At 32.5% G+C, this 135600-nt stretch overlaps 10 protein-coding genes, 4 long non-coding RNA genes, 1 other non-coding gene and 2 pseudogenes across 17 annotated transcripts; 9 read left to right on the top strand and 8 right to left on the bottom strand.

Annotated features, from left to right (window-relative positions):
- The first annotated feature begins 20139 nt into the window (after window positions 1-20139).
- On the top strand, window positions 20140-22752 carry LOC146934229 (uncharacterized). Its single transcript, XM_085706105.1, has 4 exons — window positions 20140-20410; window positions 20610-20739; window positions 21726-22366; window positions 22513-22752. Exons 1-4 carry the CDS (start codon window positions 20278-20280, stop codon window positions 22584-22586), a joined length of 978 nt encoding a protein of 325 aa, XP_085562231.1. The 5' UTR covers window positions 20140-20277; the 3' UTR covers window positions 22587-22752.
- A 6856-nt stretch (window positions 22753-29608) lies between these two features.
- On the top strand, window positions 29609-31623 carry LOC146934228 (small ribosomal subunit protein eS10z-like). Its single transcript, XM_085706106.1, has 5 exons — window positions 29609-29694; window positions 29775-29823; window positions 29919-30198; window positions 30284-30410; window positions 31395-31623. The coding sequence occupies exons 1-5, from the start codon at window positions 29692-29694 to the stop codon at window positions 31467-31469; spliced, it is 534 nt and encodes a 177-aa protein (XP_085562232.1). The 5' UTR covers window positions 29609-29691; the 3' UTR covers window positions 31470-31623.
- A 1890-nt stretch (window positions 31624-33513) lies between these two features.
- On the top strand, window positions 33514-37277 carry LOC146934227 (mitogen-activated protein kinase homolog MMK2-like). 2 transcript variants are annotated; one of them, XM_085706102.1, is made up of 7 exons: window positions 33514-33570; window positions 33916-34143; window positions 34290-34419; window positions 35255-35392; window positions 35870-36202; window positions 36428-36611; window positions 36704-37277. In XM_085706102.1, the coding sequence occupies exons 2-7, from the start codon at window positions 33950-33952 to the stop codon at window positions 36877-36879; spliced, it is 1155 nt and encodes a 384-aa protein (XP_085562228.1). In that variant the 5' UTR covers window positions 33514-33570; window positions 33916-33949; the 3' UTR covers window positions 36880-37277. The 2 variants fall into 2 exon arrangements, with proteins under 2 accessions (XP_085562228.1, XP_085562230.1); XM_085706104.1 differs by lacking the exon at window positions 33514-33570 and adding an exon at window positions 33626-33705.
- A 331-nt stretch (window positions 37278-37608) lies between these two features.
- Window positions 37609-39791, bottom strand: LOC146934226 (putative polygalacturonase). The gene is made up of 5 exons (XM_085706101.1): window positions 39355-39791; window positions 39124-39242; window positions 38798-38972; window positions 38645-38715; window positions 37609-38500 (listed from the first exon to the last, which is right to left on the bottom strand). Exons 2-5 carry the CDS (start codon window positions 39200-39202, stop codon window positions 37794-37796), a joined length of 1032 nt encoding a protein of 343 aa, XP_085562227.1. The 5' UTR covers window positions 39203-39242; window positions 39355-39791; the 3' UTR covers window positions 37609-37793.
- Window positions 39792-52043: 12252 nt separating this feature from the next.
- LOC146934225 (uncharacterized) lies at window positions 52044-52598 on the bottom strand. Its single transcript, XM_085707889.1, has one exon. The coding sequence runs from the start codon at window positions 52596-52598 to the stop codon at window positions 52044-52046; it is 555 nt and encodes a 184-aa protein (XP_085564015.1).
- An 803-nt stretch (window positions 52599-53401) lies between these two features.
- Window positions 53402-54029, bottom strand: LOC146934224 (uncharacterized). The gene is made up of 2 exons (XR_015007700.1): window positions 53894-54029; window positions 53402-53840 (listed from the first exon to the last, which is right to left on the bottom strand). It is a non-coding gene; the product is annotated as an uncharacterized LOC146934224 (long non-coding RNA).
- On the top strand, window positions 53768-58736 carry LOC146934223 (uncharacterized). The gene is made up of 3 exons (XM_085706100.1): window positions 53768-54978; window positions 57635-58177; window positions 58315-58736. Exons 1-3 carry the CDS (start codon window positions 54079-54081, stop codon window positions 58414-58416), a joined length of 1545 nt encoding a protein of 514 aa, XP_085562226.1. The 5' UTR covers window positions 53768-54078; the 3' UTR covers window positions 58417-58736.
- A 2115-nt stretch (window positions 58737-60851) lies between these two features.
- On the top strand, window positions 60852-62975 carry LOC146934222 (F-box/kelch-repeat protein At3g06240-like; annotated as a pseudogene). The gene is made up of 2 exons (XR_015007698.1): window positions 60852-62098; window positions 62341-62975. The product of XR_015007698.1 is annotated as an F-box/kelch-repeat protein At3g06240-like (transcript).
- An 852-nt stretch (window positions 62976-63827) lies between these two features.
- Window positions 63828-64820, bottom strand: LOC146934221 (uncharacterized). Its single transcript, XR_015007699.1, has 2 exons — window positions 64716-64820; window positions 63828-64622 (listed from the first exon to the last, which is right to left on the bottom strand). It is a non-coding gene; the product is annotated as an uncharacterized LOC146934221 (long non-coding RNA).
- A 1258-nt stretch (window positions 64821-66078) lies between these two features.
- On the top strand, window positions 66079-69584 carry LOC146934220 (uncharacterized; annotated as a pseudogene).
- A 405-nt stretch (window positions 69585-69989) lies between these two features.
- Window positions 69990-73030, bottom strand: LOC146934219 (uncharacterized). Its single transcript, XR_015007697.1, has 2 exons — window positions 70833-73030; window positions 69990-70369 (listed from the first exon to the last, which is right to left on the bottom strand). It is a non-coding gene; the product is annotated as an uncharacterized LOC146934219 (long non-coding RNA).
- A 230-nt stretch (window positions 73031-73260) lies between these two features.
- On the top strand, window positions 73261-75161 carry LOC146934218 (uncharacterized). Its single transcript, XR_015007696.1, has 2 exons — window positions 73261-73537; window positions 73718-75161. It is a non-coding gene; the product is annotated as an uncharacterized LOC146934218 (long non-coding RNA).
- Window positions 74283-78110, bottom strand: BEL1 (POX (plant homeobox) family protein). Its single transcript, XM_085706098.1, has 4 exons — window positions 77029-78110; window positions 76273-76655; window positions 75459-75519; window positions 74283-75199 (listed from the first exon to the last, which is right to left on the bottom strand). The coding sequence occupies exons 1-4, from the start codon at window positions 77878-77880 to the stop codon at window positions 74576-74578; spliced, it is 1920 nt and encodes a 639-aa protein (XP_085562224.1). The 5' UTR covers window positions 77881-78110; the 3' UTR covers window positions 74283-74575.
- A 14897-nt stretch (window positions 78111-93007) lies between these two features.
- LOC146934216 (BTB/POZ domain-containing protein) lies at window positions 93008-96593 on the bottom strand. The gene is made up of 3 exons (XM_085706097.1): window positions 95651-96593; window positions 94187-95174; window positions 93008-93320 (listed from the first exon to the last, which is right to left on the bottom strand). Exons 1-2 carry the CDS (start codon window positions 96512-96514, stop codon window positions 94233-94235), a joined length of 1806 nt encoding a protein of 601 aa, XP_085562223.1. The 5' UTR covers window positions 96515-96593; the 3' UTR covers window positions 93008-93320; window positions 94187-94232.
- Window positions 96594-110142: 13549 nt separating this feature from the next.
- Window positions 110143-110214, bottom strand: TRNAK-UUU (transfer RNA lysine (anticodon UUU)). The gene has a single exon. It is a non-coding gene; the product is annotated as a tRNA-Lys (tRNA).
- A 7752-nt stretch (window positions 110215-117966) lies between these two features.
- On the top strand, window positions 117967-118845 carry LOC146934214 (brassinosteroid-responsive RING protein 1-like). Its single transcript, XM_085706096.1, has one exon. It carries the CDS (start codon window positions 118100-118102, stop codon window positions 118589-118591), a length of 492 nt encoding a protein of 163 aa, XP_085562222.1. The 5' UTR covers window positions 117967-118099; the 3' UTR covers window positions 118592-118845.
- A 1267-nt stretch (window positions 118846-120112) lies between these two features.
- On the top strand, window positions 120113-123626 carry LOC146934213 (uncharacterized). The gene is made up of 5 exons (XM_085706095.1): window positions 120113-120484; window positions 120595-122031; window positions 122119-122165; window positions 122252-123137; window positions 123220-123626. Exons 2-5 carry the CDS (start codon window positions 120607-120609, stop codon window positions 123316-123318), a joined length of 2457 nt encoding a protein of 818 aa, XP_085562221.1. The 5' UTR covers window positions 120113-120484; window positions 120595-120606; the 3' UTR covers window positions 123319-123626.
- The last annotated feature ends 11974 nt before the right edge of the window (window positions 123627-135600 follow it).

Below are 135600 nucleotides of genomic sequence, written 5' to 3'. Positions count from 1 at the left end.
GACCTGGTCGTGACTCAACCTAGTAACAACTTCGGTAGATGATAGAATTTTGGAAATTCAAATTTAACAGTTTGGAAATCCAAAAACCAACAATTTTAAGACGTTTCGTTTTGCTATGTCTACCGAAGAAGTTACTTTATTGAGGTTTAATTGTCCCTAAATACAACAAGGATAAATCATGTTATAGAATTACATCTTATGACTGAACACGACGAAGTGTTTGTTGTAAACAACAACACTATGAAATTCACATATGCGACTTTGAAATTTATTTTCAAAAATTAAAACTGCAGCGTGAATAAATAAACTCTTAACCGTTAAGTAAATATAACCTTCAAGTGTTGCTGCATCGTCTTTTATTTTCTACTTTGACCCTTGACAATTGACAAAGACAATTCAGCATAACAAAGAGCTGATCGAGTAGGATAATATTAAATTGTCAAGTATTGAAATTTTTTGTAGAATGCAATGACAAAAAGGATGCTAAGGTTATAATGGAAAGTTGAGTGTACCACGTAACAGTATGCCTGCGCTATCAAAAATTGATTCGGTTCAGCACACATGAATTAAATATTTTGGTAAATTAAAGCAAGAATACGTATTTGATATAACTATAAGCTGAAGCATCAATTTTGGGTAGACGTATATAAAATTGAGCACTCAATTATTTTAGGATCTTGATCCTATAAGAACAGGTCTAGTGACTTGTACTCTATGCATTCTTGTGGAAAAAGATTGCACCTTTAATGGTAGATTCAAAATTAAAATTCTCCTTCTATTTTACTAGTTGTGTGATTTTAATATGTGAACAACCGTTTAATTTTAAACTTGAGTAACTTGGAATTAATTCCAACGTTATATGATTAGACAATTTTATTTATTGCAGTCAAGATATATGAACCAAAAGTTCATATAAATCAGAATTTAGAGAATTGAATCTCTAAACATAATAAATTATGATATGTGTTAATTTGAAGACACATAAATTATAAATGATAAAATGATATTTTTATCATATTTATTGATGACTGTGAATTTTGGAAAATAAAATTGATGAGCTTGAATGTTCAATTTTTATAACGAAAATTGAAATTTATAGAGTACCCAAGTCTAAGAACAAAAATTCTAATTAAGAAATTTTTGAAGAAAAGACAATCCAACTTGTCTTATTTTTGAACTTGGGATTGTCTGGACTATATTTAGATCCTGGACCTCAAGAGAGTTGAACTCACTAGTAGAGCCTATGAATTTGTATTCATCGGGTATGCGATAAATAACGAAACATATAGGTTTTATGACCTAAATGTTAAAGTGATCATAGAATTTAAAAGATGTCGAATTCTATGTAAATATTTACCCCTTTAACTAAAGAATAGTGGGGGCACTAGTGGGGGCTCTAATGGGAGCACAACATTAGTGGGGGCAAATTAAATTTCCCTTTTTAAAAATTAAGAACTAGTGGGGGCACTAAATCTGATCACATTCATGTTATTAGAAATAGTTATGAAACAGTTATGAAAACATCGTACGAGATGTTATAGAACCTCAAGGAGGTAAGAAAGCTAAAATTGCTAAAGAGTATGAACTTGGTTTATACAATGGAAGAAGATCCATTAAGCCTTAAAAAGCTATATCCTTAATGGATGCTGAATTATGGCAAGAAACAATAAACGATGAAATGGATTTTCTAGAGTCTAACAAAACATGAAACTTAGTAGACTTGTCTCATAGTTGCAAAATCAATCGGTTGTATTTGGATTTTTGAAAAAAAAAGGAACTAAAACCTGATGGTACGGTTGATGAATACAAGGCTTTCCTTGTAGTCAAAGGTTTTAGACAGAGAGAAAAATATAGACTTCTTCGACATTCATTCACCAGTCACGAAAATCATATCCATAAGAGTACTAGTCCCTTTAGCCGCCATTTATAACTCGATAGTACTCCAAATGGATGTGAAAGTTGCCTTTTTATGGTGAACTAGAAGAACAAGTCTATATGGAACAACCTGAAAAATTTTGCAATTCATGGACAAGAAAACAAGGTCTGTAAGTTAGATAATTATTTGAATGGTCTAAAATAAACTCCTGAGGAATGGCATGAAAAATTTGACATTCTAATGTTATCGAATGAGTATAAAGTGAATGAAAGTGACAAATAATATTTGCACGATCATATGTCTCTATGAAGACGACTTGCTCATATTTGATTTAAAGATTCAGGTTATGAATTATGTGAAATCATTGTTTATCAACAACATTGATAAGAAAGACCTAAACAAAAAAAAATTGAAGTAATTCTTGGTTTCAAGATTACTAGATCAGAAAAGATAACTTTTTTGATAAATCTCACAAAGTTGAGAAGATCTTAAAGAAATGTAATTATTTCACCATAAACTTGCAATCACATATTATGATCCAAGTGTAAGAACACTTGAGATGGAATTAGAAAAACAGAATATACGAGCATCATTGGCAGCACTTAGGTATGCCACTGAATGTATTAGATCCGACATTGTCGATGTCGTGAAACTCTTGTGCAAGTTTACTAGTAGACGGATGGGAAGCATTGCCATGCTATAGAAAGAGTCATGAGGTGTCTTAAGAAGACTATGACTCTAAGATTACTTCACTAGGAGTAACATATTGTACTTAAATGGTACAAGATATAAATTGAACATCTTTCAGATGAATATTTAGCGACTAGTGTTTGCACATTGAGCATCACTAGAGGAGTTGTTTGTTAAAACAAATGATGTTGACTCAGTCCACTATGGAATGAATCTGAGATGAGAACACTAGATAAAACTAGTGAAGAAGCAAGTTGGCTAAGATCCTTGCTAGCTGAGATCCCTCTATGGGAAAAACCGTTACCTGCTGTGTTAATTCATTGTGATAGTACCGCGGCTATTGCAAAGATTAAGAATCGTTATTACAATGGTAAGAGACGACAGATAAGGCGAAAACATAGCACGATTAGAGAATGTATCTCTAAATGGAGCGGTTAGAGTTGATTTTGTACGTACGAATGAAAACTTAGCTGATCCTTTGACGAAAGGACTTAATAGAGAGAAAGTCCAAGAAACATCCAGTAGGATGGGACTAATGCCTATAGCCCACAAGTGATGGTAACCCGACCTACATGACTGGAGATCCCAAGAAATAGGTTCAATGGGTAAAAACAAGTCATGAAGTGGTAGAACATGCTATGAGAGAAAGAATATAGAAAGCATGATCCTGCAGCGAAAGAAGGATGAGGTAATAGTAACTCTTAATGAGATCTATACTCTATGTTGAGTGGGGTACACAACTACAGGAGTACCCTTGATAGACTCACCTATACGAATGTGGAACTTAGGCCAGTCCTATGGAATTTCGAGGCAGAATTCCTAGAGCATTCGTTAAAACCGGGATACATGTGCAGGGCCTTAAAACGCACGGGCTTTTAGAATACACCTATGAAAAGGTTTGTGTGTGGATTCTATGTGTGAGATAGAGTTCAATGCTGTAAGCAACTCTTGTTAAATCAGAATACCTTCCACTATGCTAAGGTTCAAGTTGTTGGCGACACCTTTGTATATTAGCAAATCTTATGGAAACGTTTTACGTTATTTCTCGAAACCATTTTGAAGTCAAGTGGGGGATTGTTGGAACACTAGTTAATTCTAGTGAAGAAAATTGGAAAGAAAAACACTATGAAAAAACTAGTGTGTGGGTGTGACTTAAAAATGTCCCACATTGAAGGGTCACCCCAACTAGTAAGTGTTTATATATGGGAAAAGTGACCTCCAAGGGTGTGCCCTTGGGGTACCCAATTTTGTGAACGGGTGAACGCTTAAAAAAAAAAATGATATATATTTTTTTGTTACTTGAAAATGTTAAATTAATTAATTAATTAATTTAATCATTATCCGTAAGCGCTACGCGTAACAAATAAATTTGTTACGATCCGACCCGATCCAAAACGCGTATCCAGAAACTTCCGGATATATCCAATTAAGAAACAAAACGCGTTTGCTTAAGGATTAAGCAGACTTAATCCCCAAGTCACTCGTTTTTTGTTACAAACTCTCCCTATAAAAGGAGAGCTCGCCCCATTTGATTCTACACACCGAAAATTCACAGTCGATGCTTCTGTGTTTTTTCCTCTCTTCTCCCTCCGACTTGTTTTTAACAAGTTTCTTCTGCTTCTACTCCTTTCTGTCCCTTCGGTATTAAGAGTGTTCTTAAGACCATAGTCCCTTGGTCTTAAGTTCATAGTCCCTTCGATAATATATGATTCTTCGGAATATAGAGTACTATTAAGATCATATTAAAGAATGATCTTAACAGTATATATATATTATTTTAAAGAGAAATGGTGGTATCACCATATTTGAGTGGTCGTAGTGCCATATTCATGTTTTGGAGAAGTTAGAATGGTGGTAACACCATATTTGAGTGGTCTCAGCACCATAATAGAATGGTAATAATACCATATTAATTTGAACGGTTTCGAATAGAACGGTTACGTACCGTATCGAGTGGCTTCGATCAAACGATTGAGCCATATTTTGAGGGTGTAATTCTCGAACGATTTTTCTACAGTGCAGTAGTTAATCGAACAGTTGTAGCTGGACTTGTTTTATCCTGGAGGCGGCGTGGTTGATAGTCTACCTTGCACAACTTTGGGTAGTGCCACGAAACGTCTTAAAGAGAGCGACCTGGTCGTGACTCAACCTAGTAACAACTTCGGTAGATGATAGAATTTTGGAAATTCAAATTTGACAGTTTGGAAATCCAAAAACCAACACCATCTTATAAGGTGAATAAATGGGGTGTCCGGGGTTCGAACCCCGGCCCCTGCATATAATAATGCATTGTCCTACCAACTGAGCTAACTACTAACGTTTGTCCTAACTACTAACGTTAGTAGTTTCTTCATTCGCGAAGAAACTACTAGAACCTGAACCTTTATGATGTATCACATGCAGTTGATGAGTCTGACCCGTCCATGAAGAAACTAGATGAATATGAATCTGACCTCTAAAAACTTCAAAAGAAAAAGGTAACTTGGTTTAACTATCCAATAGTGTGGCCAATACTAAAAAATGGCAAATATATATATTATATATAAAAGCTGAAAAATCTCTACAAACATAAATAAAAGTTTGAGTGCAAAAAGTACTCATGTCAAGCAATAACAAAAACAAAGAATCCCTACCACAGAAAAATAAGCGCGAAAACTAAAACAACACCGGAAAAACCAACTAAACTCCTATGAGAAACACCCAATCATAGACGAACAAGCGAAAACTAAGACCACCAACTAAAGCACATACGTCTCATTCCCAAAAAAATGTGAGCATTTTGGGATCTCCATAAGGACCACACAACATTTTGCCACTTCCAATACTCATTGATTTGGAAACCCAGTTTAATTTCATTTACATTTTTGGTGTTTGGCAGAGTTAGAGATTGCACACGGTTCTTGAATTTGTAGTATTGTGCACCATCTATGTTACAGAATTTCCTTTGTGATTATCTCTACTAGACTTTGGACCCGTGCGTCGCACGGGTCCTATCGACCTTAATAGTGACCAATAAGTTATAATATATTTACTGATGTTAAATATGTTATAGGAAAAAAAATTAATTTAATAGGATTTTATGGTGCACTCGTGAGACACACAGATGAGTTATATGATCTTTCATCGAAATTATTGGCCTTTGAAACAGTATACCGGTTCCACACAAACAACTTGAAGGTGCATTAATATTGGTGAGGAATTCATAAAGGGGCCTTAAACTTGTGATATACTTTTTTTATCAGCAAACTTGTGATATACTATTGCTTGGATGAAAAGAATATTATACATAGGTGTTCGTGAAAATTACACGCTGCTATGTAGCTTGAATCTTAAAAGAGATAAGCTCTAGTGTATTAAGATGATGATTGTATATGATTCTTCAAAAAAACAAACTGATGCCTGTATGAGTTCATCTATGTACTACCTACTTTTCCACTTGTAACATTCTGTATGCTATATGAGTAGTGGAATCTTGATATTCTTCAATTAAGAACTTCATTCAAGAACTGCCAAAAGTTTATGCCATGCAGTACATTGTCAAATAAAAAATAAACAAAAATTAAAGGCACCAAGTTAAAATATTGATCATGTTGTTTTTGGATTTCCAAACTGTTGTATTTGGATTTCCAAATTCTATTATCTACCGAAGTTGTTACTAGGTTGAGTCACGACCAGGTCGCTCTCTTTAAGACGTTTCGTGGCACTACCCAAAATTGTGCAAGGTAGACTATCAACCACACCGCCTCCAGGATAAAACAAGCCCAGCTACAACTGTTCGATTAACTACTGCACTGTAGAAAATCGTTCGAGATTTACACCTTCGAATATGGTACTAAGATCACTCTTTAATACTGAAACCACTTTAATATGGTATTATTACCATTCTATATGGTGTTAAGACCACTCAAATATGGTGTTTCCACCATTCTAACCTTTAAGTTCTCCAAACTTTCAATATGGTACTACGACCACTCAAATATGGTGATACCACCATTTCTCCTCAAATAGAAAAATATTTAAATAATTTATATACTGTTAAGATCATTCATAATTCCGACGGGACATTATTATTACGAAAGGGACTATGATCTTAATAGTACTCTTTATTCCGAAGGGACTTAGATTATTGAAGGGACTATGAACTTAATACCACTCTTAATTCCGAAGGGACATTAAACCGAAAAGGGACTATGGTCTTAAGAACACTCTTAATTCCGAAGGGACAGAAAGGAGTAGAACAGAAGAAACTCATTAGCACAAGTCGGAGGGAGAAGAGAGAAACCGCACAGGAAGCATCAACTGTGCGATTTGGTGTGATTTTTGAACTGAGTGGAGTCCTCTATTTATATAGAGATTCTGTAACTGTTTTAGCACAAATTGCGACAACAGTTACTCTTAATGGATAAAGTTAAAATGAAGTTTATCCATTAATCAGTTCAACAACACTTGTGGATAGGATCAAAAGAAACAAATCCACAAAAGTGAAGGAAACAAATTATTGGATTTGAATTAAGGAAATATAAGAGATTTAATTAAATTCTTATTCTTATCACAACCACCATAAGTTAAATTTATGGGAAGTGATATTCTCGAATAAAAATAATAATTACTATTATTTTTATCATTATCAAGTATTTAAAATTAAATACCACAATTTAAACACTACTAATGTGTGTGTTCTATTTTATGTGGGACCCCCACACTCTATTTTTTCAATTCACACAACATTAGATCAAAGTATGATTACTTGGTGTTTAATCTTCCAATTTATTTTCCAACATCACACTAATGTTCCAACAGATTTCTTGACATCCACCATAACATTTTACTGACACCAATTAACAGTAAACAAAAATGAAAGGCTAATGTTGTATGTAGTGGTGATTTTAATTTAGGCTTCAATCCAATAAATCTAAAACGTGTTAACCAAAAAGTCCAATAACTACTGCATGAATGCCACTAATTTTGGATGAACATGTCAAATATTATAACCTAACTGAAGTTTATAAACAAAATCAATTTTAAGACAGAACAAAAGAAGCAATCCCAGAAAGCCATCACACGTTTAACTTGGTTTTTTGGATCATCGTCTAGAACCAAGGTTATCAAAATCGAGACTTTACTTCAAATCGAAAGGGAGTAGCAAAATCGGGACTCGTAAAATCACAATCAAAATCGAAGGATTTTACTTAAGGACTTTTGTAGAATCGATATAGGATAGCAAAGTCGGGACTCATAAAATCGCAATCAAAATCGAGGACTCTACCAAAACAAAAATAATGATAAATATATGTTATATATTGCATGTAGTCATAAATGACTAAAGTTCAAAGTTCACAAAATACATATACATAAATGTTGGGGAAGTGAAAGAATGAAAAAAATTTGCCTTTTGGGTATTTATAGAATGAGTTATGGATTCAAATCGGGTCAATTTACGAATCGGGTCAAAAATTGACCCTTATAAAAAAAATGAACAAAATCCATCAAAATCCTGCCATTTTGAATGGATTTCACGATTTTGTGCGACTTTGATAGGATTTTGCTTGTTTTTGGGACTTTGCTATGGATTTGAGTCGTTGAAGCTACGCAAAGTCGCAAAAACCAGGATTTTGGGACTTAAGTCGCGTTTTTGATAACGATGTCTAGAACCACACAATCATCATCATCACCAATAAGTTTATTCACTTAATCTGATACAACATCACTTAATTCATCATCATTCTTCATACATATACCCAAAAATTGATTTACCCAATTAGAGCCAATCATGGAGGTATCGAAAACTTGGAATAAAATGAAAGAAGATAAAACATTTTTGAGATATACACACACTGTTGAATCGCTGATGATTACTTGAAGCCGTATTGGCAGAATCCACATAACCTTTAATTATCTCATGAACCATGTTCTATACGTGATAAATTAAAACAGATGTAAGGATAAATAATATAGCAGAAAGTATGTCGAAATATAGCAGAAGCAATACTGTCCGAATTGAAATTAAATCCACTATTGCAGTATGGAAATCTGTTAACCTGAGCTTTTGGTATAGTGCAACCTTCAATATTCTCATCACAGTCTACATAACGTCGAGCTATGGTGAGGTTTCTATGAAGCTTTGCACTTGTTATCACATGTTTTCCGGGTCCAAGAAGTTTAGCAGACCCAGAGTTATAACTGCGGCGTTTGGACACTGACAAAATAGATCCTTAGTAATAGTTCATTGAACCTTAAAAAGGAGAAGCATAAAAACAGTGTAAGCTATACTCACCATTGGTTATATCGCTCAATGCAAAACCTGAACCTGAACAACAAAATCAATTCCCTTAGCAATCAAATGTTCAAGAAAATAAGAAAAATAACAAAATCTTAGAGAAAGCTGCTACCTTAACAATGTTTTTTTCAAGCATCGAAATTTATTGAAAGCTAAACCTTGTCAACAGTAGGAGAAGGCATAGGAGATTAACATTTGTGAAGTATTTTATTCGATGACGTACACTCAATCTCAAAACAAAACTACTCAATGCTTCAACCTAAATACCAAATGAAAAAATTTAAACAGCAAAAAAACTATTAACAAATATGAGCTTTGCTATTTTTTTACCGTAAGCATAAGTTATAGACGGATTATACTCGTTTCTCACTATAGTATCTCCATCTGTATACCAGCAATCTCCTTGCCACAAATTTCCATCTGTCACACAAATAATACATCACACATCAATCAAATTAACATCAACAGCTATCACACAGCACAATAACAAAATTTACAATCACATACTTTAAAGACCAAAGCTGAATCGTCAAAGTTATATTCTCTTTAGTTTTTTTAGAATCCAAAGGCACATTTTCATGGTAAAATTGCGGCTTACTTCGCATTTGATGCCGACAGTGTTTAAATGACAAAGTTGTTGAAGAGGACGACCAATTCACACCTTTCGTTGCTCCAATCGATCCCAATTGTTTCTATTTAGATACAGATGTTTCGATGCCATTTACACTTCTCGCCGAACCAACAAAAATCAACAAAATAATTAGAAAAAATAATAATAATCAAAATAATATTTAGAAAGTGTTGGTCGGAATCAGAACGGCTGCGGCGGAGATGAAATGGCAATAAGTGATGGTAGGGAAACGGCGGATGAAATTGCATGAGATACGAACAGGGTCGAGAGAGAGAAATGAGGATGGGAATGGTTTCTCATAAGCCGAGATATGCAACTGTAAGCATTGGAAAGAGAATGGAGTGTTAAATGGTCAATTGCATTGGAACAATACTTTTGCATTGGAACATGCATTGGCAGTCTGGTGGATTGTGGGAGGGAAAATTGAAAGACACAGTGGAATGATGATTAGGATAAACACTTAGAAGAATTGAATGCTTGTAAAGTGGAGGGAAAAAATAGGGGGAAAAACTAGGGCAACAATAACTTGGGGGGTTAAGCTTTAGTAAGTAAGATTACATGCAGTATGCGTGAACTAGAGGAGGCAAATCGAATTTAAAATTTAATGTCCACACATGTTTTGAAAAAAAATTCGTGCAATCATCTAAGTTGTTGCAGTCTTACCCAACATAAAATCGAACAACATTGCATATGGCATGGGCTCCTTCAGTATTATAAGTATTCAGGTTCATCCAAAGCCTACATAATCTTACTGGTAATTGATTGATATTGACTCTACACTATAGTGTGCAAAAGATGTGGTAGCAAGCCTCTTTGATTGGAAATCAAAGAATAGCACAAACTAATAATTGATTGAAATTGAAAAGTGTAAAACATACGACCCCTCGCAGTGTTGTACTCTCCTATCTTATGACCAATCTTTCATTCCAATAGAACATGTTAAGGGATGGAGCCAAGTGAAGGGCAACAACGAGGGACATCAGTTCACGAGGAAGCGACACGCGTCAGATTTTAAAAGTGGACTGGGTCGTCAAATATTTGTGCCGACGCGACCATGTAATATACCAGTGTGTTAAAAGAGCCAGAGGGGCCAAAGTCCCAGAATCCAACAGTACCCCTGCATTATGCAGGTTCAATTCTGCTGAACACAACAAAAGCCAAATGATAACTTAAAATACAAGCCAAATTTTGCTGCTTACAAACATTCCCAAACTAATGTGAACTCCGATGCACAATTTCAAATTCACATGCAATAGAAACATAATAACAATAGAAGCCAAATACTGACTTAGGGCCTGTTTGAATCACTTTTGGTTTTTCCGTGTTTTTGGTTTTAAAAACAGCAAAAGTGAAAAGCAAAACAACATTTATCTGTTTTAGTTTTTTCCGTGTTTTTGGTTTTTAAAAACAGCAAAAGTGAAAATAGTTTTCAAAAACTATTTTGCAAAACAATCAATTCAAACAAGTTTTCAATTTTTTAGTTTTTGAAAACAGAAAACAGTTTTTAAAAACTGCAATCAAACGGGCCCTTAATATTTTCTTTTGCATTTTGTTTTTGTTTAATTGTTTGCTTACCCTGTTTTTTCTTTCTTGATACAATTTTTCTGCTTCTTTTATGGGCTAGGTTAGCACGATCGGTTTGTCCACTTTTGACAACTCTGCTGATTAGTAATGATTGCAAAGACTCTACTTTCTGAAATAAGAGAAAGGGCGTATAGTTGGGGACTTGGACCATCCAAAATAGAGTTCTTCATTTTGGATATTTAAGTGTGTATACATCATTTATTTTATAATTTTTTTTTAATGTTATTACTTAATATATAAGTACTCAATGTATCCAAACACAATAAGGTGTCTCTATTAGTATCCAAACACAATAATTCAACAAAAAGTGGAGAGAAATGATGCTTCCATAACCACAGTTCTCTATTAGTATTCAATTTCTCCCTCCACAATAAGGTGTGTATTTAGCATAATGCTATATAGATGAAACACCCATGATTTTAGATGCCCTGATAGCATGTGACGATTGCAATATAAAAAAGGGCTCAGATGAAATCGAGAGAAATTTCTTTTTAAGATGAAAATTTTAGTTCTTCGTTATTTTGCTAATTGAGGTTAAATCCGATTTTTTGTCCCGTAAACTTAGTTCAACTACTAGGAACACTGCATAATATATGAAGGGGTTGGAGTTGGAACTCCAGACACCCCACCTTGAACAAGGTGTTCTAGCTACTATATATATTCTTCTTCCAAACTATCAAGCCCCTTTATCATAAATGTGTGGTACACGATATAATTATAAGCTGTGCTAGGTCCGCAAGACACAATCGTATAGAGACATTTCATCTATGGCTTGTATCCATGATGGTTGTGGAGGCAGTACCCTTTTTATTTTCACCGCTAATCACTTGCTAGAAATGAAAGGGGTAGGGCCAAATAACTCCATTGCTCCTCCTTTAAGCCATGCAATCATTTATCCTTTTCTATTCCTTCCGAAGGTCTCTTTTAAAAATCATTGAAAAACATTACTACTTACAAAATTCTAGATTGCGATTCATTTAAGCAATATGTCACTTTCCCCCGTTTCCCATCAATTTGGTGGTTCATTCGATCATCCATCACCTCCTCTCTCTTTCACCACCCCCGGTAGCACTCAATAACAGCAATAGTGATATAATACAAAACGTTTCAAATGCAACACATTTCACACAGAGATATTATTACTAGGGTTTCTGATCGGCAAATTCAATATTGTCCTATCAAAATAGGGTAAAGATCCTCTCCATTTTGTATAATAAATGGAGTATTCAATTCGGAGAGGATCTTAACTCATCAAAATAGGACAATCTAGATTTTACTTTGAAATTTTATACTATTAAATAAAAATCATAAGTTATTTTAAGATTTGAACCGTCCAATTTTAATTAAATGGTTGCCAGATGCAGACTTGACATGCACCTAATCCAAATTTGTGTTAATTATCCAATCATGTTCATCTTCAAATTCATATATATATATATATATATATATATATATATATATATATATATATATATATATATATACACACACATTATCTCGATGTTGATGTCTCCGTGGCGAGAATCTATAAAATAAAAACACTAGATGGATGCGGAAGTTCATTTGTTTTAAAGAGCCAATGTCGTTATAATAGCAACATGATCATCTTAATTGAGTACTAATCACTAACTATGCTACTAAAACACGATATCATATTCATATGCCGCTTTAGGGCTTTAGGCAAAGCCCACGGTGTATAATATCATTTCTAAATTAATTTAGGCTAAACTGCACTTTTCACCCCCTAAGTTTCAAAATGTTGCGATTTTGGCCCCCTATTAAAAAAAATTAAAATTTGGCCCCTTGCGTTTCAAAATTGCTGAGAAGACGTCACGTGTCCCAAAAAAGGGGCCATAATCGCACCTATTTGTAAAGATAAGGGGTCAAAAAGCATATTTCCCTTATGTTAGGGGGTTAAAAGAGTATATTTCCCTAAACATGGAGGGTCACTTTTTAATTTTTTTTAATAGGGGGCCAAAATCGCAACATTGTCAAAGTTAGGGGGTCAAAACTGCAGTTTAGCCATTAATTTACTGCTTTGGTGACCCCACCAGCTGCCTTTTTCTCTTAAATATTTTTTGGTTACCTTTTTCTCTTAAATATATACAAGGCTTAATTGCACTTTTGGCCCCCTAACTTTCCAAAAGTTGCGGTTATGGTCCCCTAACTAATTTAAATACAAAACAGCCCTTAAGTATTGAATCTTTGTCAGTTTTGGCCCCCTGGTCCATTTTTGACTTGGTCGTTGATGACGTGGCACCCAAACCCCTTAAGTTAGGTGCCATGTGGATATTTTTTTTAATTCTTGCAGCCCATTTTAAATTGGAAGAAATTAAAAAAAATGGAAGAAATTAAAAAAAAAAAGGAAAAAGAAAAAGAAACCATTTTAGATCTTTGTCAGTTGGAAGAAAGCTTGAAGCAGCGCAGCCATGGCAATAGATCCAAAATAAGTAAAATCAGACCTAGTTCTCATCCTCGACTTCGGTTCCCAATACACTCACCTCATCAATCGCCATAGCCAAAGCCTCTCCGTTTTCTCTTTCTGTCTCAACGGCACTTCTTCTCTTCAATCCATCACTGAACTCAACCCCTCCCGCGTCATTCTCTCCGGTGGTCCCCACTCTGTTCCCACTCCCGATTCACCTTCCTTCCCCGAAGGCTTTCTTCAATGGGCTCAGTCCAATGTTGTACATGTTCTCGGTATCTGCTACGGTCTTCAGCTTCTTGTCAGTCGTCTTGGTGGTGAAGTCCGCGTCGGTAACACGCAGGAGTATGGCCGGATGGAAATTAAGGTCGGTCGAAAACGCCTCTGCTCTTTTTCCTGCTGACAAAGTTGGACATAATCAGATTGTTTGGATGAGTCATGGTGATGAAGCTGTTACTCTTCCTTCTGGTTTCAATGTAGTGGCACGGAGTCAACAAGGCTCCATCGCTGCCATCGAGCCCCTCCGCCAAATTCTATGGCCTTCAGTATCACCCTGAGGTATAATATGCATAGTTAAAACCAATGTTTAAAATTAATCTATTGATATTGCAATTGAATTTACTTGTTTGTGTTTAATTTTGATTTTGATACACTGTCATAGTAGAAAGATTTGCACGTCAATAATAGAACATGTGATTGACTTCAGAAGTAGTTAAAATTAAAGTTATCTGATCTTCTCCAAAATCGTTTTCTGGAAATGGAGAAGAAGCGAACAATGGAGAAGGAACAATGGAGAAGAAGAAGTCACGTGACCTGCCTTTCTATTTTCTTTTTCCATTTTTTTTAAATTTCTTCCAATTTAAAAATGGCTGCAAGAATTTTAAAAAAAAAAAATTATCCACGTGGCACCTAACTTAAGGGGTTTGGGTACCACGTCATCAACGACCAAGTCAAAAATGGACCAGGGGGCCAAAACTGACAAAGATTCAATACTTAAGGGGTCGATTTGTATTTAAATTAGTTAGGGGGCCATAACCACAACTTTTAGAAAGTTAGGGGGCCAAAAGTGCAATTAAGCCTATATACAACGTATTGTTTTTTTCTTTTATTTCATATGTAAGAAATTGTTTTTTTATAAACAAGTTACTAATTCTTTCAAAAAAATAAATAAGGTACTAATGAAATGGCTCCTCTACATATCCTAGAAAAGGGTTTGGTAAAAATTATTAGGGAGTGTTCTTCAAAAAATAAAAAAATATAGGGAGTGTAGATATATTATTTTCGCTCAAATAACATTAGGGTAAGTCATGCTAAGAGACAAGTTAGCGGTATTGCTTATATGCTAGTACGCTAGTTAGAACATTTTGTTTTTATGATAGCTACTCATTTTTTTATTACACTCCTCCATGTATTTTATTTAAAATTGGTTGTGAATGAAATGATACGAGTTGTTGTAAAAAAAAATGTCATTTTTTAAAATATATGTCCTTTTTTTAAAATTATTTTGAAATCTAGAACATTTTTCCAAATTTCTTCAAATAAGTCCGGTGAACCACTTTGGCTTGAAATAGATTCCCAACTTGTTACTTTAACATTCTAGTATCATGACATTGTTCCTTGACGGTTATAAGATCAAGTGGTTGAATTGTGCAGAGTTAACTAAAAGAATAAACTTTATCATTTCACATATTTACCGGTGGGGAGTGAAATCGATATGCAAATAAAATTGTTTCTCTTGGCCTGTAGAATCATGGTATTGTGTGGTGAGACAATATCCCCTCTAATGTTATGAACTTATTTATTGATAATTGTCTTCGATTGTCAGATTATTAAAAAAAGAAAAATGTTAACAAATGTTCTTAGTACACTCTTAATTAAGAAACTAAACAAAAAAAATCATATAAATAATGGTGTGTTAATTACTTGACAACTAGTTGAGATATGTTTTCACGAAATTTTGTTTTATGATTTCTTTAAATAATTTTCTTATAATACTCGTTAACACGACCTTTAAAAAAAGCAGGAAAACCACTTTTCACCTTTTTAGAAATAAACGTGATTGAAGTGTGGGTTTGTAGTTATAAGTGATACGTGATTAAAGTGGACCTGCAATTCTCCAAATAAATTTTTATATATGCATCTAATTATCAAAATCATAAATTATCAATACAGCCCCAATTCCACTTTAAGTCCCTAGTTGTCTGCTCTAGTGGTCCACTGGTTCGGGCAAATGAGTGATGGTTTTATTAGAGTTGAAATTGTTGCACAGTGCTAACATCAACAATGATTATTGCTTTTGTAGAGTTGAAATTGTTGCATGGAAGAGATCAAATTACACCCAAAGAACTGCATTAACAAATACATTCATTCAATAAAATTATATTCAATAATTTTCAAAATCAACTGTTAAACCAAAAATTTATTTTATAGATCATATCTATAAATTTTAACATTAATTGATATAATCATTTACCATGTCATCATGAAGTAACAAGATCTTTTTGTCATAATAGATGAAGTATCAAGATATCTCTAAAAAACAAAACAAAAAAAGTATCAAGATTAACGTATATAACACAATTCACATTAATCCTACTAAAAACTATGATGATCATCAATCTATATAAAACTTGTTTATAAATAAATGAAAAAATTGAAAAACGATAAGAGACTTTGGTATTTTTTTTTTTTAAATGGTGGGTCCACCTTGAACTGTTTTTTGAGATCCATATCTAATGGATTGATACATGATGGTATAACATTTCAATTACCGCACAATTTAATTTATTTTGTAAAATATTATAACTTCCTTGATATATATAAAAACAAAATAAGCTTTTTTTCTTCCATTCCTTTCAAAATCTTCAATGAAATTGTTGGTTTTGGAACTCAAAAAACTATTTTGAAAAAGTCACCGAAGATATTATTGGGTTTAGTCATGGACTAAGGCTCTATTTGGTAAAAATAGCGGATAGCTGATAAGTTAGCTGACAGCTTTTAGCTGATAAACTAACTGATAGCTTTTACTCCCTCCGGTCTCAAATATAAGAAAAGATTCATTTTTTAGGTTCATTGAATAATTAATGTATTTGTTTTACAATGTAGACTAGATACATTAACTACTCAATGAACCTAAAAAAGGAATCTTTTCTTATATTTGAGACCGGAGGGAGTAGCTGATAAGCTAGCTGATGACTGATGACTGATAAGCTAGTTGAAGTGTTTGGTAAAATTAGTGGTTTAACTAGCTGATAAATGTAAAATGACATAAAAGGGTATTATTAATTCGAAATATAAAGTTTATATAACTTGATATTTAAATATTCAGGAATTCTTAATTCAATTTTGTTTTTTAAAAAGTAATTGAAATTTATAAATTTAATATATCTTTTATATTGTAAATTAAATTTTCTTCACTAAAAAATTTATTTAAGTATAACGAGGTATATATACTTTTTTGTCAACAACATAAGGCAAGAGAGATAAATGGAGGTATTTTGTCAAAAAAAAACAAGAAGATAAATGGAGGTATATATTGTCAGCAACATAAAGCAATTGAGATAAATAATAACGAGAGATGTATTTGTCAAAAAAAAAATAATAATAACGAGGGATGTATATTTATTAGGAAAAAAAACGAGGGATGTATATTAGGGAATTGTATGTTTGAATTAAATTATAATAAAAGGGTATAAATGGATTTTAGATAAAACAATAGGGGTAAAAGTGGAAGAAAATATGAGAAGCTAAAGCTATAAGCTCAAACGCTACTTGGAATAGCTTCTGAAAAATAGCTTATAAGCTCGTGAAATAAGCTATAAGCTCATGGTCAAAAAGTGTTACCAAACAGAGCTTTTTTTTTTGTCAAATGAGCTTATAAGCTAGAAGCTAAGAGCTAAAAGCTCTTTTTTGGTGTTTACCAAACAGACCCTAAGTCGCTTTTTTTTTTTTTTACATTTTGTCATTGCTTAGAATTGTGCAAACACAATATCAACTACGACGCCCATAAGAAAAAACAACTCAACTAGAAGTGTATCGAAGTTCTATTGCACTGCATGATTCGTTCAAGAAATACTAATTTAATATGGTGAAAAGACGCTCGAATATAACACTGAAATCACTCGAATGAGGTGTTATGACCACTTTACTAGTGTATTGTGACCACTCAAGTATGATGCTATCACCACTCTAACTTTGAAATGAATAAAATGTGTCGAATGGATTGTGGTTCAAAGATCACTCTCGATTCAAAGGGACAATATGTGACTAAAAAAACTATGTTTTTAAGACAATTTTTAATTCTGAAAGGATGATATATCTCATAGGAGAATATGATTTTAAGAACACTCTTAATTTTAAAAGGACAAAAAAGAGAATAAAAGAATTTAGATTTTTTTTTTTGTTATATTGTATTATTGTCAGGGTCGTTGAAATAGATAATCATGGTTAGTTTGATATTTTTTATAACTTGAAAGCAACAAACATTTATATTTTTTTTTTAGTTTTAATCAAAATCAAAATTTCATAAAAAAAAAATCGTTCATAATTTTCAAACGTTAGCACAATAAAAATAGCGGAAAGACGGTCACTTAAGTGCCTGTTTTTTCGCTAGTATTAATAAAAGTAGTAACCAGGAAGGGTCAACACAAAAACAATACTACAAGACAAGAGGAGAGGGTGGTTACCCCTTAAGCAAACATGCAAAAACCATTCCCAAAACCTAACTTTTTTGCTCTACAATATCAAGACCATCCGAAGAATATTTATTCACGGAAATACATTCGTTTTTGAGATCCCAAACATATCAAATAACTGAGTGCCAAATAAAGACACATTTTTTTCCTTTTACACCCCTACCAAATTAAAGGCTTTGAAGCTATGAAATGAGAGCAACAATTCATCTGACGTGAGGAACACTAGGCTCAACCACGCCCTAAAAACTTCATACTGTACTGCAAACATAGATCCATAGGTTCAAATTTATTGAACCAAATGTGAAAGGATTCAAATTTATTGTTATCTTTTCAAAAATACTCCTAAACTAATTTCTTATGTTGTGAGGGGATTGTCTTTATAAATTTTTAAGCGCGTGCCCTTTTTACACGAAATTATGAAGATTGTTAAGCAGTAATTCTTATGTTGTGAGGAGATTATCATTATAAATTTGTAAGTGCGTACCTTTTTTTACACAAAATTATGAAGATTGTTAATCAATGGTGGAGACAGGAAAAATAGTTTGGGTGAACCACAAAAAAAACTATAACTAATACACAAAATTTATGTTTTAATAAACATTAAACACAGTTGATCATCAAAAAATTAAATTACATACCTTAAAAATTCAAAACTAGTTTAAGAGGGTGGTAGCAGTGCATATTGAGATAGAGAAAAGGGTGGACCACAATGTAATTTTATTTAAAATTCAAAGATATTTTAATAATTTTCCTTATAAAAAAATTATTTTTTTTGGCGGGGTGAGCCGCGGCCCACCCGAGACAAGAGCTGCTCCGCCGTGTTATTAATACATTTTACTAACATGTGTGAAGGGTAAGTTGCTCTACTTGCACCACTGCATACTATGCATTGAAGGCATTTTATAAACTTTATGTATTGTGATGAGTTGGATACCTAATCCTTGATTAGAATTTATTTACCTTGGGATGATTATATATTGTGATTGAGTTCGTGATATAGTGTCCACAATAATCCTCCCGGTCGTTCTCAGGAACAGAATCCATATACTCCTGATGTCATAATAAGGATGCTGAATAATTGCAGACAGATAGAAGGGGAGGTGCATGATATTCTCTCTCTCGATCTCTTCTTTTCTTTTCTGTCCCTCTTCTTTTTTTAATTTACTGTGAACTTTAGTGGTAAGTGAAGATTCTTTTCAAATGGTCATACATGTCAATCGTATATCTTTAAGATCTATGGATGTTGTATTAGGATTGATTTTGTCATTCAAAAAGCGGCACGACTAATTATCCGCCTGTCTTCCATTTCTATGTAATTTTTTTCACAAATTCAGTATAAAAATTATGACTCAATCTTATTAATAGGTAAATAAGACAATGATACATGTACACTTTTAATTTTCATATACTCATTCAACATTTTATTTCCTCACTATCTCTCTTCTTATCATATACTCCCTCCGTTTCAAAATGAGTGTCGCTTTAGCCAAAAAAATTTGTTTCAAAATGAGTGTCGCTTTCAGTTTCCAATGCAATAATAACTTTTTCTTTTCAATTGTACCCTCCAATTAATACTCTGCACACTACTTCCAAAGCATTACTTTTTAAACTAACCAATAGTTAATAAGGATAATTTGGTAAAATAATCATTCTCTTTCTTTTAATCATTGTATTTTTTAATATGTGTGTAAACACCTAAAACGACACTCATTTTGAAACGGAGGGAGTAATTAACATATAACATCTTTATATATCTCTATTTCTTTATACCACCCATGATATACGTAGAAAATGGTAGTGGATATACTAGGAATCAATACTAGCTATATTAGCTAGCTAGGTAGAGTTTTAGTTGATGAAGTGTCATTTTAGGGTTAGATGAAGGACTGGGTCCCTAACATATATGGACCCCATGATGATCAAGGTTCTGAAATATATGTCGCCAACTAGGGCATGTAAAGTACCTCACTTTTATTTAAATAAAGGAAGGGAGAGAATAGAGAGAGACTTAACAACTATTGCACTTGCACATTAATTTGATATCCTCCAGGCAACTTTGGAATATACAAGAAGGCGACATAGCTATAGAAAAGCATAAGCATGGGTCAGCATTCTTGCTGCAATCAACAGAAGGTTAAGAGAGGTCTTTGGTCCCCTGAAGAAGATGAAAAACTCATCACTTACATTACCACTCATGGCTATGGCTGTTGGAGTGAAGTTCCAGACAAAGCTGGTCAGTCTTCAAATCTTCTTTTTCATTCATAAACAAAATTAATTCTTATTTAAAATTAGCAGCTTCTCTTTGCACCTTGCTGATGATGATTAATAGTAGTAGGTTACATATATAATAGAACTAATTCACTTCCCCTTCTATTATATCAATTATGTGTTTAATTAACCAACAATTAAAATTTTGTTTCTTAAATAATCAGGGCTTCAAAGATGTGGTAAGAGTTGCCGATTGAGATGGATAAATTATTTAAGACCTGATATTAGAAGAGGAAGGTTTACACCTGATGAGGAGAAGTTAATTATTAGCCTTCACAGTGTTGTTGGCAACAGGTATGATTTGTCGTTAATTCATTCAATATTACACTACCTCCTATTATAGCTCTTGATTTTGAATTGTAATCACTAATCACTTGATCATCAATGATCTACCCTTATTGCTTGCTTCCATTTTCTTTATTGTATTCATTAATTGAACAAGAAATAATTAACAGCATAGAAAAATACATTGAACTTTAATGAGGTATAACAAACCAAGTCCCTAACTAGACCTACCATTGGTTAGCATGTGTTTGGATTTGGATTCGATTTGGCACTTCAAATCTCGCATCACAATGTATGTTGAAAGTGAAATTCCTGAAGCTACAATATGAAGCTTCTGTGTTGCTGAGATATTTCACAGCAATTTTGTATTAATCAACACGGAACCAAACATATGCTTAATGTGATTGTATATATATGTTAAATATAAATCAGATCATTTGGTATTTGGATATTCTTTACAGCAACGATCTCGTCAATGATAAACGATTGGTTATGTTATGATACTGAACTATTCTAGATATCGAATTTGTATTTTATATATATAAAAGATTGTCAAATATTCATCAAGAGTTAAGTGAGTTAAATTAAGGCTATATGAAGGAGCTATGAAAGTTTCAACTTCCAAACTTCTGTTTTAGACATGTAATTAAGCAATAGGCAATTGAACTTCTTTTAAATTTGTGTTCCTATAGCCTCACCTTCACACACACACACACACCTCATTACTAAGAGATTAGGTTTATCAGGGCTTATATAAATATGGAAAATGTTAAATTTCCCAAAAGAAATCGTCCCGAGATTGTCCGGAATTCACATGATATTGGTTAATTAACAATAAGCTGCTGTGTTTTCCACTAGTAAAAAATGAAAGTCTTTTGGCTTTAACACATAATAACTCACATCGGGATGTTTCACGCACAAGCACTTCGCTATATATATAGATTTTGTACTTTTAAACTTATATTTTATTTATTGAATTTGGGAATGAAATGCAGATGGGCTCACATTGCAAGTCACTTACCTGGTAGAACTGACAATGAAATAAAGAATTACTGGAATTCATGGATCAAAAAGAAAATAAGAAAGCATTCATCAAGCTCTAATTCAACCACTAATAATGTTACACAAAATGTTGTTCATCATTCCCACCTCAATTATAATTCTAATATAAAATTAGACCAGTTTTCCAACCATGAGAATATAACAACAGCAAAACCACCAGAAACAACCTTGTTTTCTCCCACATGCCCTTTGTTTATGTTTGAGCCCGGTGATTCATTTCATGGAACAACAACAGAAAACAGTAATAATCTGCAAACCGATCAATACTTCCAAGATTCTATAAACGGTATAAGCTCTGAAACATGGAATCAAGTCCAATCATCACTACCTCCTCCAATATCAACAACTTTTTCAATGGACACAATGAATTATCTACCACCTTTGATAGAGAATGTGGAAAACATGGACGAGGAAGCAGATCATAGAGGAGTACTAGAATGCTTGCAGAGTCAATGGGTAGAAACACATCAACAATGTCCTAATAACTTTCTTTTCTGGGACAATATTGTTCAAGGGCATGGACTTGGTGGGGAAGAACAACTACCACCAAATTCATCAAATATGGGAACAAACAGTACTACACTTTCTCCTTTTCCTTCTTCTTCTTTTAGAGATAACAATTATTGATTCTGTGAAAACACTGTCCCTACTCTTTTTCTCTTTTTCCCCTTCTTTTGACATTTCTAACTAGGAGAAATTTTTTATCATGGTCTATGCCAGGCTTTCTGAAATTTGCAGGGATTCTTCTTTTCCTTTTGAGGATGATCTTTTTCAATTTTCTCTGTCCCTTTTGATTGTTGTTTTGAATGTAAAGATTGTAAAAAAGTGAGTGAAGTAAGATACATGTCATGTATAGCCATGCATGCGTGAAGATTATTGGTTGTGTTTCTGACCCTATAGAGGGAAAAAAAATAATAAAGGTGATTGCTACTGGTAGGTACCAGAGTTTGATTTTGAAGATACTATATAAAGCATTTTCATCAATTGATTCACTATATATTTGAAAGTACGTGTGGTGGATTATGAATGATATTATTATTATGATAATAACGCATGGGTTTATTACATTTCCATGTCTTTTATAGCTTGTGATTTTGAAGATGTATAAAGCATCTTTACTTTGCTGCTAATTATGAAATTTGAATGATAATAATGTGTTTCGCCCTATAATTTCCATATCTTATAAGTACACTACCAACCTGTCTTTGAAAATTGAAAAAGGACCAAAAAAGAAATAAAGTGAGAAAAAGCATTGACTTATCATCACATGGTTGTCCCCAAATTACCAAGTCGCATAAACACCAAAAGCAAAACCAAGAAATAAAGAAGGGACATGTGTCAGGTAAACATTATCTAAAGGGAAGCTAGAAAGCATACCAGTATACCACCAAAGATTTTAGTAGTTTTCAGGTTGTTTAATTTTACAAGTAGAGATATTAGACTGTCAAGTTATTTTTGAAGATGAATATTGGTGGCTTTCTTAAAAAAAATTCTTTCAATATTTTTTTTAGGAAGTATATATAAAAATTGGCGAATGCTAAGGAACTCGTTATAAAAATATAACGAGTTGATATATTATGCTAAGGGCGAATGCTAAGGGCGCATGTTAAGGAACTCGTTATAAAAATATATATGAAAAGTCGTGCATTCAACTTTTTAAAAGTTGATATATTATGTTTTCTAATGCAAAGTTACTCTTTTTAGGTTGCTTAACATATGCGCTAAGGGCACAAGTTAGCATGACCCATAAAATTTTATAAGAACTTTGCCTGTATAAGTTGTTTGTTAGGGTGTTGCTGAGTCGCTTTGGTACAAGGTTATGGATAATCGTCTAATTTTAAGTCGTAACCGAATTTGGATCCTCTCTAGTCATTTCTCTCATGTTATTGGTGCTGCACTAATCTCAACCATTGAGCCTACCTATTTTCTCTCTCTCCTTTGTTTTGTTTTTCCTTTGCAATTCAATCAATCATTAGATTACGAAAAGGAAGGATGGCTGGACAAAAAAGACAGGAGAAGATCTAATTCCGTCATAACCATGCAATATCATTGAAGAGAGGCAATTAGTTGGTGGGATGGTGTACGAAATTTGTGATGGAGGGGTTTGGCTTCAGTGTTCTAGGAAGCGTTGTTGGATCCGAGCTTTTGCGTAAGATCCATAATTTTTTAGTATTGAGTTTTGTGTGCTGAACCTGCGATTTTGGTGTGAGCATAGGGCTCTTGGGTTGTCGAAGAAAATTATGACTGCAATTTTTTTTAGGAGTGATTTAATTTTAATTAGTGGTGAGACAATTTAAAAATAATTCTAAGAGCGTTAGAAGTATCGTGGGAATTAGAATATATTATTGTTAGCAACATGTACCTTGAGGCTTGAACTGAGAGTAAACCGAGTCTGATTTATTTTCAAACCTCACAGCCTATAGTACAGTAAGCTTATGTCTTAGACCATTTACAATGGTTCAACACATTCAACACCCTTCAACACCCACTTTTTCAATTCCCAACACTCCACATCATCTTCTCTCTCTTAATTCAGCACTCATTCAACTTTAACCTCTCCAATGGTTTTTTTCATTCAACACTCTACCCCACCACCTTTTATTTCTTATTCTTATTTAATTTTATATTTTTGTTTTTATAATTACATAAAATTACAATTATCGATTATAATTAAATTAAAATAAAGAAACACTTAACATTTTTTTTTTGTAAAAACAAAATTTATTTAAATAATTTATTTTTATTTTCTTAACTTAAAATGCAATACAACAAACTAAGCACGCAACACACAAATAGATTAAAAAAGAAGATTAAAACTTCACTTAGTTTGCCAATAGAAAGATAATAATAAGATGAAGATAGTGAAAAACTTGGTTTTTTTTCTGTGTCCAAATCAAATGAACCAAGTCTCTATTTATAGAGGAAAAAAAATCATGAATTTTGGTATTTTTTTTAAAAAAAATTATTTTTCAACGAAATTGTGTATTTAAATAATTAAAAGGATAACAATCTGCACGACCAATCAGCAAGCGCCACGTCTGCAACGTCATCCAAAAACCAGATCCTCTCTCATCCGGTCTGCAGCTCACATGATGCTGTCTGCGCGTGTGCTGCACGCGCCATTTCGGTCCAATGGAAGCGAGCCACGTGGCATCGGATGACAGGTTAATTTGTGTTGAACCGGTTCATTATCTCTCTCATCCAGCAGCTCATTAAACACACCTTCAACACACCATTGGAGTGGTTTTGCTTGTTGAATGTATTCAACACTCCCATTGCACATAGTCTTAAGAAATTAAAATTTTCACATTTTGTCCTTCCTCTTGGAGCTCACACGAGCCCTCACTCTATTTCATCTCACTCAATTCCCCAACCATTGGTATCAAATCAAAACTCTCCAAGAATCCCACTCACCCATACACAATCCGTCACCAACAAAAAGGTATTCCTCTCCCTTTTTTCACGGCAAGAAAAAAATATCATATTTGCAATATTGGTGTTTAAAAAATAGGCTTAATTGCATGTTTGGTCCCTTATGTTTATTTTAGTTTTCAAGTTGGTCCCTTACGTTTTGAAAGTTTCAAGTTGGTCCCTTACGTTTTAAAAGTTTTCAAGTTGGTCCCTTACGTTTTGAAAGTTTCAAGTTGGTCCCATACGTTTATTTTAGTTTTCAAGTTGGTCCCTTATGTTTATTTTAGTTTTCAAGTCGGTCCAAAACATAAGGGACCAACTTGAAAACTAAAATAAACATAAGGGACCAACTTGAAAACTAAAATAAACATAAGGGACTAACTTGAAACTTTCAAAACGTAAGGGACCAACTTGAAAACTAAAATAAACGTATGGGACCAACTTGAAACTTTCAAAACGTAAGGGACCAACTTGAAAACTAAAATAAACATAAGGGACCAACCATGCAATTAAGCCTAAAAAATATAAGCATAGTTTGTTACAATTTAAAAGTCACATACATTTATACTTGTAATTTTAAACAAAATTTCATAAAATGTATGTTCGTAAATTATAAGCTTTAGCACCTTTTAAAAAAAAATTATAAGCTTTATCACAATAAAAATAGCAAACAAACGACACATGAGTGCTCTTCTGAATGACAATGTTTAATAAAAAAAAACTTGTTAAAACCCATTAAAATAGAAGCAACACTACATGAACAAAATTTGACATTATTAAAATAGTCCATTTCAATCTTATTTGCCAAGAATATATTTGATCATATTGTATGTCAATATTTATATCTTTTTATGTATCCGATTAAGCACAATAGAAAAAATGGATAGACGGGCGCTGAGATTTGAAAGGACCTGTAAAATGTTAGCAAACGTTTTATTTAAGCAGCTTCATGTCTATTTAAGGAGCATTTTTCACATATTTAAATCTATATTAGTAACCTTTTCTGTGGTCCCAAGCCAATATTACTAGGTCAACTCAAATGGGTTCGTGGTTTGTTCAAAGTTATGGTTAAATAAAAACTCATAATTTGTTTTCTTAACGTGTAAATGCATCGTGAATGAATGCAAAAGGTAAAAATGTAAGTATAATATGAAAGGAGATAACAACAATCAAATAAAACCAATATTTAAGTTGATAACGAGGAAAAAAGATAACATTTGCTGCTCCAAGAGTTAATCTTCTTCCATATTCTATCCTTGATAAAATTAAAGGTTGCTTTCTTACTTCGCTCAATCATGGCAGGAAGGCCTAAATATTTACTGATACCTAATACAGCCTGAACACCAAGTATATTAGCTATGTTATTGTGATCAGCCGTTGGGACGTGTTCCTACTACAAAAAAAATTATGACTTTTGGAGATTAATAGCTTGGCCCGATGCTTTCTCATATACAGAAAGAAACAAGACCACAATGTATTCCTTGCCCTCTTAAAAAGGGCTAATTGATTATTATCGTAATTATTGATATTTTATAAAATATTTATTGAATACCACAATATTTCCATGTTTTTTAAATGATGGAAAATGTTAGTATATCATATTGTTATGTTAGTATATTTTTTTCTTTGCTATGACTTGAACATCGAACTTTTAAGCTTCCACAATGGTAATAAACTAAAATGAGTCTCATGTGTATAAATAACTTATGGGAAATGCTAACTGGTGCCCCGGGGGCACTGGTTAAGGATATGAAAAAGGAAATTATATAATAGTTAATGCATTGAAATTGTGTAATTAATTTATAATAAAGTCAAAAACAGTTTCCTTTTATGGTAATAATTCCCTTTTATGGTATGTTTAACCAAGGCCCTGAGGCACCGATTAGCAGGACCCATAACTTATTTATAATTATTACTTTTTAATAAAAGTACAAATTAATGACTCAATAACTTTAACAACACTAAACTAAAAAGAGTTTTTAAATAAGTTTCATTAAGATGTACTTTAATGCGTTTATTTAGAAAGTAAATAGAAAGAAATTGAAGAGAGAGCAATAATCACTTTAGTTTAAATTGGTGTGATCAACTTTTATCTTGATAGCGAAACATGTTAGTTGTTAAAGAAAAAGAGATCCTTGTATAATTGCCTGTAACTAATAGCTATCCATTTTTTTCTTCTTCAATGGAGATCTTATAGCTCCAACTCATCAACTACTTTAATCTCAAAGCTCAAACTAATTAAGCTACTCAATGTCCTAATTTGTAGAGACTAATTCCTCAAGTCGAATAAGACTACAATAGCTGAATTTAAACTTAAACCTCTGATTAAGCAGAAATAGGTCTATTACAATTTAATTCAAGTGTTCTTGAATATAATATTTGTTTGCTAATAATAAGTTTTAAAAATAAATTTTAAAAAATATTTCAAAATCTTAATCAAATATTATTGAGTATTACTTTTCCAACCCGATAGGATTCTCGCGCGCCCTGCGTTTTTTCCAAAAATGCCCTTGACCTTGAGGTTTCCGGATTTCATAATCCGGAATGGTGTTTTCCTTTGTTATAGGGTGAAAAATGGAGTTACGGATTTTTCCGGATTTTGTAATCCGGAAACTTCAAAAATAGGGCGCGTTACATGATGTTTATGGATTACATAATCCGGAAACCCCCTAAACACCATTTTTCAAGGTAAAACAGTTCGGATTATATAATCCGAACTGTATCAGCACAAATCCTAAACATGTTTGCAACATGTATAGCCATTTTAGGGACAATGTTAATCTTTCTAACTCTAATCATTCTGTTTTGGGTCATTGTTACCTGTTCTTAGTTAAAAATCGGGTTTTCGAGCTACTTGATCGGATTGCTCCGAAACTTCCCCAGAAAATCAAAAAAACATTCAAGGACCATAACTCCCTTAGAAGGGACTTCTTACCAGACTCCGCCCCTTGCTCCGAAACTTCCCCAGAAAATAAAAAAAAATTCAAGGACCATAACTCCCTTAGAAGGGACTTCTTACGAGACTCCGCCCCTCAAAATCCAAAATTCCATCGTTTAGACCCATTTTTAATTTTTTTAATTTTTCATATTCTCAGAAAAAATCCGAAAAAATTTGCACTAGTTTTATTTGATTTTTTAAATTTTTTGGTGCTATTTTTATATTTTTATGATTTTATTTGACATATTTTTAGCATTTTTTACTAGTTTTTTTGTTGTTTTTAAAAGCAAAACTCAAAACTGCTGAAATGTGAGAGAGTCTGATGGCTGATTATACATAAGAATTGTCCGAATTATAAAATCCGAAATAGTAAACATGAATCCGGATTTTAAAATCCGGATTGCACAAGGGCATTTAAAAAAAAACGCAGGGCGCGCAAAAATCCTATAGGATGGGAAAAGTAAGAATTTTGCTCTCCGCCCAGCACTTTTCACTCGCGCCCTGCAACCATTCCGAAAATACCCCTGCGCTAGTTAACTAGCGCAAGTGTAAAAAAAGGGGACTTAAATTTTACACTTGCGTGACTTAAGTCACGCTGCATGAGTTAACTCACGCAGAAATTAACACTTACGTGAGTATTTAGCATATTCACATAGTAACCATCATCTTCTTCATCTTGTTTTATTTGTTTTTCTTCATCTTCTTCCCTCATATCTTCTTTATCTTCTTCCCTCATATCTATTTAGCAAATATCCACACAAAAGAGAAAGAAAGCAATCAACAAATATTTATCTCAAAAAAGAAAGTCAGTAGAGTATTAGAATTGAATTGTCACAAAAAAAGGAGTTGAAATGTTTATTTACTAAATAGTTCTGAAATGTTAAGCATGGGCTTTTACATAGTTACTTTTGGATACCATAAAGAAAAAATAAATTCATACATTTTCCTTAAAGATACGTATGTGAGCTTGTGGAAATTTTATTTTATTTTTCCAATTTAGAAGTGCCTGGAGGCACCTCATGTTTCAGCCCTCCATTCATTGATTGAGAAGTTGGTTCATGAAGAAGATAAAGAAGATATGAGGGAAGAAGATGAAGAAAAATAAATAAAACAAGATGAAGAAGATGATGGTTACTGAATATGAAAAACAATACCTACGTGAGTTAACTCACGTAAGTGTTAATTTCTGCGTGAGTTAACTCACGCAGCGTGACTTAAGTCACGCAAGTGTAAAATTTAAGTCCCTTTTTTTACACGTGCGCTAGTTAACTAGCGCAGGGGTATTTTTGGAATGGCTGCAGGGCGCGAGTGAAAAGTGCTGGGCGGAGAGCAAAATTCGAAAAGTAATACTCAATATTATTTGAGCCCAAATGATTTAGCCCAAAAATTGACATTGAGCCCATCCCACTTATAGCCCATTATTCTAACCACTCATAAAACGAGAAATGCGTAACCCGAAAACACAACATTTTATTAGGGTTTCAACAGAGACACAAGAGTAGCACGCGGCAGAGCTTTCCTTCTTCACTCGCTTCCACTCTACCATCACCATGGTATGCATCCCTTATTCTTCATTCTAGGGTTCAGTGTTGTTTTCAATTGATAACATTTTCGTGCATGTTAATTTATTCAGATCATATCTGAGAAAAACCGCAAAGAGATCTGCAAGTACCTTTTCCAAGGTATATTATATTATATTTAACACAAATCATAATCATTTTCATCTATGTCGTAGTTTATAATCTTACTTTCTCTGTTTCTGAATTGTTGAATGTAGAGGGTGTATGCTATGCCAAGAAGGATTTCAATTTGGCAAAGCATCCAGAAATCGATGTTCCAAATTTGCAGGTGATTAAGCTTATGCAGAGCTTCAAATCAAGGGAATATGTTAGAGAAACCTTTGCTTGGATGAATTATTACTGGTTTCTCACTAATGACGGAATTGAGTTTCTCAGAACTTACTTGAATCTTCCTTCTGAGATTGTTCCTGCTACTTTGAAGAAACAAGCTAAGCCACCTGGTAGACCTTTTGGTGGTCCACAGGGTGATCGTCCTAGGTATTATCACTTCATTTCTGTTGTTTATTTTATTGTAGGCTTTTTTATTACGTGGGTTATTGAAAAATGGTTGATTTGTGTATAGGGGTCCACCCAGATTTGAAGGGGAGAGGAGATTTGGTGGTGACCGTGATGGGTACCGTGGAGGTCCTCGTGGTGAATTTGGAGGAGACAAGGGAGGTGCTCCTGCTGATTACAGACCCTCATTCGGGGTAAGCTTATTGTTTTACTCAATGGTGCATTTGTTTCTGGCTGGTCTTAGTATCGTTGTTTACTGTCTAAATTATTTAAGATGATGTTAGTAAAAGTAGCTTATAGTGTTTTGCATTTATTTATATGATATGATGATGCCCAATTGCGTTGTTGATGAATAAATAATATAGCTTCTAATGTAATGTCTTGCGAAGCAGGCCATTCCGTTCCAGTTAGCATTGGTATTATCATATCTTTATTCATATGATGCTCAATTGTGTGGTTGATGAAGAAAATATTTCTGTTTTAAGATGATGTTAATAGTGCTTATTTTAAGCACAGACATTCTTTGAATTACGTGTGTCCTGGTGTTGGCATGTAGTGTCAATGTCTGTGTCTTGTCCGATGGCATGTTATGTATATATAGTATGCTTAATTTGCCTTTTTGACTGCCGAATACAAGATTTCTCTTTTGTCGACTTGTTTAAATTTTTCAAGTATGGGTGACTTGCCTTGTTGATAAATAAATTATTTCTGTTTTGTCTACTTGTTAAAAAATTTCAATTATGGATTAACTTGTATTCATTGTGTAAAGTCGTGAAGTGTTTCAATACTTCTTTTTTTGTCAGCTTCAAGTTTTGGGTTTCCCTGCAATTCAGACTTGTTCTATATCATTTCTACGATTACATTCGAAGTTGGGTTCTATATCAATTCGATTTCATTCTTAATGCAATTATATTATTTTGCTCCTTTTCCTATGAATATGATTTCATTCACCAATGTAGTATTTTAATTTACTTATTCTGGTGGATAAGTGCTTTTGTTTTGTTGTTTTGATAACTAAGTAGTTGTAGTGATATTCATAATCATAACTAGGTATTTGCATAAAAGAATTTTACTAGAAATCCATTCCTGTATGCAATTGTACTCTCCTATTTTGGGTAGTCCCACTTTTTTTTTTGGTTGAAGTTTTTCTGAATTGTCTGAGCTGTCTTGTTGTGCAGGGTCCTGGTGGAAGGCCTGGATTTGGCCGTGGATCTGGTGGTTTTGGGGCTCCTCCAACTAGCTCAGATGCTTAAAGTATAATGATTTCTACTTTAGTCTGCTGTTTAGCTTTTTTGAGCACAATTTTCTTGTAGTTGGAGTTGTTTAATCGACATGTGACACTACTCTAAATTTGTTTATCTTGTTTATCATTCAATGAAGATTTTGAATTTCTGAGTGTTTTGTTAACTTGCGGCTAATCGTCTGGCTCTCAATCTCTCGTTTTCTCTTATTCCTGTTTTATTTGTTCTGATGTGGTGACGATGTGGTGACTGCTGCAGCTCAGTTGCTTTACAATTCTTATGTGAAATTTAGACCGTAACTTAACTACAATTTTTACCAATATCTGACTTAATTTTACAAATTTTGTCTTGTATGTAATGAAACAAAATATTAATGCGTAAGCCTCACGAAAAACCCTGGGAATGGCATTGGTCAGGTCAAATAAACAATGTGGGAAATGTAACCTCCTAACTTTTGTTCAGGGATAAGTAGTCCAGTATTACAATGTCACTAGTTTTAAGTTGGTTAACTACTGTGAATGTTTTTGTTTCAAATTTCTTTCTATGTCCATTTATATGAGAAATGAATGAGGCAGTGAGTTTGCATGTACAAAAAAACTAAAACTAACATAATTAAATCAATTAACACATGTAAATTAACTACCATTTAAAAAATATACAATTAGTTCCTTAAAAAAACAAAAAATACAATTAGTGACATGTAAATTAACTACCGTTTATAATTGAAATAAATACTTAGTAACTTGTAAATTAAACCGTTTATACATAAATACAATATGTACTACCGTTTATACATAAATACAATATGTACTAGTAAGACAAGTCATCTACTCCCTCCGTCCCTATATCTAACCACCCATTTGACTTTATTTTTGTCCTTAAATCTAAACCCCTTTTCAAATTAGTAGATGCATTTATTATTATTTTCCTAAACATACCCCTAATTAATACTACTAACTTATCTTGAAATTTAAAAAGTCAAATTTAATACATATACAAACAAAGGACAATGTGGTAATATTAACACACAAAACAGACATAATAATTACACTGACAACTTTTCGTAAGAAATGTGAAAAAAGCAAAGGGTGGTTACGTTAAGGGACGGAGGGAGTATAATGCAATATGATGGTACCAAAATACAGCAAGGACCTAATGGATGTTATAGGGACTGATGGAATGTATTTTACGTACTCGAAGGACTAATTAGTAACCCGTGAGATGAATCATTTCAGTTTGACTAACGAGAGGAATATGTTAGAGTATAGACTGTTTTATATGTTCATATAATTTTCTTTTTAAGTTCCAACAATTCCATTTTCGACATGCAAGTCAAGAGATAAGGATGTTGCAATCGTTGTCCATTAAATATGTCACTACAAACTCAAAACATAGACTTCCATTCTGCAGTGATCATACCACAGTAGTAAGTTATAGTCATTCACTATTCTCATCCATCACATGCAGAAAGATTTGCGCTTCCATGTTCACTTTCCACATTTCAAGCACAAAAAAAAACTTGTTGAGACAAATCCTGCACCATGAGTCGACGAAACCATGCACAGTCACACAGATATAAAAGCATTTCATATGAAAATGAGAGTTGAGTTGATTTGAAAATAGAGAAGAAAAAGAAAATCTCTTCAGAACTTTATATATATATACTGTGTAACACACACAGTACGTGTTCACAGAAAACCTGTACGAAATTCATGATCATGAGTTTGGAGGATGACTTTATACCTAATCTCTTTCATATCATGTTCATTTTATCCATTAGTTTCTTTTCTCTTTTTCATGTCATAAAGTTCAATACGTGTTGAACTTTCAACCATGCCACTTGTTTCATTTCATATGCAATACGTGAATCCAGAATGGAACATGGTTAACTTATAGGTGAAACACCAACCTAAAAAGAGAGAGAAGAGTGCTTTCTAGAAATCTCAAGTGTTTGAACCATTATGGAATACAAAGCAAGCATCTCGTGATATATCCCAAAAAAGCAATTAATTTGATATTTTACTTTTAAAAATCACGTTACAGTTTTAGCTTTTACAGGTAGAATTATCAATAGCCAAGTATTATGCTCATGATCTGGAAAACTCCATTTCAGGTTTGTTATTAAATTTTTTATTAAATCACACTTATCATACATTTGCTTCTCTTTCACTTTCTTGTGTTGTGTTTTGTTTCTCTCTCTGTATGTGTCAACCTTAGCTTCCAACAATACATTGTTCCAAGAACAAAGGTATCTTCCTATATTTATGTACTAATTGTACGGCTTTACATTAAAATTTGCTATAAAGTCAATATATAGTATAGTTACTAGAAAGGGAAAATATTATATAGTTAAATAATAAACTGAATGCAGTGAAAAATAATGTTTGCTGTTTAAGCTTAGCTAAGTGAAAAATCTAACTCTGATTTTTCAATTCAACATTTGTTTTGTATTGGAAAGGTGAAGACCCTTTGTTCAATTTTTAACACCAAACATGGCCACAAAAGAGTCAAGCTCTTCTGCTGCTGCTGCTGCTGCTTCAGCTTCAGGGGACACTAAAATCAAAAGGGTTCTTACTCATGGTGGTAAATATGCACACTACAATGTGTATGGAAACTTGTTTGAGGTGTCTTCTAAGTATGTGCCACCCATTCGCCCTATTGGTAGAGGCGCTTATGGTATCGTTTGGTAAGTGTTTTTGTTTCTTTCTTTCATTAACTTCTGGTCTTGTCTTTTGGTTCAGCGAATTCATAGGACCAGATGAATGCATGAATTTGACGTTTTGTTTATTGGAAATGTTTTTACTGTCACTTGAACAATGGTTTTCTTTTTAGTGCTGCTGTTAATTCTGATACACATGAACAAGTTGCCATCAAGAAGATTGGTAATGCATTTGACAATATAATTGATGCTAAAAGGACTTTGAGAGAAATCAAGCTCCTTCGTCACATGGATCACCCAAATGTAAGTGTTCATCTCTTATTTATTTTCATATTTTACTACTTGCTCATCAAATTCGTATTTTTTATTTTTGAAGTTGAAGAAGAGGAAATTTATTATTAATTAACGTGGCAATAGTGGCCATTTTACAACGGTCGGATTTAAACTCCGTCCTTGAGGTTATAAGGTCAAACTGTTACCACTGAGCTGACACCTTATGGACATCAAGTTCGTATTTAAACTCTTAATATCTTTGGTAAATCATCCATGAGTGTATACAGCTAAATTATATAACCTTGTTCTGGTCTGTATACGTTTCAAGAGTCTTATCCGATTCTAGCATGAACACCAATTCAATGGTTTACACTGAATTATGAAATTAGACGTGGATTAGGTGTGGATTATCTAACTACATATAAGATATATAAAAATTCTAACTAATATGCAGCTAAATATTTATGGACTACAGTCTTTATCTAACAATAGGTAACTGATAAGTCAGAAACTTTCTAATGTTCTATAGTTCAATTTCAATTTCAGTTTCTTATATTATATACTACTACATAAACATAAAACAGAATACAAAATAAATGAGCAGGTAACTAAATTTTAGAGTGTTGAGTGATAAGCTAATTTCCATGCAATACAATTTTTTACTTTGTTAAAGACTGTCACAGAAAAGAAAGATCTTATGATGTATATATGTCAAAGGTAAGGGCAAGTTTTTTTTACTTTTTTTCTTACCCATACAACTATCATGGAAGCGGAAAATATTTTCTCTTCGTAGATATTTCTGGAACTTTCTCCCCTTTAAATTATCTTTCTGGTTAAATTCTCAATTGCTATTATCTTTCACCAGATCATTGCCATCAAGGATATCATACGACCCCCGAAAAAGGAGGCATTTAATGATGTATACATTGTTTATGAATTGATGGACACTGATCTCCATCATATAATTCATTCTGACCAACCTCTTCGTGAAGAACATTGTCAGGTTTGCTTCTAGTGATATTGTTAGAATTGCATGTCAACTATGATTTTTTCAGATTATTTTTTTATTATAGCTTGTTTGAATAAATAACTTAATTAATCGCTTAAAGCATAAGCGTTTATCAAATAAGTGTGCTTATGTATAAATCATTTCTATGACAAAAGATAAAATATAGTCAAATTATTTTCATATAAACTAGAACTTGTTTTCATAAGCTATCTAGGGGAGCTTGTGCGGAAATAAGCTGAAAACAACTTATGCACAAGTCAAGTCATAAGTTGTTTCCATACGCTCTCCCACTAAGTCTCACATGTGCTTATGCCGGTAGATAAACTCAAATAAGTCAATCAAACAGACTCTTTATTTGCTAACATAACATGGTCATACAAACTCCCCTCAAGAAATGTTGAGTTTTGATCTGTGCTTTTCAAATGAGTTGGCAATTAAGCATGAAATTAACATTTCATGAAACTTTTGCAGTACTTCTTATATCAGCTGTTACGTGGGTTGAAATATGTGCACTCAGCTAATGTTTTGCACCGTGATCTTAAGCCAAGTAATTTACTAGTCAATGCAAACTGTGACCTTAAAATTGGTGACTTCGGTTTGGCAAGGACAACATCCGAAACAGATTTCATGACTGAGTATGTGGTCACAAGATGGTACCGAGCCCCGGAATTGCTCCTCAATTGTTCTGAGTACACTTCTGCAATTGATGTTTGGTCTGTTGGTTGCATATTTGGTGAAATTATGACCAGAGAGCCCTTGTTTCCTGGCAAAGACTATGTTCATCAACTAAGGCTTATCACAGAGGTATGGTTTTCGTGTTTTCCCTTTTAACTCATGTTCATCTGAAGCATTGCTAAGTTTCTAACTGATGTATTATTGCATTTGAAGCTATGATAACTCCCTTTGAAATGATATCAGGTTCCATCTTGAATGTTGTTAATGAATGCATATATAAGTTATTATTATAGATTGGTTATAAATTGATGGCCGCAAGTTGTGTGACATTTTGTTTTTCCTTTTGCATAAAAGTTAATAGGTTCACCTGATGATGCGAGCCTTGGATTTCTCCGAAGTGACAATGCTAGAAGATATTTTAGACAGTTTCAACAGTACCGGAAGCAAAAATTCTCGTCCAGGTTCCCAAACATGTTACCTGAGGCACTTGATCTGTTAGAAAAGATGCTTATCTTTGATCCAAACAAACGCATTACAGGTACTTATTATTTTTGTAGAGGAAATTTATAGGCTTATAGCCGACTTGTTAAAATATAATCCTATTGATGTAGTATTTTCATTGATTTGCAGTTGATGAGGCACTGTGTCACCCATATCTTTCCTCACTTCACAACACCAATGAGGAGCCAGTTTGTCCTAGGCCTTTCTCTTTTGATTTTGATCAACCTACATGCACTGAAGACAATATCAAGGAGATCATTTGGAAGGAATCTGTGAAGTTCAATCCAGATCCACTTTGTCAGTAATCCTTTACTTATTTTGTATGAATGTAACAAGACGAACCTCTATTGCATGTCCATCGTTCAGATGCTTCTCTAAGGACAGATATTCTCTTCCTTTGTAATCTAATCTTAAAACCAACTCCGATATGGAAAGAAAATTCTCTTGAAGAATAGGCAAAAGTCGGATGTTACACGCATTTATACAAGTAATAAAAAAGCTGTTGTATTGTTCTGAAGTTTGCTTTAGGAGGACTAGGGTGTCATGACTCAATAGCAAATCAAATATGATAGCAAATTGTTAGCATTTCATAGACATGGAACTTCTTTCATAAATACCCGATAATTATCTTTAAACTTTGTTTTTATGTTTCAATTATGTATTTGGCAACATTTGTTACGCATGTAACATGCCTTCCTTCACCTATGGTGATCAGTGGCCTTTCTTGCTTCATGGCTAAATTTGTTTAAGTGGTATGTTTAGCACTATAGAGTAGGGTTAACAGTAAATTTGTAACATGTCTGCTTGATGAAATTACATGCATTTTGAATGCAGAATTCAGTTTTACTTATTTATGTATTTTTTTCAAAGGTTAACACTCAAAATCAATGAATTTCACAAGCAGATGCTTAAACACGTATTCATTATTGACTTAGAGTGTGCTTGAAACCACATATGCTTTGCACAATCTCGCATCCCAAGGCACGAAAATACATAAGATACAATGTTCAGCTTCTATTCTACCGCACGGCATATTGTTCTGAGTGTAAACAAACTGTTACTATTGTTTCATTGTTGGGGTTTCCCTTTGTTAAAGAGTTTTTATAATTGTCCAATAGGTTAATGACTTAAACACAAAAGTACAAAGTTTACAAACAGTTTTTGAAAGTATTACAATGTTTAGATTGTTCATTTGAACAGAGCCATTTCTTCTGTACTATCACAAATTCCTTCTATAAGTACACGTTTGAACCTGGACATCATCAATGGGCAAATTGTCTTCTGGGAAGGCGCATGGCCCAATTTTCTCAACTCCTTGATCTGGCAACAGGCCACATGGCGCAGGAGTCACACCACTTGAAACCCCAGCAATATAGGTGCAATTCCACGGAAGTTTTTTAGCCTTCTTTGCTAATCCAATGGTTACATTAGATATACAGATTCCAGTAAATGGTGCATTAGATATACCCTCCAACTTTGCTGCCATAGTCACATTTTCAGCAATCATATCGCGAAAATTAATATTCTGAACCACAGGAATTGCATTAGGATCATAGTGGTTATCAGCATGAGAACCATAATCTCCTGTCATCCAAAATGCCCATTTCATGGTTTTCATAGTCATTCTTCTAACATATATGTCCTTGACATATCCTCCTCTTCCAACAGCAGTTTTGATCCTAACTCCTGATTCCGAATTGATTGCCACAATGTCCTCGGCCCTGACGTCTTGAATCCCACCAGACATTTCGCTCCCTAAAGCAATCACAGCGCTGGTTGGAGAAATACAAGTGACTCTTCTTATTACCAGCTGCTTAGTTGGCATTCCATAAGCTATACCATACTCATCCCAACCACTCTTCACGGCCACACAGTCGTCCCCAGACACTATATAACAGTCCTCAATTCGCGTGTTCGTACAAGAGTCTGCGTCAAAACCATGAAAATGTATTCAGTACTAGACTGAACATTGTAGCATCTTAAAATATATATATATATATATATATATATGGAGGGAGAGAGAGAGAGAGAGAGAGAGAGAGAGAGAGAGAGAAATTTTTATTAACATACCAGGGTTGATCCCATCTGTATTTGGTGAATTCACAGGAGCAAGAATTGTGATGCCTTGAACAATAATGTTGCTGCATTAAATTTCTTTATGTTAAAATACTTAGAACAATATAGTAGATTGATAATAGAGATTACAAAGAGAAAAAGATTAACCTGCTGTAAACAGGATGGACATTCCAAGATGGAGAATTAAGCAAAGTGAGATTAGATATCTGAATATTATCTGAGTACATGATTTCAATCAGGTAAGGCCTAGTATAAGTGAGCTTCCCCTTGTGAAACTTTTGCCACCACAGTTCACCTTGTCCATCTAGTGTGCCATTGTTCCCTATTTGAATTCAATAATCAATAGAAGCAAATATTAGTTGGACTAGGTTTATATTTTAATTCCAAAAGCATAACAGGATTGTACAGTTTGATCTTCGATCAGTGACGTCCGACGACTTATTTAGACTAATTAAGTTGGTTCCAAATATTACCTGTTATGACAACATCAGTGAGGTTGGTTCCAAAAATTAGACTGCTATACCTTCCACCGAGTGTCCCTCCCTCTACCATAAGACGGCAAGGGATCAATCACCGGCCATTCACTTTCATCCTAACATAACACAAACATAGCATTAAAATACTTAAATTGCATATGGTGAAGAGTTACATTACATTTTCATATTCATATTGACACGAAAAAGTTAGTTAAGCTATTATCAAACCTGAGAACCAAGAATGACAGCATCTTTGTGTAGGAATAAAGTGAAATGACTGGTGAGATTGAAGCTACCAGTCAACCATCTTCCTGGTGGAACATAAAGTTGAGAGCCACCATTTGATGAGTACTGACTCAAATGATCTATGGCTGACTGAAAAGCTTTTGTGTTCAAAGTATTTCCATCGCCGACCGCTCCAAATTCTGTCACTGAGGCACTGTAAGCTCTGCAGCTCACAGCACAATACTCAAAATAGTAGTCCTCAACCGGTGTTTTCCGGCTCTCTACTATAGTCAAGCTTGGCAAAGCAACCAACAAAGGTAGTAATAACAATAACACATCCATAAGAAAGAAAGATGAGAATGAAACAATGCTGTTTTGGTACCTTAGTTTCTTTGGAGAGAATTGAGCTATTGATATGTTTACTTAGAGATGTGTATTGTGTATATATATTGGTATGTGTGTGTATATATTGGTAGTGACTATTGTGCATTATTTTTGGCTTTCTTTTGTGCTCTCCTCATTCCACCCACCCAACCACAAATCATATTTCTTATTCTGTCATGTGATAACATTAACAGGAATGTGATAAAGTTGCGGCTGCAAATTTAGTTCCATCAAGTTTCTTTGCATTTAATTGGCAAAGAATAGATAGAATATTTTAGTTGGAATTTGTTAAGTTGGTTTAGTCTAAGGTCAAAAATGCATTTAAACATTAGATTCTAGTCCTTTTTTATAGCTTAAATTATCTAGGGGGAAGACTTACAGTTACTAAAATTAGAACTAGGAAGGTAAAAAAATTAAATGCTTGCATAATTGACTTCCCTAAAGTAATTTCATTATGTGAAAAAATAACACATGTATTAGGTAATTTTGTGGAGGTTGGCATGCTAGTTGTCTAATGTTCATATAAAGAAATTAATGAATTGGCATGTGGAGTTTGAAAATATGCTATGAACTGAACAAAGTCTAAAATGTATCTATGCAAGACCATTTTGCACTTTTCAGTTCCACCTTCTTTTGCCTTCCATTTTCTAGCCATTTTTTTTTCTCCTTAATGTGTGGTTCTCTTCCTTAGCCACCCACTTACATTCATGGATAGATATCAATCAAGCATGTGCCTTTGAGGTTTATAGTGGTTCACTATCTGTTCTATTTTAAGCTCTAGTAGAGATAGTGGTATGGGCATACTATATTGTATAGTGCATTAATTTGGTGCCTAATCTTCCACTTATACATGCACAACTTGTGTTTTTTTTACATTCTATTAGTGGGCATGACCTCACAATTTGGATTCCACACATTATGTGTGATGTATCAATCAATCTTGGTCATTCGATTTCAAATTAATAATATAAATTAATTAAAAGTGAGTTGATTTAGATGTAACGGAAGTCGGCTGATTTTAAATTAATGGTTGAGATCAAGTACAGACACTTGCATTTATTAATGCAGAGAATCTATATCCATTACATGTGAAACCATCCACCATTAGTTCATTAGCATAGTTATCCTTAATTCCTTAATATTAATTAAGCAAAATGAGCACAAAGATGTTCACTAGTTTTTCATGTGCTATGATTGCATAATGTTTAGTAGTTTCTCGTAGCTGATTATGGGTATTGAGTGGTTTAAATTAATGGTTGAGATCAAGTACAGACACTTGCATTTATTAATGCAGAGAATCTATATCCATTACATGTGAAACCATCCACCATTAGTTCATTAGCATAGTTATCCTTAATTCCTTAATATTAATTAAGCAAAATGAGCACAAAGATGTTCACTAGTTTTTCATGTGCTATGATTGCATAATGTTTAGTAGTTTCTCGTAGCTGATTATGGGTATTGAGTGGCCAATAGCACTCTTTGGATGGGTCCACATTGGTCACGGAACTTTGTTTGAACATGTATATGTGACCTACTAATATACTATTTGCACTCCCGTGAATATTTATTTGTAAGCACCAAAACAAGACACGAAGACACTCCCTCCCATGATCGATGCCATTGTCGATACTCTTCACGGACCATACTTCATTTTCTTGCAAGAAAAATTTATGTCCATTATTTTACATGTAAAATAGACCTGTGTACTCTCGTTATAAATTTCTCTTTTGTTATGATAAAAAAAAGAAATCACATATGGTCTCTTGTGCCTTATCTTTTTCTCGACAAATTTACTCTCCCTTTTAAACTGTTTTTGCCTATGTTTTGTAAAGGTTTTAATCACGCCTGTAATTCCAAGCAAAAATAGATTAATTTAATTTTAGTTACTGTAATAAAAAATCTTGCAATTGTCACTATCGTCACTTTCTTGTTCTAAAAAGTCTAACGAAAAAAATCACACACTCTAATATACTCCCTCCGTCTCATATTACTTGACCTAGTTGACTCCGTCACGTATGCCAATGCACAATTTTAAACTTAAATTTCTTTAATAATCTAGTAGAAAAAATTACGAAAATTTGATATTTTGAAAATATTAATCGAGACGAATCTAACAACATCTTATATGCTATATTTTGTTTTTATATATTAGTAGAAAAATAGAGTCAAAGCATGTTACATGAATAGTGCAAATATTCTAAATAGGTCAAGTAATATGGGACGGAGGGAGTATCAAATGTTAAATATTTTATCATTTGAGTTGCAATCATGATGGAATCTTTTTCTTTTAGAAAAGTTGATGTCGCAAATTTTTTATTTTTTTTGGTACAAGATGTGGCATGTTTTAGAGACGTGGTATGTGAAGCGACATACTTATATGCTATGAGGATATATTAATGGTGATTTAACATAAATAAATCCAAAAATAGGCCAAGAACACATTCATGCCTTCAACCTAGAAAAAGGAAAATACAACAAACTGCATTTTACTTCTGAATTGCAGCATAGAAACATGAAAAGTCGATGAATGCCGATCCCAAAACATTTGTTTCCACGTTTACCGTTTCCTCCTGAAAAATTAAATCCTCACCAGTCACCAGTCTATCACTTAAAAAACAAGTGGTAAATGTCCTAAAAAAGTCACATCTCTGATTTCTCCTCTCATAGTACTCAAGATCCTTAACATCTAACCCTATCTCCTTCCACCTCCTTCCATCTCCCATGACCCTACACATCTTTGTTAGCAATGTGGTGGATGACAATACACTAAAACTTTGTCACATCGGCTTTTTTTCTGTAAAAAGTGAGCTAGGTTTCTCTAGCAGGCAAAACAAATAAGTTTAGAAGTAATATAAAGTAAAAACATAATACGTCCAAAAATATGATAGACGCACCAGTTTGAATGATAATGTCTATCTAATATCTCAACACCCCCACCTAAAATAACATGTTAAACGGGTTAACATGTTGAGCTCAACTTATTTTGCCACTGCTTATAAATAAGTTACCTTGTCAAAAGTGTAGAGGTGTTAAAAAAATTAATATCCAAGGAAATACATCAACCAAATTTTTTGAATCCTCTGAGTTGGTTCTTGTAGTGTGAAATTCAACGAGAAGTAAGTAAAGTTAGGTTTCTCCCGATATCATTTACCCACTTTTTATTATTTTGATTTTTGAGACGACCCATATTGTTTAAGAAAAATTGTAACCAAAAAAAAAAATATTGTTTAAGAAAAAATGTTTTTAAATCTGTTAACAAGCTTATATCCTTTTCCATTTGAGGAAAATGTTTTTTTTTTTTTTTTGTGTGTGTAGGGATGTCATGTAACTTATTATTTTTCCTTCAAAAAAAAAAAACTTCTTATTATTTTCATCCGTCTTTTATTTCGTTGTCCCTTAGTTTATTGTCCTGGCCATTCTTTCATTTTGAACTTAATCAACCAAATCAGATATTGAATTTTTTTTTATAGAGGATTTATTTTCCAATCCTATTTGTTTCTCGTACGTCCTTCACTTTTTCCATTTTACCCATATTCGAATTATATAACCAAAGCTTTTTCTACAATATTTCAGATTATATAATCTCAATCTGATAAAAACTAAAAAAAAAAAAAAACACCTTCAAATTATCATGGTTCATTTAATTCTTGTTTCAAAATAGTTCAGAAAACATAATCTGAAATAAATATTAACTATATGTCAAACCCTCCATCAGACGAGTTTATAAGAAAACTTGTGGTATATTTGTTGACACATTAATCCTAATGCGTAAGATATATGTTTGAATTATATAATCCAAAATGTGTGGACACATAAAACATACATGTTTCTCCATATGGCACACATATTTGCATTTTCAGACCGAATTTGCAACACAAATCAAACCATGTTATTGGCGCACATCAAAATTAAAACAAACCATATGATAAATATTATACATTGTATCCCAATTGTGCAAATATTCAAATCAAAATATTCAATGGTCATGGCCAAATGATACAAATTCAAACATACTAACATAACAAAATCATAAAAAATCGTAAAAAAAATACACAAATACTATTGGGTAGAAGCATGCCCACCCATACCACCCCTCCTCTAGTGATACATCATCCTACAATAAGCGTCGGCAACATTCTACTCCAAGCCCTGTTAGACTGGACCTCCCCGATCCACTTTATCACTGGTCAATATTCCAATTGCTATGTCCCTAATGTGGTCTAACCGTAGACCCATGTCTAGCTGTTGCATTTTCCTCTCTTCTCAGCAACAATCTTCTTAAGGGAGTATATAATTCAAACGAGGTAAAATTGAAATAACGGAGGGCGCATGAGTGCCTTTGGGGGTGGAAAAATAAATTATTTTTCTTATACTCTATTTTTTTGTTTAGTGAAAAGCCCAAAGACCAAATCACTATTTAAAGTTTTATCGTTTTTTTTATGTCTTCCACCAAAAAAAAAGTTTTTTACTAACTGTTACTTTTCCCACCCCATGAGCTTCTTGCGCGCCTTATTATTATTATTCTTTCTAAAATTACCCTTCATTCGGATTCTATAATTCGAACATCATTTCAAATTAAGAAATCCAAAACCTCCCTATATATAACTCGAAATCAGAAAACATTCTCATTTCTATAGTTTCTACATTTGCCCTAAAACCTATCTCTCCCACCACAAAATCTGAAAACCACGTATATTGGGTGAATCTTTGCGGTTTTTTGTTCAAAATCATCACATTTCGATATTCATCAAACTCAAGGTTAGGTCACATTCCCTCTACTTGTAACTGTTTGGGTTCGAGTTTTTTTTCTTCTGAAACTCTAAAGTTGTTCGGATTACACATCCGAATAAGATTGTTGTTGTTCGGATTTTATAATCTGAAGTGTACCAGCGCCAGCTTCTACCCTATTTTTTTTGTCAGTTTCATGGATAGAATATAAGAAAAAAAGAAGATGGACAGAATATATTATTTCACAATGACGACAAATTTGCATATGCAATAGCTAAAGTTGGATTTTTTTTTCTTTTCATTTTTCACCTCATTAATTTATAATTTTTTGTTTTTGTTTTTGATATATGCAATAATGTTGACTTTTGTTTTTTTACCTACTATGTAGAAGCCACTTATTGGTTGCTGACATGATATTGACGATGTGACAATTGAGGTCCACGTGGTACCAAATATGACGTGGCATGTGACGTCAACATGCAAAATCATTTGACTTGGTCACTTAGATGTGAATATGGCATCCGAGACTAAAACAATGAAACTTTTAAATTATAGGAACGAAATCTACCACATATTAGGGGTGTAAGTGGTTCGGACAAAACCAACGAAACCGAAAGTCCAAACCGAACCAAACAGAAAAAATATCCGACCTTGTTTGGTTCAGTTTGAAACCGATCCGAACCAATCGAAACCGATCTAGTTTGGTTTGGTTCATGGTTTTTCATTTCGAGATCCGTGAAACCGATGAAACAATCCGATGATAACAACACTCTTTATTTTACTAATATTATCCTACCTCACACAAACTTATGGTTAGACACAAAATTAAACATAAGATACTTTTTAATCCATTGACTATGTTTTAATTTTAGGATGTTCTTTTTGGAATTTTTGTGTTTGTTGATGAATGATGCATGTATGGATCATGAATGATTGAAATATTTGAGTTTGATGAAGTTGTTTTTGAAGAACGATGGATGAATGAATCTTGGATCATATGTATATGAAATATTGAGTAAGGTTAGTTATAAAAAGTTGTTTGAAAAATAGAGAACAAGAAAAAACAAAATATGAAATACAATTATACAAAGTTCTATGAAATATTTTGTGAGAATATGAAATTTTTTTAATTGTATTTTTAAATAAACTGATCAGCCGAACCAATCCAAACTGAACCAAACCGATTAGTTTGATTCGATTTTTTATTGAAAAACAATGAAAACCGAACCAATCCAAACCGATGAATGTTTCATCGGTTTGGACATTTTTTTTTACTAAAAACCACTCCAAACCGAACCGTTACACCCCTACATATAATTGGAAGGACTAAAACCACCAATTGAAACGTAAATTACCCTTGGTATATTGGACTTTTTTTTTGACTGAAACAAAGTTAATTATTATCATTAATTAACCAATGTTCAATACAAGAAGGATAAGAATCAAAAATACGGTGACTAGCCCAAGAACAGGCCGCCCTAGCTAAACTATGAGCAGCCATGTTCGCTTGACTCCTAATGAACTTCACCTCGAAGTTGGAATGCAAAGATAACTGATAAATAATACTAGAAACAATAGCATAGAATTCCGAATCACCATGGCCCGGAGACGATAGAGCTTGCACTAGAGTAGATGAGTCAGACTCGAAGATAACCCGGTCCCATCTGTTCGCATCAGCAAAGTGAAGAGCCTCGAATAAAGCTACTGCCTCCCCTTCCAAAACTGTCATATTTGCCCGCTGCCATTTCGTTTGAGCCCGAATAAATTGCCCGCGGGAGTCTCTAACACAACACGCAAAAGATGTAATATGGTTACAGTCATGGAACGCGGCATCCACATTGCACTTCAACCAAGCCTCGCGTGGTTTCTCCCAAACTGAGTTGTTACCTTGCACTCTATTATGCCTGTGTTGCACAACCGGATGTGGGGGATGTTTATGAACCTCCTGCCATTGCTGCCATGCATCTAGTGCTGTCCTCCCAATGCTTGTTGAAGTATGATGAGCGGCATTCCAAATGACATCATTACGTGCAACCCAAATTTGCAAAAGAAGTGAAGCCACCCGACCAGCAATGTCTCGGCTTTCGGAACGACATATATCAAAACCAAAATCTGCCAAACTGCTCATAGTTCCAACTCGCGATTGCAGCACAGTCAAAAGCCCTGCCCAATACCAACTCTCACGCGCCACCGTACAACCCACAAAAGCATGTCAATCATCCTCAACAACTGTATCACACCAAGGACATATCACCTCACATTGTACATGCCGTGATTGTAGTCAGAGACGCGTCGGAACACACCCTCTGCAAATCCTCCATAACAAATTATGTGCTTTGTGAGGGGAATTCACCTTCCAAATTCTATTCCACTCTCCTTCAACATAGAACCGATCAGTATGTAACAACTCCATCATAGCAAGTTTATAACCAGTCTTAACAGTATATCTCCCGTTACGTTCCTTGGTATATTGGACTTAAACTAACGAAAAGATTGAACCTTCGACTAGGGTCTTGGATCCGCCAATACATATGATTCAGAAAAACAGATTTGTCAAGTAAAAATTTCATGACCTTATTTAAAAAAAAAAAAAAAAAAACGGTGTCTATTAATAGCATCCATTCATGAAGGATTTCTTCAACAAAAAAAAAAAAAAAAGAGCATCCATTCATAAAGGATAACGGTGAGCCGGTTTGTGGATTGTGCTATATCATGCTATATATGCACGCGCAAATGAACAGTTAATAAAATCACTAACAATTAGTTTTAAAAAAGGACGAAGAAAACCTTACAAAATATTGTTACCAGGGATGGCCTAAGGGTAAGGCGACCCAAGCCCTCGCTTTAGGTCCCCGAATTTTGGACTTAGGATAAAGACTTCATAATAGACAAATTTATATATATATATACACACACACACACACACACAAATGAATAAAGGCATCACAACAAATGAATTATATCCTTCAAAAAAAAAACAAATGAATTATACAACTTTGTCGTGAAGCAAAGATGATAAACGCGAGACTTTATGATGTTTAGAACTTGGGCTCAACACTTCCCCATACAGCTTTACATTGCACACTATTTTTCCGCCGGTGAAGCACTTCCACTTATACATTGCAATATTTGTCTTTCTTTTTAATTGTAATGTTTTTTTTAATAAAACCTATGAATTTATATTATTTTCTCTCTTTAAAAAACCCTTATATTATAGTTTGCTTTAGGCCTCAGAATGTGTTGGGCCGGTACTGATTGTTACAGTGCATATATAATGACAAAATGGAAATTGTTTTGTCTTTAAAAAATCTATGTGCATGAGAATAATCAGATTCAACATTTTTCTTTCTTTCTTATGCTTGTGAAATTGCAATACTTCTAGCTCTTTGTTTATCTACCAAATGGCCAATGTCGACAAATGAATCTGATGGCTCCAACTTGAAATAATGTAAAAAGAAATAGTTGAAATTGGTTTGGGACTTAGGATAAGATTGCCAACCAACAAACCCCGTGGGTCTATGGTTTAATTTAAGCATTATAGTGTTATAGAGTGAGCTGGATTCTTTGTTTCTACTTTCTGGTTTAATGGTTTTTCAATTTTTCATAATAAAAGCAAAAAGCACAGGAAGAGCACGGATAAACAATTCTTAGAGGAATAAGCTCTATTTCAGTTTCAGGAAGAGGCTCAAATTGGCATCAAATTAATGTCATAATTTTTTGGATAATTGTCGTATATGATACATAATTTACATTGTTTAGACTTGAATGCACGAGGAAGTCTACAAGACTACAATACACATAATCAAATACACACTAGTTATAATTTATTTGAAGAAGCAAATGGGTTTCAAGTATTATTTCCTCTAATTCTAAATTGGCTGTAACTTTTAATGTATTGTTTTTGGACATGCACATGGTCACACTCAGACATATCAGCTAAATCTTGAAAATCCAATTTATGTCTTGGCAGGCACACACGAGGTAACCCATTAACATATCCACAAAATATATAACCGGGACAAACCATGACGCAAGAGCTATAATTCCACATGCACCATTCAGAAAGAAGAATTTTACTGTATGGTACGTTACACGTTAGTTGTGTCTAAAGAGGTAAAATAAAATGAAGAGATTGACCACATGCCTTTGATTGAGTTGGTTAGGTTCCCTTTCCTGCAAAATATAGTATACGAGTTCGTACTTCAACTTCGTACATATACATACATAGTTATATTACAAACATTTCTTCATCCTTAGTTTCTCTACTGTTTTTGAGTTTATATAGTATAAACAAGTTGGTGTGCTCGTGTCGCACTTTGATTCTCTGAACCCCACCAAACTGCAACTGGTAAATGAAATACAAACCAAATCATAATAATAAAAAAAAAAAATATATATATATATATATATATACCATGACCAAGTCCCATTAAACATTATTGTTCAATATAAAAATTGAAAAAATGTCTTAATTAAGTTGACATTCTATGCAACAAAGTTGAACATTTAACCTATTGATTATTTAGTTATTAAAGTAATCACTTTTTAAATTAATACTTGTTTACTTGTAAATCTGCTTTCAGTTTAGCCCACAGGGCTTATACCCGGTATTCCAATTGTATGGTAATCAAGTCATCTATATAAACTCATAGACCTCTCATTCATATCCATTTTTGTAACACATTTTTCCTACTAAAGGTATAAATCAAGCATCAATTATTCATTTATTTAGCAAAATGAATACCACTACTGTCCATCATTTTGAAGCTTCAGAAATTGCAAATATGAACCGCAGGTTCAAATGCTCAAGATCAAGACCACTTCCAAAGAGAGGGCAGATAAAATCAAAGATAGTAGCCAATGTTTGTCATTCCATTGTCTCTGTTATTTACAGAGCTTCATCACTTGGCTTGCATTCTTCAACAAAAAACTAACTAGTCATTTTGAAGCATGGCTGAATGATCATAAGGACTTTGTTTTTCATATATTGTATATATCTATCTACTTTAATTTCATCTATAAATTTTACATTATTCTTGTAATTTTCATCATCTACTAAAACAAGAGATCTTTACGGGTTAATCATCAAATACCATGAGACCTATAGCTTGATGACAATATTATTTAGTGAACTACTTGGTGCGTTTCTACCATTGTACTAAGACAAACTTTCATATATCACTTTTATTCAACGCTTTTTATACTTTCTCTACCTATTTTAACCATCAAATTAGCCTTGAGCCATTGGAATCTACACAAGTATACAAGGAACACAGCATTTCCCATAAACTAAAGAGTGTCCAAGCCAAAAAAAAAAATAATAAAGCTAGTTTTCATAAAGCAAATCGCCAAAAATGCTTACAAAAGGTTTTTACTTAGAAGCATTTGCTTATACGTTATTATAATAGTGTCTTGTCTTGTGAATTGAATTCAACGTAACGTCAAAATAGTCTAGGTTGCCCTAGCAAACAAACCAAATCCACCATCAAAATAAGTTTAGCAGTGCTATAAACTCAACATAATATGTTCAACAAAACGAGCTACAGAAAAAATAATGGAATAAGTAAAATAAATAAACCAAAAAATATATTTTTCAAATTAACCTAATAAGCCAACCTACCCTGCCCTTCATCGCTCCAATATTTCCGTCGGTTAAACGAGGCTGACAAACATGTGTGATTATACCCCATCTAAAATAATACTAGTAGATTAAATTGATTAATCCGTTGAACTCAATTTATATTGTCACCCCTTATAAATAAGTCACCTTGCTAAAAAGTTTGGAAGTGCGAAAAAATTATATTTACTACTCCTTGGGCATAGGTCTGGGGTGTGAGTGTGACTACCTAGGACCCATGTTTCATACAGGAAGTGTGGTGAGGTTTAGCATAGAAAAAGAAAGTGTATATAGAAAAACGTGTTTTATAAGAGAGTTTATATAACAAAATGAACTATGGGGCCCAAACATGAACATAGTTTTCAGATCTATTGATATTGTTTTATATACACCCCCAATCAATTTAGATCATGAAAATGAAGAAATTGATGACAATTCTAATGATGTGTCAAATGTATCTAATGTTAAAAATCTTAATGATAATTATGAAAACGAAATTCCTCATTTAAATATTTATGATCTAAGAAATTGAAAGAATCTTGATAACAAATAAAATGATATTACAGTTTTTTTTGAATAAAATGATATTATAGTTTTTTTTAATAAAAAAAAGATATTAAAGGGATACTTTTTTTTGGTAGTGTGAAAAAAGACTACTAAATAAATGAATAATAATTTTCCTAATGAAAAATATATTTATATTTTATTATTCAACGTAAATTTTGTAGAGAATCTTATTACAAAAGAAGCGAAGAAGTACTAGATATAAAACAGTAATAGTCTAATAAGTCCTAGCTCAACTGGCAAAAATGTTGAAATTGTTAGGTCGGACGTCATGATCGGGCTTCGAATCCTGATACCTCCACTTTGTGTGTGTGAGTTTACGATGACTTTGTCATCTCGTCTATCTACAAAAACAAAACAAAAAAGACAAAACTTAGACTTTTTTTTTATCACTTTTGTATATATATGGAGGTTCTATTCTTTCTGTTTTTATTTTTTATTTCTATAATTTAATCTTTATATCTCCCGTTTTTCTAAGGGTTTGTTTTTCTGCTTTATGTCCCCCATTTTATCTTACTCATCTCAATCATTTAGGAAATATTTTGTTTTTCTCGCATAATTTTTTCTCTTTTATTTAGAAATGGCAACAGTAGCCACCCCTACTCCAAATTTAACGAGAAAAAGCCAATTTAACTGTGTGCGGGTAAAATATAGGTTTTTAGTACGGGGGCGGGGTCAGAGTTGGGGGATGCTTATACCCGCCGTCACTTATTGGAATTTACATTAATAAATTTCCATTTTTTGTCAGATAAATATCAAACTATTTTAATATATAGTTACTCTTTAGAAACGTGTTTATCAAAATTATCTTTCTCTTTTGAAAGAGGTTTATTATTACTGATATAATTATTGTTTTTGGTTGCTATGGAAAAAAATAAAAAACATGCATTTTTTATTTTTTTTTTTAAAATACAATTTTCGCGTGTGAGGGTTGGGCGGGGTTGGGTGTTTAATTTTTACCTCCGATAAGGTTTGGGGACGGGGACGGGGTGTATGAAAGTGGGAGCGGGGGCAGTAATGGTTAAATCTGCCCCGTTGTCATGCCTACTTTTATTTATCCATTCTTAGTATAATTAAAATATTTTAAATTAGTCCCCACGAACTTAGCTCATTTGGTATAGAAATCGCATAATATATGTAAAAGGCTGAGTTTGAAACTCGAACACTCCACTTATTCACCTTAAGATGTAAGTTTTTAGCCATTGTTATTTAAAAAAAAATATCTGCAATTAATTTTTTTTGAAGGTATATATGATTTTTTTTTGAACAAGCCAAAATAAGATATATTAACAAAAAGTTTTGGTCCCTAGCACAAGTAGTGCATTAGGAATCAAAACAAAGTTACATCAAAAGTTCCGTAAACACCACCAAAAGAAAAAAAATAAAATAAAATACATCAGCAAATCCCCAAACAAACAAGGGGATGCTGCCACCACATATGATAACGAAAGGGAAAACAAACATTTTTTGCTTTCATCCAACGAAGAGATGTGATCTTGACTTTCTCAAGTAGTTGCGCTGCTGTTTTAGCTGTGTTGACAAAGAGTCTTTGGTTTCTTTCATTCCAAAGGACCCGAATACCACAAAGCCAAATCAAATGAAGGAAAGACTTACGGGGAGCATAACCACCTGAAGAGTGAACAAATTGATAATAATGATCTGTAACCTGTTGAGGGTCCACAGAAAAAACACCTATCCAAGCCTTAATAAGTTGCCAAAGATTGCCAAAGACAGGACAATGGATTATTAAATGATCAATATTTTCATTTTGGCCACAACCGGTAACACACAATTGGGAGTCGCTAGTAATTACACCTCGACGAGCCAAATTATCCTTTGTTTGCCATCTATTGCAGAGAAGACGCCACGCGTAAATAAAGACTTTCAAAGGAACATTTTTATGCCAAGGAGCTTCAGAAACTACATCATGACCGAGCATCTCCTGCCGCATGAACATTTGATAAAAGGTATATACGAATTAATTTCTCTTTTTGCCAAAAATAAAAAAAAAATCTCTGTTTTTTTTTAAACTAATGATTCAATTTCTCATGTGCCAAATTTCATAATTTTACATTCTAAATAAGATAAATGTACGTATTTACAATTTTTTTAAGGGATATACATGTTACATGTATGGAATAATTTTACATGTATTTACAATGTCTCATATGCCAAATGCAATAATTTTATAAAAGAAAAAATCTTGCTCTATATGCTTACTTTCCCTATGATAGAATTTTATTACTTTTCTTTTCTCTCAATTTTTTTCTCAATAAAATAGAAACTTATTATTTTTCTCTCATACAAAATATTCTCTTATTTATTGTCCTCTCTAATATTTCTAATTCAAAACCATAAACTAATCTACTTCAATTTATTACTTTTTTTTATTAAAAAAAATCATGTATTTTTAAAACTTATATAGGTAAAACCAAAATTGTTTTTACTTTTAAGTTTTTATGAATTAATTTCAAATATTATTTCTATTTATGGACATATGACATAAATGAAATCAATTCAAATTTCATTTATTATTCAAACAAAGAGATAAGATAACGGTTTTTTTTTTTTTTTAACAAGGAGATATATAACTCTTAATTTTAATATAATACATGACATTAAGTTTCTTATTTCAAAATTTGAAAATTATATAAAACAAGCAAAAAGAATCATATTTGTTTCTTGAAAATTTTGAAAAGAAAACTGTCATTTAACTCTCAATTAAAAGGAGGAACATGAACAATAGCAAATGACTTAAACGAATAAAAAAAATCATAAAGGATCTAAATGAACAAGATTACAAAAATATATAATTTAGCCAAAATAAATTAAACATGCTCAAGGACTAGTTATTATATAAAGCAAGACCCTCCGGTCACAAATATAAGCAAAAAATCATATTTTAAATTCATTCAATAAATGATGTATGTTCTCTACAATAAAGACTAAATACATCGTTTATTGAATGAATCTAAAACATGGATTTTCGCTTATATTTGTGAGCGGAGGGTATATATTGAAAAAGTGGAATAATAACAAGGGCCCACTCTAATCTTGGTCTCCATCTCTCAGCTCAGCTCCCATATGATATGATGAGTGATCCAAAATAATTTCATCTTTACAGTGAGCTGTCACTCAACTGAACCTGGGCTGGCGTTGTTAACCACTGTCTCCTCCAACACCAAAACCCTTCCTTCCTTCCTTCCTTCCTTCCATTTCTCACCGCCTTTAATTATCTTACCCTACTACATTCATCTCTTCCAATTATTCTATTTCCATTCTATTTCTATTTCTAGATTGCAAGATCTGCTTCCTTCAAATTCACCTCTTCGGGGCTTTTCACTTTTAAAACCCCGATTTGATTTGTTTCTCTTACTTTACAGCATTGTCTTTTTCTTTCTTTCTTTCTTTTCCCTACAAACAAAACAAACATGAAAGATTCTGAAAAACTAATTTGGAGTCCTAAATCTGGTGTCGGCACCCCTCTTTCCAATGGAGGTGTAGTAGTAACTACGACAACAACAACACAATCCAAAATCTCCCACAAACTTCTCCTCTTACTCATCCTCTTCGTTTCCATTACCTACGTTGTCTACTCGCTCAAACTCGTCTCCACTTCACGCGCTTGCATAGACGCTCCATTCTCCACCGACACACTCTCAACTCTCCCAATCATCAATGCCACCGCAACCGCCATCCGCCTCGTTACTCAAGAAACCGCCACCGACAACAAAACGGAGCTCCGGCACGTGGTTTTCGGAATCGCGGCGTCGGCGAAGCTATGGGAGCAAAGAAAAAACTACATCAAACTATGGTACAGAGCAAAGGAAATGCGCGGTGTAGTGTGGCTAGACAACAAGGTTAAAACCCAAAAGAACGACAGTCGGCTCCCGCCGGTGAGAATCTCCGGCGACACTTCAAAATTCGCCTATAAAAACAAACAAGGTCACCGTTCTGCAATCCGAATCTCACGAATCGTATCGGAAACACTCCGGCTCGGAATGAAAGATGTACGGTGGTTTGTCATGGGTGACGATGATACCGTTTTCGTCACCGAAAATTTGATTAGGATTCTAAGAAAATACGATCATAATCAATTTTATTACATTGGAAGTTTATCTGAAAGTCATTTACAGAATATTTTCTTTTCTTATGGTATGGCTTATGGTGGTGGTGGATTTGCTATAAGCTATCCATTAGCAAAAGCGCTTCACAAAATGCAGGATCGGTGCATTCAACGGTATCCAGGATTGTATGGTTCAGATGATAGAATGCATGCTTGTATGGCTGAACTCGGTGTTCCACTCACTAAAGAAACGGGGTTTCACCAGGTGAGTGATGATTTAACTCGGTGTTTGTTTGATTTGTGCTGTCAGTGTCTTATCATGAAACGTGGTTCACTTATTATTACACTGTCTGTTTATTTTGTGGACCCGTTTTGGTTCGGTGGGTGTGAAACTGCTTTTCTACTTTGCTAGTATTTCTTTTCTGTTTTTAATAACTGTTTGCCAATAATAATGGTGCATCATAATAATTCATTCATTCTAGTGAAAGCTGTTTTTTATGTTTGGTCTGTTGCACTCATTGAGTGTAATGTGAGTGAGTATAGTTTTGCTTTACCCCTAACGAATTGCTATATTTGGGCTCTGATCGGCAAAAGTAAGACACATTTGAGCTTATAGCATGTAAGCTCGTATGGCTAAAAAATACTTGTTTGATAACTGTTATTTTTTCACGAGTTTATAACTTATTTGTATGAGTTTATATCGTTTTTTGATAAGCTAATTCAAGTAGTTTATAGTTTAAAACTTATAGCTTATGATTTTTTATCACATTTTTTGCAATCTTAATTGAAAAAAATAAATATTAAATATTATACATTTTTTATGATATTTCATATTTATTAGCTACTTCATACTCTAATTTTACCGAACAATCAACAAGAAGTTTTTGCAATCTTAATTCAAGCTACTAGCTTATTGGCTATAAGCTAGTTTATAAGTCATCAACTATAAGCTAGCGTATAAGTTATCAACTATAAGCTAGCTTATCAGCTATCCGTTTTTTACCAGGGTTTTAGTGTATGCTTCGTTCCAATTTCGAAGAGGCCAAAATTGATTTTGAAGGTGGAGAATTAATTCTAACATATTTGGTTGTCTTTGAATAGAATTTGTTTTGCCTTTAAACTTGATTCTACTTGAAGTTAAAATTTGTATATTTTGATTCTTTCAAAATCAAATTTCGTCATCGCCGAACCAAAAATATCTTTAAAGTTTTTTTTTTTTTTTTTTTATAAATATTGTTTGTATACCATACCATAATAGTAGTAGTTTTTTTTTATGATCATAATAGTAGTAGAATTGTTGAAGCTGTAAATTTTCATTTTACCTTTGCCGGTTTATTTTTGGTCTTCAAGTTTATATTTATTTGTGTCGGTGGTGACTTATGGGCATTGTGCATTAAATTTTTGTTCTTCTGATATCGTGGTGGATACTGAACTCTAGCATTTAATTTCTGGACAGTGGAATTTAATCACTGCAATGGGTTGCGGGTATTTTAAGTTTCGTAATATTTTTAGTTCACATAGTATTTAGATTTAAATTTGACTTAATATTAATAAAATGTCATGTTTAGACCATTTAGTTTAGAAGGTTGGTGGCCGAAAATTTGATGCTTCTGCCGTTTTAGTGTTAAAATTTGACTAAATGATTGAAAGAGCTCCATGTGGAATACATAGTAGTTGCCTGGTCCCTAAGATCAAAGTTGTTGAGGCAAGTATGCATAGTCATATGGGCTTTTACCTTTTCTCCTGATTTCTTTGAAGAATAGAAATATTTATCTCCTTGACCGTGCCTGGGTTATCATCTCCCAAGGAGATCTTTATGGTTTTTGTTGATGTGCACCTAGCCACACATGTTTACAAATTAAAAAGGAATATCAATTATTATAATTACATTATTCCAATTATTTCAAAGACATGAAATGAATTTTGTTTTAAATTTTTATCAATAATAATAATAATATTAAGGTTTTGTCATTTATTCTAAAAGTATTTTCATTTTCTAAAATTTGTGTTCATTGTAAATTGCTCTCAAGAAGATGGAAGATTTGTGTAGTAAACAATTTTAATACAAAGAAAATGGAAGATAAACTAGGAATAATACATATACCAACAAAAAAAAATGAAAACAATGTTTTGACATTTTCAATATTTTTTAAAATGCTTGATTTGTTTTGAAAAATTGTAAAAGAAGTTCTCGTGAGCTTATCTCAGTTGGTAAGGACAATGCATAATAATATATGCAAGGTTCGGGGTTCGAACCCCGACCACCACCAAAAAAAATTGTAAAAGAAAATGGTGAGAGAAATATTGGATCTTTTTTTTTTCGGTTGCTATATTGGATCTATATTCTCTTATGTTTATTTTTTATTGGAACAACAAAAAATTATTAATTATAATGAAACCAAACACAAGGTGAACATGGTTTAACTTTAAGATACGCATAATTAGATTACACATATAAGCTTGAGATTGAGCACATAAGATAGGCTCTCAAAGCATCAGGCACAATGTTTCAAAACACCCCCAAAACCCAAATTCACTCCACCTTCAAGACTTCACTAGACAGAGCAATAGGATAGTTCCTAAACTCACCTCTAAAGATCTGAGAAAACAAAACTAACACAGAAACACCACTAGCTCCAAGGATTTTAAGAACAAATTTGAAGACGACAACCTGACCCCCTGTACACTGGTCACGATCCTTATAATCGAGTCTTCTATTTATTAGTTGAAGTAAAAATGAAAATAGGAAACATGTACTGTAAATAGGCCTAAATATTTTTAGCATTCACAAAACTGTATTTTATTTTTATGAATAAATCAGAGTTGCCATGCTAATGTTAGACAAGGAATGTAGTATATTATTGTGTATTTTATTATGTTAACTTAATTTTACACTAAGATCCTCTGGTTTATTGGAACAGTATGATGTGTATGGGAACCTGCTCGGTCTTCTTGCATCGCATCCGGTGACTCCATTAGTGTCGCTGCACCACCTTGATGTGGTTGAGCCTATCTTCCCCAATGCGACTCGCGTTGAAGCCCTCCAACGGTTGACTATACCAATGAAGCTTGATTCAGCAGGGCTCATGCAGCAATCCATCTGCTACGATAAATCAAAGCACTGGACTGTTTCTGTTTCATGGGGTTTTGCTGTTCAGATATTCCGTGGTGTGTTTTCACCTCGAGAGATGGAAATGCCTTCAAGAACGTTCTTGAATTGGTACAGAAGAGCAGATTACACTGCATATGCATTCAACACGCGTCCGGTTAGCCGAAATCCATGTCAGAAGCCTTTTGTATTTTACTTCTCAAAGGCAAAATACAATGATACAATGGAACAAACAGTGACTGAATATGAGAGGCATCGTGTCCCTCACCCAGAATGCCGGTGGAAGATGGCCAATCCTTCTTCTGTTGACAGAGTGGAGGTATATAAGAAGCCAGATCCGCATCTATGGGATAGAGTAAGTTATTGTCATAGTCTTTGTATACTCGCCAACCGATTTTGCTTTTAATTTCAAGTTTTAACTTGAAAATTTTACTGGTTTGGTGGTACTGCTATAATTTGATATTGGTTTTTGCTTTGGTATATACTTTACAGGCTCCAAGGAGAAACTGTTGCAGAGTTATGAAGTCAAAGAAGAAAGGAACCATGGTGATAGATGTGGGTATGTGTAGGGAAAGTGAGGTAAGTGAAGCATAGTTTCATCATGTCACTGTCAAATTAAGTATATTAAGGAGGTGGATCAATCTTATGCATTATCTTCTCTTGAAGCTCCATACCAAAATTCCTTTATTTATTCATTGGGTGGCTCACTCCCACGAAGTGAAATTTTGTAATTCTTTCCCAGGGTTCACTGAAAATAGGTGAGTTGAGGAAAAGTCCATGTACAAAGAAGTTTGTAGGTTTAAACAATTAGATTTATTTTAGATGGGACAATGACAGAAGTTTACTTTGTATTATCGTTGAAGAGCCATGCTTATTAATATCATGTGCCAATCTGCTATTTTCACATTCTTTAATTATGTTTTCAAACGGGAATAGCTCTTCTTATCAATTTGATAATGTTATAATTAATTTGTTTTTTTGTATTATGTATTAACCCCAATGCAATGTGAAAAAATGAAGATGAAAATCACAAACAAAATTCTCCTAACTCACAGTAATTAGGGACGGACTCATCAACTCGTCAACTTGCTATTCTTTTATCAATGGGTTAGATATAATTTAAAGCGAAGAAACCAAGCAGCTCATGTATCTGAATTTGTCTACCAAGCTTGTGTTCTTCCACAAATTTGTTTGCGGTTAATTTTTATTTTTTAAATAACAGGAACATACTCTCTCCATCCCAATTTAAGTGAGTTTTTTTGCGAGAGAGAAATGATTTTAAGTGTTTCTGTTAAGTATTGGTGCATTTATGATTATCATAAATGCAAAATAGAGTATATTGAATTGAAAGTGATGAATGTAGTATTAATTATAGTTATAATTGAAAAAAAGTAATTAATATTGCATTGAAAAGTGAAATTGGTCAGTTATTTTGAGACTATTTTTTACAAAAGGCTCACTTATTGAGGGACGGATGAAGTATTTTTTATAACAATAAATTTGTTAAAAAAATGCAAAAAAATATTATTAATATTTTTGTTTGACTGGCTAGGCCGTCAAGTCGTCAACCCGCCATTAAGTCGAGCAGTGTCGAATTTTGAACTCGGTCATCTAAATTGACTCGGCCCGTTTCGTTCCATTTTTTACGGACTTAAGCATGGTTGACCTAAACGGAGCGGGTCGGCCCACTTTGTCATCCCTAACTAAAAAGTCAAATATAATTTTAAATTCTTTTAAACAAACCGCCCCTATGTCGGTTGGCATTTTCTCTTGTCTTGTGTTGGTTGTTCTTTCAGTGTAATGAATATCTCGCAACACTTCTATGTAACTCATCTGCACTATGCACGAATCCATGTTTGCAGGGTAAGGATCTCTCTATTTTTAAAATAAATGAAGATATGTGTAACTATAAATATTTTAAAAACACATTTTAAAAATTGATGACATTAGTTGTATATTTATACACTAAAACTATGCTACTAGTAGAGATGTCTATTCTCTTAAAATAGTTAAGATGATCCATGCTATTTTTTGGATGGATCCAAGTGCAGTGGCGGATCTTGGTTTTTTTTTTTTTTGGAGGTGTTAAACATTTTTGAAATATATATTAAACTGTGTCAAGAGTGGCGGATCTTGGGTTTTTTTTCTTGGAGGTGTTAAACATTTTTGAAATATATATTAAACTGTGTTAAGAAATTGTTGAAGTTATTAACTGACATAGTGGTTCATTTTGCTTGAATGCAGTGTAGGGGGTGTAAGTTCGAGTCCCAACAAGGACATTTATTTTTTATAACTAGATCGTCGACCCGTGCGATGCACGGGTCTTACCATCTAAAAAAGACGGAAATAAGTTTTAGCAATATCCACTATATATAAATTCGTCAATTGATTAGATTGAATCAATGTAGGACGTAGTTCATATGATAGGAAATAAGATACATTAGACACGAATTTAGTTTGTTTTTATCATTAAAACACAATTCTTTACCGTAGAGTACAAAGCTTTTAGTTTTAACACAAACTATCCTTGAATCTAAATTAGGGTTAAAGGAAAGCTTAACCTGATAAACTTTTAAAGTAAGAATGATTAATCAATTACTTTTCCTTATGTATGTAAATTAATTATTATAAATGACTTGGAAAATGAGAAAGCCAACACACAAATGACACGTCAATGTCACGTCATTAATAAAAGTGACAAATCATCAAAATTAATGGGTACTAAAAAAAAAGTGTTATAGAGAGACTAAAATAGCGATTTTAAAATAGGGGGACTAAAATGCTAACTTGTGTCATTAAGACATATGTTAAGGATTTCATAAATGGTAAATATTTATTACAAAATATTAATTTTTAATCTCAAAAAGAATAAATTGACATAATTACCTAAACAAAATTTCCAATTAAAGTTTCTTAACATATGTCCTAAGGACACACGTTAGCATTTCCCAAATTAAAATACGGGATAAAAAAGTGTATTTTAGCCTTCGATATAAAACTCAACCTAAAATTGAAGGAGTCCCAAATCGTGGGCTAAGCAAGAGAGATGGAATATTTCAGTTAGGGTGCATTTAGACATTTGCAATGCGTACCAATAGAGTCCCTTCCTTCCCTTTCTCAATTCACAAGATTGGAAGAAGAAAAAAAAGTAATTAGGGTTTTATCTATCTATCTATCTATCTTCTACCAAAGATGGCGAAGAAGAGAGTGCATCTGCCTGGAGAAGTGATAACCGAAATCCTGCTAAGGTTGCCTGTGAAGTCTGTACTACGTTGTAGTTGCGTCTGTAAGTTATGGCTCTCTCTAATCTCTGATCCCTATTTCGCATCTTCACATTTTCAACTTGCTGCTTCACCCACACATATAGAATCATGTCGGTGAAAACTTATCTTTTCAAAAAAGCTTATGCTCATGAAGCTCTATCCATAGATTTTAATGCATCTCTCAACGATGATTCTGCTTATCATTCACTAAGCCTTGATTTTGTGCCTCCCCCATCCTGCATTGATATTATAGGTTCGTGTAGAGGGTTTCTATTATTGGACTGACTGTTACAAATGCCTTTACATATTGGATTATTGCTGACAATGCCGACAATGTTCATATTACGTTTCTGTATGGATTCGGATACGATATGTCAAGCGATGATTACATAGTAGTTGTGGGGGGTCCTGCAATAAAAAATACATGGTATCTAGTTCAATTGACTTGGACATTTTCTCATTGAGAGGTAATCAATGGGAACAAATTGAGTTTGATTCTGATTTGCCTTATAAGAATACTGCAAGCTCTAATGGTGGTCCCAGAGTTGGGTCGTTCTTGAATGGTTCTATTCATTGGCTGGTTTATGATAATAAGACTGAAATGGATGTTATTATTGTCTTTGATTTAAAGGAAATGACACTGTCTGAGATTGCTCTTCCAGATGATTTTTATAGTGATTACTCTACTAGAATTTGTGATTTGATGGTATTTGACAGACTTATCAGTGTATGGAGTATGGAGAGGTCTCGTCTTGGATTAAGACTTTTGATTTTTCTTTTCACCCTGATCCGGAGTTTTCCCCAGTATGCTTTACAAATTGTGGTGATATTGCTGGACCAGCTAATGGTGGATTAGTTAAGCTTAATGTCAAAGGACAACTGCTAAAGTATCACTCCTATAGTGACCGTTGCTTTATGAGATCCCAAATGGCGGTGTATATAGAGTCTGTACTTTCACCAAGCTTAAGATGACTAGTGATACCAAACTAGAAGAATTTGATTGTGAAATATTGGTATTTACCATTTTACTGATATCTATCTTGTATTATGAACTCTTTAGTATTTTTTGACAAATATTTGGTAATTGATTAACATTAACAATGGAATATGCCGTTAAAGAATAAAAACATTCAACATTATTCCTTTTGTCCTTAACCACTGAATGATGAATCATACATTGTCATTTTCTCATAGTAACTGAATTTTTAACTGAAAGATAACACAACAACTTGTTCTTTGACACTGATTTTTGCAGGATCTACAAATAATCAACAATATTATGCATAGATTATAATTTTGACTGGGTTTGAGGAAAAGATTGACTTAGAACCTGGATCGATTCACGGTTTAAGTTGCTCTGGTGCTGTCCAGTGTTGGGTGCTGCGGTGTGCTGCAGTTTTTTTGCTGCCGGTATTCTGTCAGTTTTGTTGTTCTCTGCTGAGTTTTTGGGGGCTCCTTTGCGGGTTCAAACAGCACCTGCTGTTTTTCCTGTGCTGCTTTAGCCGTGCAGCTGCTGAGTTGCAATAGCAGGGCCTGTCATGTTGGAATTTTCTGTTTTGGGTAGGGCTTGTTTTAGGGTGCCTAGGGAGCCTTTTGGGTTCTTTGTTTGGGGATGAGGGTCTGTTTGTGCCTAGTTTGAGCTATGGCTGTGTAATTCGGTGGCGATTGTACCGGATTGCAGGCTCATAACTTGCTACTGTCACAGTTTTTGGGTTCCTTGTGGAGGTGCTAGTTTGTTATTTCGTTTTGGGGTTGAGTGTACCGTCTATATGCGGCACCTTTTTGTATCTTTATGCCGTCCATACCTTGCGTCTTTCGGGGTTGGCGTTTAATAAATTTTGCCGATTCAAAAAAAAAAAAAAAAAAAAGAACCTGGATCGATTTATTTGAGTTTATTTACTACTATAAGTACTTATGAAATTGTGAGACTGTTTGGAAGAGCTTATGAAAACAACTCATAACATGTCAATAAATTGTTTTTCATATTATTTTCATAAGCTTTCCAGGATAGCTCATGAAAATATCTTATAGTTTATATGAAAAATGAGTTTAATAATTTGTTATATGATAAACACTTATACTATAAGATTTTTGGGATGCAAATCTTGATCATGAAATCTGATTAGATTTATGAGTGTCTTTGATTAATTTAATTATTACATAACTCATGTGAGTCACAATAGATTTTGATTTATGGCAGGTGAGAAATACTGACAATTCATGTACCGGTGGAGTTTGTTTCTGAAACCTGGTATATTTTTATCAAACTCAATTAACTCTTCAAGTTTTTACATATTATAAATTTAATAGAAAATCATTAGTTGGTAGTGAAAATAATTGCGTATGATTCGAGCTCGTGGTTGCTTCGAGCAACAGAAAAAAAAAAGGCTTTTTTAAGGGATAAAAAAAACCTTATCTGCCCCGATTCCTAAGACATTTCACAAGTTGTTTCCACTAGCTTTTGTAAACACTCTCAAATGTTTATGTTAGTAGATAAGTCCAAATAAGTTGTTTATGTCACTCCAAATACAAACTGAAAGTCATTGAGGAAATGCTCATAAGAACAGTTTTCAAAGCTTCCAAATATTGAAAAGAATATGTATTCGTTTTAACAGGACCGCACACATGAGAAGCAACTGCATCATGGGGAAGACATAGTGGAATCTGACACTCAAATGGCTGGAATTGAAGGATTACTCAAATCCTTTTTTAAACCGTTTTCATTTTTTTAAGTGTGTAAACTGTAAATGTCAATTCAAACCGCTTTTATGTTCTTGCTCGCAAACAATCGTTCTGTTCTTCCTACTTTTAGTCTAGTTCTTCTGTGTAAGTTTTATTGCTCAGTACTCTAGGTTCTTTAATTATTATGTATGATGGTCTCTTTAATTTTGTGTATTTTCCAATTTTTAGTATTTACTATTTACTAGATCGCCGACCCGTGCGTCGCACGGGTCTTATCAACCATAATAGACACTAGTAAATTAAGTTTTAGGAGAAATTTGTATTACCATTAAACATAGTAGGGTAAACATATTTTTTTAATAATGAGTTGCAAACAACATTAGTTATCATAAACATAGTACCATTATACTTACCCTTCTCTCGAACTCCAGATTTCCAAAACTCTCTTCCCTTAAAAATCGAAGGATTAAAAGAAAAAAAAAAGACATGAACACCTAAGGAAAAGCAAGCGACCATGGAAAATAGAGCAACCTAGCTAACTAATGATAGTTCTCATTTATTATCTCCATCAACAACCTTCCTAATCCTAAGGAACTAAAACCTCAAATGCATATTGCTACATATATATAGCAAGAAAATAGAGCTCATTCGGATTCAATTGCTCCTCAAATTATAGTTAGAAATGAATCAAAATTGGAAGGCAGTAGTAAAGGAAAAGATGAAGCAAAGAAAACATAAACAGATTCAGAAGGAGAATCAACAGAGAAAAAAATGAGAAAGGGGATGAATGAGAAGATAACAAAATTAAAAGTCTTGACCTGATGCTTAATCCTATCCAAAATCTCACTTTTAGAACTACAGGAAAGAAGAAGAGAGGATTCAGATTTGAATTGTAATATTCAGAAGAGATAATATTTGATAATTAGAAGATAGGAGAAAGATTCAAACCGTTTTTAACATCATCATCTCTCATAGTTTATCTTAATTTTGTCTAAAATCACTCTACTTTTTCCTTCAAAAAAGATAGAAAGTCCTTGTCCGTTCAAAATTATACGAGTGTTTAGCATCTTAGCATTTTTTTATGTTGATTTGTTCTTGTAATATAATAATTACTTGTAGTATAATTAGAATAAAGATGCTTTGTATTATAAAAATGGTTTTTTTTTTTAGGAAACTATAAAAATGAGATTAATGATACATTATGTTTTAATTACATGACTGAACTTAAGTGGTTAATAAGTTTCATTTTTAAAAATGAATTATTTGAGAGAATCCAGTTCGAAATCATGGCAAGAACAATTTTTAGACCCTTATTACTTACCTCTTGATCACAATCTAAATTACTAAGGTCTCTTCTTTTAAAAAAATCGGTGGGTTATGACAAATTTTATAAAACAAAATGAGCCAAAAAATAAATTATTTTTCTTTTAGATATTCATATGAGACCTGTTATTCTGTGAAGCAGATTAGCAAATGACCATTAGCATGAAGATGCTCCCAATTCTACCTGCCTTGCACAGTACGGTGTGTTGTTTTCTAAAAATATTGTTGATTCACATAACGAATTAAACACATCATTGATTCAAAAGGCAAATAATATTAAACACAGTACGATGTTTTTTTTTTAAAGAAGATTCTATAAAATAAAGTATGAATCTATTACCAAAAAAGGGTAAGATTCTTATAGAATTGATTTGTTAGGAGAAAATTGACATAGTAATATGCAATCAAATAGCGACCATCAGGCTTCCTCCAAAACGAAAAAATAAAATAAAAAGAGAGTTTATTTTCACATCCTTCCTCTAAAACGAAAAAATAAAGTGAAAAGAGAGCTTCTTTTCCCACTCTTCTCTGCTAGTTTGGATTTTGAAATCCGAAATGTTGTAGGTTGTTGTAAGGTGATTTTAACGAGTTAAACTTTTCGGACTGTATAATCAAAAATGTTATACGAAAAGAAAATCTCAAATAAAACTTCTGCATTACAACATTATATTGAAATGAATGATTAGAAAGTTGCTTTTTTGACAAAGAATACTTCCAATTGACAATTGGAAATTACTTTAAAGCCTCTGGCGGTAGTTAACTACCGCTTGATGATACGCCGGCTGTTAACAGCCGCTGGGACCCAGCGGTTGTTAACTACCGCTGGTGTCTTTCCCCCCAAAACCAGCAAACCCCTACCTCACCTATTCATTCATCACCTTACATCACCAATACCATACCCAAAAAAATCCCCATTTCAAAAAAAATTTGTCAAAATCTTGGGTCCAAATCATTGCTGATGGATTGCTAGGACGCTTCTACACACAAAATGCATCAAAGAACAGGTATTACAACGTTAAAATCCATTGCATTTGATTCGTTTTTCTGGTTTTTTTTTTTTGCACTGACACGCGTTGTAGCGGCAGTTAACTACCGCTGGGAGTGAGCGGCTGTTAACTGCCGCTGGACACTTAAGAAAATTTTGAAAAATTTTCTGCAGTAGCTACTGCCACTACAGCGTTTTTCCCATTTTTTTTCTTTTGTTTTTTGTTTGTTTGTTTATGTTAATATATGATATTAGATAGATGTTTATTAATTAGTTTAGTAATTGTATGTTGTTTATTTATAGATAATGTTTGAGAAAAAAACAACTTTCTTATTCCTTGTCAAATAAGCAACTTTTTTTGTTGTTTATTTATAGATAATGTCGATTCCATTAAGGTTGAAGCTCCCGCTAAGGTCGAAGTCTCCGTTAAAGTTGAGGCTTCAAGCGTCAATTCCGATGTGGACACGGCTCATTTCTTTTCAACCCAAGACACATGGAAAGATAAAAACGAATTGCTCGGTTGGGTCTGTCGACAAGCAAATAGGGCTGGATTTACGGTTGTCATTAGAAGATCTTGTGAAGGAAGAAATGCTATGTTGGAGTTGGTTTGTGAACGGAGCGGCGACCACAAAGTACCGAAGACAAAAGTGAAGCATGAAGGAATGAGATCAAGAAAATGTGGGTGTTTGTTCAAGGTGCGTGGATATGTCGTTAGGGAAGACAATGGTTGGAAATTGGCTATTCTTAATGGCGTTCACAACCATGAGATGGTTCCGTATGTAGCAGGGCACCTTCTTGCCGGAAGATTAACGGAGGACGACAAGAAGATTGTCATGACTTAACCGACTCTTCGGTGAAACCAAAAAATATTTTGACAAACTTGAGGAATAAAAGGAAAGAGACCATGACAAATATCAAGCAAGTCTACAATGAACGTCATAAATTCAAAAAGGCAAAAAGGGGTGACTTGACGGAGATGCAATATATAATCACAAAGTTGGAAGAGAATGGATATGTTTATTACGTAAGAGAACAAAATGAAAGTCAAACCGTTCAAGACATATTTTGGACTCATCCAACTTCGGTAAAGTTGTTTAACACTTTTCCTACTGTTTTGATAATGGATTCCACGTACAAAACCAACTTGTATAGGATGCCATTGTTTGAAATAGTTGGAGTCACCTCAACCTATTTGACATATTCGGTTGGTTTTGCATTTATGACATCCGAGAAGGAGCATAACTTTACTTGGGCTTTGCAAATGTTGCTTAAACTTCTTGGACCAAAAAGTGATATGCTTAAGGTGGTAGTGATCAACAGGGACACGGGTATGATGAATGCCGTAAACAATGTTCTCCCCGGTAGTAGTGCAATACTTTGTTATTTCCATGTTGGCAAAAATGTTAGATCAAGAATCATCACCGATTGCAAAGTTAAACAAAACGTTGTTGTGGTGGATGGCGAAAAGAAGATTGTCGACGAGGAGAAGCATAGTAAGTTGGTTGATACCATATTTGATGCATGGGAAAAATTGGTTGAATCTCCTACTCAAGAGTTATATGCGGCTAATCTAGTGGAATTCTAAGATGCTTGTAAGGATCATCCAAAGTTTCTTAACTATGTTCAAGAAACCATATTGAACCCTTTTAAGGACAAACTAGTGAGGGCATGGACGGACCTTGTGTTACATCTTGGGTGTAGGACCACAAATAGAGTTGAAGGAGCTCATGGTGTGGTGAAGGAATATTTGTCCACCTCCAAGGAATATCTTGGGTACTTGTTGGCATAAAATTGATGAGATGTTGGCAAACCAATTTGGGGAGATACAATCATCGTTTGGTAGGAGCGTTACGGTCTTGGAACATCGATATAAAGATGTCACTTTATACTCCAGGTTGGGTGGTCTCGTGTCTAGACAAGCCATGAATTTTATTTTTGTGGAAGAAGAGCGTGCTAGGAGAACCTTGTGCATTGAGAAGAAAACTTGTGGTTGTGTTCAAAGGACGTCGTATGGCCTACCTTGTGCATGCTTCATTGCTATGAAAATCCGTCACAACATGCCCATTCGATTGGATGAGATACACCCACATTGGCATAAGTTGTACATGGGTGAAGAACAAAGTAATGAAGATTTGTTTTCGGTCGCGGAGGAGTGGCATGGTATCCAAGAAAGTCTCCAAAGAGTTCCGTTCCAAATGAAACTAGAAATCAAAGAGGCATTGCGGTTGTTAGTGTTTCCGGAGACCACATTGTTGTCACCACCTCCAAGAAAGGTGGCAACCAAAGGAGCTCCCAAAAAAATCAAAACCACACGTGGTAGGATTCCATCTACGTGGGAGACTATTGATTCTCAACATCCGGAAAGTCAATCTTCACCACGGAAAAAATCTTCACAAACTAAAAGGAAAGGTGCTCGCATTGACATTTCTCCGGTTTCGGTTCCTAAGCCTAGCTTGGTTCCAACAAGTTATGATCCATCCAATCCTATGTATTACATGCCAAAATTCATGATACCATACATTGAGAGAGTTGTGGATGTTATTGGTGACGGACATTGTGGGTTTAAGGCTATAGCGGAAGCCTTGGGTTTGACGCAAGAAAGTCATGTTATGGTGCGGAGAGCACTTATTCAAGAGTTGAAAGAGCATAGGAGCAAATACATTGAGGTGTATGCGAGCGAGAACCGTTACAACTACATCTTGGATGGATTGTATCCTCCCAAAAATCCTAGTAGCTTTGCACCTCCCGACAAATGGTTGACATTGCCGAATATGGGACACATCGTTGCATCATGTTACAATAGGCCGGTGTTAAAGATGACTACATGGAAAGACTACATCTCGGAGACTTTTTTTCCCACTTAGAGGACGGCCTCCGGTTAACCCGAAAAGCAACATGATTTGCCTTGGTCTAATCCCTAATCATTTTGTCCTTCTTTCACTAAAAGATGGTTGCCCACTACCTCCAACATCCACGGAGTGGAGAAATCACAGGAGCGAAGAGGCGGCAACATGGGAGGATGAATTTTTGGATCAACACGATCGTTTCCAAACACTCATGGACATTGAGGTCAAAGAGAGACCGGTTCCACCAAAGGAGCCAACAAATGAAGATAATCCAATTATGTTTGATGACACTCCGGTTAAAGAAAACACCGAATTTGAAGATGTTCTGGAACATTTAGATGATTTACTTTTATTAGATGAAATGTGACACTTTTTGGTCGGTGTTAATCCGTTTTTTGGTTGATACGCGCCGACGTATTTTTTTGGATATATAATGTAATGACCAATTTTTTGGGTGATATAATGTAACTAACCTTCAACTATTTATATGTATATCAATATATTTGAGTTTCGCATTTATTAGTAATTAATGTACATTACGTGTAATGTTTTGCATAATGTGGAAAATTTGATGAATTTCAAACAATTGTTAAACGTTAACGCATTATCGGTTTGGTGTAATGTAACCGAATAATTGATAAACTATTAAATGTTGATGTTTATGATTGCTGGATGTTGTTGTTTCGGTTTCATTTAATGCGGAATTGCCGTTTGAAATTACAGGTACAAACAGGCCAAAATGGCTGGAAAAACCAGTTACAGACTGAACTGGTTCTGTAACTAGTGTGAGCGGTAGTTTACAACCGCTGGGTACCAGCGGTAGTTAACAGCCGGCGTGTTTACCAGCGGTAGTTAACTACCGCCAGGAGCATTAGGGTCATTTCCTTGTGTCAATTGGAAGTATTCTATGTCAAAAAAGCAATTTTCGAATGATTAATGGGAGATGAGCTTTCTATCAAAAAGTAAAAGGGAGATGGGCTCATTACCAAAAATGAGAGATTGGCTCGTAAATCGTTGTCTATCAAAATGAAATCAATCAATGGAGTTTCTTTTTCACCTCCCATAACCGTTAAAAGCTACTCTTGTCCGGATTTATGCATCTGAAAGGAGAGAAACCACTTTTTCTATTTATTCGGATTTACTCATGCAGATACGAGAAAAACATTTTTTTTTCTTGTTACAATTGATAAATTTGAATAGGTGTTATTTTTTAAGAAAACGAATAAAAGTAGCTCTCATAATTCAGCTTTCTCTACACCAACTCATTTGTTTGTTCAACTAGTCTGGATATCCAATCGTATGTGCTTGGTAAGTGGTACCACATAAATATATTATGCTCCTATTTGGTTATCTCAAAGAAATTGTTTGAACTCATTGGAAAACTGGCTCACATAAGCCTCGTGTTGTATATTGATCAAGCCTTGTAGATCGTTAACTGTGTTTGACACCTACAGTAGTTAATACCAATCTTGTTATAAATGCAGTCTGCAACATTTATATGCATAAACAGGAAACAAAACCCACTGTTTAAACACATGTAACTTAGAAACACCATTCAACAAGCAGTAAACTAATTATACAACAATTATCGCTCATAATCCAACAATAAAACATCATAATTCATAATTCAATAACATTACACTAATTCAACATTACATTAACGGTACACGAACGATTGAAATTCAGCAAACAATTCAACATTACAAAAATTGACAACATACTACACAACATTACATCAAACAACTTAAAAATTCATAACATTACACCAAATCTCTCACTTCTTCAAAAAAAATTAGACTAAATCTCTACGGGAAATTTGGACACTCGTAGTTGTAACAAATGAGTTTAGAAACCTTAAAAATTATGGCAGAAAAATGCAACAATGTAAACGGGTAAAAAAAAATACAATACTTGTTGCTTGAAGTCAAATGAGTGTAGAAACATTCTAGCTATCCTTTTGAATGATTTGAGACCAAAATTTTTTTAAAATAAAAAATTTAAATTTTTTCGGTTATGGATGAAATAGGGAAGAAAGTTGGTGAGTGAATAGCGTTGGTGGAAGAAAGTTGTCTGAAATATGTACTAACATGTATGGAACGACAATTAACTGCCACTGTCGTACAACAAACAACATTTAACTACTGTAAACAACGAATGACGGTTAACTGCCATTCATGATAAAAGGATAATTTTTGGATGCTTGAGAGCAAATAAGGAAGCCTAAAGAGCAATTTTCACACCATAAAAGCACTTACATATTGATTAAACTCAAATTCTAAGGATTATAAGCTCTCAAATAATAATTTTCATTTATATTTTTATTAGGAATTATTTTTTATTGAAAAATACTTTTCTCACTAAAAAGAGGCTCGCTAAATTGTATAGGGGTGTTTGTTTTAAGCATTCAAAAATCATTTCCAGAAATAACTTACACGGGAATATAATGAACCAAATTTTTTTTATTAGTGGAAGTTATGAAAGACTATCATATTAAATTGGTGTAATATTATTGAACTATGAATTATGAACGATTGTCCTCATTTATTTAAAAATATATTAAATTTTACGAGAATGCACATTTTCACCTTTTCATGGGAATAAATCTATGTAATTAATGGAAGTTATGAAAGGCTATCATATTCATGGGAATCTTTAAACCCTAGAACAATTTGTTCTCAACCTTGTAACAAACATATGTATAATTATTTTCTACCATTGTATTTCTGGGAATGTGGTTTTTAAACTTGAAAAAAAAAATATCCAAAAAAAACTTGAAAGAAAAAAAAAACCTAGAGCTTGTTTGAATAGTTTTTTTTATCTCTTATCCTTCCATGTATCCGTCAATTACCGACAACTTTCCCACCATTCAAAAAGTAATACATTAACTTTTGTGAATTTCATGATGGATATCATTTGTACTAAAATATACAAGAATCATATACGATTAGGTTATATCTCAATTAGGTTATCTCTCGACCTCCTCCAAGATCTTCAGATAAGGTTACTATAGGAAAATTGTGTATTTATGCAAACCTTTTCTCAAGGTCACAACAGCCATGAAAAAATGACAATATCGAGCGGTATACCTCTTTGAATCGTTCGTATCTAAGCATTTATGAGGTGCATATCCCTGATAAGTTATTTTTACCCTTGGAGTTTCATAGGGGGTAGCCCGTAGAAAAATAGGGCAGGAAAATAAATTTAATACTTCCCAAAAAAGAAATATTTTAACTTTTGGGAGTAATCCAAAAACAAGTTGTGTTTTTCTTATAGTGGAACTCACTTTCTTTCAAGAGTCTCATCATGATTATATAACCCCTAGTAGATCATTTGTGTGTTGGTGTTCTATTTGTCTGCGATGGGTCGAGAATGGGCATATAAGATTTTATATAAAAAAATCCAGTTTAAATAGTAATACATATTTTTGGAGGCCAATTATATGATGCATATATAAATGAGACGGTCTTGCATTATGCACAAACTATTTTATCATTATATTGGATCAATAAATCTCATTAAAATAATTAGATAAGATGTGATGCGCCTTATTAATTCAATGGTAAAAAAGACATTTGTGTATGATGCAAGATCATCTTGCTTATGCATGTTAGACAAAACCATTTATGGAAATGACCACTTGTATATTACATTTTCTTATGAGGCTGACTCGAATTTCAATACTCCGTTCACATATATCTTGTCTTCTGAACTACATATACAATTGTGTTTGAATAAATCAAAAAAATGATCTTTAACTAGATAAGACGAGCGAATGCAGTTAATTCTCAACATTTTCTCTATTGTTCACCGTGGAAGAGATTTATGACTGGTTTCTACTTTCTAAGTTATAGAATTATACTCACGTCCCATTTCTTTATGCGCAATTAATGTGTATTTGGTTCATGACTTAGGATGCTTAACTACTATAGAATTGACTCTTTTAAATGGATGGGAAATGCCTTTAAACAAGTTGTTTCTATTGTTCCCCGTTATAGCAATTATTGAAAGTTGTTTCAACATAAAAAGAAAAACATTATCATTTGAGAATTTCATTTTGTTGTCTTTTATTAAAAGTTAACAACAAATTATCGTATACAATCCTTAAAAAAAAAAAATATCTATCAAAAAAAAAAATATGGTATACAAATATCAAACTACTATGCTTAAATAAATTAAATAATGAGTCAAACAAATAAGAGCAAAAGTGCACAATATATATATATATATATATATATATATATATATATATATATATATATATATATATATTTTGAGACATATATATATATATATATATATATATATATATATATATATATATATATATATATATAATCTAGCAATACATACACGAGGCAATGAAGGGCTGTAAATACGTAACGATCTCTCGTGGGGTGCGATTCTATTCATAAACCTTTATAAACACAAGTTGCATTGCATTCATTAAAGGGCATGCAATCTCGTCCTTAAAATTAACCCTAGTGCCTCCAACACTAATTGAAAAGCCAATTTAATTTTTTTCGATGGCAAAAAGAAAGGCACCGGCGAACCAATTATAAAAATGACATATCATAAAGCAAACAATTCTTATTGGCACAAGAACTTGTCTTTATGAGGTGAATAAGGGACCACAATCTCAAATTATCTTTGATATTTTCTCTCATTTTTGTTTTTAGCATCCAACCAAAATTGCTCAGCCAGATGATTTATCGTTCTTCTTGAAATATTCTTTTCATTTTCATCAATAAAACTACAAATATCTCAAATATTCTTCTAAAATGGAATTTTGATTTCAGAGTGTGCTAGCTGTTAGCTCAGTGGTCAATCAACAGTTTCATAAATAAAAAAAAAAAAGGTACGTTCTAGCTAGTAAAATAAATATTAAATTTTAGAAAATTAAGTACCATATAAAAATTTAAAATAATCGTGTAAAATAAGTACCATAAAATATTAATTTTGATATGAATCCTTGAGCCTACAAGCTAAAACCCTTTGAACGTTTGAGCGTCAACAACTTACGAGCTAAATTAAACTGCCTAATTACGACTCTAATTGTGTAATGTAGCTAGAAAAAAAAATCATTGAATAGAGATAATGTCTAAAATAATTTTCTATAGAGTGTCATCTCTCATATTACAAATTGGTTTTATATGAATGAATTAGATTTATGTGACACTCATTATTCATACTTATACGCCAAGCTCAATAATGTTCATTAGGGAGGTATTATAAATTTAAGAATTGCACCCTTCATCTTACAAAAATATTTTTTTTGAAGGCTCGTCTTACATGAAGATTTTTATATTTAATTTAATTTCAAAGTGAGAAATAGAGGCATGATAAAAAAAAAAAAAAAACATATTCAAGCAATATATTATCTAATATATTATCTAAGTGTAACTTCTCAATGGAAGCAACATCATGTATATATTAATATACCAATACCAATGTACTGAGCTAGCTAATTAAGATTTAAAAGTATCAATCTGTCTAATTTAATTCATTAATTTCACTAGTCTCAGTTCCCCTATTAATATAAATGGTTATACCATGACCTAAAATGTGATATCTGAATACGCACCTTCATGATTCAATATTTTTGAGTGAAGCTTGAATCAAATTAATAACATTAATTCAACAACTTTAGCCATGTATCATGCCAAGTCATGTAGCAATTGTGTCCCCATGAGATTCCTGTATGGCATAATATTTGTTCCTTCACCATCCAAAAGAGAGTACTGAACCGGTTCTTCAATTTGGTCCCTTGTATAGAACATTGGACTCTGTGATGTTGGTGGGAAAGCCAAACTCACTCCATTTCCACCATGTTGTTGTAACCCTAACGTCAATGACACTCCACCACTGCTGCCACCTTGGTGGAAACTCTCACCACTTGTGTAAGCAGCAACCATGTCAGAAGAAGAATGATGTGTATTATAAGATGAAAAATCAATATCAACCGATCCAAATGCATCCGCGGCTAATTGGTGATGATTCAAATTCTTATTATTAGCATCATTTTTATGATCATGATTGTTGTTGATGATAGAGGAGACACATTCCGAATCGATTCGAAGGAGTTGTGGCTTTTGATCCTCATGAGGTTGAGTTTGAGATTGGTTTTGAAGTACATTAAGGTTATCTTCTTCATGATTAATATTGTTTCCTCCGTCCGAGGTTGTCGTGTTTCTTTGTTGCTCTTTCTCTTCTTCCAAATACATTTCTTCCACCATTGGCTTCCATAGTCTCACTCTTGCATTAATAAACCAATTTGATACCTGCTTTTCAATTAATTAATAATTAAATAACATGTGTCACCAAAAAAACTTTCAAAGTTGCGTCATCCAATTAAAAAATTTACAATAATAACATATTATATGTCTATATTAAGACTTACTCTTTACAAATATTAATATCAAATTTTAGGGTGACGGATCTGAGAAGACCATCTATATATGACTATTTAATTAAATATGAAATTGAAAGAGTTTTGTCCAATGAAGGGAAATATATTAATATAATAAAAAATCAACATGCCTGGCTTCTTGAGAGACCGGTTTGGCGGGCCAAAATATGCTTATCAACGTCGCTTGGGTACCTATAAAAATTATACAAAAAAAAAAAATTAATTAATTAATTAATATATGACCTTGTGTGGCACGTATGAATTATGTACTAATTAGAAAATAAAACTAACTATATTAGAGATAAGAAGAAATGACCCTACAAAGGAAGAATTATTTAAGGCCACATAAAAATAAAAAGAAGTAGTTGAGAAAGAGACGCAAAAATAAAAGTAAGAGAAGATGATTGAAAATAATGGGTGCAGATCCTCTCCATTTAGAAAATAAATGGAAGTATGCAATTTGGAGAGAGATAGACACATAAAATAGGTAGTGGGTCCTACCATAAAGTGGGTCCCACCATGATTAATTACTTTTGACTTTTTTATGTGTCTTTATCTCTCCAAATGGTAGAAATGGAGAGGATAATAAATGGAGAGGATCTTCACCCGAAAATAATATGACAATACTATACACAACAACATACATATGAAAAGATGGAATCTGAATGGTGATGCACAGAAACTAACAAAAAATGCGTAGGATATAGTTTTTATATTTTTATTTTTGTTGAAGCACATTAATGTAAAGATTCTTGATATGAGAAAAATTACGATACCATAACACAACTGCCAATAGCTGTTTTTATTTTTTGAAATGGAGATAACATTGATTCTTTAGAAAAATCTATTTTGTACCTTACTTCTAATAGAATTAGAACTACTCCATCATAGCAAGCAATAAATAAAATTAGTTATATGAATGAAATGAAGAAAAAAAAGAATTACGGATGAAGAAAGTGTTCAAAAAGCCAAGCCCTGAGAATTGAAACAGAACGTTCAGGAAGACCACGTTGAGGTCTCCAAGGATGTGTTTCCATCATGTTGATTTGTTGAAATGCTCTTTGTTGTCTCAAAACTCTATCAAGTATTTTAAGCCTAGGTGTTTCACCCTTTGTTGTTCCAGGTGCAACAGGGTCTTTTTCTCCCATTGCTTTTCTTGTTGTTTGAATTTGTTCTAATATTCCATCTTTCAAACACCTAAAATGTCTTGACATAGCTTTTAAAGCCAAAGCTGAATAAACTTTCGCAGCTCCATTTCCAGCTACAGCTTCAAATGATGAAACCACACTCCTCATTTGATTACAATAGTGCTTGTACCTTCTATCAACCTAAATAATATTATACACAAAAGTAAAAAAAATATTTAAATAAATAAATTTCAGTTTGAAAGTTACATCCACCATAGAAATAAAGATGAAAACTAACAATTTTTATTGGTAAGAAAAGGAAAAAGGTAACATTAAAAAGTTTCAATTGTCACGGGGTGAAGGCATTTATGATAAGACTTCACTAGCTGCTTAATTAGTTCAAGAATCAAAATCCAAATTAAGACACCAATCTCATCAACTACTTCAACCAAAAGTTAAGAGCCTTGATTATGACTTGAACTAAATTAAGGTATAGTCTTGATTAATGAAATGAAATAATAAAATAATTTAAATTTGAAACATATAAATAGTACTATAATATGTAATAATATACCTCTTCTAGCATGGAAAGGAGCTTAGTTTTTCTCTTCTGCAATTCAACAAACTCTACAGAGGTTAAAGATTGTTTGATTGAAGAACTGCTACCACCATTGTTGTTATCATCTTCCCAACTTTGCTTGTTGTTGAACTTTTGAGATTTTTGCTTTTGTAAAACTAAATCATTTTGCTTTGTACTTTCTAAACTACAAAACTCATTGAGAAGTTCTTGTGCTGGAACTAAGAACTTAGAGTTTTTGAGAAGAAAATGACCTTGATACCCTTGATCTTGTAAATGATGATTAGTAGTGTGTCTTAGTTCAAAAGATTGTAAACCAATAGAGGAAGGGTTTGTTGAACTAAGAGAGAGTGAAAGTCCTTGACTTGGTCTTTCATTACCTTCACAAGGGAAAACACATCTTAAAGATGAATCATCAACTTGTTGCCACTGATGTGAAGATGATGAATCATGTTGTTGATGATGATGATGAACCATGTTGTTTAGATTCTGATCACTACTTGTTGTATCAGAAACAGTGAAATCTTGATGTTGTTGTTGGTGATGATAGAAATTTTCATTCATGGTTTTTGAAGAAGAAGAGGGACCAACATGTTGTTGACTTAGTTTTCCTGAGAAATTTGTTTTCCACATGACAGAGTTTGTTGTGTCAGTACTATGTTGTTGTTGTTGTTGTTGTTGAAGATGTTGTTGATGTTGTTTGGTAAAACCTATCATCTCCATCCCTGTAGTGAGATTAAACATCTCTGGATCCGACACAAAACCTTGGATTTGTGTTTGAATCGTTGGATTGTAACAAAATCCACCACTTGATGTTTTGTCATCTTCATGACAAAGTTGTCTAGCCATGAATAAAAATTTTCAAACTTCAATATCTCTAGCTATAGTTTCAAATACAAATTAAGTGAATTAATTTATATTATGAGGGGAGCATGAAAAGCATAGTGTGGAAGAAAGATGAGATATACTTGCTCAGAAATAGAAGATGAGATAGCTAGAGAGGGTGTTGATGATGACCTCCATGCTATCATATACTCTCTTTTTTCTTTATATTTCTCTCTCTCTATTTCTTAACAAGTGATGATGAGTCAATGGACCAAGATTTATAAATACAACCAAATTAGTCTTCATATACCCACGAAAAATAATAATTAATATCAAGGAAATTTCCTCAATTATTTCTTACCTAGTATTATAGAAAAATCTTATAATCAATAAATGTTCAAAACAGATAACTCTACTCATAATTCTTCTTATATTAATTTAAACTGATGAAAGTTGAGATTAGTTTCAATCTATTGTAAACAATATTTTATTCATTGTTTTATTTTATTTATTTAGGGGATTTTACTCGTTGTTTTTCTGATATACAAGTAGTATATTATTATTAAATTATATATATAAAATTCGTTACCTGTTATAAATTTTATTAAATTGATCATATAAAATTATATTTTTTTTTTTGAAAATTGAAGTAAATTATGTTGCATTATATATTTATATATCTTTTATTCAATCAAAGACTAACCACCTTTCAGTCAAGAAAATAAAAAAGACTAACCTTCTCTACAAATTAAAGTACATATATATGATGAAGCAGGACCAGCAACAAGTTATGATGTCCTCTGCCTCATACATAAACTATGAGCCGCCACTTGAATTGTTGTATCACAGATTCACATGTATGAGGAATTAATTAGGGTTCTATACAGTTTATTTTTAGACCATGAAGATTTATTGCAGCTCATAGAAAAAATGAAGATTTATTGCACTTCAATTTTTGCAGTTTTTGTCTATATATATATACATATATCAGTTGAAATTTTTAAATACACAAATGAACTGATATAAAGAATATATTAAGAATATTAGATTTAAGATCTATTGTGATTTCACATAAACTACAAAATATAATTTTGAAAAATCACAGTGGATCGTTGTGATTCTAATATATTCATCGTGATATCAGACATACACATGACATAATAGATTGTGTATAACGTAGTAAATCAAGATATTCATAACCGATAATTAGTTTCTATTAAGACTAATTACCTCTGAGGAAGCTATAGAAAATATTGAAATATATAAATGAAGACACTTACAAATAAATTTTTGGAATATTATCGAATATATTACCGTTCAAAAATTCTCCTTCTTTTTATGGAATAAATTCTCATTTTAGCATCACAAATCTTATTTTGAGCAACAATAATGCTGCCACATTTAAATTTAAAATTGTACTTAGTAATTGTCACGGTTACCTTGGAGTATTTAATTAATCTGCATGAAGTGAAATTAAAGAAATAAGAATAGGAATAAGGAGATCTTTGTAGGGAACGGATCCCTAGATTGAAGTCATTCCTAAGTAAAGTCTTTTACAGGCTTTTTCAGATGAGAAAAAGGCTCTGTTTGGGACGAGTTAGGTGGGTCCTCCTCCTTCTGTTTTCTCTGTTGTCTTTCTGAGCCATAAGCTAGCAGTTATTCTCTTCCAATCTGTTTCCACTCACGAGAGATATATTGAATTGAAGTTGCTCTTAATATATATCCACATAGGACTATATATATTTTCTCTTCTCAAATATTCCTCCATTATTATTTTGTATTCTTATTAATTATACATACATCAAGTAGCGAGTATTAACTAACCTTCATATCATTTGTTAGTATACATGTCAAAAAAACATGAGACCTAAATAATGAGGTACAGTGATGGACAAAAGTTGATGAAAACACTTTTTACCTGTTTGAAACACTTTTTGTTTTTAGTTTTTGAAATATGTTTCAAAAATTAAAAACCAAATACAATTTACCTGTTTCAGTTTTTTAGTCTCCAACACTTAAAAAACCAAAATTCTTTTCAAAACTTATATTTTAAAAATAGTTTATCAAACAAATTTTTAATTTTTAAGTTTTTAAAAACTAGAAAAGAGTTTTTGAAAATATATATATATATTATAGGTTAATAGAGAGGTGTGTGAACAATAACCGAGTAAAATTACCTTAGTGAATGAAGTAGAGAACCTATAAGATATACAAAAAAAATAATAAAAAATTACCGATATACATAGTTGTTTAGTGTGTGTAAAACGTTCCTAAAATAAGGAGTGAATATGAGATGAGAAATAGAGATGAGGTGGTCCTATCTTTGCACATCTAATTCTTATTAATTGGTGTAATAAAGTACTCCACCCACATCCTCCCCAAACCATTTTGCATGGCAGGGACCGCATCTTTTTCTATCTTCATTTTCATTTTTATTCATTCATCGTCAAATATGCCTCTCCACGCGGATGACTTTTGCGATACTAAACAATTAGTGCAAAACCATATTTAAGACCAAAAACAAAACAACAAAAGCGTGTCATGACAAAATCCAAACTCATTCATAATAAACAAATTTAATAGCACTTCTAATTTGAGAGTTTAATCTTTTGGTTACAGTTAACACAAAGTTTAATGGTATACCTTCAGAGAGTTTAATCTTTTGGTTACAGTTAACACAAAGTTTAATGGTATACCTTCAGAAAAAGTTTTATGTGTTTCCAACTATATATGTTTCAATGTTTGTGATTTATGGACTAACATTGAACTGACTATAACACAGTTGAGATTTTAATGGTATACCTTCAGAAAAAAATTTATGTGTTTCCAACTATATATGTTTCAATGTTTGTGATTTATGGACTAACATTGAACTTACTATAACACAGTTGAGATGGAATCATTATCTAAATTAGTTTTTATCCCAACCTTCCGAAAACTAGATGAGTATTTGAGGGGAGGGGATTTCCTCCCGTATGTTTTTCTCTTGTTTTCTCCGGTGTGGGAATCTACACCATTAAATTTATTATCTCTCATAATTTCAAGTTTTTAATATTTAGATTTTCAAGTATTTATTTTTATTTAAAGACTGAGATTTAACTGGACCATTTAGTCACTGTAGATGATCAATTATCGTATTTGAGTTCTACATTCTACCTAGGGTGTACATGGGTTAGATTAACCAGAAAATTCGGTCAAACCTACCCAAAAAAACCTTTAAAAAAAGGGGATTGGGGCGGGTAATTAGGTGGGTATGGTTTTTAAAAATGAAAACCCCATAAAAAGAAATGAGTTTCGGGTAAAATTTGACTCAGACCCAAAAAAACCTACTTACTCAATAAGGCCGATATTTTTTTATCTTTATTTTCATAGGGTAGAAGAAAAATACTAAAGGTTATGATCATAAACCAAGTTATATTTCTAAACATACACATTGTACCCTATATAATGAAAATAAAAAAATGTTAGAGTTACAAATCAATATGTTGCAATTTTTAGTTATTTTAATATTAATGCAATTTTATGTCATGCAGCTTTAGTTTGTTGCAAGTATTTTATGATAGAGTTTATTATTTGATATTATAATTTATTATTCTATGATGCATAAAATTATAGTAAAAATAAGTTCACCAATTTTTTTAAAGAGAATTAAAAAGTTGAGTAATATTTAAGAAAAATTATGAGTAGTGTTATTTAGTCATTCAATATTAAAAAAATAGAAAAGTAAGTTGGGTAATCCATTACCCAATCATACCTGACCCAAAAATTAACGAATTTGGCCAAACTCATCCATCCAATAATATAACGGGTGGTTAAGAGATTTATCTATAAAAGTAGTCCATAAACCAACATTTAGTCTTTTAAAAGACTAAATGTCTTGTTTTCAAGAGATTTGAAGGATTAACGTGATAGATTAGTAGTAGTATAAGGATTATTTAGTATATTTCTATAGTTTATTCATCAAACCAGAGAGAATGTGATAGTTTTGAAACCAAATTGATGGTTTATTATATTTGAAAGAATAAGTTGAGAGGATAGGTGCAGAAAATGAAAGTTAGATGGTGAAGGTAGGTTGAAATGAAGTGTGTGAAAAAGGGTAGTAATGGTGTTGTAAGTAGGAGGAACAGCTTTCTCCGCCGCTTGCCAAATTTCCCTTTGCTCTACTCTTCTCACCCTTACATACAGGCCTATAAATACAACAATGACGTCACTACCTCTCTCACCCACTTTCCCTCCCTCTGATTCTTTTTGGCCTTTGTGCACTACGCACTCTTCTCATGCATGATGCAACAAATCACCACACCTTCATCACTTTATATATCCATGTACTATACGGTTTTTTCTTCATAAAAATAGAATAATACTTTTGACTTAAGTATGAATTTCATGATAGATAAAATTGTGATATAAAATCTAAATATTTTAATTTAATTAAAACTTAAACATGACTATTTAAAAATAACATTTATGACAGCATAATAGTTTTTATTACACCTTGTTTATATACTAGCACAAATAATTTAATACGCATAAATCCTTTATAATGATAATATATTACGACACCATATCTTCATATATAAAGTACCTAGGGGATTTTATCAAAGAAAGGTACCTAGGGGAGCATTATTGTATTGTATGAGCATGAACTCCTCTCTCTAATTATGTACTATGAAATAATCAAAACTAAGGGTCAAAGATTGATCAAATCAAAACAGAATCAAATGAAAAACTCAATGATGTATATTCAATTATGACATATTATAGTTATTATTGGACATAGTAAAAAATGAACTTTCCTATTTTCAGTAAATTTTAATAGAAAATTATTATGTATTTTTCTATTATAAAATTGATTTTTTACAAAAATAATAAATCCCTACTTTTGGACCATTATGAAATGTGATACTCCCCCGTTTCAAGATATATGTCGTATTTTAACAATTTGTACTATTCACATGAGTTACTTTGACTATACTTTTTATCTAACATATAAATATAAATGTTAGCAAGTAAGATGTTCGATTTGTTTCGATAAATATTTACAAAATATTAAATTTTTATAATTTTTTATTTTAGATAATTAAATATATTAACGATCAAAATTATGCATTGACATGTATGAAGTGGTCGACTACGACATGTATTTTGAAAAGGAATAATTATTAGATAAATGTCTATTTTTTTGTTGTTGTCTTTATTAATTTAGTTAGACAGACATGTACAAGTTTCAAGAAGCAAAGCAAAGCAAATTAGGTGCGGCCAATGGGATATAAAGAGGGGTCAATTGGAGACTCCACAAATGGCGGGGGATTTATCTGGCGCGAGTTAGAACACAGATGAACTTGAGACATGATTTGAGTCACATTTTTGAACAGGTTTCAAGCTAGAACAACGTGCCACACAACCAGGCTACAATAGGGTGGTCCACCTTCATATTTCTTAATGTGTATAAAAATAACTTTATTTACTCGTACAATAGTAGTATATTTGTGGTTATTGGTTAGGACCATCCTAATCCTACTACACTAGCTAGGGTTACTGCTCGTTATGCTGAAGTAGGTAAAGCATGCAAGAGCCAAACAGAAAAGAAGCAGCTTTCATTAATTACAGGATCAATGTCTGAGATTCAGAGACGATCGGAAGAAGGATGAGTAATCTGCAACCACTTTTCACTTGTTCTCATCATTCTTTCGTTTATAATTAGGGGAATGGTCGTGTTAATTAGTGTTTCTAAGACACTAGTTAAAGAAATAAAAAAAAATTACATTTTTTAATACTTGATTATACAAGTTTTAAGAAATTCTTACTATAATTAGTGTTTGGACACTAGTTAGCATTTTACTTAAATGTTAACAAATCGAACATTTTGAAAAGGTAAGAAAAAACTGTACACTTTGAAATTTGCATAGATTAGTTTTGAGTGTTAGTATTTTTTTTATTTTATCTATTCATACTTCTTGAGATTTGTCATAGACAAACTTGAGTTTGTTAAGTTTGAAACAGATGACATTGAAATTGGCAGCAAGCAATTATTCAGAATGTAGTGTCATATTAAACATGTTTTAATAGATGGAATGAAACTTTGAATTTTGAAGAAGCTATCACCAAAATCATTTATGAAGAAAGATGATTGAATATTAAGGATAACACTTCATCAGATTCAATGTTGGTAGCTAGGTGAGCCTTAACCATCGAGTGAATCTATGATATTGAAAATATGGGGAAAAAAACTAGACAAGTAAAAGGATAAGTTGATGCTAGCGGGTTTAGATTAGCATTTGAGAATTGGTTAACATTGATGCAAGATGTCTTGTAAAATTATGTTGATAGTTGAAGAACGTTCCTAGAAAGTCAATATGGAAGTCGCACTATAATACTCCTATTTCCTCCAAATTTTTTATAGGTAATTTTTTTTTGGAGAAGTTTAACTTTAAAAGAGGTTGATGCAAACTGATGTTATTCTAAAAGTCAACGAGACGAAATCAAGAGTTATGATGGAGTATATGTGAAAGACACCGTAATCAAAACGACCATCTTATTGATAATTTGCATGACACCAGATGACAATGAAGGTTTCAGTAAATAAGTCGGGGAAGAACACTACGACAATGCCGATAAGTTTGAAAGATGACTCACAAGTACGAAAAACAATAAACTGGACATTTTTAATAAGCTACATAAAATAAATAAACGGCACTTGTGCCTCACAATAATTCCTTAAAGAAATAAATAATTGAATAGTCACTAGACACACATCATAGTGGATGTTTGAATTGACTTATTTTAGATCTTATGTGAATAAAGAAGCATTAATGTATTATTTATAAATTTGTTAAGGTAGTATATGAAAAAAATAACTTATGAACATACAATTTTCGTTAGTAAGATCTTATGAATTAACATAAAAACTTATTTATTTGCATAAACTCAATTCAAACAGGTTCATAGTCTTAAATGAAAAGAGTATTCTTCAAAACTCTAAAACATGAGTACTTGTAAACCAAAGAAGCATATTAACGTACTCGATAACAATATTTGTACATTATTACTTGTCTCGTACTTTATTTTTACCCACTCTTTCGTTGCAGGTGAAATGTGTGGTTTTATCATATATTAGTCTACTTACTATATTATAAAGATAAATCCCTAGGATTTTACCATTTTGCCCCTAGGAGGGGTATTTTAGTAATTTCCTATTGATGGGGTGTGGTTAGTGCTACCTCATCATTTTTAGGGTTCATTTCCCATTTTACCCCTCACCATTTTTTTTAATTATTTTATAATTTTTATATTTTTAATAACTTTTAACTATTTTCCAATTTTTATTTTTTTTAACTATTTTTCAATTTTTTCACCCAAATTCAGTTGCTTCTACATTGCCGTTGTGGGAGATTAAGGTATCGTTTGACCTGACTTTTTTCCAACTTCTCTACATTTTTAAGGAGAAGTTAGGTCAAACACACTATCAATTATTTTAATTTCAATATTGTTTAATCATCACAACCTCACAAATATTTTTATTCACACTGTCATTTAATATACCAAATACTTTTATTTCCTTTCTTCAACCTCACAAATATTTACACGCACACACATATTAACGTTTAGAGTAATATTTTATGTCCGTCTGTCTGTGTTTTTGTTACGCTGATGCATATAATTTTTTTTAGTGTTTCTTGGTTGAGTGCTACCTCACCGATTTTTTTAACTATTTTCCAATTTTTATATTTTTAAAAACTTTTAACTATTTTCCAAATTTTTTTCTCCCAAATTCAGTTGCTTCTACACTGCCGTTGTGGGAGATTAAGATACCGTTTGACCCGTTTTTTTTACTTCTCTACATTTTTAAGGAGAAGTTAGGTCAAACACAATATCAATTATATACTTACTAGAAAGGGAACTTTTTTTAATGCATAAAATTGAATGGAATGAGCTTTGGCCAAAAGTTGTTGAATGCTGCTTTAAAAAACTATTTCTCGACAATATATTTCACAAGCATCTCTTTTCAACTCACGCTGGGCACATTTTCTTTTATATTTTAATATTATATTTCAATATGTTTTCTTTTCATTTAACTTTATTTTTTTTTATTTTTTTTGAACTGTTCCATTTAATTTTATTATCTTTTTTTCAAAAGAATTTTATTATCTTTTTATCACTTATATATTTAATTTCAATATTGCTTAATCATCACAATCTCACAAATATTTTTATTCACGCTGTCATTTAATGATACCAAATATTTTTATTTCCTTTCTTCAACCTCGCGAATATACACACACACATTAACGTTTAAAGTAATATTTTATGCCCGTCTGTCTGTTTTTTGTTACGCTAATGCATATAATTTTTTTCAGTATTGGTTGGTTGAGTGCTACCTCACTGATTTTTTTTAACTATCTTCCAATTTTCATATTTTTGAAAACTTTTGACTATTTTCCAATTTTTTTATTTTTAACTATTTTTTAATTTTTTTCTCCCAAATTCAGTTGCTTTTACACTGCCGTTGTGGGAGATTAAGATACCGTTTGACCATGTTTTTTTTCAACTTCTCTACATTTTTAAGGAGAAGTTAGGCCAAGTACAATATCAATTAAGTACTTACTAAAAAAGGTACTTTTTTTTAATGCATAAAATTGAATGGAATGTGCTTTGACGAAAAGTTGTTGAATGCTACTTCAAAAAACTACTTCTCGACAATTTATTTCACAAGCATCTCTCTTCAATTCATGTTAGGAACCTTTTCTTTTATTTTCTAATATTATATTTCAATATGTTTTTTTTTCCATTTAATTTTTTTTAGCCGTTCCATTTAATTTTTTTAAGGAGGTTCCATTTAATTTTATTACCTTTTTTTCAAAGAAATTTTATTATCTTTTTATCACTTATATATTTAATTTAAATATCGTTTAATCATAACAACCTCACAAATATTTTTATTCACGCTATCATTTAATGATACCAAATATTTTTATTTTCTTTCTTCAACCACACAAATATACATACACATATTAGCGTTTAGAGTAATACTTTATGTGTGTCTGTTTTTTTGTTACGCTAATGCGTATTATTTTTATAAAATTGTAGATGTCTTTTCTTCAAAAAAGGTATAGATGCCTAAAAAAATTATGCTTATCTTATATATATATATATATATATATATATATACACACACACACACACACATAAAAGGTATTGATTACTAAAAAATTTATACTTACATAATATATATATATATATATATATATATATATATATATATATATATATATATATATATATATATATATATTGCACCTTTATATCGTAACAAACTATGCATATCTTTTTCTTATTCAAAAAAACTAAACATTGCTAAATAGAAAATGTATTATTTTCTATTTTGTCATCCGGTTGTTGAGAAGTTTAAGACTTAGTAAGTTTGCATTATGATTTCACAATACAGTGTTAGAGTAACTTATTATTTCACAATCCGATTTGATTGTTTTTTCACCATGTTTTTTGAATTGTTGTCGTGACCTTAACACTTCTCAAGCTCAGAGTCAGAGCTTCAGTTGGAACTTAAGTCAGAGTTCGACTTCTTCTCAACGTACTTCGTACAACAATTTTTCCAAACTGTCTCAGGTTAGGCCAAATGCTGAATTTATAAACTTAGTCAATGTCTGTTTTTTTATGCACAAACATGCTTTGAATTTTTTTACGCACAAATTAAAAATACATATTGCATTATTCTTTATTTCATGTGCATAATTTGTCTTAGGAAACATACTGCATCACTATTTGGAAAATAACTAAATTCAATCCTAACCAGTTTGGATTGTCTTATGAGAGTTGCACCAAATGTTCGAAGACATCAATGTCAAATGGTGCTAGCTATATATGCACATGCGGAAGTGATGCTTAATTTCCATTTGTTTCAACAATCTTAATTGGTCAATGGGGTACATATAATGTACATGCATGCATTTATCTAGACTTTATAGGAAGATAATAGGAAGATAAATTAGAAGTCATGCTACATTTTCTTTAGCTTAAAATCGGTTATGCTACCTTTATTTTATAAATTATATGTAACTATATTCGCATACATCTTATCCATGTAAATATGGATTAGACTAATATTGCAGTTATTTTCCTGTTTAGCATTTCCCAAACGAGGTGTCAAGAACAATTCTGAAAGGAAAGCGCAAAACAATCACTCTCATTGATGACCAGACACAGAGACAGTATAACTGTCACCTCATTACCGCCGATAGAGCAAGCTATGAAAATTACTTGGGTGGGCAGTGGTTCAATTTCTGCAGATAACGAGTGATGGAAGAAGGTGGTAAGCTCATCTTTGATCTCGAAAAGTCACAGAAGAACTTGCAAATTCGAGTTGCTCCAAAGTAGATCTTTGTTGTTGAACTATTTGAACTTCTACTATTTTGACGTATCACTTTGGACTGTAGTCGTAAACTATCTTAACTTTGGGATGTCATTTGTTCTTTTCATTTTGTCTGGTGTAAATATTGGCAAAAATCCCTTTTTGGTTAGTCTATGAAACTTGCAATCTCTTTTATAAACCTAACTATTATGTAACGTTAATCTACACATTGTTGGTTCCTTCATTGGTTCCAATTAGTATCATGTTAATTGTAATGTTGTTTTCCTAATCTCTTGTACAAAATAAAACATGCTCTTTTCCTACAGTAAATCTTTATAATGCTTTGGCAAATGTTTTAGAAATGTACATATATATAACTTTTAATTAACACTGCAATTTGTTTCATACCTAGCACTTCTCAAATGAGATATCAACGACATTTCTAAAAGGAACACGGAAAACAATCACACTCATCGACAAACAAGCTCAAAAAAGGTATAAGTGTCGCTTGATAACGGCGAAGAGAGCAAGTTACAAACAATACTTAGGCGGCTGATGGTTCAAATTTTTCCGAGAACATATGTTAGAGGTAGGTGATAAGTTAATTTTTGATCTAGAGAAGCCACCTAAAAATATGCACGTTCAAGTTGTTTCCAAATAAAGATTTGGTGTTCTTGATCCGCACTTTCAACAGATCACCTTAACTCTAATCCTAAACTAGATTATCTTCACTCACCGATGCTACTTCTTTGCTTGATTTCATTTGATGTAAATATGGGTATCAATCATTTTTTGGTAACTCTATAACAACAACACTCTTTTTTATAATTTTGGATAATATGTAAATTCACACATCATTGGTTCCTTTATTGGTTCCAATTGTTTTCATCCTAAATATTATGTCAATTCCTAATCTCATAAATTGATTATATGCTCTCTTGATCAGCCCATACATATTTTATGATGAATCACAATGTTTCGTCGTTTTAACATCTCTTCTTTCGAAGAATTTTTTTATCGAATACGTTATTGAACCCGTGCTAAGCACGGGTTTGTAACTAGTATAATAATATAAAATTATTTATAAATTTGAGTTACTTTGTTGTTTTAACCAAACACATTTTTTTTACTTTAATTTTAAACTTTTATTATGATGTTTTCGTTGTAAATTGAACAATTTGGCTCTCCCATGTTATGTTATATAAAAAACTCATGTTGTTTTTATTGATGTTCCATACCTTGAATATTTTTTAAACTTTCACATCTCATACCTATACCCTAAATTAATTTTTTTTTCAAGTGGTGAAAAAGAATCAAGGGCCAAGAATACATGGAACACAGAAAGAACGATCCAACGTCCCATATTTTGGCTCTCGGAAACGTATCCTCTCTTGACCAGTCTAGGCAAGTGGACTACAACAAATACGCGTGTAGGGCACACGTCAGCAATTAGTAAAGAAGTGTCGCTTCAACTCTGTGAGCACTTAATGCCAACTACCCCTACTCAAAGGAACCTGCTTTCAAGGACATACAGGTGAACAACATCAAGTAATCTTCCGGCCACGACCTCAGGCCGACTTCATTTTTGTCTCCTTTCTAAAAGCCCCTTACGCCTTAAAGACAATAAGGGCTTAGGGAAACTGTTCCAGACAGGACGTTAACCCATATCGTTAGCCTAACAGATAACAACCAAATAACCCACAATACTTGTCAGATTGGACACTACACATGATCTCTCCTGCGCTTCAACCACACAGGAGCACAAATTGGTCGATCAGAACCACTGATACGACCTCTAACAAAATCCTATATTCCTCTCTGAGCTTCGCGGAAACGATTTTGGCTCTCTATATAAAGGCATGTGCGCGTCATCTCAAATGGACACACTTTTTTCACCACTTTCACAAACTCTTCTACAGAGTTCTCTCTTGATTCTCTCCTTACAATATCATTGTACTCTCACCGGAGAACTACCACCACAATAAACTAGTATAGCTCCGCCGCATCAGAACACCTCTTATACATTTACATTGATTGAATGCAGTACAATCCGGTATACACCATATCACATAGTATAAATAGGCATAATAGCCAAATATGTTACAACATTTAAAAGTGAAAAATAGTATAAATAGGCATAGTAGCCAAGTATGTTGTAAAATTTAAAATTGAAAAAAGGAAAGAGTTTTTTAATTTGGTCTTCTGTTTTCACTATTTTTTTTTGTGGTGGCTGGGGTTTGAACCCCATACCTTATGCATTGTCCCTACCAACTGAGCTTAACTCACAAATAATTTACCATAATTAAGAAATTTGTTCATATACTTAGTAATATTAATTTTTTTAACTGATAACAACCTTTAAGGATAATTTTTTTTAACAGATAATATCCTTTAAGAAAAGAAAAAATATTTATCTTCCCCATTCCTCAAAGATGAGAGTGAAAGGGAATAGTTTATTTTATATTTTCCTTTCTAACATTTACTTCTTGTTTTTTTTTTCCTATAAAAATACAAAATAAATAAGAGAATGATAGTGAGAAAAAATTTAATGCAGGGCAAAACTTTGAGGGATCTTATAAAAAAAAGTGATAAGGAAAGCAACACATGCTAAAATATGGATCTCATAAGTAAAAGTGTTCCTTTGCTTGACTTGGTTGGATTTAGAGATGAGCTCAAGTCCATCCATAACTCCTAACTCAACTGGTAAAAATATCGAAATTGTTAGGACGGACATCATGATCGGAGTTTCAACACCAACACCTCCATTTTGTGTGAGTTTATGATGATTTTTTCATTTCATCTATCTATCAAAAAAAAAATGCGCTCAAATCTTTGACAAAATAATACAAATGTTGTCTATATTGTTTTTTTAGGGAGTTATTAGGATTTTTTTTATTAAATCTCACTTTAATTTGCTAAAAAAATATTACATGAATATACCTTTTTTTCTCTACCACGTCCATACACTCAGTTTTAACATTTTTTTTATTGCCAATTTTAAGTTTTTATCGGCAAATATTCAATATTGTTTCTGCAACTTTACTTTTGGGCTAAAACCCGATGGTTTTGGGCTTCTTGTTTTGAAAAAATAAAAGCAAATTGCTCTTCTGCCTTTCAAAACTGCTCAATCCCTTAATTATAGTTAGCGTGAGTTAACTTACGCTCGACTTTTTTAATGTGAGTTAACTCACGTGAATGAGCAAAAAAAAGAGAGAAGAGTAACTTTCAAAATAAAATATATTCTCGGCATTTTTTTACAAGATATTTTGGTACTTATACATTTGAAATTATACTAATTTTTAAAAGAAAAAAATTGCATTTGATACACATTGTTTTTAAAAATTTGTTCCATAAAACTTTTTTGTTTAATCTGGTTCTGTAAAACCTAAAACTTAACTTCTAGTTTACAAAAAAAAAAAAAAATCAAATATTAGTATTAAGAAACTTTTTCAAAAAAATACAAAAAAAAAATCAAATATTAGTATTAAGAAACTTTTTCAAAAAAATTTCACTATATTTAGTTTATTTTTCTAGAGATAACTTTGTCTATCTTGACCAAAAAAAAAAACTTTATTTATTTTAGTCAACAATAAAAGAACTGTCTATTTATCAAATTGTGAGAGTGAAAGTAGTATTGAAATAAATAACCTATTTTGTCTCGCATAGAAAAAACTCTATTAACATTCATTCAAAACCTACTCACTCTAGCGCCGCACATCATTTTCAGTTTTCATTAGCATGAAGATCCTATTAGTTGTATCGTCATTATCGTGTCACCATCAAGAATACATTTTTCTTCGTCGTTTGACTAGGTGTTAATGGAAACGCAAACAATGCAAGAGCTGTTATTTTCTACATCTTCTCATTGATTTGATTGGAAACTGAAAACGTTGTTTCTTCACTTTTTTGGTGAAAATAATGGATGATTTATATATATATATATATATATATATATATATATATATATATATATATATAGGGTTATGTTACAAGACACCTTCATAAAAAGTAGTGTGGTGTCTTTTATCAAGTCACACCTCAAGGTGTGATTTTCACTTTTTTAGTTATAACTTTGATAAAAGACACCTTCATAAAAAGTAGTTGGTGTCTTTTAACAAATGCCCATAGAGTAACTTGATAAAAGACACCTTCACAAAAGGTGTCTTCTATCATAACCCATATATATATATATATATATATATATATATATATATATATATATATATATATCACGTTTCTTACAACATAAATTGTTCCCGGCAATACCAACATATTTGCCAGTATAGCATTATAGACATCTATGTCTCTACCGTGTACCATGGTTAATTTTCATTGACTCAACTAAACAGTTTTAAAACTGAGACACTAAAACGACTTGAATCTCCATCCCAAATGACCCACATTCTGATTCCATATTTAAGCAAGATGCAAATGATAGAGGTTTCAAACTCCCAAACTTTTCTTGAAAAGCAAGTAAAGAATGAACAACCTTAATAAATAAACAAATAATGTCCCCACAGATGAACCTCGAAATAAGTTATTCCTATTATAACAACCCATTATTAAACCAATCCCATTCATTAAAAATCAACATAGATTGATTTGCAAGAAAGTTACATTTGATGCTTTACCATAAAGCAAATTAGCCTGTAATGAGACCTGTACAGAGCTGCTGAATTTATTAAAATTTGGCACATTTTAGGGAATTCTAAAGTCGAAGGTCAACTATACCTTCAAACTAGTATTCAATTAGCATAGTCTTGTGTCTTGTCAAGTACTAGTTCATTAACATTAAACGGTTGGAAACTTGTATTTCGTCAATGAAATTATAAAAAGAAGACAAGCACATTAGCCTGTGATGACTTCTATCTACAGGGTAACATATTGCTACCAGAAATTAGTTTGACCGCAACAAAGATATTTTCCTGGAAGAAAACACACTGCAGTGGAATATACTAATTTAGTAGGCCCTGACAAATACAAGCTGAATAGTGTTATTTAAGACTATATGCCAATCAAAATCCCAAATATGACAAGGGGTGTAAATATCAGTGGAACTCAGTCAACTCATACAACTATAGCGTGGTATACGGTATACCTGCATAAGAGAGACAAAAAACAAAAGAATAGTCAATGGGATGACAATATTGGTCGGCATGTTCACAAACTTGCACTCCAAAAGGATGAAAAGAAAAAAATTATACTAAAGAATGTTCAAGCAGATTGACTTCACAGAAGAAATCTAACATCTAAAATCATTACAGACCCGAGCAAAAATAATTGGTGGTTTGAAGCATGAGACAATTGACAAATGAACATCATGAACTAAACATTACAGACCCGAGCACGAAAATTTTGGTGGTTTGAAGCATTAGACATTGACAAATGAACATCATCAACTAAACATCCTGGCATACTAAAGGTGTGACTATATACTATGACCACTTACCAACAGAATGTAACAAGAAAGTCTAGTGCTCAGAAAAACAAATTAGTTTTATAACATTCTAGTATCTCTCTGGGAAGTAAATATTTCTATGAAGCTTATCTTGCTACAACATGCATGGGGAAGACCAAGCAGTCTCATTGATAAGACAAGGGATTTATTTTGTTGGGTGTCTAAGAATCCCTTTTACCCGTTCCTTCTTATCAAGAGTACAATCCATTCAACTGACAAGAGAGTCCAAAATCATGATCAGCCTAGGTGTAAATCACACAACAGATATGAAGGGAGAAAAAGAAAACAGAAGTATTCTCTCTTGTTATTTCCAACAAAATAGGAGGTGACAATAAATAGTGTCATCTTCTTCCAGGCAAAGCATGAAGACATTGAATCTAAAACTAGTTTCACACAAAGGTTTGCGCAGCTATTCTTTCTACCAGAGTTTGACAGAAGGCTTAAATACTGATAATCATAGAGGAATCATATAGAGACGATCATGAGAAGGTTAAAAGGTGACACACCATGTATATAGTCTGCCGTTTCCTCCACCGTGGAAAAATATCATCTTCAAGTGTGCTCAACTGATGCGGATGTAATTCGTAATTGTCTTGTCCGGTCTTGCTCTCCGTTCCTCTTCCAGAAAGCCCTTCTCCACCAAACTTCAAACCCTCTTTGAATATTAGGGCAATCTTCACCGGAATTCAAGAAGCGATTAAACCAAGCAAGCAAAATTTCCTGTTGCCAGGAGAGTGGTAAGGTGAGAATTGTGTTACTAAGACCATCCTCAATTATATGCCTATCAAGGCCCTTGGATGCTCTCCTCATCCAACCAAAATCATCATAAAAGGGAACAAGCCACGTTTTGAGAAGTAAACACCTAGCCTCTTTAGAAGCCAACAACTGTCCCTTTCCAATCCCAACAAACAACCTAGCGGTAACTCTGCTAACCTCAAACCTGTGAACTGCAGGCACCTTAGAATGTGCTTCAGATAATTCTGATTCAGATGCCCACATTTTCAGGAAATCCTCGGCAATCTGTCTATCAATCAAAATATCCAAAATCCAATGTAAATTATCTGCTTGTCGTGCAATTTGACTTACATCCTGCAGGTCTGAATCCGCAGCCCGCAAAAAGTGGTGACGAAGTAATTGCAGACAATCATCACATGCCGAGTATAACGACTCCTTCCGAAGATCATTCTGAGAAGAATTCTCATGGAGCATCTTCGACACCAACCCTTTCATCTCTCGCCTGGCCTTTTCATCTTTACCTTCAAGAACCACACGAATAAGTTTAAGTAAGACTTCCTCGTTATCATTCCCCTCTTCATATCCATTGGCAACTTCAGTGGAAACCCTCTTCAAAACCTCCACAGCTCCAACAGATTCAAGACGAAGTTCAGACAGGAGCGACGCCACTTTGTCTTCTTCATCCTCCGCCCACGGTGCCGCTTCCAAGTACTCCAAACAAGACAAAACCCCAGCATCAAATCCAATTGCAGCTGAAACCTAAGATAAAACAAAAAACAGACAAATCCATGAATCAGACAAGGACACCAGACACAAACACAGCCACGCAACACCCATAGTAATTTGATAAATAGAATAATTTGAATGTAACCGACCATACGTCTCGGTGTCCCAGACACTCTTTTAATCCGAAGTGTCGGTGATACATAGGCTTTGACGGTTGCACATTTAGTAAGTAATATAACAACATGACAGAGAAATTATCTTATCCTATAACTATAATTGTCTACAAACAGTTAAAATCTAAAATTCAAACTTGCTATAGTCTTAACCTAATCCTACAATTTGCATTATAATCCATTTAATAAAACAGAGCAAAAGTATCAAATCTCAATCTAATCCTACAGTATACTACATTATCAATCTGATAAAACAGAACAATTATTAAACCATAAACAACAAATTAAACAAAACCCACCCCAAAAAAAAAAAATAAATAAATAAAAAGTCATTACCTTCAAAATACCCAAAACTTTAGAAACATCCTCTTTCATAAGCTTTTTCCTAAGATCCTTACAATACATCAACCTCAAAGTCTCAACATAAACCTCAACATCATCACAATCCGCAATTTCAACAAGATACGGCAACGCCGAACGCTGTTGACTCTGCGTCCACCGATCAGAAAGCTTGACAGAAAAAAATCTACTATGCGCAACAAGAATCTGACGATGCACATTCATGGAAACACTGAATCCATCTTTAGAACTAAGCGTAAGCTTAATATCACTGGAAGATGAATCATTGAAATGATTACCAGGACTACGTGAAGATAATAGTTCAGAAATTCGATTCATCATTAGGGTTTCTCGATCTTGTGCAATAATTTGGGGTTTTTGCATTGAAGAAGTTGCATTGTTGATTGGGATCTGATTCTGATTTGTACGTTGTTGAATATCGGGTTCGTTGACCATCATTTCGAAGAGCGTTGGACTTGATCGGGTTTTGTCCGGCGGCGGCGACATTGGGTTGAGAAGACCGGCGGTGAGTGCAGAGTTGAATTTGGTGAAGCTTGAAGGAAAAGGGTCATGACCCGAACCCGAAGTGGAATGTCCGTTTGAAATTGGTGAAGAAGAAGAGTGTGTGAAATCCATGATTGGTGAAAATCTACCAGGTGAGTAACGAACGGTGTAAGTAGAAGGTGAATCGGGTAATTGAGGTTCGGGTTCGGGTTGTGTTGCGGAAGTGGATATTGTGGTTTCACGACACTTGCGTCGTTTAGGTTTGGTGATGGGTTGTTGTTGTTGTTGTTGTTGGTTTTGAGGTTTGAGGAGGGAATTGGTTATTGTTGTTTTAGTTGTTGTAGTTGTCGTTGCCATTATCTATCTAAGAGGTTTTAAGCAGTTGTTGTCGTTTTATGGTTCACCAAGGAATAGAGAGAGAGAGAGAGCGTGTGTGAACCTGTGAGTGAAGGAGGCAAAGGTTAATAAATGGCGGTTCAATCGAGATTTGTTTGTGTGGTTATGTGTCAGATAAAATAGATATGGAAACTGTCAAATCTGGCTTAGACAAGTACTTAAATTACTTTTAAGATGAAGTATTAATTAATGTTAATTACAATTAATAGCCGAAAGAAAGATTATACTATTACGAGTATATGCTTTTCTCTTCAACAATTGGAGGAGGATATATACTTTGAGTTTTTTGGGGTTTTTGTTGAGGAATCACCAATAGATTGAATGGAGATGGTATAGGGTTTGTAGTTTGTAACTTTCTTATTTATGTTAGCTTGGTTATTTCGCTTCTACATTTGATGTGCACACCAAAATTAGGATTAGTAGATTAGGAGACTTCATGAAAAGAGCTTTGATAAATTTAGTGTATTTTTTTAAGGTGTTTTATGAGAGAATGATGAAACAAATATGATGGTGATAGAAATTCTAAATAATTTTCCATCTACAAAGTCATTCAATGTTAACTTATATCTATCGTAACTCACATTCACAACAAATATTAATATATATGAACAATATATCATGATAGTTTTGTCAGAATAACACTGAATCATGATGGTTTTATAAACAACAAAAAAATACAAAGTATATATTCATAAATATGTTTGATTCACTCAAACTTCGACAAACTTCAATGCGATATCAAATATGTAATTAAATTATTTTTTTTGAGAGAAAAATATGTAATTAAATTTTGACATGTGCCATCGTGACATTTGGTTGTTACTTTCAGTGGCGGAGCCAGAAATTTTGTAGAGCCTGGGCAAAATATTTTTCCAAATATATATTAAACAGTTTTAATATGTTAGCAAAATCCAAGACCGGTGCAGTGGTTTGTTTTGTTGAATCAACATAGAGAACGGCGGTTCAATTCCTACAGAACCTCATTTTTTGAATAAAAATATAATTAATACAATAGAAGATAAAAAAGAAGATAAAAAAATAGTGCAGCAGGTATCGAACCCACGCCCTCCAGATTATAGCTGCGCCGCAAATCCACCGTGCTGCAGATGTATCTTTGGATAATTTATGGAGAATATGATAGTTATAGGTATCTTGAAGGCTCCAGACCTGTAGTGGCTCCTATGGGTCTCTTAGGCGATCCGCCACTGAGCCTGGGCGCGTGCCCAGGCTAGCTGGGTGGTAAAACCGCCCCTGGTTACTTTCACATATGAAAATGGCATCACTTGTCTAATTAACTTTTTTTTAAAAGGCTAGTAGTATGATATTAGAATCTTAATAATAATCCTTTCATATATGTATGTGTGTATTAATAATAATATTGTCCAAAGTTGACAAAAGCCGGTAGTAACTTCTCTTTCTTTGATGCTCAACTTTTCTTTTCGTGAAAGGTAAACAAAAGAAAATTATTGTTTTTCATCATCACAGACTATAATTCTAATTTTGCAAATAATTATTTAGGAAATATAGGTTTTTTAGGTTCATTTCTCATGCCACAATACTATTGACATTTTCGCACAAATAATTATATCACAATCAAAATGGCTCGATATAAAATATTTTCACATTTTCATTTAACGGTTTAAGTTTTTAGATTAATGGGATTTTTTTAATTTTGCAAATCATCCCAACACATCTTTTTAATAATAATAATAACAACTTAAAAAAAAATAACAACAACAACAACAATGTCAACCATAATAATAGTAGTTTTTAAAATATTAAATATATTTCTATCTATATTATTTTTTATATTTTAATAAATTACTAATATTTTTCAAATCATATTTCCATATTTTATATAATATTATTAAATCTGATAGGACCCTATAAATACACTGTAATAAGATGGTAAAATAATATATATATATATATATATATATATATATATATATATATATGACAGAAATTATATTAAAAGAAAAAATAATATTAAAATAATATTACAATATTTTAATTTTTTTTTTGGGATTTTAAAATTAAAGTTTTCAAATATATAACAAAGATGAGAGAAGGGCCTTTATTAAAACAAAAATGAGAGAAGGGTATGTGTTCCAGGCGGAGGTACTATCATGGAAGAACACCCAAAATAAAATAAATAAATAAAAATGAGGGGTTTGGTAGTAAATAAATGGGCAACAATAGAAATCAACGAGGTTGTTCCCGGATGACAATTGGATCTAGATTCGATGGGTAGAGTAAAACTCCGATATCATGGGTTTGGGTCTGGGTAATTACCTACAAATTTAAATGAGTATGGATGCGGGTAAGGGCATTATACTAGTCAGTCCCGCAACTCGCATATACATATATATAATATGATAAATAATTTATTTATTTTTTGTGTACAATTAATTAATTAATTTACCTATTTAACCTGAAGCTAAAAACTGCATATACATATATATAATATAATAAATAATTTATTTATTTTTTGTGTACAATTAATTAATTAATTTACCTATTTAACCTGAAGCTAAAAACTGTTTAATACAGTAACCGCTCCCTCTTGCTAGTGTATAATTTTTTAGGGATATTTTAAATATTTTTTATTTTGCTAAATACAACGATTCATACTATTTTATGTTTGATTTGAAAAAATTTATATCATAATTAAAGTGCATGTAGGGTGCGGGTATGAGCACTTAGGTGCCCATAGAGTATCGGAAAAGACACTAAAATTGTTTCTCATGAGAATACAAGTTTGGATACGATCATTTTTTACAAACACGGATATAAGGAGAAACAATATAGTGCCTTGTCCATTGCTTAACCATTACCGTCCCTAAATTGTTTCTATTTAGTTTTAGATACATTTCCGAACCATCTTGAAAATTTGATCTGGTTATGACTTTTTTGGACCACGCTTTAATAAAGGCTAACTTGACGGCCAAAGAATGTGTTTCCAACACTTTTTATCTCAACTTAGCAGAATGTATACTATTATTACTCTATTAGTAATGTAACATCAACAGCACATTATTCAAACATTGCGCAAACTAAGTTCCAACGTAGTAAAACCCAATTTAATTTGTCTGCAAAATCTAATATTATATACCAAGGGCAAACACGATTAGAATACTGTATCGCACAACCATGATTGCGCGCACTTCCAATTAGATATCTCTTCACCAGAGTTTAAACTTGGATCCTTCAATTCTTTTAACGACTAACTCAAACTAGTTGAATCATCCATCTTCCATCCTCATTAACCAATAATCAAGTTATAAACCTTGATGACCGCAAACAAATATTTTGTTGTATGGATTCTATTGGGAAGCATTGTCAAATAAAATTTGCATCAAAGAAAAAGTTCTAGCTCAAATATTATAGCGGAATATACCGGCTTACGAATAAAATTTGCATTAGATAACTGATAGCAAGTCCTAAATAAGAAATGCATTGAAGTTATGCTCATGCAGACCCACTCCAAATTTTAAACATGTTTTAAGACGGGGTTAAATGTCTTGAAAAAATGTTTGGTTAAAAACAGCCATGCACTGCGACAATAATTTGTCTTGCTTTAAAAAATTGGAATACTCTGAATCTTAAATATAAATAAATAGACAGATAAAGCTATAATGTTTCATAATAGTGTATCAATTTGAACTGGGCACTCTGAACTAGATGAATAATGGAATCAGTTACATCCATCGCTAACAATATGTCATTGTCCAACTCTCAGTTATAGGTGCTGCTGCTCTTCTGCCAACCAAAATAAATATACATCAATGACCTTTGTATACTCATGTTCTTATATGCATACATGCATGACCATATCAATTATCAAATTCCAACTATACTCATCGAGTAGCCAACTAATAAAATCAAAATCCAATTTTTATGGGAGAAACTTGTCTTCGTGTGTGGACCAGCAAAATTTGGTCCCCCTATAGTCGTCGTATATCATGAGTAAGGAGGACATGTCATTTTCCCCCTTCTTTTATTTTTGTTCGGGTCCTCTTTTCTTTTATTGTTACAATTTTGGATCCTATATTTTTTTGGTGGTGGCCGGGGTTCGAACCCCGGACCTTGCATATTTTATGCATTGTCCATATCAACTGAGCTAAGCTCACGAGGACTTTTGGATCCTATATTAATCATTCAAATTGTAACACCACAAAAAATAAAATAAAATACAAAATCATTCAAATTGTGAACTAATAAGGAATAATGAATTCTGGGCCACTGAAGTAGTGATATTGCCGGCCCAACAATTAACTTGTCAGCGCATCATTTTTTCTCTAACAAAATTATTAGCAACTTCCCTTTTTTCCCTAACATACTCATTTTCTTGAAAAAAATATTATTTTTCTAAAAAATATTTTTGGATTTTGTCAATAAAAGTGTTAAAAAAACATTTTTAGATAGTAAAAGATGTTCAAAATTATTTATGAGTAGAAAAGTAATTAAGAAAATTAAACATCTTAAAGCAGTTTTTTTTAAGAGTCCATTTTTTAAAAGAAAAAAAAATATGGAACGCTAATAGTTTTACACTACCTAAAGTGAATTTCACTTAGAGCAACTCCGGTAGCACTTTTTGAGGATCATTCATCCAACGTGTCATCCACTTTTTCCATAAATTACCATTGAAGTTGTCTAATATTTTGACGGTGACATTTCACATGGGAAAATTGAAAACTTTCCCACCATAGACCACATGTGATTATAGGTTAGATCTTGAGGTTGTATTTAAATTTATCACATATCTTCCACACCACAACACTTCTCCTCCTTCTTCTTCTTCTTCTTCTTCACTATCCCTCCTTGTTTCCCACCACCATCAACATTATCACAATAACATTTACCAATGACTTCCAATATGGTTGTCCTAAGTTAAATTGAAACAAAAAATAAATAAATGTAAAGATAAATCATTATCAACTCAAATATCCAATTTTTTTTTTAATATAAGAAAAATACAAGAACCCCATAATCTAAAAAAAATACAAGAATCCATGAAGACAAAAATCATGATTTTCTGGAAATTATAGCAACATGAGTGTAATAATGTGTTGATAAAAATGTGATTAAAATAACTATTCCCGTATAAATATGCAATTAAAAAATAAGGGGAAAAATAATCCATTCCCGTATAATCATGATTTTGGTCAATATAATGCCTAGATTTTTTATTTAATTGTTTCTTATAATAGACAAAGTTGGTGATTTTTTTTTTAGCCTGGGAATTTTCGGTCAATCATAGTTTTTGTATTATGCTTCTAATATTTTTTTATTTGGATTTATGTTTTCATTTACTCATTTAGTCTTGATTTTCAATTGGATTTAATGTAGGATTAACAACATTGAAAGTTACTGGAAATATTATTGTGGTGGTGTGGTGGGGATGGAGAGCAAAGGAGAGAGAGTGAAGAAGTAGAAGTGTTATGGTGTGGGAGATATATGATAAAATTAAATACAACCTCAAAATCTAACCCATAATCTCAAGTGGTCTATGGTGGGAACATTTTCACCTTTCCCATGTGAAATGCCACCTATTTTGACAGCATGTAATAATCGTTCCTTCATGAAGCAATTTCATCAAGCGTTATTTTCTGACACCCGGTACAAAATTATACTTGCATATTATTAAAATATTAATATACGAATTAAAATTGTGGGACCATGCATTGGTTTTTTAAAATTGCACCAATGGAGCAAAATATAAGTGAATTGCTTCAAAATGATGTGGCTCTATTTGGACCAACAAAGTTCTTTTAGAAGAGTTCACCATTGGAGTTGCTCTTATATACCAGTATAAGTGAGTTTTGCTTTTTCACTGGTGAATTTCTTTTACGAATTTTTACCAAGTTGAAATTTTGTTGGTGTCATCAATTTATATTTTTGAAGATAACTTAACGTGTGAATTAAACAAGTTAGTTGTGCCAGGAGTGTATGTAGATCCTCCCAATGATCTCTCCTTTATTATCTCTATTTACTCTTCTTCTCTGTTTTTCTTTCGTCTCCTTCTCTTTGTTCTTTTTAAGAAGGATCAAAATAACAAATATTAGTATATACGGAGTATTGGGTAAAAAAAAAAAAAAGAGTACATAAGACTATGGTAAATGGTTTAGTGAATAAAGGTTATGGTAAATGTTAGGAGTAGAGATTGATCCCTAGACCTCCTACATATAATTTGTGTGTCCCAATCCAAATCACTAGACTACTCTTTTAAGAGACTTCAACTCTTTAATTGTTGGAGGTTAGAGAGGGGAGGGATCCATAAAATCCATGTAATAGCACATGCAACGTCCAAGGTCATTTAATTAAAATCTAATAATCTAAATAGAAAGCACAATAATATCTCTCTAGCCCACCCATCCCACGTTTTTTCCGTCTCTCTTGTTGGTTAGACAAATTATCGGAAGAAAAAATAGAGCGGTAGAGGGAGCAAAGGTACAATGAGAGTCTAGCTCACTAAATCATCCAAAGAACATGTGATAACATCACTCAAGCATGGTGAATCCTCTCAATCACTTTACAAACCTTTCACACTATTTTGATATTTTCTATTAGAGAATTAACTTCCATGTTTACTTAAAAAACTTTCATGTTTTACTTTTAGGGAAAAAAAACTTCCATGTTGAAAACTATTGTATGTTTTTGATTTAGACTTTCAATTCACAAGTGCGATGTAAATTTGTCGATGATAAAATTAATAATTTTATGTAATTTAATTATTTATTATATATGCACATATATTTTATTATAAATTTGATTATAATGTATTGAAATTAATGAATAAAAATATTTATTTATTTTTGAAGGGATGAATTATCCTTTTTCTGATGAAAATAAAAAATCGACTAAGGGAGCCAAGTAATTTCTTTTTAAGGGATGCGCTTGCATTTGCCCTTGGCTTTTTTCAGATACAAAGATTCTCATGAAAAAATAAAATTAAATATTTCAACATTTTATCACCGATGATAAAATTTCAAAAAAAATATATAAAATAAGAAGCTATTTTGAAAAGATTCTCATAAAATTCATTTTTGAGAGATATTTCAAAAATGAATCTCTATTTATGTTAAAATCTCTAACGTGGATATTAGGTTACTTACTGAATGTCAATATTACTCTTTTAATCCATAAAAAAATGTGTCTAAAATATATTTTACTGATTATTCTTAAGTTCTTATAAAAATCATTTTTTTTTTAAAAATGTGTTAAAATATTTTTTATTTTTTTAATCTATACTAAATGGGCCCTGATTCGGGCCCTCCACTGGAGTGGACTCTGAAATCGGCCCAAATAACAATTGGTAGAACCGCTTGACCCAAAAAGAATGAAAAGATACAGAACAATCAAAAACATATAATTTTGATAATTGTTCTTCTCCCGATGTTTTTGCTCATTCCCGTCAAATAGCCGAGCGTGAGTTAACTCATACAGATGTATTTTTAACGTGAGTTAACGCACATAAGTGTATTTTTCTGCGTGAATTAACTCACGTAGGATGGGAATGAGCCAAAACATATGAGAAAAGAACAATTCTCTATGATTTTGTTCAAAAAAAATCAATGACATATAATGGATGGATAGGCAGAGAACTTGTTTTGATTTAGTTGCTATAACTTTTTTGTTTTGAATATTAGTGTATGAAACATATAAACTCTTTTTTTATTAGTCCTTATTTTGTTTTAATTCCTCCAGTACTTGTTTATTTAGAAATTGGTCAATGGTTCCTTCACAAAGAAAAAAAATGGTCAATGGCAATGCATGGATCGATATATTTTACATATTGCAAGAACAAAATATAATATGGCCAAATTTTAGATTAACTAAATTAGTAAATAATAAGGAACAAAAGTTAAAAAAAATGGTATTTTGAAATAAAAATATCTTTTTTTGGCATGTATTAGGAGTGAAAATTGTTTTATTTGGTACAGATGCAACATATGACACAAGGAGAAGCTACTACTACTATTATGATCAATAAATATGATATAGTGTATGTTTGACGTCATGATGAGTTTGAAACAATTACGATGAGTTACTGTAATTTCTACAAATCCATATAAATATCAAATATGGTAGATAGTGTTTGAGAAGAATCAAAATAATCACGATGAATCACTGTGATTTCGACAAGTCCATATAAATATCAAATATGGTAGATAGTGTTTGGGAAGAATCATGTGTGGCAGGCTCTTTCTTATTCCTATATATGTATGGGTATCATAGTTGAAACACACTAATGTATGGTTTGCCAACTTTTTTAAACATATCAGTTTTGGTTGTTAAATAAAGAGAAATGATATTTGTGCAACTATTTTTGGATAAATTTTAGGATAACTCTCTCTCACTCACATTGTATTTTTACTCTCTCTCTCATTCTCTTCTTCCTTCTCTCTACGTATTGTTTTTATCCAGTAAAAAGATGGGAAAAAAGGTTATCACAAAAATTATTTAGAAATCACTGTAAAAATATCATTTCTCTTAAATAAAACATGTCTTGACTCTCGATGTTGCAACAACCAACAAGATGTGCTCCGTGTTTCGTGATTTAAGAATTATTATTATAAAGAAGTCATTCGAAAATTATTATAATATATGTATTTTTTAAAAAATAAATGTATATTTATATTAACTAATATTTAACGAAATATCTTATTAACTCTATATTTTAGCTCTCGTAGAAATTTAGCTAATTCCACCACCGATGTGTTTTCTGATAGATGCAACGAACCACATTAATACAAAGTTTTGTTGCACATAAGGAGGGACCGAGGTACTGCATTAAGAACAAAGATGCTGTTGGAACACTAGTCATTCTAGTGAAGAAAATTGGAAAGAAAAACACTATGAAAGAACTAGTGTGTGGGTGTGACTTAAAAATGTCCCACATTGGAGGGTCACCCCAACTAGTAAGTGTTTATATATGGGCAAAGTGACCTCCAAGGATGTGCCTTTGGGGTACCCAATTTTGTGAACGGGTGAACGCTTACAAAATATATATATCACGCGCGCGGCGGCTACGCCGCCGGCCGGGCCGGGCTTGGGTCGTGGGTTAAAAAAAAATGATGATATATATTTTTTGTCACTTGAAAATGTTAAATTAATTAATTAATTTAATCATTATCCGTAAGCGCTACGCGTAACAAATAAATTTGTTACGATTCGACCCGATCCAAAACGCGTATCCAAAAACTTTCGGATATATCCAATTAAGAAACAAAACGTGTTTGCTTAAGGATTAAGCAGACTTAATCCCCAAGTCACTCGTTTTTTGTTACAAACTCTCCCTATAAAAGGAGAGCTCGCCCCATTCATTCTTCACACCAAATCTCACAGTCGATGCTTCCTGTGCGGTTTCTCTCTTCTTCCTCCGATTTGTGTTAACGAATCATTCTTCATCTTCTACTCCTTTCTGTCCCGTCGGTTTCGAATAGAGCGGTTACATACCGTATCGAGTGGCTTCAATCAAACGATTGAACCATACTTTGAGGTGTAGTTCTCGAGCGACTATATACTGTGCAGTATATACTCGTAACAGTGATCTGGGCTGTTTTATCCTGGAGACGGCGTGGTTGTTAGTCTACCTTGCACAAACTAGGGTAGTGCCGCGAAACGTCTTAAAGAAAGCGACCTGGTCGTGACTCACCCAGTAATTTCGTTCGGTATATATTTTTAAATCGAAAACTAACAGATGCTCAATGATTTCACTTATCCTAAGTATTTACAAATGTCTTCTAACTCAAGAGAACCTCTCACTAAAGACACTCAACCCTAAAGTTACCTCATTTGATATCCTAAGTCTCTATCTTGAATCCCGAAGAATGAAGTCTTATATATTGTTTATAATTCTGAGTCATCGTGTCACGTTAAGCAGCCATCGTGCCACGATAAGTAGTTAGTATGGCAGTACATTATTAGACTCTATCCGTTAATCGTGTCACATTGCCTTGCAATCGTGCCATGATAAAACCAGTGACAACCTTCAAACTCAAGAACTACAATCGTGCCACAAACGCCAAATCACATGCCACAATTTCCGTCAAACTTCAACATCAATTTTGAGACAAATTTCAACAAGTTTTTTCTTTATCAACATACCTATAATTAATTTTCATATTCCAAAACTAACAATAATACTAGCTATGATAAAAAAATTTAGTTATTTAAAACTAGCAAGAACATACCTATAATAAATACTAACTAATATTTTCTCTTTTTTGAAAGATACACTTGTAAAATCAATATTTGTTATTAAAAAACTTATTATTATTAATTTTCTTAATTTTATTGATTTAATACATTTTTTTTAAGGAACAATGATTTAATACATGAAGCCTATACTTAAACGAAAAAAAAAGGAGGCCACGTATCTAAAGGATATTTTTTAGTTTTGAGCGTTCTTTCTTTTCTATTTCCTTTATTTCGTTCCCTTTGTTCATAGAAACGCGTCCAAAAATGCCATCATCAAATGTATGTGTTATGAATGAATATATAAAGCAAAGGGGAAAAAGCATTAAACAACCGAAAGAGGGAGCACCATAGATATAAATTATTATCAAGTGATTATTAGGTTAGGGCTTAAATAAAATGTTTAGTGCTTAAATAAACTACTTACAAGGATGTAAGACATCTACTATATGACTACTAGAAGGAATATGTGTTGGAAAGAAAACAGATTACATTAAACAATATAAGTTCTCATTCATTCAATTGACCAATTAGATCCGGTAGGAAAAGATTCCATTTAATTTTCACGGGTACAAAACGTGCGGACAAAGTAACAATATTATGCTTAATGAAAATGTGGTTAAGAAGCAAAGCCAGCCCACATTCCACAAAGTAACAAGCAATTTGTTGTAAAGCCACCATATGAAATTGTTCTTACCTCAATTTTGCGACACCATTTTTTGATATATTGTCTTTTTCGGTCTTGTGCGTAGGTCTTCATGGTTCTATCTTTAGTTAAAAGGCGTAGATAGAGGAGCGAGGTGTTTATAAATTACTTTAATCTTGATTCTCAAGCAATGTGTGACTTTTTAGTGTACCAATAATTCCTCAATCGAGGCTAAGAAATTAAAGGGCATGATGCTTAGGCACCTACCTGACGTACCAATTTTCCGACCTCAAGTTGACTCCACTGCATTTTTTTTGAATTGTTGCTTTGAATCTTTCAGAAACTCAAACAATTCTCTCCTTTAAAACAGACGACTCATTGGATAAATTACTTTTAATTTTGATTCATAAGCAACGTGAAACTTTTTATATCTCCTGATAGAAATGAAACTCCCTCTTTCAATTTTTACATGCCATGACAATGATGCTTTCCACTTACCCTACCCATATCTACAAGCCAAGCGTTATATATAAATGGTAAAAATCATACAGATAATTTTTGAAACTCTACTATATGGTACAGCATTACAGATCATATCTTCATTTTAATTCAATTGAACAGGTTGTGCAAGCTGTTGAAAGATAACAGAGCTAGCTCTTCTTTCTAGCTAGCCATGCTTACATATATCGTCAGTATTTCAGTGCCTTTACTATTTAATTTATTTAGTGTTTTGTGCGTGTCGTTAATAAAATAAAATAAAAAAGGACACAGTACTAATACCGTACTAGCATATTGCTATAACATACTCCAGGAAAATACTTTTTTAGGTTAGGTGGTTATTCTTGTGAAAAAAACAAAAGGTTGGTTAATTATTGAGTGGGAAAAAAAAAGTTAGGTTATTATTTTACACTCCACAATAATAAGTGAATTATACACGTGGATTTGAATCGCCGGTGAGCTTGACGAAATTACGATAGATCCAAACAAAATCATCGTTATAATTTCATCAAACTCGTTGTTAATCCAAACACGTTTAAGATAGAATCAATTGCTTTTTTATCATAAAAATATATGCAACAAGTATGGAACAATGATTGATTAGTGTTGCAATATCCCAAAAGAAGAAGTGAGGAAGACACGGAGAAAGAAGAAAGTGCATATAAAGGCCATTTTCTACCTTCCATTCAACCTCTTTCATGTCCAGAGCCGTTCCTTGTCAAGTGCAAGGAGCTCTACGGAGCCGAGCCTCTAATTAATGGGGACCTCAGTTATTTGTAAGGGTACGAGTATAATTGTTGGGATGTAGTATAATGTTTTCTTTTATTACGTAGGTCTAAATCAAACACTTATTATTTGACAAAAATAAAGAGTAAATGGATAAGTTAGGTCAAACCCACACATCTATCAACAAACAAAAAATTCAACAAAACAAATTAAAATCAAAATAATCCTCTTTATTTGTTTGCAATTGCATAAATTATCATTAATTATTTTTATTAGGGGCCATTTTTAATATTAGAGCCGAGCCTCCAATTTTATTGGAACGGCCCTGTTCATGTCTATACTTTTTTTTTTGTTCTTGACAAATTTATGAAGTTATAAATATTTTTTTATGTCTACATCACTAATCATCAACGTGGTCTCACATGTCAATTGTTTGAGAAATTCTTGGAAAGATAGTAGTGACAGTGCAAAACTAATTTGCACATGTATATATGACCAACTTGTTGATTATTGTCTCGTAATCCATTTTATTTTTTTGCCTTTGTCATTTGTCTTTAGGCATAGACAATATCTGACAAGCATATTGTGGTGCACCATGGTATGCTCCAATTTTAAGTTTTAACTTTTTAACTTAATGGCAGGCAATTTCTGGTGCTTAGATTAAAGGTTTTTTGAATCAATAGCGACATATGCCCTTTAACGTAGGAATCACCAAATTGACTTAATGATACTCATCAGTAGTGAGAAGAATCAAATATGGAAGAGATAAAGTTAATAATAATGCAAGTGGCAATTAGAGGACTAAACATTGTTGTTAAGGTCCTAAAGCTAAGTCATCATGGTTGGAATTAGTTGGCCTAATGACCTGTTAATCTTATCCTGCAAATGTATGAGGTTTTGGAAGGAATTTGAACCTTTTGATCATCAACATTACATAACTAATTAATTGAAAACGTTTTGGAAAATGGAAAAAAAAAACTAATTAATTTAACCACTACAAGATATATTTAGATTGAATATATACTTAAAAAAAAGATTGAATATAATTATATTTAATTCATTTCTCCATAAAAAAAATATTGAATATTTCAAAAAAGCATGCTTTTAAAAAAACTAATTAATTGAAAACGTTTTGGAAAATGAAAAAAAACTAATTAATTTAAACACTACAAGATATATTTAGATTGAATATATGCTTAAAAAAAAGATTGAATATAATTATATTTAATCCATTTCTCCATAAAAAAATATTGAATATTTCAAAAAATCATGCTTTGAACAATTTGAACAAGAAAAGAAAATGCAACGCCGAAAATCATGCTTTTAAAAAAACTAATTAATTGAAAACGTTTTGGAAAATGAAAAAAAACTAATTAATTTAAACACTACAAGATATATTTAGATTGAATATATGCTTAAAAAAAAGATTGAATATAATTATATTTAATCCATTTCTCCATAAAAAAATATTGAATATTTCAAAAAATCATGCTTTGAACAAGAAAAGAAAATGCAACGCCGACTGTGGGGATCGAACCCACGACCACGTGGTTAAAAGCCACGCGCTCTACCACTGAGCTAAGTCGGCTTGCATGTATATGTTTCTAGTTTTCTCTTTATTTTCTCTATATCATAATTAAAAAGGTTATCATAATTAAAAAGGTGATATTCATAATAAAATATCATCATTTGTACACAAGTGAAAATTAAAATTACAAATATTTTTGGAAACTAAAGGAGCTCAAAGATTTCACTAAATGGTTTCATTCAGTTTATAATCAAATTGTTGAATGGACTTGAATTTCATTATATAAATAAATAAATAAAAAAAAAAAAACTAGTTCAAAAGATTAAAGTGAGGAAGAATGAAGAAATTGAAAGAGTTAGGGATTGAGTCATGGATGATAGATAGACAAAGAATGAGACAAAGGGAATATAAGGTTGAATGGAGCCTAGCTATATAGACATTTGTCAAAAGTGGACTAAAAAAATAATTAAGTGATTAATTAAGAAACCATAAAAGTGGACCAATAGTTGTCCTGGCCTCATTGAGACACCATGTCAGAGAAGATTAGAAATAGAGTGTGATGGTGCTTGGTGGCCTAAAGCAATGCACCTGCTTGCTTACAGAACCGCCACTCCATCCAGTTTGGCCACACTCTCTCTTTTTGTCTTGGTTCACATTTTTCTTATTAGCCCATCAACCATTGCCCACTTGCCCATACCATCTCTGGTCTTTATCATGTTCATGTGAAATGGATCAGTGATTGTTGGAATGACAAGAAACAGATTAGTTCATCAAATAATCCAAAACATGTTACCAAGGAATGTGGCCTTGTGCTTGATTTTTATGACACTGATAGTAATAAATAATTACTATGATTTTTATAGATTTAAATATATGTTCAATCTATGTAAGTATACTGAATTTTGGTTCTGGTCTTGGAATTTTTTTTCATTGAGTAAATCAAATATTTGTTTTAAGTCTAGGGTTTTGCTAATCAGTGTCTTAAGGATAATGGTTAAGGATGTCAAAAATAGAAAATTTTCATTAAAAACAACGGATTTTTTACTTTTATAAAGTTAAACATTACACTTTTCACCAATTTTCAATGCATAATTTCTATAGTAATCTTCTTAACTAGTGTCTTTAGGACACTGGTCAACATTTCCCTTAAGTTTATGGTGTTAATGCGGGTTGGGTAGCTCTAAGTGAAATATATTTAGGGTCATGTTAACCAGTGCCCCGGGAGCACTAGTTAAGAAAAACCATAAAGAGAAAGTTTTAAATTAAAAGACACTTTATTAACTTTTAAGGGATTGACAACACAATTTTCAATGTAATACATACTATATTTGCTTCTTAACTAGTGCCCTGGACACTGGTTAACATTACCCATATATTTATCAACTTGTTTGGTATGTAAATCTGATACCATTTGACTCCAGGGACCAAAATTGATAACAAATGATTTTATAGGGACTACAATTACTATTAATGATCTTCATAAAAAAAAAAAAAAACTACTGTTAATAGTATTATGTAGGAATTAAATTTAAAACCTCACAATTTTATAGAAACCATCCCTCAAAAAAAAAATTTATAGAAACCAAAACCGCATTTGATCCATATTTTTAAAATGGGTGGCATTTAACATGGACCAATGTAAAACTTGCCCATGATGGACCACTTGTGATTATTGGCTAGATTATGCAAATCTATCAAATCTTATTATACACCTTCCACACCATATGACATCTGCTTCTTCTTCCTTCTTCCTAGTCCTCCTTGCCCACACCACCACCACCAACCCACTCTCACAAAAACATTTGCAACAACTTTCGCTCAGGTTCTCTTTTGTTAACTCTCTTCACCGAAACTCTCTCTTTGATCTCTATCTCGAACAACCCGTATTCCGACGAACTTCCGGCGGCATTTGGAAACTAGAAGAATCTCACTGCACTTTCCTTTGAGATAAACAAGTTACCGGTTACATCCCTTAAGGAAACTGGAGAGCTATGGAAGCTTGAAATTTTACCACTATGATTTACCCAAAGACCAAACTTACCTTCCTTATAACCCTTAAGTAAAATTGAAGAATTCAAACCTTATCTCTTACCTTAGTATGAGCGAACAACTCCCAATTGAATTTAATGAATTATTTTAAGTTATTTTTTTTAATGGATGATATTATTATAAGTGTTTGATGAAAATATGAAATATTTTCTAACTTAAATTTGAAACAACATCCATTAAATCTTGGAACTTTAATTTGTGTTTACATTGGAAGCCATTGTGAGAGTGGGTTGGTGGTCGTGGTGTGGAGCAGGGAGGGAGAGAGGGAAGAAGAAAGAGAATTCATATGGTGTGGAAGGTGTATGATGAGATTTAATAGACCACTAAAATCTAACCAATAATCATAAGTGGTCCATCATGGGCAAGTTTTACATTGGTCCATGTTAAATGCCACCTTTAAAATGTCCTCCTTCACTTTTTCTTCTTTTTCCTCTTTTAAACTTTCTCTCCTATTCTCCGTTGAGTCAAAGTACCGAATAAATGAGTCTACGATGAATAGAGTGAAACTAGATTGAAATTGTTGTTCATTTCATATGAAAACGAAACTTGAGTTATGGACCCCCCTACTAGCTAGTATTCAATGTCCACTGGATTGGTTAAGCCGACATCCTTCAATAACTCATCTTTGTTTGGAAGAAAAAGTTACTTTTCTTTTTTGAGGGGAAACAATAAAAAGTTACTTACTAATGATAATTGTAAATTTATTTGGCGAAAACTTTTTTTTTTTTAAGGAATTTGGCGAAAACTTTTGAATAACCTTCTCTAATAACCTTTTTTTCATTGAGTTAACCGTTTGCCAACTAAATTTAAAGTCATCATTTGAACCCAAAAATTGTCTTATATACTTTCATGTGCTCTGCTAATCTGCTTTGCTTCCAGGCTCCTACTAAATCAAAATTTTTAAATAAATACTCACAAATTTGATGTGAATATTACATAAAAAAAGTTAGAGTATCATCACTTTTGCAATGCGGTGAATTCAAATAAAAAAAAAAAGTACATTGTAAGTTCACGAGGATTGGTTTTGCCATCCAAAAAGGTTTAGCAGCGCATCTTGTTGTCCGCTTGCCTTCTATTCAAGTGTAAATAATATATATATATATATATATATATATATATATATATATATATATATAGGGTTTTGCTAGAAGCCACCTATGAAGGTGTCTTTTAGCAAGTCACACCTCAATGTGTAATTTCCACTTTTTAGTTATAACTTTGCTAAAAGACACCTTCATAAAAATTAATTGGTGTCTTTTAACAAATGTTCATAGAATAACTTGCAAAAAGACACCTTCATAAAAGGTGTCTTCTAGCAAAACCCATATATATATATATATATATATATATATATATATATATATATATATATATATATAAACCATATTGTAAGTTTTTTCAATTGTCATTTGTCAATTTATCGTGAAATGTTTTTCGCTTGATTAATCATTGCTCTGAAAAGAAATATGATGAAATTTATTAATTCATTGGTAGAAAAGAGAGTTTTGCATGAGTGGGAGTATCTTATTCATACTTGTTAGATAAATAAAACTTTATTCGGATAATAAATGTAGAAGAAAATTATCCAATTTGAATAAAATCTTCAATCATACTTTTACAGTACATTTTTTTTTTTTTGACAAATTTTTAATATCTAAAACTGACGGTGTAAAATAAACGATAAAGTTGTCATATTATACAGACATGTTTTTTTCTTTCTATATGGACCATAAAAAGAGACATTATTTTTTTACAATATAAGCAGAGACATTATTCTTTCTATTTTACTACTACTTTTTATGTCCCGTCATATGAATAGTGAAAAGAGAGAAGGATATTTTTGTTTGAAAACTTGATATATGAAAATGAAATGAAGCTAACCTGCGTACCAATCAAGATGGGACATGATTCCGTGAATGGCGATGTGTTTATTTATTTTTATTGTTTTGGTTAAGATGGAGATGTGTTACTATGCAGTAGTATGCACCAAGGAGAATTTCTATTTACCAAAAAATACCAAGGAGAAATTCTTCTCTATTTCTACATCGTTTAAACATATCTGTTTACTATTATAAACAAAAATTTCATTCTACAAAAATAATTGACGACTATGGTCTAAAATATATATTAAATACATAAATTATTTAATGATTATGAAAAGTTAATTTTGTTTATAAGAGTGATCGGAAGGATAATGTTTTTGGATTAAAACTTAAATTTCTCCATTTTATTTGTGTTGGTTTATGGTGATATTTGTCATTTCATCTATGTATAAAAATTATTTTAATTCTGTTGCATCTGTTAGTGTTGAATTTAATCATTTGATAAAAAATAATTTAACTACAGTTAATCTTGTTTTTTAAAATGTTTGGTCCAATAAGTCCCTCTTATTTTGATTTCTTGAATATGAATTTATTTACTAAAAAGATTCAAATTCACTAATTTTGGCCAAATTAACTTATGTTTAATTGTTTTTATTCTTACATTTTTCTTTAACTTCTCATCCATAAAATGACTCATTCATAAAACTAAATTCAAAAGGCATCGCATCAAACATTTTATCATAATAATTGCACTTACCCGACTATTTTAACCAAGACCCCATAATAAAACAACTTGATTTTACATTTTTAAAACTATTTCTCAATTGTCAAAAGAGTGAAATAGTTTTGTCAATTCTCATTATTTATAATTTTTTTTCTGAATTAAATAAATTTCAGATCATTTAAAATAAAAAAGGTACCATCATTCTTTTATGAATTAAATATGTTTTTAGTCCCTACTGAATTACAAGTTTTTAAGTTTAGTCTCTACAAAAAAATTATTCACTTATAGTCCTTATTTGCATTTTATATGAACTATTTTAAAGGACTAAAAGTATCCATATTTTGTAAAATGTTTTTAAAATAGAGACTATTTGTATAAACTATAATATTTTGGAAAACTAAAATTATCATTAAAATTTTATAGAGACTAAACTTAAAAACTCAATATTTTGTAGGAACTAAAAACATATTTAACCTTGTTTTATTTGATTTGTTAGCTGCTTGATGAGTGCCACGGTCTAGCTTATTTAGTGGGTTCCAATTCCAATAGCGACGGTTGGTGGTACCACACTTATCCTCATTTTCTTGGACACGAATGGGACATTTCATTTCAACACCATCACCCTCATCTCTCTGTCAACTCATTCTTGACCCAATTACTCCATGAATTAACAACAGAGAAAATAAATAAATATTCAAGATCAAGAAATTGCAAGAACAACAAATTACCAAAGAGACAATCTATGAGCCATTGCTTTCAATTGATAAACCCGTGGACATGTTTCCCTCCAACAGCAAATGCTCATGATAATAAATAACTATGGAACGCCTTGCCTAATTCAAACGGCAGTTTCATGAATCATTATAGCTTGTCACATGCTATATGTGATTGTGTCTAAATAACTCATACCTCGTGCTTTAAACGCATGCGTACGTAACAAACAATTACCAGTAATTGTAATAATCAAGCGTCTTCAAGTTTTTCTATAAAAATTTACTCATCATAATGACACGGGTTAATTATGTGGATTTTCTTTACATTGCTGAGGAAAAACAGCTTACACATAAAATTTGTTTAATTTCATGTTTGATAGTATCACTTTGGTTTTGTCGGGATCAATTGAATCATCATGACATCTGTAAATCTAATACAATACCAAGTACGTATGCATCAAGTCATAATATAAGGTAAAATCAAGCCATAATATGAGGTAAAATCTATTGAGAGATTCAACAAAACTTGTGATTCTAGAAGATTTTGAAAGATGTTTGTGCTCCAAATAAAAACTAATAGAAGAAGGACAGATGGTGTATTAGAAAGTGACGGTATAATTAGAGATCCCTTTAGTGCAAAAAAAGGAGGAAACAATGGCTTTAAAATTACATAATAACAAAACTTGAATCACAAAAAATAGAGTAAAGCCAAAAATAAATAAATTAAACAAATCAACGGTTTAGCTAATTAGCTTGACTTAAACTCGAATAAGTCAGAGTTGGCGACCCACAAATAAGACAACTTAGCAGTTAGTAAATAGAAGAAGAAAAATAATAAACATCCTTTCATTTATAGATAACTAATCAATCTAATATATTAATATTTCATTTTATACTCCTACTATGCCATTAGCCATTTTTTGATAAACTAAGTATCCGCGCGCATTATATTGGTGGCATTTAGCATACACACAACACAAATTTGTGCACATGTACAAAGTTGCTTTTTCAATTCACAAGTTTTTTGTACACCATTGGATCAATGAGGAGTGCTGATTTTATCATGGTCTAGTTGTACTATATTTTTTTTATTCTTTATCATGTTGTCTTCAACCATCATGAGTAATATTTTTTCATATACATTCATACACCACACTGATAAAATCCCAACATGACATTTACATGTTATTCATGACTTAGATTATGTTGTTGCCTCTAATAAATCAAATTTGAGGCTATCCATGAGATAACCATGCTGCTGCCTTCGATAAACAAAGTTGGATTTGTTACAGTAGCGGATTTTAGTTAATTCCAGAAAAATTATACAACTAGCTCATCAAATAACCTTGCAACTAAAGTCCCCCATTTGGGTGTACAGTTAATTCTAATCCATTTTCATAAAAATCTTTTTTTGAGGGACACCAATTTTCATTAGATCTCATATCAGTATAAAAACAGTAAGTGGATTTTAATAGTGGTGTGAGATATTTGCTGGCTTCATATGTTTTTGGAATTTCGTAAGTGGATATTTGCTGGGTGAAAGTGGAAAGTAAATTTTGTTATCTTCTAATAAAAAAGGAAAATTTTGTTATCTTTGTGTCAACAACGGAAATCATACTGAAGAATTGAATTGAGGAAGTAATTGCAAAAATCTAAACAAGGTAACGGATAATTGGAACGGATCTGAAAAATTTTGTAGCAAAAACGAATTTGTACAATTATGTGAAAACCATAACTGGATTTTATGTGAAAATGTGAAACAAGATGCTAAGTTTGAAGAGGATGAGATTTTGAAGAAGATGGTTGTTTGTTTATTTTTCTGGGTTAGTTGAAATATGAATACATTCAATTATTTTACAGAGAAGTGGCATTTAGCGTTACACAATGCACAAACTTTCCAGAACATGGTGATGTTATGAGTTGCTACATTTTTCCAGAACATGGTGAAGAAGGAAATGAGTTGTAGTCTTGTGGTAGGTGAAGAGGTTGAAGATAAATGAAAATGATATACAGTGTGAAGAGACTATAATAAGGATCCATGCTCCTTTTAATCTAATTGTTAAAAAGAAACTTTCCCTTAACTTGTGTATGATGCACAAATTTGTGCATTGTGCATTGAAAACGCCATCCATTATATTGCCTAAAACCCATAGACTGCTCCACAAATATAGACTTAAACCCCATGAAAAAACAGACTTGAATATCTACTAGTAGTCTTTACAACAAAACGTTATTACTCTCATTAGCCATTTCTAATTGAATAGGCCTCCGACCACTAAAATTTATTGATGATTTTGAATTTTATGTTAACCATTTGTTACGAGTTTAATTTTAAAGTGAGTCATTGAAGGGTGAGTCATTGAAGGGTCTTTTAATTACTCGTTTAGATCTCCTTAAAGGGCAAAGGTCATTGTTGGAATTTCCCCACCAAAACCTCTCAACTCTGATTCTCCATCTATTCTCATCTCATCTATATAAGGCAGGCCAGTGTTACAAGCTCTCTCTCTCTCTCTCTCTTCACACAAACACACACAAAAATTAACAGAGCACAAAAACCATAGTTAAATCCAAATCAATACACACACACACACAGCCTCAAATTAGCAATAGTTGTTGTCGTTGTTAGAGCACAAACCATGGGATTTCCAGTAGGTTACACAGAACTTCTCTTCCCTAAATTAGTTCTTCACCTTCTTTCCATCTTCACTTTCATACGGAAACTCATCAACACCATTTTCCGCTACATGGGTCTCCCCGATTTCATCGAACCCGACATTATATGGCCCGAGAATTCAACTCGAATACCCGAATTTGAATCAGTTTCAGCTCTTCTTATCCGTGAAATCCTTCCCGTTGTAAAATTCATGGAGCTGGTGGACCCACCCGAAAGCTGCGCTGTATGTCTTACTGAGTTCGAGGAAAACGATGAGATCAGACGGTTAGCGAATTGTAGACACATTTTCCATCGAGGTTGTTTGGACCGTTGGATGGGATATGATCAGAGAACGTGTCCTTTGTGTAGAACACCTTTTATACCTGATGAGTTACAAAGTGCTTTCAATGAGAGATTATGGGCTGCTTCTGGGATCCCTGAATTTCATTCTGCTGAGGATGCTCTTTCTTTGTAACCATGTTTGGTTGGATTTTCTTCTTTTTATGTTTTTCTTTCTCTCTTTCTTTTATTTTTTGTGTATTTGTACATAGAAAAAGAAAGAAACTCATGAAAAAAAAAATCAGATTTTAGCTGTATATCGATTTTATTTTTTAAATAGATAGATGAGTTTTGTAGATTCTGGATCTGGGTCTTCTTTTTTAGAGTTTTAATTATTTTTCTTTGATATAAATAGAAAATTTGGATTACCTCATATGAGGTCTTTCACGATTACTTACCACTTTTAGGATTTACAAAATTACAATTACTATGTTTCATTTTTACCTAAACTAGGATATTGTCTCATTTTTACCTATACTAGGATATTTTTTTGTCTTCTAGTGAGTGTTGTAAGAGTACACACAAGTTAGAAAAGCAAAAATAAAATTTTTATCCTGGAATTTGTATTATTTAACTTTTAAAGAACAACCAATACATAAAATTCTAGAACAAAATCTTTATTTTTGATTCTTTAAGGTGTGATCGGATGATATCATTTTCTAATTTTTTTACGGACCATATGAATACCATGATGAATAACGTAATTTTTTACAATACTAAATCAGTCAGTTGTGCAAGAAAGTTTGTGAAGGACAGACACATGGGGCTCGTTGTTTGATTTGAACAGATAATAATGATGACTGATTATAGTAGTACTCTTACAGTATTTCTCTCAAAATAATTGATGGGTCATGTTAACTTGTGTCCTTAGGGCACATGTTAAACAACCTAAATAGAGCAATTTTGCATTGAAAAACACAATATAACAACTTTTAAGAAGTTGAATGCACGTCTTTTGATATGTGTATTTCTATAATGAGTATCTTAACATGTGTCTTAAGGGCACAAGTTAACATTTGTCTTTTTTTAAATTCCATCATCGAATTAATAGTATCATTCACAAACATCTTCCACTATATATTAATAGTTAATTCTCTCTCTCTTCTACATGTGAAGTTATCATCTAAGTTATTTTGAGACGGTTGGACCAATACATTATTGTCGATCTGCAAGCAAGCAATCGTTTATTGCCTGAGTGGTGTAGATTGAGAGAGTATTAATTAGGGCATTAGGCTTTAGAGTAAAGGGATTGAGTGACGCAGGGTGGGGTGGAGGGTATAACTCACCTCAGAGAAGAGATATATTGGACAAATTAAGAGTCGTAAATTAAATAGACGGGTCAATGAAATGAGTACACATTGTTTGGTTTTTCTTTCAACGTTTCCGCGCGGAGGTAACGTTAACGTAGGAGAATGGGTAAACAAAATGGTAGGCTCCATTGATAGGGAATCAGATTCAGATTAAGAGTAACGTTGCTGCAATGCATTTTGCAACTGCTTCATCCTTTACCAATTTTACCCTCATTATGATTACAGTTATGACCCTTCCTCTTTCCTCACATTTGATCGAAAATATTTGTAGAATGGACTGAGAATCTTGTTGGAATATTTTATTATTTATTATATTCCAATATCATTATGTGGGCAAATATCGTAATAATAATTAGAGCAAATTGCACTCACCTCCCCTGAGGTTTTAATAAAAGACACTCACATCCCCTCTAGTTTTGAAAAAACATTCACCTCCCTTTTTTTAACACCGTTAACCTGACTGACGTTTCCTTGCTACTCTCAAACATCCAAATTTAAACCCTAATTTGTATTTTCTTCCAAAAGTCAAGAATATGAAACGATGCTATCAAAATTCATTTCACTCTGACGTATCATCACCAGCTTTCCACCAAAACACACCTTGCCTCTCGCCCTTGTCTCTTGCTTCTTGTTTCTACTTTAACTCATAAACAACAATTAGGGTTTTATCTTTTCTCATTAACATACAAAACCAGCCATCATAGACATCATCTCGCACGGTATTTTTCCATCTTTTGTCATCTGGTTTGTTCAATATTTCATTCTTATCAACTTTTAATCACTTTTGGCCCAAAATTCTCACATATTTTGTTGTTTGGTTATGTTTAAGGTGGGTTAGTAGATGGAGAATAACAGGCATGATGAACCAGAACCAGGATGTGTGCATTTGCTTCTACATTATGCAGGGGATGCAACTTTGCCACTACGAAATGTTGATCCTGACCGTTACTCGTATCTTGATTTGATCGACGATATTTCTAGATTGTTGGATGTTCCCACTGGATGCAACGATGACAGAGGTTTGCCTTTCTCCATTTCTTTCTGCCATCCAGGTAGCCATATAAGAATCCCAATTAATACGGATTCTCATATTCTTGATATGTTCAAATTAAACAGTAACTGCATTTACATTCATTTGTATGTTATGTTGAGGAATTTTAATGATAATCAAGTTGATAGAGCTGAACCTGAAATAGTAACTAGTGAGTCTGATGATGAATGGCAAATGACCGCCGAACCTCAACAAAATGAAGGAGGCGAAACTGATTCTGTCTCTAGCTATATAGATGAAGAAGAAATGAAAAATGAGAATAGTGATGACGGGCTAAGTGATTATGAAGAAAAATATGATGTTATTGCTTATGAAAACTCTGATGAAGATAAAGTGCCTATTTATGTTGATAGAGGTATGAAAGGGAAATTATTTGACCATGAATCTGATGGAAAAGTGAAATTAGAACAAGGTTTATTGTTTGGCGATGTGGATGAGTTTAGAGCTGCCCTTAGAGATTTTGTTATACAAGAGGGATTTGAGATCAAAAGAATTAAAAATGAAAAGGCTCGAGTAACTGCTAAATGTGCTTCAGATGGTTGTTCTTGGCGGATTCATGCCTCTCCTACACCTGATGGGAAAACATACAAGATTAAGACATATAACCATGTGCATTCTTGTATAAGATTACCAAAGAACTCAAATGCCACATCTACTTGGATTGCAACAAAGCTAGAGAGTAAACTGAAAGCTGAGCCAAATATGAGCTATGCGAGCATGAGTCAAGAGTTGTTGGATAGGTATGGCATAGAACCAACTAATGTAACTAAGCTTTATCGTGCAAGAAACAAGGTCAAACAAGATAATAAAGGTATTCATGCACTTTCTTATAATGACCTGCCAGCTTGGGCTTTTTCTGCTTTCGAAACAAACCCAGGATCTATCATAAAGCTAGAGTTGGAACCCAGACTCAACAAAAATCCAGAGTTTAAGAGGTTTTTTGTCTGCCTAAATGCAATGAAAAATGGATTTGTTAGGGGTTGTAGGCCTTGGTTTGGGATTGATGGATGTCACCTAAAAGGACCATATGGTGGAGTATTACTCTCAGCTGTAGCTATTGATGGAAACAAAGGCATGTTTCCAATTGCATTTGCGGTAGTTGAAATTGAGTGCAAGGACTCGTGGATGTTTTTTTTATCCTTGTTACGCGATTCATTGAGTTCTGTTTCTGAATGGAAAGATAGACAAGTGACAATCATGTCAGATATGCAAAAGGTTGGTGAAAATTAATTTGTTAATTTCAATTTAATTTATAGTTTTATATCATACTTGGTTGCCTACTTATAAATACTTGTGTAACAGGGGTTGCATAATGCAGTTTCAGAAATATTTCCTTATGGCAAACATAGGTAACTAACTATTTTACTTTATATGTTTTCTTGAACATATTTTTTGTCCATTCTATTAATTGTTTGTTTATGTCTCTTATCTATAGGTTTTGTTGTAATCATTTGCTAAGCAATTTCAAATTAAAATTTAGAACGTTGCTTCTAAGTACACATTTTTGGAATGTTGCAATGGCATACAATGAGTTTATGTTTGATAAATCCATGGAAAAACTTAGAAAGGTGAGCAACGAGGCTGCAAATTGGTTGTTAGATAGTGAAAGACCCAAAAGTATGTGGGCTAGACATACTATAGACCCTGAGTGCAAATCTGATCACGTAACAAATAATGTATCGGAGTCCTTTAACAACTGGTTGGGAAATGATAGAAAGAAGACAATTTTGTCGATGGTTGAGTCTATTACTTGTAGGTTGATGGCTAGATTTCAAAAGAGATATGAAGAAGGGTGTGGGTTTGAAAATGTTATCACACCTAAAGTCAGAAAAGTATTAGACACTTCAATGCAAGATGGAAGAATGTGTAAAGTCACATATGCTGGTGATGATGAGTTTAGAGTAAAAGATGGGTTTACCACCTTTGTGGTGAACTTGAGGGCTAGAGTATGTGATTGTGGTTATTGGAGGCTAACTGGTTTACCATGCAAGCATGCATGTTCATGCATTGCATATAAGAGAGCTAATGTGGAGATGTTCTGTGATGATTCTTATTCTACCACAACTTACAGTTTGTGTTACTCAGAGATTATACATCCCATGCCTGAATTAGATTCCAACAATAGAGGCTCTTATGGGAAAATTGATCCTCCGGCAATGAAGAGGCTTCCTGGAAGGCCGAAAACTAATAGGAAGAGAGGTATTACTGAAGGTCCAACAGCTTCACATGATGCAAGAAGATCAAGCACGGTTAGATGCGGGAACTGCCGTGAATTTGGGCATAATAAGTTGGGATGTCAAAGAGATAAAACTAAAAAACAGGTATTATTTCTATTTGTAATTAACCTTAATTATTGATTAGCTTTATATTGGACTAATATTGACATCTATGTTGTATTTATAGAAAAAGTTGCAGGTCAGACGTGGTACTACCAGCCAAGTTACTAATGAAATACAAGAAACTCCAAGTCAAGTGCAACTGAGTAGCCAAGTTACTCAATGAAAGGAGATAAACATTTGCTTTCTGCAACAATAAGAAGGAACCTAATTTTTAGAACTGTCTATTTGAAGAATATTAGTATTTTGGATATTGTGATTGTTTTTTCACATTAATTGTTGGGAGAACCAATGGTAAATTTGATATTGTTGCTGGTTTTGGATTTGGGAATCAATTGTCATCATATAGATTTTGGATATGTTTGAATTTTATCAATGGTTTTAGTTCCAAATATGGACTACAATTTTTTTGTTGTGCAGATAGAACACTGTCTTTGCTATGATATAACTGTTATATTATTGCTTCTTCAATTTTATGAGTGCAAACCAAATCTGTTTCAAACTTTAGACCAAATTTGCTTCCATAACTGTAACCATGTGCAAAACAAATTGAAAAGGCATGCTATATAACAGGCAGAATCTTATTTTGGCTTGTTCAGTTTTAATTGAAATTTAAGGACCCTTGCAAGAAATAGTAAGGAGAAATACTCGAGAAAATATATTTTTCTTGGTCAAAAGAAAAGGTTTACACAAATGATGACACTTGAAAGTTGAAACCATAAGAATCTTATGTCATGAGTCACGATAACAAACCAAATGGAAATTTCTTTCAAATAGCCAATTATTTAGTCAAGGTAACACACAAAATTATTCCATGAATATCTATCAATTTGCCAATTTTTCAGCCAATAACAAGTAATGCCAAGAGTAACAAGCAAAATGGATAACAGACAAAATGGATGTTCCTATTAGTTGCCAATATTTTAGTGAGGACAACAAACAATTATCAATCGTATGTATCCTAATTCAAGCTCCTTTTATACATTGTAGAAACAACTACCATGTCTTCATAATATCTTATTATTTCCCCCACAATTACCAATTTAAAGTTCCATGGATTAAAAAAAAGCTTCAGTTCCATTGCTTGATGATACTCGATAAAAAACAAATAAATTTCACTCAGACAAATCAACAAACACCTTATGCTCCAAATTCATATGCACAGAGTTGAATTTCATAGTGTGAAAAAAAAAACTTGAATAATAAAATGCAGAAAATAAAAACGAGGAAGAAAGTTGAAGAGATGAAGAAATAATGAAAATTGGAGAAAACATGTAAACGCCGAAGAGGATTGTAGCGATGAAGAAATAGATGAAGAAATAGTGAAAATTGGAGGAAACTTATAAACACAACGTCTTTTGAACCACTGTGCTTGTGCAGGACCGTGTGAATGAAGATGAAGGCAGAGATTTATGGTGTGCACCGTTAAAAGTAACACTGTTAGTGTCCAAGGGGGAAAGTGCCACAATCATGATATAATTAAGGGAGGTTAATGTTTTTTCTAAACTAGAGGGGAGGTGAATGTCTTTTAATAAAACCTCAGGGGAGGTGAGTGCAATTTGCTCTAATAATTATATTAGTTATTTATCAATTGTGAGCCTTAATTGATTAGTGATCAAATTAAGTAATAAAGCTATTAGATTTCTAATTGGATAATTAATTAAAGGGTAGTGTTAACTTGTGCTCTTAGGGCATATGTTAAGAAACCTAAAAGAAGAAATATTTTCTAAAATTTTGTGCATTCAATTCATTAAAAAGTTAAATATTAAATGCAATGCACACTTTCCAATAAAGTATTTCTATATTTGAATCATTAACTTGTGTCTTAAGGGCACAAGTTAACATTTCCCTTAATTAAATATTTAATTAATGGATATGGACTCAATATGGGTGGATGTCCGGATGACCCGTTAACGGAATAATGGAAAACCCTAATGGTCATCCAATATAAAAGAGGCTATGGTCCCCAATATACCGTACACAGCAAACTCTCTCTTCTCCCCATCTGAAGAGAACTTGAGGAATAAAGGTACCGGTTGAGGAAGAACCAAATCAGCCGCTGCTAACCTTGTTGTGTGTTTCAGATCATCGTATCTCTTTCTTCATCGTTGCTTGAGAGGGCTTCCATGAAACTTTATCCAGGTATTCATAGGGGTGGACACCCACCCGCCACCCGACCCAGAACCGAACAGTCCGAAGCCATGTGAGGCTATACGGGTGGGTAGAAGCGGGTTATCGGGTCATCGGGTTATTCATTTCGGCTTTGGAAGGATAGCAATGGTCGGATTCGGATTTTGAAATACAACCCGTCGGAAGACCGAAACCGCCCGTTACATCTTCCTATTTAATTTTTCAGACCATGTTCTCTCTCTGCAGTACCTAGAGACGCGCAACAAATGCAGACATTATTATTATTTATTACTGTTAATAGCTATCAATCTCTATTATTTATTAACAATCAATCCCTTTTTTTATAAAAAAAAACAAATCAATCAATTAAAAAGTGGAAACCACTTTTGGGAAGTTGAAAACCATTACTACGTTTCTCTCTCTTGAAAACCAGAAGAATGAGAAACTTCACATTATGCAGTTTGCTACTACATTACAACACCATTGCTACACTTTTTCAGATCTAGACTTCACATGTTTCACAACCATCCTTTTCTTTTCATCTTCCCATCTCAGCTTCTCCTCTCCTATACTTCATACCGTTATCTTTTGCTAGATTTGTCTTCATGAACATCAAATTGAGCTTAATCTTTGTAGATCTACACCATATTTTCTGTTTTTGTGGTGATCTTTGCCATTTTCGTTTTGATTTTCTTCACTGCAAACTCTTATTTTGAAATGTTTCAGAACCGAAAACCCGAACCGCACCACCCGCCGAAACCGAAAAACCGAAACACACCGTAGTGCAAACGGACGAGTTTGGACCTGTAAGTAGCACCCGCGGGTTAGAACGGATTGGGTGTTTGAGCCCGAACCCGCCCGTTTGTCCAGCCGTATTCATAATACCCTAATTTTTAATATCCTTGATAAATCAAACATGTCAGATCCAATCATAGTCATGTTCAATGTTTTGCTTGCTTCCGCTATTTGATTCATAATTGTTGAACATGTATTATGAAATCTGTTTTTATGAAAACTTAAATTTCCAACAAGTGGTATCAGAGCGGGTCTTCATGTTTGATTTATTGGGATTGCTTGAATTACGCATGTTTAGATTTTATATTTTATGAACGCCGGTTATTGAATCATATTCTTGACGTGTGTTCGGCGTTTGTAAAATATTTTTTTGCCAATTTTTTTTTTTTTTTGGTGTATGATTTCGGCTATTCTGTGAAGAATTTTTTTTATTTTTATCCAAGTTTCGTAAACGAGTGAAACAATTTGTTTCATGCTTTGCACTGCGTAACTCTTTATCGGATGCGCTGCCGAATACGTTGCTGTATTTTATTGCTCTTTACTCAGTTTTGAATACCTTTATTTGAACCCTATTATTGAATTTTGGGTTCATGGTCAACTTCTCTGATTTAAATTAACCTTTATCTTTCTTTTTGGGATTTTTTTTTTTAAAGGAATCATAATCCTGTAAATTGCATATAATATTGGGAATTATGCTTTGATTCACAAGTACGTGCTTTGGTTTGTAACAGTAGTATGAGTTCATAAAGCTGCAATTCACCGATTCAGTTTTTTCTGTTAATGCTTGGCAATTTTTTTAATTTTGCAATTAAAATTGGTTATTTGGAATTAAAATATGTGTGTGGCAAGCGTAAAGAACTACATGCAATTTTTCTTAATTGAGTGCTTCTATCTAGTTTACGGGCAATTTTTACTGTTTTATTATTTAGTAATATTACTTAAAGGTGGAATGTCCTTACATGAAGCGTTGACTCAAAATTGAGTCGTTTAGTATATATATTTGGTTAATATAATTTTCAAATATTTTTGTCATGATTTGCAACTTAATTTCTATTTGAAATTAGTTTTGATTTACATAGATGTTGTACATAAGGTTTATTTTGAGATATTAGACGTATAAAGTTTTTTGATATATATTTGGTCATCATATATCATGTGTGGAGACTTGTTTATTTTTTTTTATTAGTGTTTAATAACACATCTCAAAATATTTTTGAACCAATTGTATAGTACATCATAACATATTTCAGAATGAGTATTTGATTCTTTAATTTTTGGAAATTTGAACTCTAGAAGTGTTTATTTATTTATAAACATATAAAGTTTGTTTTCTTGTTTAGGAAACAATTGAGTCTAGCGTTATTCATTATTTTATTTAAAGAATCATTTTGTATATGTGAATCAATTGTGGCATGAATATTTTGATGTATATAAGATTCAATTTTATTTTGGTTTGAAATTGAATATTTTTCTTATAGCATGATTATGATGTTAGAGTTTATTGTTATTGGTAACCAAAAAAAAAGAGTTTATTGTTATTAAGTTTTCTACAATAATATTTTGTCTTGTCATGCATTTTGAATATATTTCATGTTATGTTTGTTGTTGCTTTTATGCGATATATGTAAATGTATTGTCATACACACATTGATGTGATTTTTGACTTGCATCTTCTTTCAAATTCGAGTTTGTCTTCACACTTAAGTATTGTCATACACACATTGGTGTGATTTGTGACTTTCATCTTCTTTTAAACTCGTGAGTTTGTCTTCACACTTAAGTATTGTCATACACACGTTGGTGTGATTTGTGACTTCTTCTAAATTTGTGAATTTGTCTTCACACTTAAGGGTTGCCGAGTGGCCTTATGGTTACTTAGTGACATAATGGATTAATTCAGCCTACATTATGTTAGTGATGCCTTGTAAATTTAAGACATTTCCCATCTGCCTTGTGAATTTAAGACCAATCCCGTTTAAATTTATTTATTAAATTGTCTAGTGATTCCGATTGTTTTGGTTGAAACAACAAGTTGCAAAAGTAACCTCTGTTGCGTAGATTTGATTCAGTTGAAATTATAAAAGATGTAGTATGAAATTGTTCATGCGAGCTGTTTTAGTCGGCCAAAAGGAAGGCACAGCTTGGCCGAATAGTTACATACCTGCGATGGTAAATATGAGGTAATTATTAAGTTTTCCATGTGGATAATGAGGATGTCAAAAGGCACCCATTATATGACAGGAATTCTTAAGTTTTATCCATGTGGATAATGAGGATGTCAAAAGGCACCCATTTTCTGACAGGACTTATTACCGTATTTGATCATTGCATTGAGATTACCGTTGGCAATTAATTCTTAGTAGTCAAAAGATTGTGTTTTAATGGTGCTCTGGTATCTTGTTTTCTAGTCTTTTAATTTACAATTTGTGATGATAAATATGTGGTAATTCTTAAATTTCTCATGTGGGTAATGAGGATGTCAAAAGACACCCATTATCTAATAAGACTTATTATGTTTTTTCATGTGGGTAATGAGGATGTCAAAAGGCACACCCATTATCTGATAGGACTTATTACCAATATTTGATCATTGCACTGAGAGTACCGCTTGCAATTAATTCTTAGCAGTCAAAAGATTGTGTTTTAATGGTGCGTTTGTTATCTTGTTTTTGTCTTTTAATTTACAAATAAAGTTAAATTGTGCATGTCTTATAATTAATTAATTTTGACATGTCTACTAATGTTGTGTGAATGTAAACTCATTCAAGTATTTAAGAGTTTATATCTACACTTGTGATGGTAAACACACGACAATTATAAGAATTTATTCTTTGTCAAAGTAAATTGTCATTGTTTGATCATTGCTATAAAATACCGCTAGCAATTGATATTATTGTTTAAAGACTTGATATTGATGATGCACTAGGTATTTTAGTGAGTGTTTTTGCTACTTTTGTTCTCTCTAAACTAATATAGTTTATGTATCTGCTAATTTGAGTTAAATTATTTAACTCTTAAAATTCTAATTTAGGATTTAAAGAAGAACATTAATATTGTTCTTGGATCTAGACCTTAAATAAGGGTGGTGAAACTCACATTCTCTCACATATTCAGCACCTAATGTGAGAATCAAGTTTGACAAGTGAGTATACATCAAATCTCATAGGTCATATGTGATCATTGAGCTAAAATATCATATGTATTAGAGGTGTTGTTTAAGATGACAAATTGTTGTCATATTTTCTTTGCTTAAACCAAGGTGTTTTTTTAAAGCAATATAGAGAAAGACAAGCTCTCATTGGGGAGTGAGTATTTCATTAAGATTATTAGGCAAAAAAAATGTTATGAGCACATTATGTAAATACTTAATCTTGCTAAGACACTATAATTTCGACCATCATGACTTATTCGAAATTTCAGTACTTTCGACTATCATATGACTTGTTCGAGAATTCAGTATTTAGTATTCTCTTTGCACAATAAAGTTTATAACTGTTACAGTTAGAAATGATCATTTAAATGATCAATTCGTAAAGTGTGCAAATAAGGAAAGGCTAAAGCAAGAGAAAATAAAATAGTGCTCATTTGGAAAATATCTCAAATGATAAAGGCAAATAAAGAAAGGTAGTCTTGACTGACTTATGTCCAATGATGTTGAAAGATATGTCAATTAAGAGTGGACAAAGTCGATAAAGATTTCTTTATTCATTTTTAAACCAATTTTAGATTGTCGTTACTAGTATATTTTTGTATTTAAAAGACAATTTGGTGAATCATTATTTGAATTAATTTTTGTTTTAATTTCTCTTTGAAAAAAATCAAGATATTTTGAGTTTTATTTTCAAATGATGATTCAATGTGTCTTTTAAGTTCAATTATTAGAGTCAGTTTAGTTATGACTTGTGACATTCTATATTGTTTAAGGTTTTGAATACTACTATTAGTTTTCCGTCCCACAAATTAAGAAAATTTTGAGACATAAATTGTTAAGTTTTCTTGAGGATATTGAGTTTGGGGGAGAGATGTGGTAATAAGAAAAAAATTGAATGAGGAAGAATTAGTTCTAAACTAATTCATATAGTTACTATTATTATAGTATATTTGGATCCTCATCAGGACATTACTGTTCTTCCTCTCCATCAAGTTAAGAAGTTAATACATATAGATCAAACTCAACACCCTCAAGAACTAGGGATTCTAGTGTCATTGAGAATTGACTGAAAAGAGAAATTTTATTTAGTTTAATTGAAAGACTCTATTAGGACAGTCATGATACTGGTTTGCTTATTATAATTTTGGAGCTGCACAAGATGGATTTCAATTTAGTGTTTCTTAATGGTGACATTAATGATACAATATGGTGCAACTTAAGAAAACTTTTGTGTCAATAGATACAAAGTAGATGTTTTGCAAAGTCATGAAATCCACTTATGAGTTAAGAAATTTGTCTCTTTATTGCAATTATCTCATTTGGTTTTGAGATAATATTATGGAGAATTGTGGATTTAGCAAGTTCAGTGGGAGTAAGTTTATATTAATATGTCAATTTTATTTTATTTAGTCAACAATGATATATGTTTGTTATGTGAAACCAAGGAAATTTCAAACAAAAGTTAGCGATGAAAGATCTTGGGGACACCTCTTTTGTATTAGGCATTTCAATGCTTAGAGATTCTTCTCAAGGTATTATTCGGATATCACAAAAGAGTTATATCAATAAAGTTGAAAATGAAATGACATAATTTTTGGATTACCTCAATTACGGAGAGAGACTTTTCAATCTCAAATATTGCCCATTATGAAATTTATATTTCAGAAATTTATGTATTTTCCTACACTTTGCCTATAGGATTTTTTTTTTATGTATGATTTTATTATACGCATTTGGAAATAGCGTATATAATAAAGATTTTTGGCAGATATTTGAGCAATTCAAAGTTTGAATTGTTGAAAAGGCAACCATAATGATTATTAAAGAGAACAAGAGAGCTTATGCTCACATCAGAGATCTGACAATTTGGAGATCATTTATGTGTCAGACTTTGGCTTTTGGATGTAAGTAGATAATACACATCCTAATTCAAGAAATGACTGGAAGTATTTATGTCACTTGGTTGCATATTGTTAAAGGTATTGAAAGACCACTCAAGTTATATAGTGATATAATTTAGTCTTATAGTTATTCAACAACCTTTATAAAGTTTATTGCCTTATAGATTATTGTTGGTGAATGATAGAACATGTAGAGACAAACTTTATGCTAGCTATACCACTGATCAATGACATGACACATAAGTTCTTTCATATGGTTGTTGTCAATAAGGATGGCTTGGATTAGTGGGAGTGTCTTTTATTTAATGTTCTATACTTTTGTTTTGGTATTGATACATACTTTATATTATGATTTTCTGCAGAAATAAAGTTTATGAGGTTATTTTTTATTATAACCATTTCTGTATCATTTTGTGCAAATATTGAATTTGCAAACTTCAGTTTGATCTCACTAAAGTTTTAAGTAGGACCAGTTGGAAATAGACATGATTTAGAGATCACATTGCATGAAATTTCCATGTCACTCATCCATATTGATCTATGTCATCAAGTGCATTGGTATGGTGGTCATCGGGGTTCCGTCACGTTATACGTCAATGATGACATCCGCGGTGGTCCCATTATTAATGTATGAGGTGGACCAGATTGTAAAGTTGAAATCTAAAGATGAATAGCATTCGGATATCACAAAAGAGTTATATCAATAAAGTTGAAAATGAAATGACATAATTTTTGGATTACCTCAATTACGGAGAGACTTTTCAATCTCAAATATTGCCCATTATGAAATTTATATTTCAGAAATTTATGTATTTTCCTACACTTTGCCTATAGGATTTTTTTTTTATGTATGATTTTATTATACGCATTTGGAAATAGCGTATATAATAAAGATTTTTGGCAGATATTTGAGCAATTCAAAGTTTGAATTGTTGAAAAGGCAACCATAAGGATTATTAAAGAGAACAAGAGAGCTTATGCTCACATCAGAGATCTGACAATTTGGAGATCATTTATGTGTCAGACTTTGGCTTTTGGATGTAAGTAGATAATACACATCCTAATTCAAGAAATGACTGGAAGTATTTATGTCACTTGGTTGCATATTGTTAAAGGTATTGAAAGACCACTCAAGTTATATAGTGATATAATTTAGTCTTATAGTTATTCAACAACCTTTATAAAGTTTATTGCCTTATAGATTATTGTTGGTGAATGATAGAACATGTAGAGACAAACTTTATGCTAGCTATACCACTAATCAATGACATGACACATAAGTTCTTTCATATGGTTGTTGTCAATAAGGATGGCTTGGATTAGTGGGAGTGTCTTTTATTTAATGTTCTATACTTTTGTTTTGGTATTGATACAGACTTTATATTATGATTTTCTGCAGAAATAAAGTTTATGAGGTTATTTTTTATTATAACCATTTCTGTATCATTTTGTGCAAATATTGAATTTGCAAACTTCAGTTTGATCTCACTAAAGTTTTAAGTAGGACCAGTTGGAAATAGACATGATTTAGAGATCACATTGCATGAAATTTCCATGCCACTCATCCATATTGATCTATGTCATCAAGTGCATTGGTATGGTGGTCATCGGGGTTCCGTCACGTTATACGTCAATGATGACATCCGCGGTGGTCTCATTATTAATGTATGAGGTGGACCAGATTGTAAAGTTGAAATCTAAAGATAAATAGCATTCATCGTTGCTTGAGAGGGCTTCCATGAAACTTTATCCAGGTATTCATAATACCCTAATTTTTAATATCCTTGATAAATCAAACATGTCGTAGATCCAATCATAGTCATGTTCAATGTTTTGCTTGCTTCCGCTATTTGATTCATAATTGTTGAACATGTATTATGAAATCTGTTTTTATGAAAACTTAAATTTCCAACAAATCTTTCATTGTTTAAGGGAAAATTTCAGAGAGAATTTTCTAAGGCAAAGATGAAATTTATCTTAGAGATTAAAAACGAGAAAACAGTATATCTATGCAAAAATATATTTAACCATTTCTTATTAATTAAAATTATTATTAATTAAAATGACAAGATCAAACTCCAAAACTTAATGTAAGACAATCCAAGAGAACACTCTATTTTAGGTACTTAAGTGGGTCATGTATGTACACATCATCTTTTTTATAATTTTCAATGATATTATTTAATTAGTACACAATCTCTTACCAGCGCCTTAGAAAAAAGTTGTTGGATAGGTCCTATTAATGACTCAATATCGTCGTATTTTAACAAAGTTTATTGATCTGTGTACAATTTATTACGTATAGTCCACAAAAAGTAAAGTGAGAAAGGGTGCTTACATAGTTAAGTTAGAGCATCCACATTGATGGATGTTTCACCTATTTAGTCCCAAAATAAATAAGCACCCTTATTGTAGAGAGAAAATGTTTGGTACTTATATAGAATGGTAGTTATTTAAGCACTCTCTCTTCTTAAAAAAATAAATGTAAGCACTCACTTTAATTTTTGTGGGCCATATGTTATAAATTGTACACAAATCAATAAACTTTGTTGAAATACAATGACATTGAGTTATTAATAGGACCTATTTAATTTTGTTGGAAAAATAGGACCTGTCTAATAACTTTTTCCCGAGGTGCTGGGTTAAAGAGATTGAGTGCTTATTGAGTAATATAATTTAAAATTATATATAAAAAAAATGATGTGTACATGCATGACATGCTTAAACACCTAAAATAGAGTGCTATGTGGTAGGAGTTCAGATCTGCTCTAGTACTTGATTCATCCAGTTTCCCAATCCCTTGCTTAGATGTATGACAAGTGGCATGCAAATAATCAATGGCCGAGATTTTAAAAAAGAAAATTCAACATTTCACTGGTCTCTTTCTTCTCAATCGTACCATCTCTTCTTCTTCTTCTCCCTCTCACGTTTTTTGCTACCCTTGCAACTCGCAAGGCTTAAGCGCCGTCGTGAAGGCCAATCACTTTGCCGTCACTGTTTTGATTTTGTGCTTTGTTTATTTTTATTGTTTTTTAAATCTTTCTGGAATATTTTTTCCCAAATCTTTGAAAAAGGGAAAATGGCAAACATGACGGCGAATCGGAGAGAAGAGATCTGATTGAATCTGTAGGAAATTGGATCATATAAGAAAGGGGAAAAGCAACGATACCTTTCAGAGTCTGTACGAAATTGAATCATATCAGAAATTGGAGCACTATTGACATTTGAATCAGAAAAGAGGGAAAAGATTGTAGGAACAACGAAGAAGTAGGCGGAGGAGCGACGAAGCAGTTGATCAGAGAAGAGGGAGGAGAGCGTGTAAAACAATTGATCAGAGAAGAGGGAAGAAGTATGCTTCTCTGTTTTTTTTGTTTCAACAAAGACCTGTGTTGTTTTGAAATCTGGACCGTTGAAATCATATTTGCCACGTGTCACATATCAGGGAAGCAAACTGGGAAACTGGAGCAGATCTAAACTCATGTGGTAGATGGTCTTAGGATCCTCTCCATGAGAGGATCTTAACTATACATAGTCACTTTTCTCTATAAGCACCAAACATTTTCTATCTCCAATGGAGGTGCTTATTTATTTTGGTGCTAAATATGTCAAACATCCACCATTATAGATGGTCTAACAATATCAAACTCTTACCGCTGGAGTTGTCATACTACCAAGTCTATTATTTATCAAAATCACTCACCGTATTTTAAAACCAAATATTTTGATATTTCAATTTTCACATCTGTTGTAATTTTATCTCATTTGTGCTTTTCGCCCAACATATGATGATTTATTGCAACAAAAAAGGTGATTTATTGCCTCAATATTGGGTTGAAAGACTAAATATCACTTTTGAGACTAAAATTCACCTTTTTGAAAATAGAGGATGAAAAAGATCGATTTTTAAGAGGTGAGCTCAATGGCACCCATGAAATTTGATTGAGTGTATATCAATCATCAAATCGTTTAGGCTTTGTTTGGATGCACAAAGAAAGTGAAAGAAAAGAATGATAAAAGAAAGATTGTCTAGGGAAAGAAAAGGAGTAGAAAGGAAGAGGATTGTTTTAGTTGTTTGGTACAAGATAAAGTGGAATAGAAAGTTGGAGGAAAGAAAGACCTAAAGTTAGTAATTAACATAAACACCCTTAAACACAAATTGTTAGTATATATAATAAATTGTCTATTGTTTAATGGAAAAATAAAATATGACGTAAAACAATAGTATGTACTAACAAAAAGATACACAATGAATTATTAAAAAAAAGAAAAAGAAGTTAGTGTTGAATTGAAAAAATAAATAAAAAAAGACAACAATTGAATAGTATAATGAATAAAGAAAGGGAATGTTAACCAGTGCCCCCGGGGCACTGGTTAAGGAAGCAAAAGTAGAAGCTTTTGCATTGAAAATTGTGTAATCAATGCTTTAAAAGTTAAAAAAGTGTCTTTTTCAATTTAATTTCTCATTTTTTAG

The sequence above is a fragment of the Medicago sativa genome, chromosome 4, assembly GCF_051527215.1.
Source record: "Medicago sativa cultivar Bolivia chromosome 4, Bolivia_mono, whole genome shotgun sequence".
NCBI lineage: Eukaryota > Viridiplantae > Streptophyta > Magnoliopsida > Fabales > Fabaceae > Medicago > Medicago sativa.
Note: the sequence above shows the minus strand (reverse complement) of the source record. Positions and strands in the feature narration are given on the sequence as shown.

Excerpts from the sequence above, each read along its gene's own strand:
- LOC146934229 (XM_085706105.1), top strand. The coding sequence starts at position 20,278 with ATGGGTCAGCATTCTTGCTGCAATCAACAGAAGGTTAAGAGAGGTCTT. Across the intron at positions 20,411-20,609 it reads TGAAGTTCCAGACAAAGCTG|GGCTTCAAAGATGTGGTAAG; the intron begins GTCAGTCTTCAA and ends TTAAATAATCAG. Across the intron at positions 20,740-21,725 it reads CACAGTGTTGTTGGCAACAG|ATGGGCTCACATTGCAAGTC; the intron begins GTATGATTTGTC and ends AATGAAATGCAG.
- LOC146934228 (XM_085706106.1), top strand. Across the intron at positions 29,824-29,918 it reads CTGCAAGTACCTTTTCCAAG|AGGGTGTATGCTATGCCAAG; the intron begins GTATATTATATT and ends TGTTGAATGTAG. Across the intron at positions 30,411-31,394 it reads ATTACAGACCCTCATTCGGG|GGTCCTGGTGGAAGGCCTGG; the intron begins GTAAGCTTATTG and ends CTTGTTGTGCAG.
- LOC146934227 (XM_085706102.1), top strand. The coding sequence starts at position 33,950 with ATGGCCACAAAAGAGTCAAGCTCTTCTGCTGCTGCTGCTGCTGCTTCA. Across the intron at positions 34,144-34,289 it reads GGCGCTTATGGTATCGTTTG|TGCTGCTGTTAATTCTGATA; the intron begins GTAAGTGTTTTT and ends TTTTCTTTTTAG. Across the intron at positions 36,612-36,703 it reads TCCAAACAAACGCATTACAG|TTGATGAGGCACTGTGTCAC; the intron begins GTACTTATTATT and ends ATTGATTTGCAG.
- LOC146934226 (XM_085706101.1), bottom strand. The coding sequence starts at position 39,202 with ATGGTAGAGGGAGGGACACTCGGTGGAAGGTATAGCAGTCTAATTTTT. Across the intron at positions 38,973-39,123 it reads CACTGATGTTGTCATAACAG|GGAACAATGGCACACTAGAT; the intron begins GTAATATTTGGA and ends GAATTCAAATAG. Across the intron at positions 38,501-38,644 it reads TACAGATGGGATCAACCCTG|ACTCTTGTACGAACACGCGA; the intron begins GTATGTTAATAA and ends GTTTTGACGCAG.
- LOC146934225 (XM_085707889.1), bottom strand. The coding sequence starts at position 52,598 with ATGCGGCAGGAGATGCTCGGTCATGATGTAGTTTCTGAAGCTCCTTGG.
- LOC146934223 (XM_085706100.1), top strand. The coding sequence starts at position 54,079 with ATGAAAGATTCTGAAAAACTAATTTGGAGTCCTAAATCTGGTGTCGGC. Across the intron at positions 54,979-57,634 it reads AAGAAACGGGGTTTCACCAG|TATGATGTGTATGGGAACCT; the intron begins GTGAGTGATGAT and ends TTATTGGAACAG. Across the intron at positions 58,178-58,314 it reads ATCCGCATCTATGGGATAGA|GCTCCAAGGAGAAACTGTTG; the intron begins GTAAGTTATTGT and ends TATACTTTACAG.
- BEL1 (XM_085706098.1), bottom strand. The coding sequence starts at position 77,880 with ATGGCTAGACAACTTTGTCATGAAGATGACAAAACATCAAGTGGTGGA. Across the intron at positions 76,656-77,028 it reads TCCTTTCCATGCTAGAAGAG|GTTGATAGAAGGTACAAGCA; the intron begins GTATATTATTAC and ends AATATTATTTAG. Across the intron at positions 75,200-75,458 it reads CCGGTCTCTCAAGAAGCCAG|GTATCAAATTGGTTTATTAA; the intron begins GCATGTTGATTT and ends ATTGAAAAGCAG.
- LOC146934216 (XM_085706097.1), bottom strand. The coding sequence starts at position 96,514 with ATGGCAACGACAACTACAACAACTAAAACAACAATAACCAATTCCCTC. Across the intron at positions 95,175-95,650 it reads AAGTTTTGGGTATTTTGAAG|GTTTCAGCTGCAATTGGATT; the intron begins GTAATGACTTTT and ends GTTTTATCTTAG.
- LOC146934214 (XM_085706096.1), top strand. The coding sequence starts at position 118,100 with ATGGGATTTCCAGTAGGTTACACAGAACTTCTCTTCCCTAAATTAGTT.
- LOC146934213 (XM_085706095.1), top strand. The coding sequence starts at position 120,607 with ATGGAGAATAACAGGCATGATGAACCAGAACCAGGATGTGTGCATTTG. Across the intron at positions 122,032-122,118 it reads TCATGTCAGATATGCAAAAG|GGGTTGCATAATGCAGTTTC; the intron begins GTTGGTGAAAAT and ends CTTGTGTAACAG. Across the intron at positions 123,138-123,219 it reads GAGATAAAACTAAAAAACAG|AAAAAGTTGCAGGTCAGACG; the intron begins GTATTATTTCTA and ends TTGTATTTATAG.